The sequence below is a fragment of the Hoplias malabaricus genome, chromosome 4 (genome assembly GCF_029633855.1).
Source record: "Hoplias malabaricus isolate fHopMal1 chromosome 4, fHopMal1.hap1, whole genome shotgun sequence".
Taxonomy (NCBI): domain Eukaryota; kingdom Metazoa; phylum Chordata; class Actinopteri; order Characiformes; family Erythrinidae; genus Hoplias; species Hoplias malabaricus.
The window spans coordinates 40,061,214-40,205,392 of NC_089803.1; the positions used below are offsets into that span (position 1 = coordinate 40,061,214).

Genomic DNA, 144,179 nt, shown 5'->3' on the forward strand with positions numbered 1-144,179 from the left:
CTTGTTATAATAAGAGGTGACTTCCAAATCTAGCAAGTAAAAAAAACACATTTCTCTGTTTATATAACTCCCTTTAAACCATTAAATATAAGTCTTGCTTCTCTTTATCAGGCAGCTATTTCTTTGACCCATGAATGTGTGTTTGTAAACAGGTGATGAAATGCTTAGTGTATGAGTCAGTGTGCGTAAGCCTGAGTGGACATTCTGTACTCCTGCGTGAGAAGCTGCAGCAGGTAATGCTCTCTCTGTGACAGGTTCTCCGAGCTCCACTACAACTTGCACACTGTCTTCTATCCACAGTCTTGTCTTCACAGACATACACCAGCCATGACTACAACCAAAGAGTACTGCAGGTCAGTCCAAGACTCAAACTTATACGTGAAAAATTCAACAGATGTAAAGTCTTTGTGTGATCTTTTTTCATTTTCAAGACAAAAATGTCTTTTTATCATAGGCTAACTACAGAAACACAGTGGTACTTTGGCCTTGATTTTGTAAAGTGTATCAAGTTTCATCTTTTTAATATGACTATGACATTTTTGTTTACTGTGCATCATATCAAAGCAGCAGGATCAAAACTATTTACCTCTTTATAATTTTATTTTTTTTAGGAAAAGTAAAATTCCTAATATCCTTAGTGATTTATAGATTATTTTTTTTGAGTGAAAATCCACAGACACGTGAAGAAAACAAACTCCTCACACAGTGAACCTGGGACCTTGTGATCCTAGAGCTGTTGGCAGTGATGCCATGAATTTTGAATACACTTTGAAAGTCCAGTGCTATCAAATTATGTCAAAAAGTGAAGAATAGACAGACGAGGTTTTGTTCTGACAGTGAGGATACACAGGTGTTGAATCGTACTCTAACGTTCTATTCAGATTAGTGTTGATATGAGATTATTGTTGGTCTTGTTTTAAGTGACTATTTTTCTTTGTCTGTTAACGATAGAATGGGCAGTCTGGATGAAGTTCCCTTTAAGGTTCCTTTGGGTTCTTTGGATGAGCCGCTGGGAATGATTACCCTTGTTACAGCTCCAGAAATCATTATACCAGACTACAATCAAATACTGAAGGACACACAGGTCTCTAACACACATACAGTGATTCAACAAGTCATTAGGATCAATAAGTCCTTTTTAACCACCAGAAAGTAAGGAAAAATATTTATGAATTTAGTCTCCATAGAGTGGGTCCTCCGAAAAGGGGTGACCATTATTTAAAGCAGATTGAAGGCATAATCTCTGAAACATCCAGGCCACCAGAAAGATATCTTCATACTATTTAAAAGAATCATTAACTTAACCTTAAATAAATATCTATAACACCAAGTTCTCTGTAAAGGTAATAATAACTGTCCATTTAAATAATATAATGAATATTTGATGATGGGGTAATGCATTAATGTGTGTGTGTGTTTAATTTTTCAGTATGAGTTCTGTCTGGAGAACTGGGTTCTCGCTGGGCTCCATCCAGATTCTAGTAAGGCCTCTGGTGCGTCTCTCTGTATGTCTGAAGATGTGTGTACGGTTCCATCCTGCCCACCACACTGGCTGCTGTTTAGCAGTCCCCAGGAGAGGACTTCAGCTTGCCACTCCAGCAAAGGATTATGGGAAGAAAGTCCACGGCCACGCAGTCTGAGTCTGAGTGCAGTGGCAGACCCCCACAGACGCCGTCTCCCACGTTCTGTTCATTTCCTTATGGCCGACTCTGAGTGTGAGGGAGCGGGCTACCGCGAGGATGACGAGGGCTCTTCCAGTGAAGAGGAAGCCCCAGCTTCACGCTCTCACAGTGCAGAAAGGCCACGAAGCTCTGGACACAAGAGACCACCTTCACTCCTCCGTGAGGCCCAACGACGTTCAGCTTCTCAGCTTCTGCTCCCGGGTTCCCCTAGGCTCCCTGCAGCCCAGAACAAGAAAACTGGCTCTGGCAGCCCCCACAGTCAGAGGTCCTCACGGAAGAAACAGAGCTCTGGGGGATCCAGTGGGAAACGCCACACGCTCACACATAAACAGACAACAACACACTCAGTTCTTCAGCAAAGGCCCTCTTCTGCTGGCCCTCAGCCATCCACCCGTGAGCACAAGCGTCCTCTGCAGGTAATAACAAACAAACAGCTGCTCAGAACAGTCAGTACAAGGTTTCACATAGGAAAGGCTTCAGCTCCTCTCCTAAGCCAGATAAATCAAGCCAAAAGTGACCGTCTAATACAAATGTTACTTACCTTTTCATTTCTAGGATAGTGCTGACTTCTGCTTGTAAAGTACCCTCCAGAGAAATCTTAATTCAAATGTCACAGCTGAATAACTCCTGATTCTACTGTTATGCACATCCCAAAAATGTCAAGTGAACTACTTTAAAGCCGTACCTCTGTATAAGTTTATACATGCAGTGAGTGTTAGAAATATCCCCTTGTAGTTAGGAGGACCTACTGTAGGCTAAACCCCCAACACTTACTTCAGTATTATGAAATAAAATCTAATAGTTATTACTACTACATACTGTGAGTATAATAAAAAGAGCATCATAAACATGTACTCTATTTTCAAACTAAATCCACGCCACGTACAAGAGCCACTGTCCATAATACATGCCCTATATTTGTGTTAAAGTAAATCAGACTTTACAAGCTGTCCCATGCCGCCTTTGGAGGGGTGCACAGAGTGAGAAATCTCTTGCTGTTTTCTCCAGGGGACAAACAGGAGTGAGACAATTCACAAATTTGCCACAGCACCACCCCGTGACAGAAGGGCGTTGCTGCACAAAAAACAGGGGCCTGATTTATAAAACTGCGTGGATTCTGGAGTGAAAACCAGAAAATAGAGTGCTCCCAAAAAAAGTCAGATTGCGTGCGCAGATGAACGTGTCTCAGCCTCAGTTACTCGCCTGTGTCGCCCACATATGCCCATAAATAGTCAATGCGAATAACCTCGGGAATGTTTAAATAAGGGCTACTCTGTTCATTTTCGCGTGAGATAGTGGAGACAATGGGGGACCGAAAGACAAGAAAAGAGAAAACAGACCGCGCAGTAGAAGATATTGTTTCAGAGGTCGAGGCGAGGAAAAATGTGTTGTTTGGTGTTTGGTGGCCTCAGCCGTGGTTCGCTACAGTTCTGTCTCACAAATATGTAGATATATCAGAATTGTATGCGAAAATAAATACATTTGTTTAAATTTACATTGAACATATTTGTAAAGTCGAAGTCTCGAATTTAAAATGTATTTGTAAATTGTTGAATCTGTGTTTGTGGATCTAGTCACTCACGAGTTTTCCGTGACGTGCATTTGTTAATTTCCTCTCGCGGTTTTTTGGATTATGAGTCTTTCCTTTCGCATTTCACCCGATCTACATACAAATGCAGAATGATCCACAAAATGTGACCAGCAGGCGAACAAGCCACCGCTGGGTGGCACTGTTGTTTCCCCCAGTGTTTCAGGACTGACCTGTTGCTGTCAGGGCCACAGCGAAACAACCCCCTGTAGGCGGGACTATGACTCCATTGGCTGCCGCAGTAAATGATAGACAGCTAACTCTGGCTGCTGATTGGCTAAATTAAAGTGATGACCAATGAGAAGCGCATATTCTGTTTCGGAGCCGTGGGGTATCGCGTCTGTCTGAAACAAATCATCCGTCTTAACAATCCAATCTCAAAAATACGAAACATATCAGTCCAATAAGTAACACGATTTTAGTCCAAATACGGGATGATTTTAACGTATTTTATTTGACAACCATAGTCTGCAGCGAAATTATGGAAGTTCCATTTGATTTTAACGTTGTTAAATTTAGGGCACCTTCAGAAGCCTTCCCCAGTGATCCCCCTCCTAACTGTCTGTGATATGAAGCTGTATTCAGCGGTTTGGGCGGCATTTTGTTCAAACCTCCACATTAAATGTTGCGCAAATACGTCTCCATTTAAGTTGCCCCCTCACGTCCTAAAACAACAGTGCCACCTAGCGGTAGGTTGTTCGCCTGCTGGCCACATTTGTGGATCAGGCTGCATTTGTATGTAGATCGGGTGAAATGCGAAAGGAAAGACTCATAATCCAAAAAAGGAAATGAACAAATGCACGTCACGGAAAACTCGTGAGTGACTAGATCCACAAACACAGATTCAACAATTTACAAATACATTTTAAATTCGAGACTTCGATTTTACAAATATTTGCAATGTAAATTTAAACAAATGTATTTATTTTCGCATATAATTCTGCGGTTTATTTTTGTCACAAGCTCAGTTAATGGACACCATAACACTATAACATATTCTTAAAAAAATGAGGGATCTCCAAAACAATTATTTCATGGCTTTTGGGGATCTAAAGGCTATTATTTTGCACCTTACCTGCAGTGAAAGCCGGTTATGGGACTATTTAAACGATGGCAGAGCTAAGTAATTATATTCAACCAATTAAAATGTAAAGTAGCTATGTCAGTCAGTATTATTTAATGCCAACATTTTTAAACAGGCAGTTAGAAAGCAAATAAAAATCTTCCAATATCCAGCACCACAAACTCTGGTTTAAAGTACACCTACTTCTGGTTTCTTATTTAAAATTAAAATCATTACAACCTGGTGATCAGCCTACAGTTACAAAAGACGGGCAGGCAGTCACACGCCCAGACAAAAGCCAAACCTCCCCTTCATTCACAGTTTCAAGTATCCAATAAAAATGAATCATTTAAAACTGGAAAAAAATGAGGGAAGATGAGTGGAACAACAGATAGTGTTGCTGTAACTCAGCTCCAGGGTCTCTGAATTCTAGGCTTCATCCTCGCCTCAGTTCACTGGCTCTGAGGAGTTGTGTGTGTTCTACCCGTGTCTGCATGGGTATCCTCTGAGTACTCTGGTTTCCTCCTGCAGTCCAAAAACACATTTCAAAAGTTGCCAAAACCTGTAAAATCCCCCTACTAGATACTGTGCTGGAATTACTACTGAAAACTCCTACAGATTAAATGAAAATATAATTCCAGATCAGCAAGTGTAAATCAAGAATCCTGTACTTTAACTTGTTTGATATTTTAAAAATGATCAATGTTCAATACTTTAGACCCAAACCTAATTTCATATTGTAGGAGGAGGCAAGACTAATCCAACTAGCCATTCTATCATACTGTGAATTTGAGAGAGCGCATTATGTGAGATACCTGATACTCTAAGATACTCTAAGCCCAATGGGACAGAAGCAACAGGATTGGAGAGGCTTCAGACCATGATCTGAAAGTTTTTCTAGATGCCGTTTTCATGGATGGCAAATATATGCCCAAGTATTATAATATCATCTCAGAACTGTGCAGAATTTAGGCTGAAAGGTATGCAGATATGCCGTGCATGACAAACAGTGTCAGGTTTCTGATGGAGTTGCACCTAGCACTAACCATGTTAAAACTCTATTATTAACTCACAGTAGCCAAGTAATTGATGCCAATACACGATACAGAGTCTATGGCCAAATTCAGTGGCTTATTCAGTGGATGGTAATATGAAAAGTAAAGTTTAAGATGTACCATTGAAATTAAAGTGCCATTTGTTTTGTGTGTGTGTGTGTGTATGTGTGTGTGTGTGTGTGTGTGTGTGTGTGTGCATGTAACCTCACATTATGTAAAAGTGACATGTGCATGTTTGTGTTTATGGATGTATCAGTCCCTTCGTCCACGCAGTTCTCATGGAGGTTGTAGCTCTGTTATGGATTCTTCAGTAGAGCTGCTCTATGCTCTAAGTAGAGAAGAGAGAGCACTTCTGGAGACCATTACTGCTCAGGGCTACACACCCAACTCTGCTATTCTTGCCCTGCAGCGCACTGGACCACGCAGTACAGAACAGGTAGCACGCACACACCACACATAGGTTTGGGAAATCAATATATAATATAATATCAATATAATATCATTAATAAATAAATTGCAAGACCTTAAAATAAATTCTCTTTGTTTTTAGTTTCCTTTTTTTATTTTTGGAAATATTCAGGAAATAAGGCCATTTTTTTTATAATTTTGGTTAAATTAGGGATTAAGAATTCACAAAACATAAACCGCCTCTGACAAGAAGTACTCCATATGAATCCTCCCTCATTTCGTATTAAAGGAAAATAATAATTACGTGGACAGCAGGTATCACAGTTCTAGACACACTTTCATTTAATCTTAAGGCTGCAATAACAGACTTGAACCACTAGAGGTCCAAAATAAACCACATATACCACCAACACATACAAGAGTATGTGTTTACAGTCAGGTTTACAATGTGTATTTATACAGATTCTTAACTATCTGTTGGCGTGTGATCGTCTGTGTGAGCTTGGATATGAGAAGAGTCAAGTGGAGGATGCTCTGGAGATGTTTCAGAACAGTGAGAGCAAGGTGAGAAACGCATGCAAAGTTGGAGCTACATAGATTACTGCATGTTCTAAATGGTTCTGAAGAATATACGGCAGTGGAGCATGATGGACATGGAGTAAGTTCCCAGAAATTACAGAAAAGTCCATGAATATATGTGTTAAATGCATTTTAATATAAATTTAATATTATAATATTTAAATATTTTAATGCACAATACACTGTGCATTCTGATCTCATTTGTGGAACAGTAGCTGGTTTAAATTCCATTTCTGGTTTCTGACTGTCAACACTTCATCTTTGAAGATTAAAAATGGCTTAATTTTACAGAACAAAAAAAAATCACTCCATGTTCCTTTAATCTTACATTAAAGGAATCTTGCTGCGGAACATCTAAAGAGTAGAACTGCCTAATCATTGCCCTGAAGGTCTTTGATTGGTCCTTCTTTAGCTGAAACCTCAGCTAATTAAAGATCAATAGGACAGCCTTTAATCAAATACAAGCTCATGTTCTCTCTGTTTGAGGGAGCAGATATAAATGCAGAATAATATAATTCTACTCTTCATGTCAATAAAGGGTGTGAACAAGGTTTAGACATATGTTATGCAGCACGTAGGAGCCAGGCACGTTTTCAGGTGTGTGGGATGTAGTCTGAGTGTCTTTCTTTTTCTGATCGTGATGTGCTGCTGTGTATCTCTCTGTTTCTTTCAGGCAGCAGAGTTTTTGCGTTTGCTGGCACAGTTCTGTGAGATGGGCTTCCAGCCGAGCACCATTAAAGAGGTTTTGCTGTTACACGAGAATCACCGGGAGAGAGCTCTGGAGGAACTCATGACCCGTGTCGCCTGAACCTTCTAGAACAAGAAAGATTTCTCAGCTCCATTCCCAAGTTAACTCTCACAGCATATTTGCACACTGTCCCCCAATGCCACACACTTTGTCATATTTTGTGGTGTTTTTAGAAGCCTGTGAAAGGTGACACTGAAGTTTTTTTGTATAAAAGATTATTCAGCTACGTTGAAGTACTTGGTGAGTAGGAAGAACCTGAAATAAATTGCATAACCTTTGTTTTATTAGTAGAAGGACCTTCAGGGCTACAATCATTGAAAGAGAGAAATAAATTTCCACATAATGTAACATAGAATAAGGAAAACAACTGAGAGTTAGTGACCTCTTAGTTGTCTTTTATGCTTTTATTTTATTTATTTATTTTTTCGAGGGGTGGTGGTGGTCTGTGGTAGACTGAAGCTTTGTGATTGTTTAATCCTATTCTGAGACATCAGCGCCCCAGTATGACAATTAACACCTCCTTGAATTAGATTATAGGCGAAGATTGCATGATTATGCTGACTTTCACATGATTCCAGTATGTAGCCTAATAGAAGAAAAAAAACTTGATTAAAAATGTTTTCATTTGATGGGAGATTGTCGTACTGAATGGATTATAGCACTTGATTCATCATAGCATCTAACATTGCTTTCATCAAGATTTTTTGGTCCACTAGTTTACAAAGCAATGCATTAATTGTTAAAGTAGGAGCATTATAAGTCTGTTACACAGTGCATATGGACTTAGAAAGTAGCCCTAGTATTCCCAGTTACTGTTTTATACCTGTAAATGTATTAAAAAGCAAAAATGACAATGGCACATTTATTGGTCAACTGCATATTTAGTGTTTGAATCAAAAACAAAAAGGAATAACAGGAAGTGAAATTAGTCATGAGACTTTGATTGGGGAATCGGTGCAATACTTCAGGACTGACCCCAAAGTCAGTTGTATTTGGAGGAGGAAGCATCATGGTTTGGGGTCATGGCAAGATGAATGCTAATGTTTATCAGAACGTCCCTCAGTGATACACAGGTCCTTCCCTGATCTCCCAATCAGCCGTTTCACACTGCAAAATGTGTAAAACCCTTCTTTGAAGCTGTTAGCACTGAAATTATGTAATGTCCAGTGGTCACTTCTGGTGTGAACCAGACAAATAATTACTGAAAGGTCACTGGCAACATTTGTTATGAAAAGTTAAGAAACCCACTGTGGGTACTAAACTGTGGAAGAGACTGGTAGAAGAATTGGGGGAAAAAATTAGACCAGAGCAGAGTGAGAAACTGGTGGTACAGCACAGATGTGCAGTCATTCACAGTAAGATCTCTAAACTTCCTGCTAAATGTTTGAAAGTCGTAACAATAAAAAAATATTACATTTGTATGCTTCTTTTTTGCCGTGATGATTCTTGGTTTATCATTCGAATAACAGGGTTTTTTTATCTTCAAAATTACCTTTTTTTAATTGCAATATCTAATATCTTTTTCATCATAAACGATGCTACACCTGCTTTCATTAGGATTATTTTGTAGCTATGAGCAGTGAATTTGAAATTTAAGAAAATGTAGGTTGTTTTCTAATTTTTATATCTACCTCACAGAACACTAATATGGGATTATATAAGGATACACTAAAGGCAAGGTTTTATAAAAATAGTTTAAACAATTTTTGATGGGATTACAAGTGTTTTAGTTTAAAATCTATAAGATATTGTAAAACTTAAACCGCATATTTAATTAATGTAATAAGTATAATATGTAGTTTTTTATTTCTTGTTATAGATGTCTGATGATTTGGACACGTCAGATGTCTGGTTCCTATTACCAGCACAGTAAAGATTTCTCTAAAGAATGTAATTTTATAACAAAACACCTTGAATGACTTTGTTTTCTCTCTAAACCACATTATCGTTGAAAACATATTCATTCATTCATTCGTTGTCTATAACCGCTTATCCAGTTCAGGGTCGCAGTGGGTCAGAAGCCTACCTGGAATCACTGGTTGCAAGGCAGGAACACACCCTGGAGGGGGCGCCAGTTCTTTACAGGGCGAGATATTCACACCTACGGACACTTTTCGAGTCACCAATCCACCTACTAACGTGTGTTTTTGGACTGTGGGAGCAAACCCACGCAGACACTGGGAGAATACACCAAACTCCTCAGTCACCCGGAGCAGGACTCGAACCCCCAACCCCAGGACTCTGGAACTGTCTAACTGCGATGCTACCGTGTTTCCCCGATAGTAAGACACCCCCGATAGTAAGACGCAGTGTGGGTTTTAGGGGGGTCGGCTAATGTAAGACGTACCCCGAAAGTAAGACATAGTAAACTGTACGTTGGAAAAATACAAGCCATAGTACCGGTACCTTTTGCTGCATTAACTGCGGGATGCGGACGGATCTGGAGCGGAATGAGCGGAGGGATGTGGAGGCCGCGGGAGCAGCAGTAATGTTGTCCGTGGTCCAACACGCAGCCTCAGTGCCCTCATGTGCAGCCGCTGGTGGCCACTCTGATTGGCATGGCCATGGTTGTCATGGAATAAATCTGTTTTATCTTCCAGTATAACATATTCAAACTGTTCGTTCTTACCGTTTTTCATTGTTTTACATGTTATACATGGAAATACCGTCATGATACGGTTGTAACAAGACATTCTTGGCACTTGCTTTTATAAAACTGTTTTATGGTGAATACCATAATGTTCAGGTTGTTAATAAATGTTAATTTTATGGTTAAAACAAAAATCGACATTTTTTACCAATATAAGACATACCCCGAAAGTAAGACATAGTGGGACTTTCGGGGGTAAAAAGAATGTAAGACACTGTCTTACTTTCGGGGAAACACGGTACCTGCTGCACCAACGTGCCACCCTTTGGAAAAACAGTTGGCATTGGTGCAGCAGGTATCACTGCCACACCACTTCAGTGGCCTGGAGTCCTGGGTTCAAACCCCACCTCGGGTCACTGTCTGTGGGGAGTTTAGGGTGTTCTCCTTGTGTCTGCATGGTTTTTCTTTCAAAAACAAAAACATACTTTGTACTGACCATGAACTGTGTGTGTGAATTTGAGATTGTGTGGTGCCCTGAGATATACTGGGGCCCCCATCCAGGGTTGCCCCATCCTTGCACCCAATTATTTCTTGTAGGGCACTGGACCCATAGTGACCGTGAACAGGATAAAGCGGTTACACAAACTGAATCAATAAATGAATGAATGGTCTAAAGTGGATTAGTGACTCGGGTGATGCATTGCACTAAAAATGTTATGAGCTCCGCCCCTTCCAGCCAATCAGCTGAGGGGAACGAGAAGTTTCGGCGGCGTCATTCGACTTTTAGCCAATCAGAGACGAGAACGCGTTTCGATGCAGGATTTGAATCTACAAGAAGAAACGGCTGTATATTCACACCCAGCGAGTTTACTGCACACAGAGTACACTTCATTTTCTCTCTATCGATAACGTTAACCGAGGAGTTTCATTTTCAGGACGCGGTCTTATATGTCGGAGTAGTGTTTACTCTTCAAGCGGCACCATGAGGAAGAGGTAAATAACTTTAAATCCATAAGCCCCAGTGTTATTGGTCGTCAGCCGGATAAACTTCGTGTGTTTAATACGGGCTCCTTTGGGAAGAACTCGACTAACGGCAGCGTTAATGATTTATATTAAAACAATAGCTTTGTTAAAAGCTGGAGTGTGTTGGTCATTTATTCTAGTCTGTCCAATCTCGTGGATAAAATGGTTTGTCTAAGTTGCCAGTTGAGCTAGATATTTAGCATAGATAGCTAGCTAGCGATAACAATATTGAGCTACACAAGTCTACAAAGTATTTTTTATCATATGAATCTAGTAAACTAAACGTTCGGTTTAAGTTTCGTTTACATTTAACGTTACATAGCGCTAGCAAACAGTTGAAATTGAACGCAATGTAAATCGTATTTATTTTTTCTAGAGATTAGTGTGTCTCTTAAAGGGCATTCCTACCAACATTTCAGAATTAGTTTAGTATAACTGTCGATGGCTTGTTTGTCAGGTCAACGTGAGTGTTCAGCGATTAAATGGTTAAGGTAGGAATTTGATTTTGAAAATGCGGTTCTTAGGCGTGTTAAGTTCTAATATTTACAAACCATTCAATCAGCCACACATTAATAAAGGCACGTTTCTACATTCATCCACTAATCATACAGGAGCAGATTGTAGTTTTGCGATTTCAAACTAGTAAAACTGTTGCTCTGTATACTTTGTCCCCTTTCAGCCTGTTGTCAGAACCAACACAGTATGTATGACTTAAGTGGCGGATTATTTTCAGCGCTGCAGTGCAGTTGTGTTGGTAAGAATGGATCAGACACAGCAGTGCTGCTGGTGACTTTAAAACCCTTAGTGTCACTGCTGGATTGAGAATAGTCCACCAGCCGTTAATATCCAGCCAACAGCTTCCCGTGTGCTGTGTCCTCTGATGGACTAGACGACGACCAGCACAATCTGCAGCAGCCGATGAGCTACTGTCTCTGTCTTTACGTATACACAATGTGGACCAGCAAGGTAGGAGTGGACACCAGTGTTTAAAAACTCCAGCAAAGCTGCGGTGTCTGATCCACTTGTACCAGCACAGCACACAACCACAACTATCAGTGTCTCTGAAGTGCTGAGAATGAGAGTATACCTGCGTTCTGGGGGTCTTTACGATTTGAAATTGAGGGTGAATGTAGGTAAAAAAGTATGCAGAGCAACAGATGGACTGCAGTCTGTAATTCTAGAAATATAAAGTGGAGCTCATAAAATGATGTTAGAAACAAGGTCATTCTTACCTGCCAACCTCACATTATTTATCGCTATAATTACTTTCAATTGCTCATTAACCATTTAATTGTGTAGAAGAGTCTTTTTGAGTAGAGTTAGGGCTGCGGGACTTCCCATTTAACATCAGCCACTCTTTCTCAACTAAGTGAGGCTGTAGGTTAAAGCTCATATTTTGAGTCAAAAACTTTATATACTTCACTATGTCAAAGTAAAAAAAACAATTGTGTTTGTCGTTTTGCAGTGAGCTGCATGCCGCAGAGTCGGTGGCTTGTCTCAATAAAGCCCTGAACCACCTCAAAGACATCTGGGAGGAGATAGGAATCCCTGAAGACCAAAGATTGCAGAGGACTGATGCGGTTAGAATGCATGTCAAGGTGATTTTTAAATGTTTACTATCCTTTGTCATGTGACAGCTTTTCAGCTATGTCACTTCATGACCTTGGCTCCATGTTTCAGACTTTTCTAAACCTGTCAGTTTTAAGATTGTGAGTTATTTATTTTCAACTCCCAGAACCTTTTGGACATGATGATAGCAGAGGAGGAAGGGCTGAAGAAGCGGTTGCTGAGTAGCATTGAATCCTGTCGGAAAGAACTGGACACTTTATGTGAGGAGCTTCAGCTTCCTCCATATTTGGTATGTAAGATGGGTGTAACCTGGTAAAAAAAAACATCTTGAAATAGCACAATGTAGTAGAAACCGATCTTTATTTCTAAAGCACCTCTATTGGTTTTAGAATCAGAAAATGAAAGCTTGATATGTGCCATCTCTAGGACTTATTGCAGAATGTAGATTCTAGTCATTACCTTTCCATGGCTATGGTATTAGTCATCTTCTGGTTGTTTGGGTCTGGCTTTTTATTTATGGTATGCTTTTTGTCCATTCATCAGGAGGATGATGGCTTGACCATGCTGCAGCTGGAGAAGGAGATTCGTACACATCTGAAGGTGATGCTGAAGCAGAAGACTCAGCGAATGAATGAGCTGAAAGATCTGATGCAGCAGGACCGGGAGCTGTGTGATATTCTGTGTGACAACCCTTATGTCATCAACCCTGACCGCGTGCCCTCGGCCCAGCAGCTGGAGAGCTACGGTCAGCATATTGCCACACGTAACCAGGAGAAGGTAAACTTTTCAATTCATGCAAATAGATGACATGTTATGTCTTTGTTTGTTACCCATTAAAGCATATGTAAGTTTACGTTATGTTCTGAATTTCAATGTTTTTTAAGGGGAAAAATTAGCTGTGTGTCTGAAGTTTAGCATGTCTGTAATTGTGGGTATTTCCCTTCACTCTGGGTTACCACAGAAACTCATTTGATACTTGAGGTTTTTCATTTTGTAGTACTTTAGGTCTGTGGTTACTTTCATGCAGCTGGCGTTCCCCAGAATTTAGAGACTGTTTCATCAACAGCAAAAATAAGTAAATATTACTCACTTATGGAACAGGAATAGAACAATATCCTTATCCCAGTTCCTGCTTTTCAAAATTTGGCGGTCATTTTGTTCTCTGAAATCTTCCAAGTCACCTCTCTTCTGCTGTGATTAGAGAGAGGAATCCTAACATAACAGACTGAGACACTTACAGACACTGGGGCTTTGTAAAAATGTTAGATTGGTTTTGAGCACGCAAACAGACTGGAGAGCAGAAAGTGGTGAGGTATCCTCAGAATTTTATATAATAATTTAATTTTATATTTTTATATGGTGATTATCACATTTTTAGGCAGTGTTGTTTTTACGTAACATCATCCAAGACTATGTTAATGGGAAACTTTATATTTAGGAACGTCGTCATGCAGAGTTTGTGGCCATCAAACGGCAAATCATTGAGTGTATGGAGGATCTTGAGCAGATGCCGGACACTAGCTTTGAGAGAGACGTGGTGTGCGAAGATGAAGAAGCATTCTGCCTTTCAACAGAAAATATTGCTGCTCTCAAAGTTCTACTGCACCAGGTATACATATGTGGAAATTCACTGGAGAATGAACTCATTTCTGTTTGTGTTATGAGTAATCCTCTCTTCCAAATACAGCCTCTTTGTCTCCATGTCTCCCCCACTGATTGCTATTCATGTCCTTGAAATGAATCATTCTCACCTATTCATCAAATAGATTAATTTGTGTGACTGATTCCTCTATTTAACATCTTGCTTATAGCTTTTAATCATTGGTTACTGGTGTAGTTTCAGTGTTATTAGGATGGGATTCAGTGTGTTAATTAAATTGTTTTTCATTCATTTCCACATCGAGACAGGCTGTAAGTGAATGTGAGACTAGATTGTTTCACGCTGAGCTGTGTATTTCCGTTTCAGTTGGAAAATCGAAAAGCGGAGAATGAGGCATTGTGTGTCTGCTATCGTGGCCGTATTGGGGAGTTGTGGGAGAGGCTGCAGATTCCCCAAGAAGAGAGAGAGACTATTGCTGAACACATGAACAGCAGCAAAAAGAAGAATATGGAGGCAGTGAGTGTAAACTTTCATCTGTCACATCAACTGCATATCAGTGTCAATTTTATATATATATATCTTATCTTATATATTATCTAAATCTTATAATATGCAATATTTGGCAGTATGCAGGCAAATGCTTGCTAAAAGTGCCAAAACAACAGGGTTGGGTGAAGTGGAATGTGAATAGGAAGGTGTCATTCTAATTTGTCTTCCCAGTTGAATCACTTATTCTCCTCATGCCTCCTCAAACAGCTCCACTAAGCACAATGCCTAAATACACATGGAGCAATTTAGTTTTTATTTATTTATTTTCTTCTAACACTGCGACCCTGAACTGGATAAGTGTTTACAGAATTAATGAATATTTAGAAACTTTAAAACAGGATTAATTTCAGGATTAAATCTTTACAAAAGTTATTCTTATTATCACTCATTTACATTGCCCTTATACTTGTGCTGAAAATTCTAATGATTGCGTTAAGCATTTTAGCTACACATTCCATACATTTCTTGTGGTGTTTTTTTGTTTTTAAACTGTATACTGTTCTCACACCAGTTGCATGCAGAGCTGGAGCGTCTGGAGGAGCTGAAAATGAAGAACATTCGCAGCGTGGTTGAAACAATCAGAGCAGAAATCGCTCTCCTCTGGGAGAAATGCTTCTACAGTTTGGAACAGAGACAAGCCTTCACTCCTTACTACATTGGTATGTCAGGACCTAGCCTAGGTTGTATTGTGTACCACAGGGCATTAGTGACAATAGATATTTAACAATAATCTGTATAAATTTTGTGCACACAATCTATTAGATAATCTAGATATAAATGGACTTTTTCTTCTTTTCCCTGTTTTTCAGTTAATTTGTGGTGTTTTTTTTATTTCTGTCAGAGGGACACAGTAATATTCCACTGCAATTGTCTCTAATAGTTTCACCAATTTTATGTCATAGTTATCAGTTCTAATCTTTTTTTTTATTATTATTATTAGATGATTTTAATGAGGAGCTACTTGCTCTGCATGAGCAAGAGGAGCAGAGGCTGAAACAACGTTATGAGGAACACAGAGAACTTTATGATGGAGTCATCAATTGGCAGAACAATTGGACCCTCTACAAGGAACTGGAGGTGAGTTCTTGATTGTTAATTTTGAGCAGTTGCCATTTCACAAGTCACTGGCATGTATCACATATATTTGCAGGTATAGACAAATATAAGTGTTTGAACTGATTTATTGTATACGTTTGCAATTATGAAGTACTCTCAGGGTCCTAGTAGTGATGGCTGTTCTTTCACTGGATGTCTTTGCAACGCCCCAGGGCCATTATTTCCAGTCACACAAGATCAGACTTCTGTCTATGAATGGAGAGACCAAAATACACACACTCAGTACTGAAGCTCAAAGGTTGATAATGAAACAAGAAACATACGTTAATTGTTCCTACAGCTTGCTAATATGAACTTTTTTTTTTGTCTGTCTTCAGAAAAAAGCCACAGATCCATCTCGCTTTAACAACAGGGGAGGGAACTTGCTGCGGGAGGAAAAGCAGCGAACTGAACTGCAAAAGAGTCTGCCTAAGGTCAGCCAGTCGTATGCTGCCATCAGCAATTCTCAACTATTCATTATTCAGAAGTGTGCACTGTCAAGCATTACTGTTTTGATGCTGATATTCCATATTAATGGAACTTTACCACAACTGCTTACTTTGACCTTTTTCATTGCTCAGCTGGAGAAGTGTCTGAAAAACCAAATAGATCAGTGGGAAGCAGAGCAGGGAGCAGAGTTCCTGGTCAGTGGGCAGCCCTTCATACAGTATGTGGAGGAACAATGGAACCTGCACCACCTGGAGAAAGAGCGAGAGAAGCTGGAACGGGTAATTACATATTATGAATTAATAATCATTACTGCATGGGGAAGCAGTGTAGCTCCATGGAAACACGTCTGTTTAAAATAATTATGATAATTAGAAGAGAATGGAAGAAATAATCAAGATTTGCAGAACTGTATTGTAAGAATTATTAATATGCTATTTAAGTTATAAGGAAATGAGTGGGGGGGGGTTTAAATGGTCATTGTGACATTATTAGATGCTAGACAGAGTACAGGCACCTCACACTGACATTCATCCCTGCTGTAGTTTCAAATATCATAGAGAACGTCTATATGCTATAAATCTCTTTCGGCAGCAAATGAAGAAAAGTAAACAGACTGAAGAGGACATGCTCTATGGCACATCCCTACGAACGCCCACCAAGAGGAGGCTTGCAGGAACGCCCACACCAGGGAAATCACGCAAGGTAACAAGCCAACTCTGTGCATACAGATGACATTTTGTACTTTATCAAAAGTTGATCAATGTTTTGAAGTGGCACTGAATGCTGCTTTCTGGTATTTTAGCTGAATACCACCTCCAGTATCTATAGCTGCACCCCCAATACGACACTCCGCTCTATCAGCCACACTCCAGCCATGAGACCACCTCTGTCAGCAAGCAGAGTAAGAAGTAACCCTTTTCTGCTAGTAATGTCCTTGTAGTTCTTAGGCTTGAGACACTTAACCAGGATGTTGAGAACTGAACATTTTAACAAACAAAAAAATCATTCTTTTTCTACAGCATTGTCACATTACCTGATTGTATGTCTTTTTATGAAACCAGTGACAGCTAAATGCTGTGTTTAATATTGCTAATTCTGCTGTAATTGAAACCTGTGCCAACCTTGTCTGCTATGAATATTAAGCAATCACCAGCCATTTATTTGCAACACTCAATTTGTGTTGCATTTAGACTTGGTAACGGTGACTAATTTAGAAAACATGAATGTATGGAAAAGTATTGGTGTTTTAACTAAATTCAGGATTTTGAGGACATTTATAGATGACTAAAAACTAGTGTTAGACAAACATGGAAAACAAACACAGTGGATTATTAAATGTTATCACACTTCTATATTTGAGAATGCTAAAGTTATAACTGTTGCTAATGCTTTTCATATTGGTTCGTATCAGATTGGTTTAGGGTTACGTACGCCGTCTCGTGGCCGAACTCCACGTGGTTTGGAGAAGAATAAGGAAAACATGTCTCAGATGAGTGGAACCCTGCGAACCATGACCACCAGCCCTCATCGAAACTACTCCATCAACTCAGTTGCCAGCTCCTACTCTGAGTTTGCGGTAAATTCCCCACTTTAAACTTTTATCCTTTGTCATCCCAAACAGAGTCTCAGCAGCACCCAGTCAAGTAACATGGAGAGGACTAGCATATATATAATTACTGTTCTTCCAGTTCTGTGGCATGATTGTGGTGTTTAGACTGGACATGTGAAAATTTTATTCCATTAAATCTATAGTAGATTATATATAAATTGTTTATACTGTCCTGCTTTTTATGCTATTGTGTTTTGTACTGTCTGGAACTGTGATGTAAGGCTTGCTTGGTGTGCGGTAGTTGGTTGCAGTAAGCTTTTCTATGCTACTTACTTTGAACAAAACCGATAAACTTCCCAAAATAAAAGACACAGGCTTTACACTTCCATGTGGAGTTCAGACATCTTATGTCCTGATGTGAATGTATAAGCTTATTTAAAACTGAATATGGAGTATGTCCCAAAACGTATTGCGCTGTCTACATAGAGAGCAATTTATGTCGCAGTGTACATGCTCCTGACATATGGGCTGTCCCTTTTTTAGACACATCTGACAATTTTAAGGCAACATCAAACCGTTCCTCAGGCATTAAGGCAATCCCAGGATACAATGCAAGCAACTCGCATCTATTAAAACAATCAAACTTACTATTAAAAACCTGAATAGCACATGCATACAGGTTAAGAAATTTCTCCCCAGGAGCACACTTCAGTGCTTTGCATGAATGGACCTCCATAACCATTCAAACAAAACACTTTCATAAACTGTCCTAGGAGAATTCTGATTAGATTTGGTTCCTCCAAAACTAATTTGTTTAACATCAGTATGATGTAAAAAAAACTTATCTGGTTTATAGTCATGAGAGTTGAGTTCAGAACCCCCTGTGTAGGTACTTCATGTGTAGTGGCTGTCTAACTCTGCATTCTATTTATAGAGGGACTGTGATAACGTTGAGTCCACCACCATATCCAGGTTTGTATGAATTAAAGCAAATGCTGTATTAACATTTCCCACTTTTATGTATTTACTCGTTTCTTAAACTTTCCCACATACTCAAATTTGATTAAAAGCCGCAAGGTGCAGGAGATAGGCTTTGGCGATAATGAAGCATGTTTTGCTAAACAATTATATTGAGCATCTTAAGGAAAAGCAATATTTTTGTGATTAAAATTTAACATTAGTCAAAAGAACTTCTTCTGTCTATTACAGACTTGTACCATGGGTTGCTGTTGTGTTGAGAAATGGTTGGATCAGAGCCAAAGATAACTTTATTTACTAAATCACACTGTTGGTATATGGATATTTAATACATTGTCCTCATGCCTGAAATTTTGCATTTGTTTTATTTTTTTTCTGCATCTTGACATATGCTTGAGTTTTAACCTAAAACATCCTCAAGCAAGTTTACAATTCAGTCATCTGTCAACATCAGTTATCACAATATTGTGCAAAGTTTTATTAAATGGCAGTTCCAATAAATGGAAGTCTTTTGTAGTTTTTACTTGAGGGAAAAGTTTCAAAGTAACTCCTTGACTAGCTTTCCGCTTGTTAAGTTGTGACATTTCAACCGTGTGAAAAGTCACATCCAAGACCAAACCGCTGCTCAGTATGGCCAACTTGGTTCACTGGTAGCAGAACTCATTACAAAACAACTGTTCTGACTGTGAGCGGGTGACATGGCTCTCTCCGCGGCTCTTGTGCTCCCAGAGATGGAGCAGCCCAGTCAGACTGCACAGCAGCTCACACACATCAGAATGAGCTGTGAACTGTACAAATTGTGCAACCAAAGACACACATTTGCTTCTGTTTACGTTTATTCCTTTTTCTGAGCTCCTGCATGGAGATCATGGCGAAACGTCACTCGTGGCGTCACACTTATCAAACGGATTGGCTACATTATCATAATTACATGAAATAATGCGTTATCCATTTTTGTGGATTTTTACTACATCTTTTGAACACAGCAGCTGTCCTTCACTTGCTCTAAATGTACTTTTACCCCCCTTCCTCTAAAGTTAATGTTTTGGAGATGCGTGTTTTTTCTTTGAACAGCAATGATATTCCTATATTCTTAGAAAATGTAGAACTAAGTAAATAAGTATGAGCTTTTCCTGTATGAATAAAAGCTATGAACTTGAGCAGTTATTTGTTAAACAAAACATGTTTATGGGTAAAACAACTCTAACCCCACACACACACACACACACACACACACTCTCCTCTTAAACCATAACATTTTTTCTGCAGTAGAACAGAACTCCACACATGCTCACCAGTGACTTAAAGAAACAGTTCTGCTCTCTTTAGCCATTACAGTATGGAGTGTAATATCAGTACAGAATAATCACTTAACTAACATTTTGGCTTTTTTCTGCCTACTCTAACTCTTATTTGGCTGGACTGTGTGCTGCTGGCTCTGCTGAACTTTGTGGGTTGAACACTTTCTGCTATCTGCTCTTGCCTCTTATTAATTTCTTTTTCTTTTTTGCCAAAATGTGTGAGTGTACCTGGAGTGTACCTTTTACTGTTTTTCTGTAGAAGGGTTCCTCTGCATTAATGGTTGAATGGTTGTTGGCATAGTAACTAGCTCTCAGCAGCCAGTGAACAAGAACACAGGCCTTCTGTCAGAGGTTCCCTAAACACTAAATCTCTATATACATTCCATGTCCAAAGATTTGTAGACACTCTCTATAATGATGGAATTTGGCTACTTTTAAGGTGCACCCCTTATGGGTCCAGACACAATGGTGAACACACATTTTATATGATCTCCTAAGATAAGATTACTGTCACCTGCCCAGTGCAAAGCATGGACTAAAGGGATATAACCCCTATAGAGTGGATTTTGACATTCAGCTCTATTTTTGATTTTGTATTAAATCACATTACTCTTCATTCCATGAATTCCAAAAAAAGGCACAATTTTACAAGTACAGTACCACAACTGGCAGCATTTGAGTGTTACTGATGATGTCTGATGTCTTCTTTCAGCGAGAACTCTCACAAGCCTCTAAATCCAGCTGCAAGGCTGGAGTTTTGAACTCCACCATCACGCGCTGAGCTTTGGTTGGTTGGAACCATTGCATTGTGACTGTCGCCATCTTTGCCAAGCATTACTCCAGATGAAGGGAAAAGTGTTCAGGAGAATATTGAATGTAAAGCACCTTCAAAAAATTTGTTCCTGCTGGAAAATTTGTAAATATTTTACTTTGTTTTATTTTATCAATTTTATAGCATTGATCTTAGAACCAGTCAGTCTTCCATGTGATGTCAGAAGGACTTTCTGTCAAAAGCAAGATTGTTTTTGCAATAAACACTTGTCATTTTATTTTTAATCTTTTAATGAAAACATGTACAGTATGTGGTGGTTCTTCACTGGTTTCTGCTGGTTTGGATATACTGTCCTATGTATTTATTGTTCTCTTTTCTACTACCTTAACACTAGTATTTGTTCTTGACATGTTCAATTAACACTTGATAAGGTAATCGGCAACCTGTAAAATAAATGCTTCAAACCAGAAATCAGTTTTCTGCTGATTCATTGAATGGGATACAAGTGGCTTAAATGGACTGGGGCTGTAAGACGTCTTACTCTGGATGCGACAACTGAGCATTAAAGGCCCTTAACACATTAAAAACCGCCATGCTTATATTTGCCTTTTGTACTTTTAATAAGGCTATACAGCTGATGTCAAGCAGTCATTTAGAGTGGTTTCGTATTAAATGGTGCATTGTAGAAAAACATGGCTCTAATTTCTTCAGAGTTTGTGAATAGAGCTAAGGCTCAGGTGCATGACGCAAAAAAATGATTTTAGGCCAAAACCTTATCAGGAAAGAAAAAGATTTTTACATGTAATGTTTGTATTCGTTTCATTTAAATAACTTTTGGGAATTGGTCTGTTTCCTGTCATTTTCCCTGTAAACATTTGTAACTTATCAGTTTACAGACTATTTCAGGAAATTATTTTATTAATTTTTTTGGCAAGGCACATTAAATATGCAGGTCAACTGCAATAGTTTCACTTTAGAAGTGATTTGTCACTTTAATTTGAATTGATTCCAGTGATTCTGGGTAGGATCCACACCCACCATGATCCTGAAAATTAATTTGGAACGCAAGAATAATGCACTAAAATTGCTACTAACACACTACAGCTAAATGACTTAAAAATATAGATACTCCTAAAACTCATTTTTATAACTACACAAACCACTATTGGAGAGACTGAGTTACTGCCTCTTTATGCAGAAAGCTGGTGTGTATCCTAAATGTAGCTTCAATTACCAAAAGATTAATAAAAGAAAATGAGTGTTGCCAATCAGGCTAGTTTAACAGCTGGCGCAGCAGGTAGTGTCGCAGTCACACAGCTCCAGGAACCTGGAGGTTGTGGGTTCGATATCTCGCTCCGGGTGACTGTGAGGAGTTGGTGTGTTCTCCCCGTGGGTTTCTTCTGTGTGCTCCGGTTTCCTCCCACAGTCCAAAATTACGTTGGTAGGTGGATTGGCGACTCAAAATTGTCCGTAGGTGTGAGTGAATGTGTGTGTGTGTCTGTGTTGCCCTGTGAAGGACAGGCACCCCCTTCAGGATGTATTCCCGCCTTGCGCCCAATGATTTCAGGTAGGCTCTGGACCCACTGCGACCCTGAACTGGATAAGCGCTTACAGATAATGAATGAATTAAGGCTCTCTTACAGAAACTAAAATGTTTCCATTCGTCTTTCCTAGTGTGTAAAGGTTTAATATTAGACTTAGTCTTGTATTTCTTGATTAATCAAAGTCTTGATTAATATTAAATTATTAATTTCATTAAATTTCATTAAATTAAATTATTAATTTCAATGAACCGTATCTATTGTGCGGCCTGTGACTGATTTCATAGTCATCAAGGATAAATGCCTGTGTTTGTACAGTATGATGAATTAAATGATACATAGATTTAGTCATTGTTTTTCCTATAATTTTTATTAATTACACTTCTGTTTGTGACTTTATATATTTACTCTTTAAATCTTTGGTGCTGTTAGTCCGAGAGCCATTGATTTCGTCCTTGCCCTTAAAGTTACTTAGAGGTGTTGGAACAGAGGTGTCACTAACTTAAATGTCACCAGCCATGCAGACAGCCAACTGTTCCTATTTTCTGACAGAAATCATCTTCAAGCTGATATCATTTCGCTTCTTAATTTAAAAATAATTAATAAACTTCCACTAGGTTCAGCACGTACTTTCTACAGATGATATATTTGTTCAAAGAAGGTTTGTACCACCGATTTATCCAGTGAGAATATGATATAATTATAATTGTCTAAACAATGATGAGCCAAAATTCAATAGAACTGCCTTTAAAAACAGTGTATAACTCACTGCAAGGGGAATCAGTTTGGAGGAAGACAGACACAGAAACTGACTGCTTGGGTTTGTTAACTTTATATTTTTGGAGATTCTGTCCTTGCCATTTTTCAAACCATATTGGAAACTGCCAGGCACTGACTGTTTAAAATATTTAATCAGAGCCTGTTCAGTTTCATATCCTCCTTCAGAAGTTCCATAGTGCCGTTTCTGCAGTGATGAGACAGGTGTAGCAATGACAGAGGCTCTGTCTTCCCTACTACAGGTCACGGATGCATCACAATGATTTTGAAGCTGTTATCTGAAGGTAAAATATTGGTGTTCCTTTAAGAAGTACCCTAGTTTGTTCCTAAACCTTGGTGGAGAGGCCCTAAGCAATGTGCCTTTCTAAAAATAGTCGACTCATCTAGTCTGCTTTTTTTAGGCGAATGTCAGGAGCAACTTGCATTGAACATTTCTGTAAATTATTTTCTTGTAAACTGACACCGAACAAATGAGTAAGTAGCTCATGTTTGTGTGTCTAATAATTCATCATTATTCTGTTGGTTTGTTACAGAAACTGTGTCCCAGAACTCATTGTAATATTACAGATGTGTGATAAAACAGGTGTAAGACCAGGTTGGTCCTCATTACCACTACTACCATTACCCATGATTTAACTAGGGCCTCTTTGAGACACTTAAGGTCAGTGATGTTTTCGTCATTTTAGCTCTTTGCTGGTTAATTGTTCAGCTTTGGTTTGACATGCATTTGGTGGATGTGGATAATCCTTACTTGATTTAAAATAAAATGGAAGATACGACTGATAACAGCCCCTTTTGTAGGGCAGGGGGTTGACAGTGCTATAGGCTGAAAGGGTTGCTCTCATTGGTGAGAGGAGCTGAATACTCTGACTCACTCAGAAAAGCTTTAGAGGGTCTTCAATGTTGACCAGCGACTGATTAGCCACAGTATATGACATCTCTACAAAATGATATAATACTGTTATTTAAAAAATAATAATAACACATAGGGGCAAAATGGGTGAATTATTACCACAGGAGAGCACTGGAGGTGATATAAAGAGAGTGAAAATATAGAGAAAAGGGACTAAGCGTGTGGTTAAGCGCTGGAAGTTGCATTGCAGGGGTGGGACTCTCTCTCTCTCTCTCTCTCTCTCTCACTCTCTCACTCTCTCGCCTCATATGCAGGAGGAGGAGGAGGAGGAGAAAGGTGCAGCGTATTCGAGGCGACTGGTGTGAAACGGAGCGGGGTCGTAAACAAAGCGTCTTGTTTCCGCCGCGCGGACGACGCGCTCTTGAGGCGGGGAGAGCGCGCTGTTTGATGGAGAGAGGCGCGTGAAGAGAGTGAGGGCTGCAGGAGGGAGAGCGGACTTTCCTCCCGTTCACTGCACCAAACAGAAACTCCTCCGAGGTAAGAGCCTGCCCGCCATCTCCTCCTCCACAGAGTCCTGTAGAGTCCGTTAGTCCTGTAGAGTCCTCACACAGGATTCACAGCCGGGGGTAGAGCGAGTAACGGGCAGAACGTTCCGGCGACGAGCGGCTTCACTCGGCTAACATCACTCCCCCTTGCAGCCTAATGTCATTCCAGCTATCACTGCTATTATTTTTATACGGTAATTAGCATCGTCTGACGGTCCCCAGCTTCCTCACAGGCTCTGCAGGCTAAGTTAGTGTATGTAAATAAGCCTGGCACATGCTGTACATTTTCCACACATGACTGGACAGTGAAGGCCTGCCCTTTTCTGCAGAGGCTCTGGAAACCTCAAAAAAGTAAGAAAGAAGCTGCTGGCTTCATACTGGGGTTTTTCATCACCTATTCACTACGGCTAGACGATAATTGCATATTTAGATACTCAAAGGCATACCTTGTTATACAAGGCACCAGTAATACCTTTCAGAAACTATTAGAGCTTTAAACGTTTCACACTGTCCAGGAGTAAATCCAGTGAGCGAGGACTAGTGAAATGTGCTATCAGTGTTCTCTAAAGACTGATTAACCCTGGTATATCCAGAGACATGTTCACTTTTATTACAATAACAATAAAAACACATTTCATGACCCACATCCAATATGCACCTACTACCGTATTTAGCGTCTTAATATGATTTCAGCTATTGACACTGATATAAACAAGTCATATTCTATCATTTTTTTCATTCTTGTGAGAAAATATTGTATCGCCAAAATTATACTTTTACAGGACAAGGAAAATGCCTTCCTAACTTTAAATCCAGTTTGGAAGCACTTCTATTGGCCCGTTCATCATAACATTTTAACACAATGTAAGGCACAGCTAGTATTTCCAAATTTGGTAAAAAAAATTAGATACAAGGTTTTGAAAGAACAGCAACAATTTTCTCAAAACTATCCTGGAGTTACTACAGAAAGCTTTTATTGCAGGGACTCTTTCCTTGCACCTCAGAAAAAGATATATTCAGTTATTGTAATCTTTTGGCTGTAACCAGGGACTTCCTGCCTTAGGATGTGTTGTCATGGTTCTCCACAGTCATACACGGCTGACTTATACCGGCTGTGTTGATATCCAGCTTTGGTCTGTGTGAGGACGTGCTGAAGGAGACATTTGCGCTGCTGAACACTTTTTAATAACCCATTTCTCCCTTGATGACAGAGTCGTGTTAGGTTGTCATGGCCACCACTTCCATGCTGCAGCCCCTCTGCTCCCTGCCCTGTGCCTTATTATTGTTTGTGATGATGGTAGCTGTGGGGCTCTTCAGCCAAAGGACTCATTATTTAACACCAGCACATCAGCATGCTCTCTTTTAACTAGGCTCCAGACAGAAGCTACACAACGAACACGGGCAATGTAGCATTCATATCCAGTCTCTACCTGTGGAAAAGGAGCGTGAGCTCCACCCTGTTTGTACCACTCTCGGTGGAACAAGAACACACCGACTGCAATGTTATTTTTATCAGTGATTGATCAGGGTGGTGATTCACCGCGAGTGGGAGCTTCCGCTGAAGTTTTCTTCTCCAAGCTGCATCCCTGAACCTGGTACACAGACTGTGTGAGTGTGTGTTGTTGTAGTTTGTTATTTCTGAGTGAAAAAAAATCTAGATTTTCAGCAAACCAAAGAAAACAGGTTAATGTGCACAATTTGGCCAAAAGATTTTGAACACCTACATATCCAACATTTCTGCTTAATAACTAGTTTGTCCCCCTCTTTGCTGCAGGTGCTCCTTTACTCCAGAGAATGCAGATCCAGTGCTCCACAGCTCAGCGCTGTTCCCCCCAATTTGTACCCTTCTAGTTGACGCTTGGCCATGAGCTCGGTGGCAGTAGACTCACGTATCATTGCTCCAGAGTGTTTCATTTCATGACTTTATTTTCTGTTACATTACAACTATACCACATAGATAAATAACACTGACCTAAGGCAGAGAGAAAGTTTAGCTGAACTTCAAACATCCTTTGGATATACTGTGGTACAATTTGGTTAGTTTTTGAAACCTGCTGTTATATCATAGTTCCTTACTTACACAATAAAGCTATGGTTTCCAAACATTTTTTGCCATGCTCCCCTTTGGTAGATGAGAATATTTCCAACACACACGTATATATCTTTTGCTTCCAAACTATTTTAAATACTCCTTACAAACCTTCAACTTTTTAATTTGCCTAGTTTGACAGGTCCCAAGGAGGGCCACCCCCCACCTTGCAAACCACAGCCATACAGTGGTACAGTAATTATTTTACGTATTTGTATTTTACGTTTGTCTGGAAGGAGGTGGTCTTTGAAATTTTGTGTATCTTAATTTACGTCCCATCATTCAGCTACAACTCCGCGTATGTGTCTCTGTGTGTGTGTGTGTAAGAGAGAGAGAGAAAGTGCAAAAGTGGGTGTTTGTAGCTTGCCCCCGCCATACGGGTGTGCATTGTGTGTGCGTGTGTAGTGATGGAGGTTGTGTATTCGGCCATGATGCAGTTAATGTTATCATGACTCATTCTGGAGATTAAAAGCAAAGTTGATTTATTAGTGTGTGTGTGTTCACTTGCTTTGCTCCTTCGCTGGAATGAGCTGACAGTGCACACCCTCCCCCTCCCCCAATCAGCTTCTCTGGCTTTTCTCGCAGCACCAGCGCAGACCCATTATTATTGATCACTGCTGTTTTAGAATGGATGACCAATAAAGGGAAGTACACATTTTCATTTTTCCTCAGCAGAGGCAGCCTGTATCTCGCTCTGTCCGTTAAGTTCAGATTCATCAAAGTTTGAGGGTGCTTCACTGGCACGAGTGAATCAATGTTTTTTTTTTTAAATCTCAGTCACAGTGTGTATTTCCAACTGTTTCAGGTGTACTTTTAGCAGGTGTGTGATTTCTAGAGTAGTGCACAATTAAGAACACCGCTGTTCATTTGTAGGAACCAACTGTATTAAGAAAAATAGAAATATCATACTGCATACTGTACTATGCATACATCTTAGAGCATTTATTTAATTTCTGCTCAAACCACCCTTACGTACAACTAATTTATTTTCAGAAAATATTTCTGGTTACATTAAATGTAAGATATTTTATAAGATTTTCAATCTAACCACAAATGTATTTAACCTAATCAAATGTATCTTCTGGAAAATCATCATCTTTTCCGCTTTTCCATTTCAGGGTCGCGGTATCTTCTGGAAAATTATCTGATTAAATGATATTTCACACGTATAAACAATAGAAAGGTCAAAGGACAATAAATGAAAAAGAGGAGGTTAAAAAGACAGAGAAAAGGGGACTCCTAACAACCATGCAAGATCTGTTAGACAACCAAACCTCTCACCATCAGATAAACAGTGCTTTCAGCTTTAGAAGGCGGTGTCTGTTCTGACTCCAGTACAATTAAAAAAAAACAACTTCTAAGCCTGAAATTTAAAGGTGTTCAGAAGCATCTCAGCAGATTACTCTGGAAAGATTGGAAGCTGTTATAAAGTCTACATGTATGTGTCTTATGACAAGTGATTATTGTTGATTGTAGATTTCAGTTAAATTAGATTTTTTCTGTGCCAATGGCTGTTTTAAATAATAAAGTAAATGAAGGGTGGTCTCAGTCTTATGCACAGTAAACCTTACATACCTTTATTTATGTGATCTGCTTGTTGCTATGAATATTTTAGCAAACTCCCTCAGTAACAACATTGCCGTAGACTTTTTTTTACCTTAAACTCAGCTTGTGTGTGGCATGTGCTTCCATTTCAGCACCCAGTTTGATTTATCATGCAGTACAGTGTGCTTTATCTGATGTGGGAGATATGGTGGAAAAGTCAATCTGAATAATTTACTGTAAATAAAGTAAGGAATGTACTTTTTTTCCATGCCAGATACAAAGCTGATGCAATCTGCTTGTTATCCAGAAAGCTATTTTCCTAGCATTCTCTGCGTCACCGAGTGAGTGTGCATTTGTGTTTGTGATTCCATCTGTGTTCCTGTTATCTCCACAAGCTGGCGTGAAGTGTGTGGACACATCCCACACAGAAACCCAGTATAAAATGCTGTAAACAAGTATTGGCCCCCTTCTGATTTCCTCAATTTCTGCATGTAACCTAAACATGGCTTTACAGTCATTGTACAATATGCAAAGAAATTGCACCGCCGCATTTATCCCATCTGTAGCAGTGAACATACATAAACCTGCACACCCAGAGCACCGTGCAGTTATTCCCAGTGCCTAGGAGCAGTTGGTGTTTGGGTGCCTTGCTCTAGGGCACCTTAGCTGTGGATTGAGGGTGGAGACAGCTCTTCCTTCATGATTCCCAACCCCTCCCCAGATTTCCTGCAAGTCTAAGGGACAAAAATTGGGTGAACTTCCAGCCCAAGCCTACATTTTTAAAAAATCAGGCCACAGTCCTAGGTGATTTTGTAACCCTTAGAGGTTTTAGACTCCATACAATATACAAAGCACCTGAGGGATCCTAAATGACTAACTGTCATACTTTTTCTTCCGGTTAATCACTCATTGTGTGTTGTGGAGAAATATCTGCCCACTCTTCTTTGCAAAATTGCTTCCATTCAGCCATATTGAAGGGCTTTTCAGCATGATCTGACCACTTCAGACTGCCCCACAGCATTTAATGGGGTTCATAGATGTTGACAAATCCACTTCAGAATCTATTTCTGTTTCTTTTCAGTGATTCAGTGATGGACTAGTTCTTGTGCTTCAAGTCATTGTCCTGCTGCATAACCAAATTGCACTTGAGCTTCAGACCAGGCATACTTCTGCTGGATTTTCCGGTAGAGAACAGAATTTATAGTTACATCAGTTATGGCAAGAAGCCCAGGCCCTAAAGCAGCAAAGCATCCACACACCATCATCCTGCCACCACCATGTTTGACTGTAGGTATGATGATCTTATTGTGGAAGCTTGTGGCAGCTTAACTCCAGACTTTTAAAACGATCCACTATGAACATAATTTCAGAAGGCTTTAGGGTTCTTAAAGTGGTTATTTTTCGAAATGAGAGCCTTAAAATTGCTCTGGGTTAGCAGTGTTTTCCATCCCTGTTATGAAAATCCTTCTGGGCCCAGTCTCTTTCTAATGGACACTAACTTACGTACTGCAACAACTACATTTGCTTTAGTATTTGATCAAGTCACCGAACTAAGTGACAGTTACTTTACAAAAGGCCAGTTTGTTCCTATGAATAAATGAAATGGCTGTTTAAAATGTGTTATGTGATTACTTCTTTGCCTTTTATTTTTTTGAGTAACCTAAACAACCATGTGACATGTATGCCAAAAAATACATAAATATATAAATAAAATAGAGGTATAAATAATTTTTCACTGCACCATTTGCAGCTTTAAAATACTGCACATTTGCAATGAAGAGCTGACATTGTAATTTGATCATTCTGATTCAATCAACCTCAGTGTTCATTACCACACGCTTTTATGAACATTCACTCAAACTCTCACACCTCCCTCGCACACACTCATGCGTTGTCAGCCAGAAGGTTTGCTTTAGTCAAGCTTGAGTGCAGTTTCAATTCCAGAGTCATGGTATTTCATTTGTAAGTGTGTGTGTGCACTCTTGCTTTTCAGATGTTAGATGTGTCTGTCTGAATCTGTAATTCCCCTTCTATATGTTATATTACAGAGATATGTTTTTGTTCAGCTCTGCTGATTTCATTCAATACACTGGTAATTAAATGATTAATGTATTATAGCTGACTCTTACTATAACATAACTGGAAATTGCTACTTTGTAACTAAATATTGTAGTAGCTGGTTTGTTTTGATGGATATATTCACTCGTGTTTAAGCAGTGCCTTACCTTTGTGACTATCTACAAAGCCCCTGAGTCTCTGTAGACTCTGTAGTTCCAACACAAGTAGGGATGCACGTTGTGATTATGTTGCTTCAGTTCTTTTTTTTTTGTGTATTTTTAAATTTGCCAACTTGATAATGGTGCAAAAAATGGACATTTAAATTCATTTTCTGAGGCTTTTTTTTTAGCTCACATAGCCTAATGTTAGTCACATGCCTCTCATCGAAATTCAAGAAACTCAAGTAGTGCATTTTCTTGAATATATGCTACTCTATATATCTTTATTGTATAACAGTTTCTTTATTTCCTATATTTCAGTAAATTTTAAATTTGGTTTCTTATATTAACTGATGTTTATGTAAACTCTGCAGTTCTGCTCTAATGAAGTACTGTAAACCTTACCGAATATCAGTTTGTATTACTGGGGTCAAACCTAGCATAATTATTCAAAAACAGGACAACAGGAGATCAAGCTTTCCGGTCCCCTAAAAGGTTTTAACCACAAACAAGCATTAGAACAACTATTGGAAAATACTGAGTGTATTTGTTGTTTGCAGAATCAAGATTATTTTCCAGTAGAAAAAAATTCTAGGGAACAGTTTTGAGTACAGGCCTGAATAATCCTTTAAAGCTGCTGATTTTGTGTTTCAGTGTACATATCCAGTGTAGCGGTAACTGACATGTTTACCATCGAGTAGAGGTGAAAGCTTTATTTAACTGACATTGCTCTATTGTGATTGAGTAATGACCAACTCGTTTTGCTCTTGGGAGACATTTACAAGACACACATAATTCGGAGAAAGTTTCCAACTAGTTTTCTAATTACTCATGTGTCTAGGTTTCAGAAGAAATAAAATAAAAAATAAACAAATGATGAAAGAGTTTAGATTAATTAGTATCTTGTGGTTAATATTTTAATATACTTAAAATGAGTTTAAAGTAAAACAGAGCTGTTTCACTGATGTTCAGTGCAGTACACAATGACAAATTTACTCTAATTCAAATCATAGTAATGGTGGTTCCATCAAAGATCAGTTCTAGTCTGTTCTAGTGGCCTTTAGAATGTAAAAAGTATAGACTTTGAGCACAGGTTATAAACTGTATGTGATAAAAGGGTGGTGCTATAAGTTCAGTAACTGTTGTTTACGTGGTATTCCAACATGTATGGTTGGAGGTTTCCTGAGGGCAATAAGGAGGGAGAAGTTTTGCAATCAGTGATGAATCTCATTACTGAGTTTATTATAGACCTATTCCCTTGTCAGCTTTTGAGCTTGATCAAATGCTATTGGTCTTAGTATGTCTCAAAATTAAATTGTACTCAGACGTACACTTCTGTCTTGTGTCCAGCCACAAGAGCATTAGTGGGGTCAGATACTGATGTTGGATGATTAGAAGGTATTGATTGATGCTCAATCACTCCAGAGAGTGCAGTTCCATAGGCTTTGGAGGTTTTTTACCCTTCTAGCCGTTGCTTGGACTTTAGTGACCTTAGTGTAATATGCAGGTACTCCAACACATCCCATTCCAGAGGCATTATATTTCTATGCAGATTTTACAAGCTGTGTGTGCAACTGAATGCCTGCCTCAATTATGTGTGCCCCTTAGAATAGATCAATTTACTCATTAGAGGACATATCTAGATAATTTGGACATAAACTGTCTGGTGCTGATGCTTGTAATGATTTGTCTCCAACAGATAACGTTAGCATTTGACCTTTCTCCAACTGTATAATAGACTTGCTGCTGAATGAATGTACTGCTCTTTCTGTGCACTCAGTAGAAACAGCCATTTCTAGAACTCAGCTATTTGGAAAGATCCACTTTAGATGGCTTATCTAGGGTAAGCAAATTGTCAGATGTGACATTTGAGCGGCATCAAGGCAGTCTCTGTTGTATTTACACAGAGTATGGGGAAGGATTCTCTTTGAGAACATCAGTACAAATATGCATAATAAGGAAAGTGTGCAGAAGCAGCTTCTTTCAATTAGGATGAACTCCTGTAAAAAAAGAGAATATGAATAAAAAGAATATTTTTCAGACTATGTGTCAGAAAGACAATTTAATATACGCTATTTTATCCAGTAGCATTTTTCCTGAGGAGTCTGAATATGAAGCCAGATTAAACTGGATTCAAGAAGCTCCAAAATGAACAGCTTTGAATTCAGTCACTCATAAAGTGTTCCAAACCCTTTGACAGAACCAACAGCCTGGAAAGACTCGTATATAAGGAGTGAATATCAGCCGCGATGTCAGTGTTGAGTGATGTGAGGGGTTTTAAGCCATATTCCATATAGTCCTGTCTCCATCAGATTGGAGCACCCTACATCACTCAGTAAAATGACTAAAAGACTCTTGATCTGATGGGATGGTGGTGGGTGGGGGGTGGGGTAGCGAGAAAGAGAGACAAGACCAAGAGACAGAGAGGTGTGTTGTTCTCTCTGAAATGGCTACTTTATGAAGTGCAAAATATTATTTAAAATGTTATTGCAATAAGATTTTAACCAGAACGAGAGCACCTTTCACCCTTAATGTCACCCTCCAGTTATCGATTAAACCCCCACAAACTCATCTCTATTCATCATAATGACATATTTAGACATTATCTCCAAGAGAAATAATCTCTTAATGCCTTACAGATGTTTTAGATGTAACTCTACACCTTCTGCCTTATTCAGAGTGCACAGATCTATGAATATACAATATACCCCCAGCTTCACTTACTCCTCCACTGCACGCCTGCAGCTTAAAAGCCCTGCTCTGATTTTGACAGGAGTGGTTCCTTAGATTTATGACATAAGAAACCTAGTTGTCTGAATTCACCCGTTTGAGAACATACCTGGAACACCAGTTTTTCAGTGTAAATGCTCAGCCATGAACTTTGCTACTTATTTCTAGTATGGTATGTCTAACATAGGGATGTTTAAAACGTTTTGACTTTAAATGTTCACACAGTGTAAAAGTTGGCTGACATTTTAAAGGTCCCATATGGTGCTTTTTTTCAAGAATTTAATTTTAATTTTTTTTCCTTTACTGAAGTCCACTTAAAATGTCTTGTATGAATCTTATTTCTTGAAATAAACAGGCTTGTTTTGTGCTTATATAATTTGGTTCTAAAAAGCTACCCTATATTGTGCCTCGGTCAAAAAGTAGTCCACACTGAAACATTTTTTATAACATCATGATAAGGATGAGGCTAATCTGTTATAATCAGCTATAAGCAGATGTATATATTTGTTTTTGTGACACAAAAATGTTATTTCAAGACAAGTTGTTTTCTGTTCCTCTCTGCACTGAGAAATGTACAGTTTGTTTGAAAACAATAATTGGATTTGTATTTACAGACTGCTTTAAACTCTTTAAGTGTAGGACTTTCAGTTTTTGAAGATATTGGCCCTTTAAAAACTAATTAAACCTGGAACAAGTGGAGTTGACAGTGATGATATTCATATGTATGTGAGCACTGAGTGACTGTGTGGGCTGAGCTGTTGTCACTGTGCTGCAGCAACAGACTGGCTTGCTTTTACACTTGTTTCCTCAGAACTTAGAGTTTTTTTCATCTTCCTCTGCTTCTTTTGCCTCTATCCCTCTCTTCTTCTCATTAGTGTAATGTTCCTGTCTCTGTGCCAGGGAACAGAGGGGTGACTCATACCACCCCCACCTCTTTCTCTCTCCCCCACCCCTCTTTCTGTCTCTCTCTTACACTTTCTCTCTAACAACCCCTCCCCTTTTCTCTGTTCTCTGATGCACACACCTCGTTCCCCTATCCTTCCCTGCTAATATCACATTATACATTCTGAAGTGTTTTTCTTGTCTTCTCTGCTAAGTCTGAGACTGTGTGAGGACTGACACTTAAAAACCTAAAATAAACCTTCTCTGTGAAACTCTGTGAAATGTATTCTGGTTCAGATCTGTTGGGGAATGTTATTTATATTACAGATGAACAACTATATTGGAATCTTTACTGAAAAATACTTCCTTAAAAAATGTAAATGTCCTCATAGACAGAGCTTTATGCTTAACTGATATTTCATATGTCCCTGCATCCCTGCTTCATATGAGTCTTTGTTAGATATTGTCAGCTGACAGATGGTATTCTCCTCTCCAAGTCTTTAAATGTGCAACAGAATAGGAAAATTTTCTCTCTCTGACCCTGTTTTCCATTTTTCTCTTCTTGCTCTTTCCTCTCCAGGCGGCGGGACCATGTCCTCTGTACACGGGGACATCTCAGACTACCATATCAGCGGTGAGATAAAGAGAGCTAAAAGTCCTTATTGATCTGTATTGTTTGCAACATGCTAATGGATGATTTTTGTGTGTTCTGTGCGTGTATGTGTGCTTCAGTGGTCCGTGACCCGCCTGCCTGGGAGGTTGGTGTGTATGTGCTGGGGTTTCTTGTTCTGCTGGCTGTAGTGGGACTAAACCTCTGGAAGTTATGGAAGTCTGGCTCTTTCCCTGCTCCCTCCCCATACCCAAACTTTGACTACCGCTACCTGCAGGAGAAATATGGGACCTCCTACTCTGAAGTTAGACAGAAGGTAGAAGGATCCTCCCTTCAAAACCACCCTGTGTATTCCAGTGCATACCAGTTGTCATGAACCATAACCTGATCCAACTAATGTAATGTCTGCAGAAGGACTGTAATTGATAATGAAGCAGTGAGTTAAGCCATATTCAAACTGGATTTATTTGTCCTGGTTGATTTCAGAAAGTGTGGAGTGTGACTTGGAACACTTTGAGCAGAACAAAGGCCATGGGCCATGTTATTAAGAACTGCCACTCCTGTTGTGTATTGCAGATGTGTACATCTAGAATCTTAAGATTGGGCTTTTTGTGTCTCCTGGAGATTCTACTCAGACACTCTCTCTCTCCCGTAAACACAATATTAACATTAGTCTCGAACGACTCTCTGGGCTTCAGCTGATGTTGAGCCAGGGGAATGTTTGTAATCAAATAAAATAATGTTGACTACATGATAAAATCTTTATATTGCTCATAATACACACTGGGCCGTGTTATTACAAACATAAAGTGTAAATTTGGTGGTACTTGAGCTTTAAAAACCACGGCAACCCACCAAAAAGAATTTATTACATGAATCCATGTCCAAATCCATATCCAGGCACTACTACTCGCCCTCATTCATCAGTAACTCTCAAAACCGGATTACACCGACACAAAGTGTAACTCTAGCCATTTCATCCACACAGCAACCACAGAAAAGCAGAATTGTCTAAATCTAAATAGTGCGCTAATCCAGCTAAATTTATCAGCCACAAACCCTCTCACTGCACAGTAGCTCACAAAAACCTGATTCGTAAACCAAAATAATCACTAACACTGCAGCACATGAAGGAAGTTACAACGCAATTACTTACTACTCCAACTTGTGTCCTCATGTCTGTTTTAGCTACTGTGTAAATCCAGTCTAATATTTAGTTTTGTACAGCTGCCTCTCTCTCTCTCTCTCTCTCTCTCTCTCTCTCTCCGCCATAATGTCTGTACTGGGAATACCAAGCTACATTCTTCTTCTAGTTAGGTAATAACCTGTGATTTGTGTCATAAAGTGTTACACATTTCTCACAAGAGCCCTCCGGCCCATGATTCAGAAATTGCTTAGTGCAGTAAACCAGCAGAAGCCCCGGCGTAGCAGCCACAGAGGCTGTATTCTCCCTACATCACAATCATTTAGAACCTGTAATTTTAGAGAGGAAATGTATAGAGTTACTTCAAGGGCCTTATAAAATTAATAAAACCTCTTCTAAAACTAATTCATCTCCAGCAAAATCTTATCTGTAGGTTGGGAGTAAATGCATTAAGACAAAATATCAGCAGGAGCCTTGGTATCAGCCATTGAAATGTGCTCTTCTGTAACAGTGTATAGCAGCCTCTAATCACCGGAGGGCGTCCACAGCGAGCCGTAAGCCCAGCCTGCAGCTGGCGGACACTCCTGATGGCTTCCGGGAGCTGGGGACACTGGAGCTGATGAGCAGGGAGCTGGACCAGGGTGGAGGTGGCCTGAACCGCTCTGTCTCCACCGACTCACTCTGCTCCATCTCCTCCATCGCCCACAACTTTGGCCATGACTTCACAGTGGGGCAGCTGGAGGTGACACTTGAGATGGACACACGATCCTCTTTGCTGCACATCACATTGCACCAGGGCAAAGATCTGCTGGAGAAAGAGGAGGAGAACTTCCCAGGCTGCTACATCACGATCACTCTGCTGCCTGAGGAGATCAGCGTGGGTGTCACAAGGGTGAGAAGCCAAAAAAACATCACTCTTAGAAACCTTATTACTGTGCTTATCAGTAATTTGATTATTTGCTGATGACATTGATTGTTAAAGAGTAAGGATGCCTTGATATGGTTTTTTTTGGTGATATGGTGTTGATGCTAATTTTTAATGCACACAGCTGTAGATGCAGATATATAAACGTTTAGTAAATTTAGTAATGTAAATGCTAATCTACCTTAAATACTAGGCTTTAGTTTTGTTAAATTTGCTGAAAAGGAAAAGAACTCTGCGGTGTTGTATATAGCTCATTTATAACTTTGTTAATGATGTAACATATACTGATTAGCTCTACTGTATCGCAGAGCATTTCACAGGGCCATATTTAGATGTGTTCTATTTTATTCTATTTAAATTTGAATTAAATTCTAATTAGTGCTACTGTATCACAGAGCATTTCAGAGGGCTGTAATTAGACGTGAGTAAACTGTAGTGTTTTTAATGCTCTCGTAGTCAGTTCCATCATTTTCGCGGTAATTAGAGTGTGAATTATACAGTGGTAACTGGGGGGTCAACATATTCTCCATATTAAAAAGGGAAACCATTACAGTGCACTACATTACAATCCTTACAGTAAACTAACTGATATTGGCATTTTTGTCCATATGCAGCTGAGAATCTAATTCAGAAAGGCAGTAAAGTTATTAAACAAGCTAGATAGTTAGCTACTTACTTTATTATATAGTGATTTCTGTGGCTGCACAATGGCAATGTTAATAAAGATGTGACCAGTGATGGGAGGCAGGCAGATGAGAAATTTTATGGTCCACTCTAGAGGAAATCATATTACAAAATTCTTCCATGCATGAAGAATTCTCCTCCATGTTTTGACCTCCAAATAGATGTTTTTTTTATTTTTTGGGGGATCCAAGTCCTAATAGGAATGTCAGACCCCCTCCACCTAATGAGTCAAACCATGTCTGTAATGGATAATTCTTTGCAGGGCTACCAAATTTTATCTTGGATTGCTTTAGTACCATTCAATTTGCAAACGATTAATTAATTACCAGATTTAGTACATGATCCAGGACCATTATTTCTGCCCTATAATGTTTGTTTAATAAATGTGGTCACACTGACAGATCCTGCAAAACAGGGGATAGCGCTTCTATCACTCTTGTGAACATCAATCACACGTGTCTCTCTTAGTGATAATGAGCAGCAGTGCTGCTGTATTAGAGCTGCATGCTAAGGATCATAATGCAGTCCAAATGACCCTCATTCAGCCGAGAGAGAGAGAGAGAGAGAGAGAGAGAGAGAGAGAGAGAGAGAGAACGAAGGAACTGACATCAGCATTTCTGCTCAGCATGGCCCCAGTGTAAGAGAGCCGTCATTCTCTTCTTCTCTGCTCTTAGTGCATAAATATGAATGAGAATCTGTCACAGCATGTTCAAGAAAACTTCAAACTGACAAAACTTTGGCTTTCTGCTAAGAGGGTGATGAAATGCAGATACATACTCAGACTCAATATGTGGAACTCACAGCCACTAAAACTGCAATCATCCAAAAACTGCAGACCATATTCAAATGATAGTTCAGTTATTTAAGGACCCTTAGGGCATACTGTCTGTTAAAGAATAATATTTTCTATCATTTATGCATTTATTAATTTACTTTGGCCAAAATAACACAAGAAGCAAATACCACAGCACTATTCTCATCCTGCAGTTTCAGCGCCTGTTCATTTAAGTTATGATGAACCTCTGTATACCTCCGCACAGGAGAGAGGTGTGAGGAGTGCTGGCTTCTCTTTTGTCTGTGTTCAGGTTTATGCCATTTAACCTCCTCTTAGCGCTTTCACATAAATGATGGTCCAGCTCTGTGACTGGTAAGGCTCTGAACTGTATATTTTCTGCACTTGGAGTAAGAAGTGAAGCAAAATAGCTCATTTCATCCCATTTCTTTCAAATTACAGCGTAAAATAAATGACAGGTTGTTTTAATATTTTTGTGTATTTAGAGTCAAATAAATTTGTCTGGAATGTTGTGATGGCAAACCAATACATCTTTGTTTTACAAGAAGAATGGACCATTTGTCTATATTTGGATACTAAACTATCTGAACTGTCTACTTACCCTGAAGCATTTAGTGTAGTATAATATAATGAATAATATGTTTTACTCTGAACAGGGAACACATCTGACATGGCTTAAATGCTCCTGAATTAGGGCTTAAATATTAGTTACAGTGCTGTAATAGAACGTCTATAAATGTTTTGCAACTGCTATTTTATAATTCACTTCAAGGTTTTTTGAAGACCTTTTATTATTTTAAGTAACAATACTTTACTTGAGAATGAATGGACTGAAGATTCTCTGCCCAAATTTATTTGGGAATAATTCATACTCACATCTACTTCTTTTGAAAAATAGTATTCTCAGCTTGGCCTCCTTTTTATGTGGGTCACTAGATAGGGGGTGTTCCAGGTTTGTAAGGAACACTGGTGATGTTGGCTTTTCTCCAATTACTTCTGCTCTGAGATTTCTAATCACGCCGTCTGGGCTATAATAGCTACTTCAGTAGATTTGGCCAGTAGTCACACTTCTTCTTGGTGATTTTTATCCTGAGCAGGTGGTTAGTGTTTGCAGTCGTGACTCTAGTTGGTTTGAGGAAGGATCACTGGCTTCAGTCTTGTTGAGTCCCAGTGCTGTCATAAGAGCTAAGAGCAGCACTGCTGCTTTTGCTTCGCTGACACCAAGCACAGTCAGGTTAGCTTGATTTTTATTAGTCCGGAAATTCTGTAATAGGTTGTAAAGAACCTGGGCTAATGAGTTAATTAAAAGTGTCCTCATCCAAGGGACAAAATGGTAGACTAACCTGGCTTAAAGCTTACATTTGAGAACATATGCAAATATATTCTATATAATGTAATATATATATATTTATTTTATTATTATTTTTTTTAATGATGAGGTAGACTGAGGTTAAAGTAGCCAAAGCAGTTTAGGCAGTATGCACATCCACAATGGGTATAGTATGCCTTGTAGTAAAATTAAAAAGAAAAAAAAAACCTTTTTTCTTTATGACGTTAATTTTGTTAAGATCTCTGGAATATAAGGGGTTCTGAATCATTACTCTTGCATGCAGGTTCACAGCAATGCTTTCACCGTGCTGTTCGATGAGCGTTTCTCCATCCCACTGGACGTAGCCGCTTTGGATGAAAACAGTCTGCGTTTCTCTGCATTTGGGGTGGATTTGGATGAAAGGAACATCAGCGCTGGGGTGGCTGAACTTAAACTGTCTGATCTGGACCTGTCCATCCGACCCTTCAACGCCTGGCTCTACCTGCAAGACATCAACAAGGTTTTAAAAAAGACCTTGGACCATTGTTTCTCAATCAGAGTTATTTATTGCAAAGAAAACGAGACATAGGGAATGTTAGTCAACACTGTTGAACATTCATTAATTAAAGACTCTCTTGTAATCAGCAGTAGAGACAGAGAGATGCAGATGTTCCATAATGAAAGGCTAGAAACACAGCAGGGGACTCATTTATTAGATGTGACAGAATTTAATCCTAAATTTATTTCTTAGCATTTGCATAAAAATTACTTATGAAAACTTAGAGGATGAATTGTGCACTGTGATGCTTATAGTTTACAGACAGGTTTTTTTTTTACTTCAAATTCACATTTTTTATATCATTACATAACAATGGATTTTCAGTTTTTTAAATTTAGATCAAATATGTTCATATAGTGATGTATAAAAGAGCAATGGCCTTGATCACAAAAGCACCACACATTACATCAGATTTATTTGACCAGAATATATGTAAATCTAGTAATTACAGTCATAATTAGCAATGATAACAGCCTTTTTTAAATTACATACTATACTATAGTAAAGTGTTCTCACAGAGGAGCCACATTCTCATACATGACATTATATAAGATCTAGAGATATGAAATATAATTTGTTTACCCAAACTGTCTGAGAACAGTAAGGAGCTGCACCTAAGCGTCCTTGTGTTTGGGAAAGGCACTATATAAGTTGAACTTATTATTATTATTATTAGTTATTAAAGATCTGATGATCTGATGTGATTGAGAGCCCAGCTTTTAATCCAACATTCATATAATTTAAGCTAAACACAGATGTAAGAACCGCGACCCTGAAATGGAGAAGCGGAAAAGAAAATGATGATGATGATGATGACAGATGTAAGAATGGAGACAAATTACGGATTTTTCTTTTATTTATCAAGTGAGAATCTGTGAACAAATCTAATCTAAGTCTAATATCACCTTCATATATAGCTTTCTTTCAGATAAAGACTTTCATTGTCCATTGTATCCATACGACAATATAACAGAATGACAATGACACAATATGTTGGAGGGATTTTGTTTGTCATTTTTAAATAGATTTTTTCCATTTGGTGGATGCATCATTTTTTAAATAGTTTTGAATGACAGTATATAGCCAGTGTTCTCTTTAAGTGTTAACCATAACACATCTGGTCCACAGCAGTGTTTCTGTATATGGCATATTGTGAGTTCTGATATGGCTGTGTATTATTTTTACAGGCTGTGGATGCTGTTGGAGAGATTTTGCTCTCTCTCAGCTACTTGCCCACTGCTGAGCGCCTCACTGTGGTTGTGGCTAAAGCAAAGAACCTGGTCTGGACTAATGGCAAAACCACTGCAGGTAAGCACAGCTGCTCAAAGCTTCCTCTGCTTTGCAGCTTATTTTTGAAAGAGCTGTCACTTTCTTCATTCCCCACGCTCTACCCCTCCTTCTTCTGTCCCACTTTTGCTGCCTAACACACTCTGTGTTTTGACACAGATCCATTTGTGAAAGTCTATCTCCTCCAAGATGGCAGGAAGATCAGTAAGAAGAAAACTTCCATAAAGCGAGACGACACAAACCCTATCTTCAATGAGGCTATGATATTCTCTGTGCCTGCCATTGTGCTACAGGTAATATAGAACAAAAATCAAATCAAACAAAACGTAAACACAAACTATAGAATTACCATGTTCTACATTGGTAGTGAGGTAAAGCTTATTATCATACCAATGCCTTGGAAATAAAGAATGCTGAAAAGGTAAGTGTCTAACATTGCTGGCTAAGGCAGTAGGTGTTTTTATTGATTGTTGCTGTTAATAGATTTATCACAGGGGAGTATAATATCTGTCTTGTCGTCCCTGCCCTATTAGCTCTGCCTTTATACACTTGACCTGAACCTGCATCAAGTCTTGAGAATCCTTACTCAGAAAGAACCAGGAAAAGTAGAACGTGTTAATGTTTTGACTCCATACTATTGATGACACTATGCTAGCATCAATTATTAGTCAAGATTTCTTGGTAAGGAGCAGCGTTTACTTAAGTTTCCCAGTTTAAAACCTAATAATCACTGGATTAGGGACACAGCAGTGCTGCTAGAGTTTTTAAACTCCGCCATGTCATTGCTGGCCTGAAAACAGTCCACCAATCAAAAGTCTTCATCTAGCGGTGTCCTGTGTCCACTGATGAAGGACTTGAGGACGGCCAACGCAAACTGTTCAGCAACAGGTGAGCTACTGTTTTTGACTTTACTTCTACAAGGTGGACCAATGAGTGTGTCTAACAGTGCACAGCGAGTGGACAGTGTTCAAAAACTCCAGTAACACTGCTCTGTCTGATCCACTCGTACCAGTGCAACACACACTAACACACCACAACCACCTCAGTGTCCCTGCAGCGCTGAGAATGATCCACTTCCCAAATCATACCTGCTCTGTGGTGAAATGGGGATAAGAAAATATGCAGAGAAGTTTGGAAGAGGTTTTGGAGGGACTTTTTAGACCTAGAAAATTAGGTTGTTTTCTCATAGTGTAAACATTGACAGAAACACCTGTGGGGACTTGTCTTCCTTCATTCAATTAAATTCCAATTTTCTGTGTGTAATGCCTGGGTGTTCTGTGTGCAGGACCTGTCCCTGAGAGTAACAGTGGCAGAGAATACAGATGATGGACGTGGTGAGAATGTTGGTCATGTGATCATTGGGCCAGAGGCCAGTGGAATGGGCATCACTCACTGGAACCAGATGTTGGCAACACTGCGGAAGCCTGTCTCCATGTGGCACCCACTCCGGAGGACCTGATCTGGCCTGTGTCTGTCTGCATGGTGCCTACTGTCTCAGTGACCCAACCTGAAAGACTTTTAAAAGGTCAAGAGAGCATCTTTTTTCAGGAAAAAAAAATAATCTTTTTAAATCAGTGGTACAGTCAGAGCCACAGAGTGGATCTGTTCTTGTAGGAAAAGACTGAGACTCTGTCTGTCTCTGCTTTAAATGCCAGGTCCTTTATCCAGGTTAAAACAGTCTTCATTTGTAGCAGTTCCAACAGGGTGGCTGACCTGAATCTGAATCGCTGGACTGTGCCAGTCTACACTGCATTGTAGTCATTTGTTCCGTTGTGCAGTTGTGTTATTAATTACAGTAGCCACTTTCTATTAAAGTGAAGGTTATTATTAATATTATTACTCAACATATTGTTTTTATACTCAGTAAACAGCAATAGTGTGTATGATGGACTGACGTTTCTTCTTTCCTCACTGAGAGTGCAGTAGTTCAAACAGTGTGAAAAAAAAAACATTGCTAAGATTTTGTTATATCTGCTTCCACATCTCCTTCCTGCAGCAGAGTAATGAGCGTGGAGAGATGGGGGTGCTTTTGGTGCTCTGTACTGTAACAGAATGATCAGCTTTGTAATATAGTTGATGTGTTGTTATTCACGCACAGCACATATTTTGTGTTTGCCTGCATTTAAAACTTTGAGGTGTTGAATTGTGTTGTTGTAAATTACTCACTTCAATTTTGTTTGCATTCTGCCTGTAGAGAGGTAGAAAATAAGTCTTGCTTCTAACCATTATAGACTACAATGAGTAGCTTGGCAATAAAGTTTCCCTCCTTCAACAAATTTACACATTCACATTCTGGGAACTGCAAGAAGATGCATTTTCTTCATAGGATGGGTGGTCAGTGTTAGGGTTTTCTAAGAAATATCGTTCGATTAACCAGATAAATGTTTTCTTACCGTAGCCTACTCGACTAGCTGTATGAAGTATTTCAGTGCAGAGGTCTGTTTCATTACTAATTACATTCTACACAAAACAGCCTCATCCTGTGCCAAATTCACCACTAGAAAAGCAATATTTTCATTTAGGCTTGAGTCTACATTTAATCATTTAATGTTTGTGATCTTTGACCAGGTTAAAATGTAAAATAAAAATCATTTTACATTGCATGAAAATGTAATAGATATGGCATTCTGATGTTCAAATATAAAATTCTTTAAATAAATAATTGTCTCAGAGTTTTATTTGTTCTCTCAAAATAGCTCAAAATACTACTGAATGTCTAAAACCCTTTTTAATTACTGAAAAATAAATGATTAACACCATTATAATATATGTTGACAATGCTATTAAATTACACACATCTTAACTATGAAATATTAATTCATTGTCTGTAACCACTTCATCCAGTTTGGGGTCACGGTGGGTCTGGAGCCTACCCAGAATCACTGGGCACAAGGCAGGAACACACCCTGTAGGGGGCACCAGCCCATCACATGGCACCACACACACACAATTACTCACACCTATGGCACTTTTGAGTATCCAATCCACCTACCTTGTGTTTTTTAACTATGGGAGGGGAAAAAGCACCTGGAGTAAACCCATGCAGACACAAGGAGAACACACCAAACTCCTCACAAACTGACCTGGCTTAAAGCCATAACCCCAGGACCCTGGAGCTGTGTGATGCGACTCTTCCTATTGTGCCACCAGTGTAACATTCATGGCGTATATGATAAAGCTGTTTTGGTCATTTAATTGCTTCACTATAACACAAAATGTCCTCAGAGTTATGGTCCAACAGATGGTTATACATTTTTGGCACAGGTTAACATGCAGAGGTCTGAAACCTGAAAATGCAACATTCGTTCATTCCTTGTCTGTAACTGCTTATCCAGTTCAAGGTCGCAGTGGGTCCAGCGCCTACCCGGAATCATTGGGCGCAAGGCAGTAACACGCTGGAGGGGCGCCAGTCCTTCACGGGGCGATACTCTCACATATTTTACTCACACACTCACACCTACGGACACTTTTTTAGTCGCCAATCCACCTACTGTGTTTTTGGACTGTGGGAGGAAAGCGGAGCACACGGGGGAACCCACGTGGACACGGGGAAAACACACCAACTCCTCACCCGGAGCGGGACTTTAACCCACAACCTCAAGGTCCCTGGAGCTGTGTGACTGCGACACTACCCGCCGAAAAAAGGCAACATGCAAAATTATTTTACAAATGTACAGTTCAAAATCAAGGCTGTGTCTCTATAAGCAGATCTATGCAGGATAGAGAGTTACTCTAAGAAAAACAGAATACAATTCTTTATAATACACTTGTTTTTTTTTTTAAGAACCCGTAAATGAGCAGATGTTTTGTCCAACCACAAAAAGTTCCAGAAACTGTTTTTAAGGACCCTTATACGTCGAGCTGCGTGTAATTTGACCTCAAATGAGTCTCTACCCCCTCCTCTTCTAGATGATCTGAAATTCGTCCAAAGAGAGCGGTGTCCAATAGGAGAGCGGGGTTGGGGTAGTGGGCGGGGCAGTAAAGTTCACACACAACCTCCAAGCACTACCTTGATATTCACACACACGCAGATACCTACAAACCTGTCAATAGCCGAACACACCGGAGTCATGGCGGAGAGCAGGGGGAAGGCCACGGACCAGATGAAGCTGTGGAAGGAGAGCAGAGGGGCTCAGGTCTGAACCGCTGTGTGTTTAGTTGTAGTTCGTTAGCTGCAGCGCTAACTGCACAGTGACAAACTGAACTGAGTCAAAGGTCGAGGCTGCAGATATAGCTACAGGACCTGTGTTTACCGACTGTTTACTCATAATATGTTATAGACAACTCCTTCTCTGTATGACTCTTTATTCCTCTTAACTCAGACCTAAGCGTTTCTTGGAGATTTAGCTCTTAACCTCAGTCCGAAACAGTCAAGTTCGGTTGAGCAGACGCTCGTGCTGCAGCTGTGCTGAAGATGCAGTATAATAATAAGCTAACGTTTGCAAGATAATAAAGTATAAGCGTAATGGTGTGGATGTCCTCTGATGTGACAAAACCGGAGTTGCATAACCGATATATACGACAACATTTCTATTTTCTATATTTGGATATAGCCGGTGTCATGATAATGGGATGAGTGGCGCAGTAGATCGCATTTGAAATAAGATTCTGTTTCATTAACACGTCCATTAAAGTGTGAGAGTATGCCTTTCTTATTCTGCGAAGTCACCATTTTGTAGAAAGGTGTTGATGGTTTCAGTAAAAACGGTGTAAATGATAGACTGTCTCGGATTCGACTATTTGAGAGAAGCCATTAGTCTTGAGTGTAAAACACTTTCAAGAGTTTGACTGACTGTGACAAAAACTCAGAGGAGAGGGTAGTTCACATCGAGAGATTAAAATCTTTATGTACCTTTTTAACAGTTTTTAGTTACAGCCTGTTGAATTCTCTAACAAGCTCAGACCAGCCACTGGAAGATGTATCCTTTGTTACAACAAAATTCTGGAGTGGATTTTTTCAGGACCGGACCTGGTGAAACCGCAAAGTTTACCCCCACGACTTGGCACAGGGGAAGGGACGTGTTCTCTTTAAAATTCTTTGTTTTCTTCTACTGAGAGGACGGGTCTAGAATATCAGACACACAGAGAACCAATCAGAATCGCAGCATGTGCTTCGCCCGCTGGTCTGTCTGATTGTCTAGATTAGATTAGACCAAACCTGTTAGAAGAAGCCAATAGAAGAAGCCACTCCTGCTGTTGATTTATAACTGGACTCTTCAGTGCCCCAGTTATGTAATCACCACCAACCGAGGACGGTCAGAGAATAACGGGGCAAAGGCCTGTGATTCTGCCTTGGCCAAACAGTAGTTGGTTACTAGTTTGGAAACTATTCTGTGAAATAGAACTGTTTAAGTTTACAAAGCAATTTAATTTTCACCATATCTAAACTGCACACTGATAATCGATCTTACTGCTGTTCTCATGCTTATGCTGCTTACTTTTTACAGTTTAATATCATACTAGGTGCGGTCTATGTATGAGTTATGTTAAAATTACATTTGAATGTTAATAACCTAAAACTGACACTTTAAAATATGCAATTATTAGGAAAACCTCTATGAATATGCATACACACAGGCATGTCTGTTATTTAATGTTAGTTCAATTATAAATATTATACACTACTGAAAATGTTGTTTTGTTTTGTTTTTTGCTTTCAGATTAATGTCATTGCCATTCAGCACCAAACACTGAAATATAAGAAAATAGACCACACCTTTGTTCAGACTTACCACCAGTCAACAAATTATGGTTCTTTAAAAATAAAGAAATAAATGGGCATAGTGTTTGACAAATCAAACCATAAAGAGAGTAATGAGTAATCATTTCTTTTCTGCCTGGTGTAAGCAGCATACTCCAGTTTCTAGTGAAAATGTGATCTATATACTGAGTTGAAGTAAGAATGAAGCCCTCTCTAATGGCTCAGAGTCAAAGAGTGCTGGGCAGAAATGCTAAGTGGCATTAGCAGGGTTTCACCACACACTTGAGTCTCTATCAAAGCATTGTTTTATAGTGCCCGTTGGTGGAGTATAGAGTTCAGACATGCCTTGTTCCTCATTTACAAATCAATTTTTTGAATAATTATTTGTGACAGGCCTGTTTGCACATTGAATTGTAGATTGTGCTTAAATAGATTGAGGGTCTTGAAAAAGCCACCAGGATTTCAGTAAGAATGTTAACCTGTTTCTGGATCAGATTACAAAACATCAGCATGATTAAGTTTTTCAACCCCTTATTTTGTTTGTGTTCTTGTCTCAGAGAGCAGATGTCCTGACCACAGGAGCAGGTGTCCCGGTTGGTGATAAGCTGAATCTTCAGACGGCAGGGCCACGGGGACCTCTGCTGGTGCAGGATGTCGTCTTCACAGATGAGATGGCTCACTTCGACCGGGAACGGATTCCTGAGAGAGTGGTGCATGCCAAAGGAGCAGGTTATAAAACCATTAAAGCTTATTAAAGTCCACATTTAATTGCTATTATATGTTTTTGGTTCATGTCCTTTTATACACCCTACAATAATTATTATCAGATTTAACATATTAAGATCAAATAAATAAATGGATCATTATATACCAGCCTGTGAGTTTTGATAAAATTGCTAACTGAGTGCTGCAGTGCAGGGTTGACATGGAACTGTCAGTGAAAGCATATTTCTTCTTGCTCCACAGGTGCATTCGGCTACTTTGAGGTGACTCATGACATCACACGCTACTGCAAGGCCAAGGTGTTTGAGCATGTTGGAAAGACCACCCCCATCGCTGTGCGTTTCTCTACTGTGGGTAAGCCTGTCTTAATTTCTTTTCACCAAAGAGTTCATGTTGTCTGTTTGTATCAAAATGGTTTAAAAGATTTGGAGGGAACCTATAAATGCTATTGCTCTTGCGTAACTGTTTGCTAGCTGTTTGCAAGACTCAATGGTTGGGTGCCAGCACTGCAGGAGTTTGGACTCTGTGTATATTGACTCCTCTTTGGTGGACAGCAGAATATGCCAACTAATGCTGGTGGAACAGATGCCTTGACCTGCCCCAGTTGAAATTAAGCCAAACAGAACTTACGAAAGAGAGTGTCATGCACCTCAATGCAAAGAGAGAGCAAATATCTACTGCTTAGATTTTCCTATTCCTCACACACATTCATGTATTGCATACAACTCTGTACTCTATATATAATAAATATGGGACATTGTTTTGCGTGTGTGTGTGTGTGTAGCTGGTGAGTCTGGCTCATCCGATACTGTGCGGGATCCTCGAGGATTTGCAGTGAAGTTCTACACTGAAGAGGGCAACTGGGATTTGACTGGAAATAACACACCCATCTTTTTCATCAGAGATGCACTGCTGGTGATTGCCCATATTTAACTTTATAAAGGCCTTGCTAATTAGCAAGTGAGCTGAATTGGATGTATTTATTGAGGCCCAATTCTGAAATGTGTACTGCAGTACTTTCAATCTGGAGCCTAGCTTGTGGCCTACAGTGATTCTGCAGACTATGATGTTGGATTTTATTATTGTTAGAAAAGAGCCCAGCTTTCCAACAGCTCGCATATACTGGATGATGTCTGAGTTTATCTGTATGTGTGTCTCTCTGTGTCCAGTTCCCATCCTTCATTCATTCTCAGAAGCGGAATCCTCAGACTCACCTGAAGGACCCTGACATGGTGTGGGACTTCTGGAGCCTTCGCCCAGAATCACTGCATCAGGTGTTGTTTTCTCTAGAAACATATAATATGTAGCAATTAGTTCTTATGAGAGTGGATTAAAAATAAATAGCAGGTTGGTCTGTTGAAATGGTTTTTGGTATCTTGTATATTTGTGCAACATGAGAGCCATCTGCAACAAAATTGAGTTTGGATATAAGTGAATTTATTGGATTTTTTTTATGACTTAATGAAAGGTTAGCAGCATTTAGTGTCTTTTTAAAACAAACATGTAAAAGTAAACTCTGAGGGTGTTTTGTGTTTGTGGCTGTAATGTTGATAAGATTAGTAAGTGCATGACTGAGATTATTTGGGGCACTGTTGAGGAAATTCTTTTGATAGTGGATACCTTGAAGTACTGTAATTTGTCTGGTTCAACATAAATATCCAAATTACAACTCTTCTCCAGGAATGTGAGACCTGTGTTTATTTTATTTCTTCTTGTCTTCTCTGTCTTGCTGCAGGTGTCTTTCCTGTTTAGTGACCGCGGTCTGCCTGATGGACATCGCCACATGAATGGCTATGGATCCCACACCTTCAAACTAATAAACTCTCAAGGCAACCCTGTATACTGCAAGTTCCATTACAAGGTGTGTGTATGCTTGTGTTTTCATGTTATGAACTTAGTAACATTTGAACATTTAAAAAAATAAATAAATAAATAATAATAAATTAAATCCATTAAATTGCTGTCCTTTTAAACACTACTTTATTGTATGTCTCAGTATGCTAAGTTAAACTTTCAGAAAGCGTTTTAACATCACACATGATGAAGCCTGTACACATAGTTGGAATTAACGCTACTGCCCCACACCTCATGGTTTAAGAACTTCTAAGAGATTTCAACATTTTTTATTAATACGTTTTTTTTCCAGCATAAATAATATATAAAAATAAATCTACTTTATGGACGCAACAGTAGGAACACTGTTTTCATCACTATATAAAACGGCTAATACCTCTCTAGGATCTGTAAAAAGGGGAATTTTGGGAGGAAGTTTATGTAAAGTTATTTATGTTTGAAAATACATGAACAAATGTAAGTTTCCAGATTAATGGCATGCATTATGCTTGACGGATTAGATCCATCTTTAAGGCTATTAGGGAACGTTTGATTCTGTAGCCTTAAGAATCTTTGGAGTTAGCTGTTCCACTAGAAGTGAAGGTAGATTTTTTCCAGAATCTTTAAATACCACACTGACCAGAGCAGACCTCTTGCTGTAAAACAAATTATACAAACTAAAACAAATTTAATCCTTAAAAAAATAAAGGGAACACTAAAATAACACATTCTAGATCACAATGAATTAAATGTTTCAGTAGAAAATCTTTATTCATTACATAGCGGAATGTGTTGGGAACAAAATAACATAAAAATTATTAATGTAAATCAAAATTATGACATGGAGGTCTGGATTTGGAAAAATAAAAGTGGAAAATGAAATGACAGGCTCATCCACCTTCAGTGGAAATTCCTCAAGACAAGTTAAAATGAGGCTCAGTTTTGTGTGTGGCCTCCACGTTCCGTCTGACCTCCCTACAACACCTGGGCATGCTCCTGATGAGGCGGCGGATGTTCTACTGAGGGATATCCTGCACAGTCTGTGGTGCAACGTGGCATTGTTGGATGGAACAAGACTCAATGTCCCAGATGTACTCGATTGGATTCAGGTCTGTGGAGGGGGCAGGCCAGTCCATAACATCAATGCCTTCATCATGCCGGAACTGCTGACACACTTCAGGCACATCTGGCCTAGCATCAGAAGGAACCCAGGGCCCACTGCACCAGCATATGGCCTCACAATGGGTCTGAGGATCTCATCCTGGTACCTAATGGAAGTCAGGGAACCTCTGGCTAGTACATAAAGGACTGTGTGGCCCTCCAAAGAAATGCCTCCCCACACCATTACTGACCCACTGCCAAACCCGTCATGCTGGAGGATGTTGCAGGCAGCAGAACGTTCTCCACAGCATCTGCAGACTCTTTCACATCTGTCACATGTGCTCCTCTGCTCTCATCCGTGAAGAGCACAAGGAGCCAATGGCAAATCTGCCAATTTTGGTGTTCTCTAACTGGACAGGTTGATTTCACAGAAGTGTGATTGACTTGAAGTTACAATGTGTTGTTTAAGTGTTCCCTTTATTTTTTTTTTCCTTGTCCCATTTTGGGCTTCGAAAATCAAAACAAAACAAACATTTAACACTGAATAAGTCAGCTATAAGAATATTTGCAGTTACAGTTTCTCTGAAAATTAAGGAGAGTAGGTGGGTCTATTTCAGCTCATGTTTTCACTAGTTCTGTGCTATTTTTATTATTTGCTAACATGAGAATAGCTCACATTTCCATCATACCAGTGTCAACATGCTGTAAATACTCTGGATACACTCCTTTGGGTTTGGGTATGTGTTCATGCATATTTCTAACATGTTTTTTCTCTCTCTGTCAGACTAATCAGGGCATTAAAAACTTGACTGTGGAGGAGGCAGAGCGTCTAGCATCCACTGACCCTGACTATGCCATCCGTGACCTGTATAATGCCATTGCCAATGGCAACTTCCCCTCCTGGACCTTTTACATCCAGGTCATGACCTTCGAGCAGGCAGAAAGGTTTAATTGGAATCCATTTGATTTGACCAAGGTGCTTACATCTGTGGTTACTTTAACCTCCCCGGACTTACCCTGTTCTCTGTCTCAAAGTTCTGTCAGTCTAGATTAAGTCTTGGAATAACTTAATCATAAGTTAGAAAGTTAATAAGTTAATGTATCTTTTGGCGCTATAGATGTGTTTTTTATTATTATGCTAAACAGACTGATTTGTTCTAGGTGTGGCCTCATAAGGACTATCCCCTGATCCCGGTGGGTCGCCTGGTGTTGAACAGAAACCCTGTAAACTACTTTGCTGAGGTGGAGCAGATGGCTTTTGATCCCAGCAACATGCCACCAGGCATTGAGCCTAGCCCTGACAAGATGCTGCAGGTAGGACACGTTTTGCATCTCTACTTTTGCGGTCAAATTGGAGTTTTGGTAAGTAGGCATTTGGAGATAACTAGATGAGTATTATATTGATGTTTATAGAATTTAAAAGAAATGAGATGGAAATTAAAACTTGATTGATTAATTGTGAATTATGTGGTGATTTAAATGTTTCTGTGGTTCTCATGCAGAGAAAAAATTTCATTCCTACATTTGAAGGATGTTGCTTTGACAGAAAATTGAGTTTTTACACCATCTTTCAAAAATAGGAATGGAACTATTTCTTTATTATTGACAAGCACACAGAAGGGAATCAAACGTAATGAAAATCAGGGTGAATTACATTTACAACTAGCATATTGTTGTCATCCATGTTATTCAGTAGAGACTAGTTCTGGCCCTGAAAATATTTGGCTATTCAGATATTAGTTTGTTGGGTATGTATACATCAACAAAGTGGTGTGTATAGTATCTAAATAAATACCAAAAGTATTGCTACTTCAGTGAAGTAATGTCAAACTATAAAGCATAGTTCCATATAATTCAAGACAAAACTGTGTAGATGAATATCAATCAATCAGTCAATCAAATTTTATTTATATAGCGCTTTTCACAACAAAAAGTCATCACAAAGAAGATCAGAGTCCAAGCCTCCTATGAGCAAGCCAGGGTCAACAGTGTCAAGGAAAAACTCCCTTAGCACACGAGGAAGAAACCTTGGAAGGATCCAAGACTCATACGGGGAACCCGTCCTCCTCGATTCGACACCGGAGAAACAACAGAGAACAGAACAGAAGTAAAAGTAAACTGATGACAGATGAAGGGGTTATAGTAATGTGAATGTAGAATATTAGTGATATATGAGTCTGAGGAAGAAGGAGGTGGTCAGTGATTCTGTGTGAGTTAAAAGTAGGTGCAGAGTTAATTTGAGATAAAACAGCATGGCCAAGCATGACAGTGTAGCGTGTTGGCGGTTACCAGAAAGCTAACTAAAAAACCTGTAGCTATGGTAGTATGACAGGGTTAATACTGAGCAGTGATAATATGAAAACCAGCTCGAACATTAATAGAGAAGGAGTAACCTGAAAGTGAGTGATTAACCAAAAGCTTGTTTGAAAGGTAGGTTTTTAGTCTAGATTTAAAGATTGAGCGTGTGTCTGAGCCCCGAACAGTAACCGGAAGGCTATTCCAGAGTGCAGTGTTTTTCTTAATGCAAGGAACTAAGAGTACATGGTCATCCTGTAAACGATGTGTACGCAACAGGTGATAAGGTATGAGAAGTTCAGTAAGATACTGCGGGCCTAAACCATTTAGAGATTTATAAGCTAAGAGGAGCATTTTATAGTCAATGCGAAATTTTACAGGTAGCCAGTGTAGGGACGAGAGAAATGAGGTTATATGGTCGAATTTTCTAGCTCTAGTGAGCCCCCTGGCTGCTGCATTTTTTAACTAACTGAAGCTTGTGTAACGCTTTGCATGAGCTCCCTGCCAGGAGCACATTGCAGTATTCTAGACGTGAAGTTATAAAAGCATGCACTAGTTTCTCTGCATCTTCTTAGGATAAAATATGCCGAATATTGGCAATATTGCGTAGGTGGAAGAAGGTGGTTTTGACTGTATTGGATATGTGGGTATCAAATGTCAGAGTCCAATCAAAGGCTACCCCTAAGTTTTTAATGATGGTATTGTGTCTTACTGTTGAATTATCAGGATTAATAGCAGCATTTCTGAATGAAGGTTTGAGTATCTGTACCTAGTAACAAGACCTCAGTTTTATCAAAATTTAACATGAGAAAAAATTGCATCATCCAGTCTTTAATTTCAGTTAGACATTCTGTTATTTTACGTAGACAAGCAACAACATTAGGTTTGGCTGATATATACAGTTGTGTGTCATCAGCATAACAGTGGAATTGAATACCATGCTTACGGATTAGTCTACCCAGTGGCAGCATGTAGAGTGTGAATAATATAGGGCCAAGCACTGATCCTTGTGGAACACCATATTTAACAAAAGAATGATTAGAGGATTTATTATTCAGATAAACAAAATGGTAATGTCAGATAAATAGGATCTGAACCACGAGAGGGCAGATCCTTTTATTCCTACCAGATTTTCCAGCCTATCAAGAAGCATCACATGATCTATGGTATCAAACGCTGCACTAAGGTCAAGCAGCACCAGAGATATAGAGATATAGCCCTTATCATGTGAAAGGAGTAAGTCATTAGTTACTCTTGTTAGACCTGTTTCTGTGCCGTGATTTAGTCTAAATCCAGATTGAAAAATGTCATGATTGTCATTGAGAGCACAACTACTGTGACACGACTTTTTCTAGAATCTTAGCAATAAAATGGAGGTTTGATATTGGCATGTAGTTAGTGAGCGCAAGAGGGTCAAGATTGGGTTTTTTAATAATTGGTTTGATTACCGCTAGTTTCAGGGGTTTTGGTACGTATCCAATGTTGAGGGACGAGTTTATTATTGTGAACAATGGTCTAATGACTTTAGGTAAGATTTGTTTAAATAACTGTGTTGGTATAGGTTCCAGTATGCATGAAAATGATTTAGATGAGCCAATTAAAATAAGCAGGTCATTTTCATTGACAGAATTGAAGTAGTCTAAGTGCACCTCAGAGCTGGCGGGGGGTTCATCAACAAGAGCCGATGTGACTTCGGACTGATTTTGGATTTTGAAGCGAATGCAATCAATTTTATCATTAAAAAAGTCATTATTACAGAAATCAGAGGGGACAATGGAGTTGATTTCCTTTTTGTTGCCAATTAGATTTGATACAGTGCTAAAAAGGAATCTAGGGTTGTCTTTGTTGTTTTCTATAAGAGAAGAGATGTACTGTGATTTGGCTTTAGATAAGGCATGTTTGTAGTCGGTGAGGCTGTGCTGCCATGCAATTCGGAAGCATTCTAGTTTTGTGTGTCTCCATTTACGTTCATGGTTACGAGCAGCCAGTTTTAAGGCACGCATGCTGTCACTTTACCATGGAGCAAGCCTTTTCTCTCTAAATTGTTTCTAAATTGTGTCTAGATTTGTACACAAAGTTTGTAGGTTGTTTGTAATGAGCTCAAGGTCATTAGGGTGAGTTGGAAAATAAATGCTGGTAAGGTCTGGAAGGTTAAACACTGTGTGTTTGCATTGATGAGTGGGCTCAGTAACATTCTGAGTAAACATTAGCGCATCCAAAATGGATTCAAATGCAATTTTAAGTGGATCATGATCCTTCTCAAAGTGAATATTGAAATCACCAACAATTAAGGCCTTTTCTGAAGCGATAACTACACTTGAGAGAAAATCAGCAAATTCACAAAGAAATTCTGTATAAGGGCCAGGAGGACGATAGATTGTGATGAGCATAAGAGTGCCTCCTTTTTGATGCAGTAACTTTAAGAGTAAGCACTTAAAAGGATTTAGTGTCATAACCAGATTTTTGTGTTGTGTCTATGGTAGGGTCATAAATTGTGGCTAATCCACCACCACAACCAGATGTTCATGGGCAACTGTAATAGCTGAAGTCAGGGGGAGTGGACTCATTTAGGGCAATGTATTCATTGGGTTTAGCCCATGTTTCACAGAGACATAATGCATAGAGTTTATCAGTAATAATATCACAGACAGAAACTTTAATATTACTTACCTGCTCGCTATTCAGTCAACCTACCCGACTGATGTGACTGGGAAGGACCAGTCAGTTCTGGCGCAGAACCACCTCAATGTTCTCAGAGAGAACTACGGATCCTAGGCGGCTCGGATGAAGCCCATCCCAACGATACAGGGCCAGACGCTCACGAAAGCACTCCCAGTTGTCAATGTAGTCCACGCCGACAGTGCCACACCAATCCAGGAGCTAGGAGTGGAGCCCAAAGAGCCTGCTGAACACCTCGCATCCTTGACGGTAGGTGGGCAGGGGGCCAGAGACGATAATCCTAGCGTCCGTCGTCTTCCGAGCGGTATCCAGAAGTGAACGGTACCTCGCTCAGGACCTCGCTGCGGAGATGTCGTTCAAGAACAACGGTGCCAAAGTGCTGAGGGAAGCCGCCTGGCAATGTCCAGGACACGTACACCTGGGAGACAAGACACAGTTGCATTACTCTTTGTGCCCGGCACTTTTAAATGTCTTACTATTGAATCTCCAATAATAAGAACACCGTCCTGTTTAGTCTTCGCTGCTGGAGCAGGTGCAGGTGAAGACCGGGAGCTGAGCACCTCAAACCAGTTGGCAGAAGTGAAGACTGGTTGTGGTGGAGGGGGGGACGGCCTCGGCTTCCCGCTGGCGCTCCCATCCCGGTGCAGGCTCATTCCTCGGCAGGCGCCATGAAGAGAAAAAAAACTGATGAGGACTAATATGTACGAAGTTAAGAAACACAGTGGATTAGGAACGATGAAGACAGCACACTAAGATAAGCAATGCCAAAAAAATATGTAATAGAGATTGTAAATAAACGTCTAAATGACTAAATAAACAGCAAACAGTTTCAAATCGAGCACGCAACCAGTCAGCCGGAAGTGACGTACCTGTAAAGTCCCATGTGAAGCTCCCCTGCTTCCAATAGTGGAACAACATTGGAACTGATGTCTGTATTAAGTGTAATGTCAATATAGTTGTAGCTGATTGTTGTGTTTGCTTGTTACAAATATTAACATTTTTTACTTTAGCGCATTTTAATTCAAAACATCAGAAATTACTTTAAAGGTAAACATCAGGCAGCAACTGTTATTCCAAATGCATTTTCGTTCATTCATTCATTATCTGTAAGCCCTTATCCAGTTCAGGGTCGCGGTGGGTCCAGAACCTACCTGAAATCACTGTGCGCAAGGCTGGAATACACCCTGGAGGGGGCACCAGTCCTTCACAGGGCAACACTCACACATTCACTCACACCTACGGACACTTTTGAGTCGCCAATCCACCTACCAATGGGTGTTTTTGGACTGTGGGAGGAAACCCGAGCACCAGGAGGACACTGGTAGAACACACCAAACTCTTCACAGACAGTCACCCAGAGTGGGAATCGAACTCGCAACCTCCATGTCCCTGGAGCTGTGTGACTGCGACACTACCTGCGACAGCTGGTTTACAAAGTCTTATGTAACACTGGGCACACACTAACAAAAGAAGAATTAGCTATTAAAATGGGGATTAACATCTAAAATGAGTGTAAACTCAAATTCACCTTTAAAAATGTACATTAAAGCCATTTGTGTGCATTTACGATTCGTTATATCATTACATACAAGTAATAAATACAGATATAGATGGCTTTTTTAATATAGATGGCCTTGCTCCTTAAGACCTTAAGAGGATGGTGACAAAATCCTGCTTAATTTGTATCGCAGCTAAAACACTCTAGGTCTTAAGAACAACTGCACTCCACTGGTTTCAGCTAACTCCACCCTTAGTTCAACTTTGAAAAATGTTTAGAAATGCCAGGGACAATATACAGACAATATAATCTAAACCTCTGCCAAAACACTTCCATGCTCAAGGCTTGTACGTTTCACATATTTATAAACATACATTTATTGTAGATTTCTTGTATTGCTTTGTAATATATTGTTGCACTCTTATTAACACACTTATGTGATGTGTTCTGAACAGGGGCGTCTCTTCTCATACCCTGACACCCATCGCCACCGCCTTGGTGCAAACTACCTCCAGCTGCCTGTAAACTGCCCCTACCGTAGCCGTGTAGCCAACTATCAGAGAGATGGACCCATGTGCATGTCTGACAATCAGGGTGAGTGAACGCTACTTTGATCTACACACACGCAAACACAAAACACACAGATATCCACAGATTAATCACTGTGCAAGTGTGTGATCTGAGTAGGATTTTTCTCCTGCTCAGTTTAATAAGTAAACAAATAATGTGCAAACGTAGGCAGTGGTAATATTAAAGTGTTCGCTGTAATACATGAAGTATAACCTGTCCCTTCACTCTACAGCCCCACAGCAGTAATTCATAGCTGGACTATATTAATTAAGAAAAGTAGTCACAATGCGCAATCAGATTATTCCACTGTCTGAAATGCATTTTATTTATTTATAAACTTAAGATCTATTTGATTTACGTTTCCCGGTCAAATTCGGTCAGTAGGGGGAGCTGTACACCCACTTCTGTACATTTTCACTATCAAAACGTTAACATGAATTAGGATGTGCTTATTAACCACATGGTCTATGATGTCTTGTTTCCACATCACATGAAATGTTCATTAATTTACACAATTAATTGTTTGTATGTCATTCACTGTTCGAATATGCACTCATTTTAATTCATTTATTTAAAAAAAGGTTTGTATTCACACACACAAAGCCACATCACTTTTTTGTCTTTTGCTTTTTTTTTTTTTACTTGTCAATCCAGATTATATTGTCAAATTTTTATTTATGTAATTTTTACATAAACACGTGCTGTGTGTATATGTATATATGTGTGTGTATATGTGTGTGTGTGTGTGTGTGTGTATATATATATATATATATATATATATATATATATATATATATATATTTAAAGCTTTATCAATTGTTGTAGCAAAATTGCTTTAGTGGTACATTTTTGATCACCAGAACTTTGTCAATACCAATCTTTGTTTGCTGTCTTCTTGCCCACAGGGGGAGCACCCAACTACTTCCCCAACAGCTTCAGTGCTCCAGATTGTAAGCCTCAGTACATGGAGACAAAGTTCAGGGTGTCTCCTGATGTTGCTCGCTACAACAGCGCAGATGAGGACAATGTGACTCAGGTAGGTGTGGGATCAGGGGGTGAGTTGGTCACTAACGTTTATTTTGAAGGATGTTGCCCTCTCCAACTCTCTCTGGGCTCCTGCAGGTTCGCACATTCTTCACTGAAGTCCTGAACGAGGCGGAGAGAGAGCGTCTGTGTCAGAACATGGCTGGCCATCTGAGTGGAGCACAACTGTTCATCCAAAAACGCATGGTAACCCTTCAGTCATTTCAGGCGTCTCTTATGGATTGTTCTAAATAACTCACTCTGATTTGGTCTCACTGTCTCATCTCAAAATCTGTCTCTGTCTCAACTCATACTGTTTCAACTCAGTTACCATCACATTTCTGTTACTGTCTCAGCTGTCACCACCTCGTCTTAGTAACTGACTCATCTCAATCAACAGTCTGTTCTCAGCTCTGTCAGTATCCCACCCATCACTCAATCTTAACTCATTTAATTTCAAATCAAATCAAATCAAATCAAATTTATTTATATAGCGCTTTTCACAACTGATGTTGTCACAAAGCAGCTTCACAGAATTCCAGTAAGACAAGATTTGACATGAAATGTAAAGACAAATGTAAAACCCTCAAGTGAGCAAGCCAGGGGCGACAGTGGCAAGGAAAAACTCCCCCAGCTGAGGAAGAAACCTTGGGAGGAACCAAGGCTCACAAGGGGTGACCCATCCTCCTCTGGTCAATCTACTGGTGATGATAGTTAGTAGTCCATGAGAACTTCAGTGTAGGGAGAGCTTCAAGGCACTTGGTGGTTGCTGGAGCGTGGGCAGCTGGTATGAAGCGTGGAGGAGGATCTCGACAGTCATCCATCAGTGTCCAGACAGACAGGTGGGCAGTCGTTTACTCGGAAAGATGTAAAGGGATGGAATTAGTTTTGAACTGTTTTGTGTTTGTAAAGTAGAAAATATGAAAATTGTGGCTAATGACTCCGGCAGATCTGACTATGACAGCATTAACTAAAAGGAGAGAACCAGGAGGACACACAGACACGGGAGCTTCCTGAAACACTGGCATCCCTCCGCTCCACCGTCAACAAACCTGAGTGATCGCGAGAAGCGGCGGGACAACAGCACCAGCGTCTCAGTATACTATAATTCCCTGTGTCCATGGACCCCCCGGATCTGCCGCCTTTATCTATGGGGGAGCATTAGCTACCAAATGATAAACTAAACAAATGAGTTTTTAGCCTACATTTGAAGATTGCGACTGTGTCTGAGTCCCGAACATTTTCTGGAAGATCATTCCAGAGTTGGGGGGCTTTATAAGAAAAGGCTCTTCCCCCAGCTGAGGCCTTCTGAATTCTGGGAACGTTTAAAAATCCAGTATTCTGTGATCTGAGTGAACGTGGAGGCTCATAATAGGAAATTGTATCTTGAAGATATTCAGGAGCAAGCCCATGTAGAGCTTTATATGTTAATAACAAAATTTTGTAGTCAATGCGGAATTTCACAGGCAGCCAATGAAGTGATGATAAAACTGGGCTGATATGTTCAGATTTTCTAGTTTTAGTGAGGACCCTAGCTGCAGCATTTTGAACTAGTTGAAGTTTTCTTAAATTGCTGCTGGTGCATCCTGACAGTAGTGCGTTACAGTAGTCAAGCCTTGAAGTAATAAAGGCATGTACTAATGTTTCTGCGTCCTGGAGGGATAAGGCATTTCTAATCTTAGCAATATTGCGAAGATGTAAAAAAGCTGTCCTAGTGATACTACCTATGTGTTGATCAAATGATAAATCCGGGTCAATTATGACACCAAGATTTTTTGCTGCTGAACCAGGTTTAACTGGAGAGTTAGCTAGATTTAAAATTAAATCTGATAATTTATTTCCTGTCACTTTTGGACCCAAAAGCAGGACCTCTGTTTTGTTGCTGTTTAAAAGGAGGAAGTTATGCAACATCCAGCCTTGCACGTCTTTTACACAGTCCTCTATTTTCTTTAATCTGTGTTTGTCATCGGGTTTGGCTGACATATACAATTGTGTGTCGTCTGCGTAACAGTGAAAGTTAATGTCATGGTTTCTGTAACATGTGCCTAGCGGTAACATGTATAATGTAAATAATAATGGTCCTAAAATAGAGCCTTGTGGAATTCCAAATCTTACTTTAGAATAATTTGAATTTAGATTGTTTACTTTTACGAATTGATAACGTTCCGTTAAGTAAGATTTGAACCATAATAGGGCTGTCCCTGTGATTCCAACCATGTTTTCTAACCTTTCTATGAGAATATTGTGGTCTATTGTATCAAAGGCTGCGCTTAGGTCAAGAAGCACCAACAGGGATACGTGGCCTTGATCAGAGGCAAGAAGAAGATCATTTGTTATCTTGACTAGAGCTGTCTCTGTACTATGATGTTGCCTGAATCCAGATTGGAATTTTTCATATATATGATTCTTATGTAGATATGAACTAAGTTGTTGGGCCACAGCTCTTTCTAAGATCTTAGACAGAAATGGCAAATTAGAAATAGGCCTGTAATTAGACAGTGTACTAGCATCAAGATTTGGTTTCTTGATCATAGGTTTAATAACTGCTAGTTTAAAAGCTTTGGGTACATGGCCCAGACTAAGCGATGAGTTTACTATAGTTAAAAGAGGATCAATAATAGCTGGTAGTACTTCTTTGAGCAACTTTGTGGGAATTGCATCAAGTGTGCAAGTTGTACAGTTTGCGGAGGTGATAATCTTCTCTAGTTCTAATTGTGGGAGTGGGTAAAAGGTTTCAAATCTTTCTTTTACAGTTATATTATGTTTTATTTCATTCACATCAGGTGGCAGCCAGGATGGATTTGATCCTGTGGCTAGAGTTTGTTGTCTAATATTCTCAATTTTATTATTAAAAAAGTCCATAAAATCTTTACTGGTGAGAGTTGCTGGAATTAGTTGTTCAGAACCTGCTTGGTTTTTTGTAATTCTAGAAAACACACTAAACAGTGCTCTCGGATTATTTTTATTATGGGAGATCAGCGAGGCCAGATATGCTGAGCGAGCTTTAGAGAGGGCATTTCTATACTCTATAAGGCTGTCCTTCCAGGCAGAATGGAACACTTCAAGCTTGGTTGATCGCCATTTCCGCTCTAGTTTTCGTAATGTTTGTTTTAAAGTACGGGTCTTATCGTTATACCATGGTGCGAGCTTTTTCTGTCTTATACTTTTATGTTTAAGTGGTGCTACCTTTTCTAAAGTAGATCGACAGGTATTTTCTAGGTAATCAGTTAGTACATCTAGGTCCATTGGGTCTGATGGAGTTGGAACTGGGGTCGATAGTTCTGGTAGGTTTTCTATAAATTGTAGGGCGGTAGATGGTTTTATTATACGCCTTGTAGAATAGCGAGGGTTCTTACATATATTATGGATAAAACGTAGCTCATATGAAATTAAGTAATGATCGGAGATTGCTGAGGATTGCGGTAAGATATTAATTTTGTCAATGTTAAGACCTAGTGTCAGAACTAAATCTAAAGTGTGGCTGCAGTAGTGTGTAGGCCCTGTTACATTTTGAGTAATACCAATAGAGTCTAAGATTGAGGTAAATGCCTTTTTTAGTGGGTCACTTTCCTTCTCAAAATGGATATTGAAATCTCCTACAATTATAACTTTATGATTGCACACCGCTAGGTTTGTAGCAAAATCTCTGAATTCTTTCAGAAATTATAAGTAAGGCCCTGGTGGTCTGTAAATGTTGCATAATAAAAATGCGTCCTTTTTTGTGACCGGATTTGTAATAATAGTGGAGAGAACCTCAAAAGAAGAGAAGGTGTCACATTGTTTAAGACTAATTTCTAGGGTATTTTGGTAAATTACACATACTCCACCTCCTTTGCCTGATATTCTTGGGCTATGTGCATAATTATAGCCTAGGGGGGTGGCTTCATTTAGTGCTAAATATTCATTTGGTTTAACCCATGTTTCCGTGAGACAGAAAACATTGAATTTATGATCACTTATAATATCATTTACGATGAGTGCTTTTGAGTTTAGTGATCTTATGTTGAGTAACCCAAATTTTAGTTCTGAGGTGTTGCTGCTAGGTGTTGTGTATGATTTAATATTGATTAGGTTGCTGAAACAGGCTGATTTTGTTTTTCTACTTTTACATTTAGTTCGGGGGAAAGACACAGTCTCAATACAGTTGAACCTGGGTGACGCCTCAAGACAGTTCGCAGACGGTCGGTTTAGCCTGTCTGTCTGCGGCCTGGTCCCGGCTCTGGATTGTCAGCAGCTATCTACACTACTCTGCTGACTAACTAAAAGACTATGTGCTATACTGCAAGAAAGTAAGGCAGCACCCTCCCGCGTGGGGTGGATACCATCCCTACCTATAAGACCAGGCTTGCCCTCAAAACGTAACCAATTGTGTCTATAAAGCCCACTTGATTTTCGGAACACCACTTGGACATCCAGCAGTTTAACGCCCAAAGTCTGCTGTAAGCTTCGTCGCCACGCCGCATTGGTATGGGGCCAGAGCAGATCGGACATCGTCTGGGCCTGTTTAATCACCTCTGTAATATTACCCTTAGTTACCTCAGACTGCCGCAGACGAATTTCACTCATTTTACTGATTTTTCCCTCTCACCAGGTCCAGTGTCTGATGGCAGTGCACAAGGATTATGGCTCACGTGTTCAGGCGCTGCTCGACAAATACAATGCAGAGGGCAAAAAGGTACAGTATCATATCACTATCATTACACATCAGTTGCCTTTGGTTTTGTTCTAACAAGAAGAATAATGTAATTTTCTCTTTTCTTTCTTATTTCCTAGAACTCTGTGCATGTGTATACTCAGGGAGGAACATCTGCCATGACTTCATCCTCCAAAATGTAATGTGTGTAGATTAACTGTGAAAGCACATTGTGTTTATTGCAGCTATTTACACCCTTGACTACTGAAATATTCACTCAAACATACAGTCAAACGCAGTCTTTCTCAGCTCTTCCACAGCTCAGGGCTGATATAAGACCAGCCTCCAATGCCCATATAATCATTTTGATGCAGATGTGAAAGGCACAATGTGATTTGTAGTATATACTATTTCAGGTGGTTTCGTTGGTATTGTAACATTCTAATCAAATTGATGCATAATTTTCAACAGCACACTTGATAATTATGAAGTTTGAGCTAAAAACTTTTGAATCTGTTGTAGATTCAGATTAAAATATTCAGTAAAAGGCAGCTCTCCACTTGGTAGCCTTTGCATATCAGCTAAGTTCTTTTGAATGGGTTGGAACCATTTTATAAAGCAGCATTTTTCAGTTTCAACTCTTATTTGCTACTGTTCCACAGTAGCCTTTTTGAATATTCATTTATGCATGTAATTATATTTTCTCAGAACACAAAGTTGTAGAAAGCCTTTTTATGCCCTGGTAATTTGTGCCCAACAATAGATTAAAAGCTAGAAATGAAACTTTTATATCTTCTTAAATGAGCCTCAGTACAGCTTTATCTGGTCTTTCATTCTGGTGAAATACAGAATTATATTTTAACAAACACTACTCCCTTGATCACAGTCAGTAACGTGAACATAAATTTTATTCATGTCAACATTAACAAGACATTCCCTGACTGTACAGTGATTTAACAGTGATTTCAGTAACGAGTCCTCCTATTAGATAATTGATAGGGTTTTTTTTTTTTTTTTAAATATAAATGTTCTTCGATACATTAATAAAGAAGTAATGCTTTGTGAAAAGATTTGTTAAAAGCAAGAACAGACAGATCACAGCATGAGGGCCACAGTGTGATTGTGCCTTAAGTACTTCATGGATTAATACTCTGCCTAAAAACTGAAAACCCTAGCACTTAAATAATGAACTGTGGGGTTTTTATATGCTTTTGCTGAGCAGCTGATTCATTTCATCCGTCCAATTTCTATTTACCTACAATATTATTAAAAGATGCATTAAGCCTTACTTTTCCTTGTCAATTTCTTTATTCAGTCTTTTTCTCCATGCCTAGACAGAAGAGATACATTTTTGTGATGGCATGAACTATGCTCTGTAACCAAATTAATAAATCATAATTATTTACTAAGCATGTGTGTTGTTTTTATTTAAAGTTGTATCCCCATAAACCAAAGTGTTGCATTTACTGATTTTAGAGGTGAGTTTTGTTTTTTTAATGAATCTCAGTGCCCAGAAAATGGAGAATTAATAATTAAACAAAAAGCAGTACTAAAGTTTTACCTGTTTCAAAACAACATTAAAGAATTAATAATAATGATAAGTCTGGTGTTATACTCTGGAAATTTTGACTTTTTTTCATTGCTTCAAAAATTTGGACCAGGTCCATGTTTAAAACGATGTTCTGTAAACTTTCCTTTTTAATACTTCGTTAAATGTTATTATTTATTAACTCTCCCCATACACTCAAACGCTTTGGAAGGTTTGTATAATTATGTATTTGTGTTGAAAAATTGTCAAATGGGAAAATGAAGCCAAAATTATACTGCTTTAGAATTTAATTTAAGGTGTATAGCAGTGGTAGCGTAGATTTATCATAACCACACTCCTGTGCATTATTAGACATACTCATGCAAAAGTACTCTACACCAGGACTGCTACAGAGATCCAGAGCTTTTTCCCAATGCAGGTGGCAGATGTCCAGAAGGAAAAATATTACACTATGCATTTCTAGCATTTTAGGCTAGTTGCCTTAAATTTAGTAAAATTGAGTCCAAAATAGAGTTTTGGAAATCTTCAGATTTGTGCTGAAAATTTTTAAGTTTGTACACGTATGAACATGCAATTTTCAGGATAATATTTCTTGAAATATTTTTTATTTTTTTTTGGCTCATTATCTGCTTCTATTGGGTAGTGTATAGTATAAATACAGTCTAAATGCAAGTATTTCCTTAGAGAATAATAAAGCTCTCATCTTTAAAAAAAAACCACATACTTTAATATAACTAAAATATTTATTTTCTAATAGATATAAAGATTTATTAAGTTTAATGGGATTAAAATGTGTCCACAGTGTATGAGTTTTATGAGGAATGATGGTTGTAATTTGTGGCACAAAACAAAACCTACCACCACACCTCTCAGGAAGGGCTGTGAATCGGTGCTAAATGCCACATCAGTAGTACTCTATACTATAAACTAAATTACCAGTAGTGGATAAAGTATACAAACCATGTACTTGAGTAAAAGTACTGATTATCAAGATAAAATATTTTTCCAATAAAAGTCCTTGTAGATCTCCACTTGAAAAACGTACAGAAATATTTACCTTCAAATGTACTCATGTATCTAAAGTAAAATTACCATGACATATTATGGCTCTAACGTCCTATTATCATTTTTGTAAAAAGACTCTTGCTTAACACATTGTAGGTGAAAAGACTCTAGTGTTACTCTTTTTCCCCAGTTTTTGTACTGCCCTCCAAACCAACAGAGGTCACTCTCACCTGAGAATTAAGCCCAATTAATGCTTCTGTGTCGAACCTATGCTGTAGGATGCTATGTGGGCTTTGCGCACCTCTCCAGAAATGTAACTTGTTGTGTCTACCCAGATCACAACGTCTGTGATCGGACAAACATGGTTCAAAAGTCCAGAAATATTAACTCTTAAATATTAACAAAGATGTTTGAAATTCAGCCCTAGTGGTTTAGCGGTGTAATTGCAGAGCGACGCAGACACCAATGCACAAGTATAAACTTTCACAATAGCATAGGACACTTGTGCATAACATAGTTTTTAATCAAATACTAGGTAAGATTTGGGGAATGTTTTCTGCTCATGGGGCTCCCCCGAGTGTGGATAGCTTTTACAACATGGTACTGAAATTGGTATTGAGGGGGAGGGAAACTGTTTTGGCTATAGTTGGAGAGTATAGTTTGAGCTATTTCTACAATTCTGAGACATCTGTTTTTTAAACAGACTACTACTGACTGAATGTGTGAGTGTGTTGCCCTGTGAAGGACTGGTGCCCCCTCCAGGGTGGTATTCCCACCTTGCTCCCAATGATTCCAGGTAGGCTCTGGACCCACCGCGACCGCGAACCTACAACCCCAGGACCCTGGAGCTCACTTGTACACCTTGAAATAAAAACCTATTAGCGACAATTACACAAAAATGTTTTAAGACAATTTAATTTTCATGTACCACATGAAACCATTTTGCTTATTAATTTTACGTGTCCTAAAATTGTTGTAAATACTTCTAAGTTATGTCACTTCATGAATAAAAATGTAAAAAACTCATCTTGAGTGATTTGCTTAAAGCTATGAATTCAAATATCAGATGAAACAATTTCTTAATATTACTGATGAAAGTTTATGCAGTTTATTTATTGTAAAGAGAATTATTAAGGTCACAAAAATATTTTATATGGCCTTCTGGAATATAGGAAATAAAAATTAGGGTAAAAGGCTTGGGATTACAGAACATAGTTCAGTGAATCAAATTTTATTTATAAAGAGGTTTTCACAACAAATGTCTTCACAAATTATAGAGCCCCATGTCTGAACCTCCTATGAGTAAGCAAGGGTAGCAGTGGCAAAGAAAACTCCCCACAACACATGAGAAGACTCAAAATGTGGAATTTTTGCATGTGTGTGTGTGTGTGTGTGTGAGAGAGAGAGAGAGAGAGAGAGAGAGGGGAAGAGAATACAGACTCTAGTGGGTTGTTACCAGCAAACTAGTTGGAAAAGATTACATGTGAAATGAGGAGTAGACGGAATGAAGGCAGTAAGACAGCGTTTATACATAGCAGTGTAATATGTAATGCCAGTAGAGAAACAGCAGCCTGAAATGGATGATTAACCAACATCTTACCTGAAGAGATAGGTTTGCAATCTAGATTTGAAAACTAAGACTGTGTCTGAGCTCTGAACAGCAACAGGAATTTCAGAGTTGAGGAGCTTTATGAGAAAAGGCTCTTTTAATTGTATTGTTTTTCCTAATACAAGGAATTGGGAGTAGGCCAGGATGCTGTGAGTGAAAAGTATGTGATGTTAAGTGAGATTCTGTAGGCCCAAACCATTAAGAGATTTATAAGCAGAGCATTTTATAGTCAATGCATAATTTAACAGGTAGCCAGATGAGAGAACTACCTCAGTCCCATAAGAAAATTTCTAAAATCAAATCAAATCAAATCAAATTTATTTATATAGCGCTTTTCACAACTGATGTTGTCACAAAGCAGCTTCACAGAATTCCAGTAAGACAAGCTCTGGTAATCAATCTAGTTGTTGCATTCTGAACTAATTAACGTTTATTTGATGCCTTAAATTAGCTCCCTGTCATATGAGTGTTGCAGTAGTTGAGCCTTTAGGTTATGAATGCATATACTAGTTTCTGCACATCTTAACTTAAAAATAATATATGTTGAAATTTCACAACATTATGTGAATGAAAGAAGGTGGTTTTGACTATGTTGAATATATGAATAAATAAATAATGATAAATAATGAATAAATGTGAGATATGAGTCAAACGTTTTAGTGGTAGTAATGGTTATTACTGAGAAAACATCACAATTAATAGCAGCATTAGCAAGTGTATCCTTCTGAGTATTTTTATCTAGAAGCAAGACCTCATTCACAATGGCATTCTGGCTGTGATTTGCCCCAAAACTTTGGGAACCTAATATGCATCACTGGAAAATGAATGTATATATTTTCTCTTATAATTTCATACAATTAATGCACAACATCCATACTGTTCCATACCCCTTACCCTGTACTAGCAGCCAGGACTAGAGTTTGGTGCCACATATTTTATCCTGTAGGTGCAATCCACTTTTTTTGATCAGTGCTGTTATGGCAGTTCTGTGGAAAATCTTCTGTGTGCAGTGTGCAGCAAACTCAAAATGAACAGCAACTAAGCAATTGTACTTTGTAAGGTACTGTGGTTTCCCTTGTGGGAACCTACACAAACCTATCTCTGTATGTGTCATGGTTACCTCATGAACACAGACATGAGATGCATATAGATAGTTGAGGTGATATTTATTTTTTAAAGAATCATGTTTGCTGAATTTACCATAGACTGTGTCCCACACACAGAGGTAGCCATTAGTAAAATAAACTGAAATAAATTCTACCAATAGCCCTTTTGTCATTAGAAATACTGAGAAGTTTGATGTAAAGTGATTCCACAGCCATCAGAGCCTAGGGCCCTTATTTATAAAGGGTGGATGTGCAACAAAACTGGGTATATATTTGCAGAACTCTTGAGGCATGCATTGAGATGTACACAATGTGTGAACTGATGACACCATGCTGATTAGGAAATAATAAGTTATCCAGATTTTATCCTAGTGCTACTATATAGTACTATAGTATCCTAATAAATTATTGCTGTGACAGATGTTCACTTTCTCCATGCAATGTATCTCATATGGTTGGATTTTTTTTTTTTTTTTGGTTTTGATTTTGTCAAGGGGACGTTGTATTCTGCTTCTGTGGAAGTCTTCCAAGTCACCATCATCATTCTGGCTTCAGAATGTACTCTCCAAAATAGGAGAAGATAAGATGTTAGCTATGTTTTTCTCCAAGATGATGATGATCTTTTTTGTGGAAGAAATTGTGGGAGTGGGTTTGAAAGAGAAAAAATGCAATGCAAGCAGTTGTTGAAATATTTTGTGCTCTATGTGTTGTTGCTGTTCTAAATAAAAAGAAAGAATGAAGTACACAACGTTCAAACACGGTATCACTTGTCCACTTACACGTCTTAACAATGTTCAGATTTTCACATTAATTGAGGGTTAAAGCGCAGACTTTTTATGTGTGACAGTCACACACTGCTTGTTTTCTTTTGCATCTAAAGTCTGGAAAGGTTTTGCTCACTATTGCAATAGTGTGGCTTGTGGCACAAGCTTCAGAAACTGGCTGTTACCACACAAACTTTCCATAAATGTCAAGCAACACAGTTTACATATAAATTCTCCACAGTCCACAGATACAGTGTTGTTTAAACTGTAAATGGAAGAAATTTGAGATTCTGTTTTCATTTCACTTACTAATTGGAACTGTTCAGTGAGGGCAGATGCAATCATTTAGCTGAAATTTGTTCTGCTATTGTCTCCACTATCTCACTCATCTACAAATAGTGAGAGTTGAGGCTATTTTCCTTTTTGTTAGTACAAAATTGTTCAATTGTTTGTTTTAATATGAGTGGGTGGGGGTTAATTGCAAAAAAAAATGGTTACTCTGAAAATAATTTAGACACACACTATCTTGATTATCTAATTGTTTGTTTGTTTGTTTGTTTGTTTGTTTTTTACAACTGAAGCTGATTTATGTTTGTTCTAAAGTACTATTCTAAACCACTTTTCTTGGTGACTATTTGATATAGTTTTTTTAACGATTCAGTAACTATAACTAGTCAGTACAATAAGTAACAATTCAGTACAATGTTATTTACCCATTAACATTTGTAATTGTATCTGCAAATTGATAAATTACATTGAACTGCACAATATTTTTTTGTATAGATAATGTAAACAAATACATGGTATTGAATGTATATTTTAATTCAATCAGTCAATGAAATATATGTGTAGGACTTTTTAAAACCAATGTTATCACAATGCAGCTATATACAAGTCCAGCAGTGGTAGTAGACAACACATCAATAATGTATGAAACAAAACAAAACCTCAGATGAGCAAGCCAAAGGTGACAGTGGCAAAGAAAAGCTCTCTCGAAGCTGCAGGAAGAAACTTTTGGGGGATATTATACTGATATAATAAGAATGATTAGGATTAATAATCGTTAATGGAAAAAAAATTAAAGTACAGACAGACCACATGTACAAGACATATATTTCTCTGCTTACTTTGAATTAAATCCAGTGTTAGGCCTTTCATTAGCTCATCTGAAAGTGTAGTTTCTTTCACTCAAGTCTTGTCCTTATATATGATGCCAAGGAGCTTTAAGTATAATATAACAAGATACATATTTTCCAGAAACCTGGAATACTGTTGTGATTCAACTGTGCGGATTTGATTTTCATAGTAAAAATAATCACACATCCTTATAGAGAACACACTTCTGAATTTTAATGTACATTGACTTCATCTGTTAAATGTTTACATATCAAAATATATATAATAAACACATTCCTGGACATGAAACGGGGCACATTAAATCAATTAAATTTTAAAGTCTACAATGAATAGAAAGTATGACAGAATTATGTTCCCTAATTAAAGGTACAGTCTATGTACCATTGAGGGTACCACCTCAGTGATTTTTTTTATATTGTAGAAGGGGGAAAAAAAAGCAAAGCCACAAACAGGTCAAGACCTATTTCCTCATGAGACTATAGGCACTATATATATACCATGATCTCTATTCTACACAAAGAGACATATCCAGCACATTCAGCAGAGCAGAACTCAATTCCAGAAATGCAGAGCTCTTTCAGACCCCAAGAGAATTATCCACTTCAGGGAGGCATGGGTCCAGGACAAGGAGCAGTAGTGGTGACCATGATTGAACATCCAAAAGACTACATTGTCTGGTCTATGTTCAGTATCTCCCTTGGAAACCCTTTTTGCCTGGGACTCCTTGCCTTCTATTACTCAGTGAAGGTGAGTCTATCAGAGTCAGTCAGTATGTAGTTGCAATGGAAATAAGGAGCTGCTTTATTTTCTTAGACTGTGAAGTAAAAATAATTTTAAATATTGATTCGAAGTGAATGGGAAGAGAACCATAGTATTTAAAAAAAATTAAAAACTAAATTAAAATGCAGATATAATTTTTAAATAATTATTTGTCTCTTTTCAGTGTTTTTAATACTTGGGGAAAAATATATAAGCAGCCAGAATGTGTTCAGGGGACAATTCTACCAGAATACGTGACTGAAGAACATGTTCTTCATTTTGGACAAGAGAAAGTACCCAGCGAGCACACTCTTTGTGGCTATGTAGAAGGGAGATTTTCAAAACCTCTTTCAGCCACTTTCAGTTTCACTTGTCTCTAACACACTCTGAGTCTTTTTTTTAATAATCTTTCAATTGTTTGTGAAAAGTTCTATTTGCCATGACACAACTGGAGGACCCAGGATTTTTAAAGAATGTCCTCAGTTACATGTTTTAGCATTAAATTAATTGTATTTATAAATTAACAAGATATTTCAAATGTGAGCATGAAGCAGTAATTTATTTTATTTCATTACCCACTGTTTGATTTTTTAAAAATGTGATTTATAATATTGTCTTCAAAGTCTCTCTGAAATTATGAGTGGTTGTTGGCACCACCATCTTCAAGGTGATAAATGTCCATTTTATTACAGAGTCTATTAGTTGTTTTCTTATTAAATATTTAAATAATAATAATAATAACATTTCCAGAGGACTTGGGGTCTGTGAAAAATGAAATATTAAATATATCTCTATATATCCAATAGATTCATCATACAAAGCCTAGTTTCTTTTTTAAGTATTCCAACATTATTTGAAATTTAAGAGGTCTGCCTGGGGCTAGGGCAGGGCACTCCTCATTAATTTGAGGCAATTAATTCCACCAGGGACAGTCCTATTTAAGGGAAACCTACCCTCACTGCAGTGCTCAGTCTTGGATTTCTCTTATTAGAGTGCCACACTAGTCTGGCCTTGGGTTTTCTCCTGGGTCTCCCTTTCTCTTCATCTTCTAGTTCTCTTCCAGAGCTTTCCCTTTGAGTTTAGCTCTGGGTGTTTCTCTGGTTTCCCTCCTTGGGATTATATATTTTCCTTTTTCCCATTTTTGGTATAAATAGTGATAAAATAAGTTTTCTTCTATTCTTTTGCCAGTGACTGTTTGCTATCTTTAATTTCTTTTGTCTCTTTTTTCCCCTTCTCTTTTGTTTTGGGAAAGTCTTTCTTGCCTTTGTTTTCATTTTGCTCAGTCATTTTATGCTGATCAGGTTTCCCCTGATATCTTATGTTCTTGTGTCTTTTGTTTCATTCTTCCTGGCACTCTTTTACATTCAGAGAGGTTGTTTGTGTGTCTCTGCACTTGAGTCCTATTTCTCCAGTACTCTGTTGGTAGCTCACCCTGTTTAGTCTCCCAAACCAAAGAAATTGAAGTTCAAATCCACCCCTGGGTGAGCTGCCACATTACAGAATCAACACAAATATATTTTGCTCTCAAGTGGTATTCCTCTAACTTTTTGTGTTTTTATGCTTGTCACATGTCTGAAAAAGGCTCTTCTTGAGACAGTTGTTTTTTCTGCAGTCACAAATTATAACTCATGTGTAATCTTTATTTAACGGTGAAAATGACACAAAAAAGGTATTGCTTTACATGTCCCAAAAAAAATTAATAAAGGAGAAAACTTCACAACTATTCAGCTATATCCAGATTATAAGATAGGGCTTTGTCAAGCTCTGATATTAGGGTCTGGTATGTTAAAGCAGAAAAGACCTTCAACTGTGCACAAAAGCTCCCAAGAGTCAAGCTTCAATCTCTTAAACTTATTACAGCACATTTCTTTCACCATATGGAACCCCTGAATGACATGGGGTTTTTATATAATTTTGAGGTGACAGGACAGAGCTCATGAACTGTTATACTCTAACAGTGAGGATTCCTTCAAAACAGTGTGTTGTGAGTTAAAATAAAGTGGTGATATATAGTAGTTGATTTCTACAGACACGTATTGCTGCCACAACATAACAAAATCCCCAGTGTTTCATTATTATGAGATACGTATTACATAATTGTGAGATACTGCTGAAAAATCCAGCTCAAGACCACCTTTTGCTGGTAGCTGGCATTGAATGGTCTAAGCTAGTCTTTGATGGTCTTTTTTGATGGCTTTTGATAGTTGAAAAGCAAAAATCAGGCAAAAACATACCCTGTGTTGGTAAACTAGATGGTTAACTGGATGTAAACTAGATGAGCTTGGTCTTACTGGTTATTCAGGTTGATCATGCTTGTAGACAAGCTAAACCATCAAACTCAAACAAAAATATACCCTACGCTGGTCAAAAGCTTAGAGCTAGTCAACCAGCTTGAGCAGGCTGTTTTCTTTTTTTCAGCAGGGTCGTTTTTATGAGATGTCTGTCTCCAATCTGCCGGTAATACCAATACTGTTCCGCCACTGAGCCGTGGTTTCACTGTGTCACACTGCACTGACCAGCGATGATCCGTTGGTCCAATTGTGTTTAGTTCAACGTCCATGTAATGTTTTATGTGTTTGGGCTTATTTTCCTGTAAGTGGCCTAATCACTGCGCCTCTTTCTCACACTGATAACTAAGCAGCGGCTCATTTGGGCGCTGTAAACACCAGCTTCATGCACCGGGCTGGTTTCACCAACTCAAATGAGCTCTGAATCTGTACAGTACAAACCTGTTACTGACATCATTTAGGCTTTTCTTGCACAAAGTAAATGAGTTTGACCATGAGCTCATCTGGCATTCAGCAGCCAACTTATGGAATCATCAATGACAATAAACTTTAAGAGTATCTAGAGCACTAAATGGTTTAGGCTTTTTAAAATTAGACCAAAACACTTCCCTTTAGCTTTACTGGTGAAACCAACCCGGTGCATGAAATTTACTTCTCATAATAATGACATGCTGAGGATTTTTTCATTTTTATTTTAACGTGTGTGGCAGCAATACGCTTCTGTATATTTCCATTAAAGTAATGCAAATCATTGAATCACCTTCCAGCTCCTTGAAGAGATGACAGGTTTGGAGAAATGATAAAGGCATAGGGTTGTGGGTTCGATCCCCACTCTGGGTGACTGTGAGGAGTTTGGTGTGTTCTCACCATGTCGGCATGGGTTTCTGCATGGGAGGTACAACTCCAAGCAGGAGGGACAACTCCAAGTGGGAGGGACAACTCCAAGTGGGAGGGACAACCTAACCCTAAACCTAACCATAACTTCCCACTTGCCGGAATCCACCACCTTCCTGTGTATGCCCCCTCCCACATGCTGCTCTCTGGCCTTTATGTCCTACCCACTTGCTGGTCTCTGGCCTGCAGAGATATGTAGTTGGGATTTGCTGCTAAAGTGTCCATTGGTGTGAGTAAACACAGAGAGTGTTGCCTTGTTAAGGACTGTCACCTACTCCAGGGTGTATTCCCACCTTGCTCCCAGTGATTCCGGGTAGGCCTTGGACCCACCAAGACCCTGAACTGGATAAGCGGTTACAGACAATGAATGAATGAATTTGTTCAGGGCACATTTTTATAAGAAGCCCCTATACTGACCCAAAATTTAACACGGTCCTGGCAAACAGTTGTGCTAAGCAACTATGATCTTCCTTTAGTGTTCTTTGAGTTTTGTCATCTCAAAATATTCTCTCTCTCGTGTGTGTGTGTGTGTGTGTGTGTGTGTGTGTGTGTGTCCTTTTTTCAGTCCAGAGACCGAAAAATGTTGGGAGATCTGGAGGGAGCAAGGTCATATGGATCTACAGCCCGGAGTCTTAATGGCTGGGCCCTTGCCTTGTCTATTATCACCTTGATAATGTTCATCATCACAGTGGTTATAAGTGTGACAATTCTGATTTCTTCTCTGGAAAAACATAGGATAAATTATTAAAATGTTTGTTTTTCAGTTTTGCAAAGCAAAATGATTATTTCTGTCAATTTGTCAGTGGTAGAATGTTTGGAGAAATTTTTAATAAAAAAATGCAATAATGATGAACCTGTGTTGTCGTACAATTTTTAAGATGTGTTTGAGGGAAGAATGGACTTTTAAGTGTTGTGGAATGGAAAAACTAAGTTCTTCACCGTCCCAGCTTTGTTTGAAATGGATCCTTAAAGCACTGATCAGCATAAGACAGGGAAATAGAATATAGATAATGTTTAATTTTGAAAGGAAATATTTTTAAACACTTCATAAAATATTTATACAGGAAAAAAGAGTCAATTGTAAAGTCTGTAATAGTGCAAAGTAGAAATGATGTACACTATTTGTAGGGCATATTACTGAATGCTAAATCTTTTATAAATATTTAGTGTTGCATATCTTCATCATTATCCATTCATTTTAAGTCTGTCTGTAGCTGTTTTTAAGCTAAGGGTTAAGATCATAAAAAAAACGGATTCCAAAAAAGTTGGGACACTAAACAAATTGTGAATAAAAACTGAATGCAATGATGTGGAGATGGCAAATGTCAATATTTTATTCGTAATAGAACATAGACGACAGATCAAAAGTTTAATCTGAGTAAATGTAACATTTTAAAGGAAAAATATGTTCATTCAAAATTTCACAGTGTCAGCAAATCCCAAAAAAGTTGGGACAAGTAGCAGTAAGTGGCTGGAAAAAGGAAATTGAGCATATAACGAACAGCTGGAAGACCAATTAACACTAATTAGGTCAATTGACAACATGATTGGGTATAAAAAGAGCTTCTCAGAGTGTCAGTGTCTCTCTGAAGCCAAGATTGTTGCACAGAAAGATAGTGCAGCAATACCAGCATGGTGTTACCCAATGTAAAATAGCAAAGACTTTTAAGTTATCATCATCAACCGAGCATAACATCATCAAAAGATTCAGGGAATCTGGAACAGTTGCTGTGCGTAAGGGTCAAGGCCATAAAACTCTACTGGAAGCCATTTCTAACCAAGCTCCACAAGCTCAGACGTTTGCACTGGGCCAGGGGTCTTTTAAAATGGAGTGTGGCAAAATGGAAGACTGTTCTGTGGTCAGATGAGTCACGATTTGAAGTTCTTTATGGAACAATGGGACGCCATGTCATCCGGACCAGAGAGGACAAGGATAACCCAAGTTGTTATCAACGCTCCGTTCAGAAGCCTGCATCACTGATGGTATGGGGTTGCATGAGTGCTTGTGGCATGGGCAGCTTGCATGTCTGGAAAGGCACCATTAATGCAGAGAACTATGTTCAGGTTCTAGAACAACATATGCTCCCATCTAGACGTCATCTCTTTCAGGGAAGACCCTGCATTTTTCAACAAGATAATGCCAGACCACATTCTGCAGCAATCACAACATCATGGCTACGTAGGAGAAGGATCCGGGGACTGAAATGGCCAGCCTGCAGTCCACATCTTTCACCTATAGAGAACATTTGGCGCATCATAAAGAGGAAGGTGCGACAAAGAAGGCCCAAGATGATTGAACAGTTAGAGGCCTGTATTAGACATGAATGGGAGAGCATTCCTATTTCTAAACTTGAGAAACTGGTCTCCTCTGTCCCCAAACGTCTGTTGAGTGTTGTAAGAAGGGGGGATGCCACACAGTGGTAAAAAATGGCCTTGTCCCAACTTTTTGGGGATTTGTTGACGCCATGAAATTTTGAAACAATATATTTTTCCCTTAAAATGATACATTCTCTCAGTTTAATATTTTGATCTGTGATTTGTGTTCTATTCTGAATAAAATATTAGATGTTGGCACCTCCACATCATTGCATTCAGTTTTTATTCACAATTTGTTTAGTGTCCCAACTTTTTTGGAATCCGGTTTGTATTTGTCACCTTACATACTCCACAGTTCACCATAAGTGTTAAGTTCAGATAGCAGAGCCGTTTCTTCAATGAATCTGGGTTTGTAGGTACTTTGATATTAACATCATCGTTTCATCAAAGACCAGAGACATTTTCTTATGCTGTAGGTCCTCTTAATGTTCTAGTCCTGTTATAAACAATAGAGAATGATGTTTATAGTGTACACTTGGGACACTTATAATAATGCAATATAAACTGAAATCTATAATTTGTTAATTCACTTGAACCATTACATAACAAACTAATTGCAAAGAAAAGGTTTTCAGTGTTTTCAATCTTAATTGTTAAATGTTAACAAATTTTGAAGTTGATATTATGGACCTTAGATGATGAATAACCTACATTTTTGCAAACTTGCATTGAAAAATGTCCTGTTTGAACTTTTTGACAATTTTCTGTGAAGAATGAGCAATTGGTGAATATTCATTTTATTCATTCATTCATTCATTCATTCATTCATTCATTCTCTGTAACAGCTTATCCAGTTCAGGGTCGCTATGGGTCCAGAGCCTACCTGGAATAATTGGGAACAAGGCAGGAATACAGGGGGCACCAGTTCTTCACAGGGCAACACTCACACATTCACTCTCACACATATGGACACATTTTGAGTCTCCAAATAACCTACTAACGTGTGTTTTTGGACTGTAGAGGAAACCCACACGGACACAGGGAGAAAACACCAAACTCCTCATAGTCAGTCACCCAGAGCGGGACTCAAACCCACAACCTCCAGGAGCTGTGTGACTACGACACGACCTGCTGCTCCACTGTGACCACCTAATATTCCTTTTATATATTTTGTATTCACCTGTTTATTGTGTTTTAGAAATGTGTGATTTATTTTCTATAAATGTTAAACTGTACCAAAAATTACATAATTATTGCATTTTACAAAATGTCCCAACTTTTTGAGAAATGGGTTTTGTACATCACCAGATGTGTGACTGATCAAAAATTAAAAACATATTAAAGAGAAAGCTGCCTTAATTTTAAACTGACCTGGCAAATGAAAGGGAGCTCTTCACCACAATAAGCATCCAGCCAGTTAGTTTTATTGCCAATTATTTTGCCACAGAACTGGCTGATGGGGTCCACTGGAAATGTAGAACTCCAGTTAGAAAAGTGCACATAGGGTCCTCCAGTCCAAAGCCATGGGGCACACATGAACATCATGTTCCGCTCAAGCCCAATCCATACCCCATTAGGATAGACCTCATTCTGTAGCATCTGCACAACATAGTCTTGCACTGTATCATTTACAATGTGCACCAAAGTCTTGTGATTTTTCCAACAGTACTGAAGTGCTTCAGTCCAGTTTTTTGTTTGATTAATGAAGGTCAGGTTATCTGACAGAAGAAATATAAAACAAATTGTGAGAATGTTTTTTAGGATTAAGTACACATTAACTTGTATATTATACCTTGATATCAGAAACAGAAATAACATGGCTCTGTATGTGTTCTTGAATTTTGCTGAATTGCTTATTTATATAACTGCGGAATATATTTACATCTCTTGAATGTGTTTTTTTTTTCTTTCTTTCTTTCATTTTTTTGTTGTGGGTGAACACAATCACTTACTTTTTCATTTACATCCCAACTATAAAAAATATGTGAACCATAAACAATTATATTTATTTCTGCTTGGCTTTAGGAAGGGACTGTGAAATGTAACCTAATCTTCATCATGGTCATAGTAATATGTATAGATAACTTCCTTTCATTTTCAGAATCGCAACAATGTTATTACATCCCAAACCTGAAATTGACCCTGATAGTGGATAATGAGAAGAGAATAATTATATTACCATCCTTAAAATTTTACTTTAGATTAGATTAAAACAGATGTACAAAAGGCACCAGACAGGTACTTTTACTGCTACTCAAATATACTAAAGTCAGTGAAGAACTCTTTTATTTTATAATATATCAAAACATATTTAACTGCTAAGTCTTTGTGTTTAATTTCAGTTATTCAATATTTTGTGGCAGTTACAATGCAATGAAAAATTACATAAAAAATACTGTAACTAATTTATTACACATAACCTGGTTAGAAAATCTGAATTTCTAAGTTCAACAGTGACTCACAAGAGTGGGTTCCTTTGAAGGTTGAACTGGTGGGTGGTGGAACTGTGGCGTTCACATTGGAATTGGTGAACTGTGCAGTACCATTGGTTGTCACTGTGGAAACATAGGAGATGATTTTCTTGATTCCAATCAATAATGTACAATTATAATAATTAATAATAATAATAATAATTACAGGTATTTTAACTTATCATGTAAAATCCTTTACACTCTACCTGTATTCCTACAATATCTTATACATTATAATATCAGATTTAAATGGGATCCGCTTACATCAGTTCACATAGAAGACGGACAGTGTAGTGGGAGCCATTTTGCACACCATTATGTCCAGTGATATAATCTAAAGTTTAAGCAGGCAAGACCCCTTATCTTCTTATACTGTTGTAAAGTTAGCCACTTAAATTCTGGTCACTTTCCATTACATATAAATCGGATTAATATGAGCATACCTGAGTAACAGAGGAACATGCTGCTTGTTGAACAATTATCAGGTGTCAGGTATATTTTGTCTTTAATTTTAATGCAACTCTTCCTGTTGTTGGGATCATCACCTGGAATACATTTCGGCAGTTTCCCACTGGACCATCTCCAGATGTTTCTTCTCAGTCCAATCCAAACACTTGTATTGTTAGGAGCAGTATTAATGAACATGTTTTGCTCATCCATAGTGGTGATAACTGCAAGATCACCACTAATATTTGTGCAGGCATTATAAGCCCCATCCCACATTGTAGACATGTTTTTATATACAAATGTCTTCTTCATAATTCCACTTGTATTTGTCACTGTGAAAAAATAGACACAACCTGTATTACAAAGAGATGTCTTCTCTGCTAACTCATTTACATTTCTGGTGAGAATGTTTATTAATGGCCCCTGTTCTTCCTAAACATATTAATAAATAACCCAAAAGAAATATATTATTTTTGCAAACACTCTAAATTACCTTCTTATTTTTCCATCTTTGAATGAAAATATTTATCTCAAAATAAAAATAGAAAAATACAAAGGAGCTTATTATTATTACTAATATTATTATTATTTATGTTATTACCTATCTGACACATATATGATTGCTTAAGCAAACAATTATCTGATCTCCACTTTCCTGAGAATGAGGAAACACAGTCATAACCAGATTTATTCTCATAGCTTGGTTCCCAGTGGAAGAAGGTGGCATTTTCCCCATTTGACCACATCCATTGAGTTTCATTGTGAAGTCCAATCCATACTTCATTTGCTGATGAACGTACAGCTGCCAATGCTTCACCCCAGTCTCTCTGATCATAGATAATGGCAAGGTCTTTGTAGTTGTTCATACAGTAACTCTTTGCATCTGTCCAATTCTTCGTGTCATTCACAAGATGATATATTTTTCCTAAAAAAGATGTTCTAGATGTTAGTGCCAGAATGGAGAATATATAGAAATTAACATAAGTATGTATTCCACCAAAAAGTAGCAAACTATATTGTACAAGTCTTATACATCTAAAATCATTGTTATTATTTAAAATAATTCTCAAGAAGTGTTATGCATGTAGAAAATTATACATAATAGCAATAAGTACAAAAATATAAATGCAGTAAAATTAAAAGAATGTTTTTCTAAAACAAAATGGATGTGAGTTAGTGTGAAGAAGGTCAATCAATCAATCAATCAAATTTTATTTATATAGCGCTTTTCACAACATAAAGTCGTCACAAAGCAGCTTTACAGAGATCCGGGTCCAAGCCTCCTATGAGCAAGCCAGGGGCAACAGTGGCAAGGAAAAACTCCCTCAGCACACGAGAAAGAAACCTTGGAAGGAACCAAGACTCATACGGGGAACCCATCCTCCTCGGGTCGACACCGGAGACACAACAGAGAACAGAAGTAAAAGTGAAATGACCGATGAAGGGGTTATAGTAATATAAATGTAGTATATTAGTGATGATGGAGAAGCAGAAATGAAAATGGTGAGGATGATGATATTAGTGATGTATGAGTCTGATGAAGGAGGAGGTGATCAGGGATTCAGTGTGAGTTAAAATTAGGTGCAGAGTTAATCTGAGATAAAACAGCATGGCCAAGCATGATAGTGTAGATGAGACAAGGCCAGGATCTTGTACAGGACACAGGGGCTGGATCAGGGCAACACCTGGAGAGCAGCAGGACATCTCAAAGCATGAGAGAGAGACAGGAGAAAGAAAGCCAGACAAAGGGAACAAATAAAAACACAGAGGTTAGTAGGGTCATGGTAAAGAACGGGGAAATTTGTCCTGCGAAAAAAGCTTCCACTGGTCAGGCAAGAGAACCCAGCGACAGACAGCGTGTTGGCGGTTACTACACAGCTAACTAAGAATGCTGTAGCTATGGTGATATGACAGGGTTAACACAGAACAGTGATAATATGAAAACCAGCCCGAACACCAATATAGAAGGAGTAACCTGAAGGTGAGTGATTAACCAAAAGCTTGTTTGAAAAGGTAGGTTTTTAATCTAGATTTAAAGATTGAGAGTGTGTCTGAGCCCCGAACAGTAACCGGAAGGCTATTCCAGAGTTGAGGAGCTTTGTGAGAAAAGGCTCTTCCTCCTGCTGTGTTTTTCTTAATGCGAGGAACAAAGAGTAGATGGGCATCCTGTGAACGAAGTGTACGTGACGGGCGATAAGGTATGAGAAGTTCAGTAAGATACTGCGGGCCTAAACCATTTAGAGATTTATAAGCTAAGAGGAGTATTTTATAGTCAATGCGAAATTTTACAGGTAGCCAGTGTAGGGACGAGAGAACTGGGGTGATATGTTCGAATTTTCTAGCTCTAGTGAGCACCCTGGCTGCTGCATTTTGAACTAACTGAAGCTTGTGTAATGCTTTGCACGAGCTCCCTGCCAGGAGCGCATTGCAGTATTCTAGACGTGAAGTTATAAAAGCATGCACTAGTTTCTCTGCATCTTTTAATGATAAAATATGCCGAATTTTGGCAATATTGCGTAGGTGGAAGAAGGCGGTTTTGACTGTATTGGATATGTGGGTATCAAATGTGAGAGTCGAATCAAAGACTACCCCTAAGTTTTTAATGATGGCATTGTGTTTTACTGTTGAATTATCAATAGCAGCATTTCTGAGTGAATGTATCTGAGTATCTTTACCTAGTAACAAGACCTCAGTTTTATCAGAATTTAACATGAGAAAGTTTTGCATCATCCAGTCTTTAATTTCAGTTAGACATTCTGTTATTTTATGTAGACAAGCAACATCATTGGGTTTGGCTGATATATACAGTTGTGTGTCATCAGCATAACAGTGGAATTGAATACCATGCTTACGGATTAAGAAGGTTTTCTCCAGATGTTCATGATTGTATAGATTTAAAGCACCGTTACACACAGAACATCACTAATTATTATAATAAAGTTATTTATTTTTATAAATAAAACCCCTAATAGTCGGGTTTAGTTTTTAGGTGTTATTGGGGTGTGTGTGGGGGGGGGGGGGGTGAAAAGTCAAGTCATTGAGCAAATCGCTTCATGAATCGAGTGAAAATTCAAATCAATGATTCAAGACAACATTGCTAGTAATACACAGCCGTGGGGAAACTCAAGAGACGACACACTGTTCGCCTTAAACACTGGATTATACTTCAGAACACGTGTTTGTCACATAGCAGCAGAAACCCACGCACAAACACATTGGAAGTCTTGAAAAGAAACTGAGCGAGCTGCATGGAACGAATTGTGGGGGTGGGGCGAGGGGGTGGACGACGTTGTCAAGGTGGCTGCTCTTAACTGTAAAGCACTGCAAGAAACTTACCTAGTGTTCCTTTAAGTTAGAGTTTTTCCATGAACTGCAACTCAAATGAAAAGCTGCACTGTCAACAGTGATTCAAAAAAGTAAAGCACCAGTTTTCTTTGGACAATGATGAAATGAATCTACAGACATTTATTAAGTAAAGGTTGAACCAAAACGGAGGACATTTTATAATGGAGAGTATGTTTTCACATGCATTTTTCCTTAACATGTACACAGTCAGAAAGGAAATATAAAAACGAATCCGTGAAAAAACTGTCTGAACAAAACAAATTTGTGTAAATGTCTTTTGATTTCTCATGCATTGATGGGTGAATCACTGCTACCTGGTATATTACATAGTAAATGCACGGCTCAAAAGCAAAACACAAATTATGTTTGAGTCATTAGTTAATCTTAGTTTTAATGCCAGGAGAATCACTCCTTGTGAGATACAGATACAAAAACAGAGCATAGTGGTAACTTGAAACTCAGAAGATATGTTTGTTTTTGTGATAAATCAAGAACATATACTAATCTCTTTTTGATTAAAAGCAACTATTTTCACTCAGAAAAAAAGTATTTTAGTTCATTCATTATCTGTAACCGCTGGTGCCTGCCAGTGCCAGGACACTTTTTATGAGTCGCCAATCCACCTACCAACGTGTGTTTTTGGACTGTGGGAGGAAACCGGAGCACCCAGAGGAAACCCACGCGGACACGGGGAGAACACACCAACTCCTCACAGACAGTCACCTGGAGCAGGAATCAAACCCACAACCTCCAGGTCCCTGGAGCTGTGTGACAGCGACACTACCTGCTGCGCCACCATGCCACCCAGTATTTTAGTTATTAACTGATATTATACCCTTACATATAGGATCTTTAAGAGAGACGATCAACAAATAAACATCAAGTGTGTCAGAGCAGCTTCAATTCCTGGCCCGGGAAGTCCTGTGTGGAATTTGAATGTTCTCCTTGTGCTTGTGTGGGTTTCCTCCGGGTACTCTGGTTTCATTCCACAGTCCAAAGACTTGCGTGTTAGGTTGATTGGTCCCTCTAAATTGCCCCTAGGTGTGAGAGTGTGTGCGTCTGCTGACAAGAGACTGGGATGCACAGTCAATTAATATACTCCCGTGGAGCACCATGATTATGGTGAAAGCCAGACTCTTCCCCGTGCAGCCAGCAATCGCAAAGCGATGTTGGAGAAGTATGTATGTATTTATATCATTTTAAATTGTTAAACATTTTTAAAAATAAAAAACAACAAAAAAGTGCATGTTCAATCAGAAATTAATTGTAATACGCAACTGATGACAGTTAAGGATTTTTAAATATTTGTTTTTTGTTTTTTTGTCACTTAACAATGAAATAATGAACTTTAGTGCCACACGATACCGTAAACTTGAAACCAGCTGAAGGGCACTGCAGCTGTGGCCTGGTGGTCAGGGAACTGGGCTTGTAACCGGTTCAATCCCCATTGAAGTCACCTAACCCCCCAACTACTCCCAGGATGATGTGGATAGGGCTGCCCATGTGTGCTCACTATGCCCTAGTGTTAACTAGTGTGTGTAAATGTGTGTTTCACTGCACAGATTGGGTTAAATGCAGAGAACAAATTCCTCTGTGTGCAAGCACAGTGGCCAATAAAGTGATCTAATTCTAAGAATAGACACCCAAAGTCAGTAAATGATGGAACGCACTAAAACACTTTTTAACTAAGCAGACCTTGTGTCCTTGATTATATGTCCCATTGTTGTTTCTGTTGTTGTTATTATTAGGCAACCAAATGTACAGTTGTCTTATAAGCAATCATCTTCTTTAGGGCTAATACTAAAAACTACATTTAAAAGCTAGTATCAATCATGCCATTATCTCCAAAATGGTAGTTTATTTACCATGAGAAATTTTAAATATGTTGTATTTAAATACTCTGTAATTATTACAATTATACACAAGACAAGATGTAAAATATCCCATGCCAATCCATTAGAGCTTCACATAGGGCCCACCCCACTCTCTTTCTACCCGCAGCCACATAATTTCTATTGTTCCAATCCTACAACTACACCCTAAGGTTGCTGTGGCCGTTTATGATCCGATCAGCAACAAGCTGCCCTTAACATCTATGGTTACTCATTGAGCCCATCACATGAGTACCCAAACCACCCACTGCATCACTAGCTCTTCACAGGGGTCATCAGGTAGGCACCTCCCCTCATCAGTGTTTCGCTGAGTTAAGCCCGCGACACCTCCAGAAGGCTCAACAGTGAAGTCTGACGTCCCAGACCTACCCCACTCCAAGCTAGCTTTACAGTCCTACCTTACCCTTAAGTATTAACAACCGTAAATCCACAGTGGCCTCCCTGGAGACTAAGGCTATACCCAGCCCCACTGGCACCGTTAATGCATGCTCAGTGCCACCAGTTCCATGTGATCTTTACATGTTACATCACTAACCACCACACCAGCACCTCTACAGTGCATTTCCCCAACTAGTCTTTGTTCTCCTTATCCACAACCACTGACTAGACCTTTCAGCTGTTTCTGATAACTCCTTCACAGCTGCCCTTAGTTTCCAGCCCCTGATGCCAAACAGCACAAGCAGGGATGTGGCAGACTTGGCTACAAATCCCCTAACACCTATCTCCACCGGTCTAACATCGCCACCCAGGTTCCACCAACAATTTCCAATCTTGTGCTTTTGCCTATCTACCAATATTTATAGCCTGTGCACACTCTCGATTACATTCATCCTCACGCACAAACCTAATCATTATATTACTACAACCCCACGTTTATGCCATTATGCCACCTGATTATGTCTCCATGTATACCTTCCCTGCGACTAACTAAACTTACAACCTGATAGAATATGCTTCAGCGTGCCAACCCCTGTACATAATATACAGCTAGGGTCTTCACCTACCCACTGTCCAAGATTTTGTGGAGTTGGAAGAACATAATAAGTTGTTCAAAGCAAAAACTTAATAAAACTTACAAAGTGATCTTCCACTTCTCTAGGTTCTCCCAGTGAAGCCACTGGCCTTGTTTTGCCTGTGATGCTGCTGTTGTGCCTCCTCTTCCTGATTGCGAATAAATCTAGTCATCATTTGCCTTCTCTCTGGTGATATGGCCTTAATAAACACTTTCCACGAATCACCTGACCCAAGGCCCGCTCTTCCGCATTGCACTTGGCCAATCACATCCCTTAGCTGTAATGATCTCCTGGCTACCTGCACAGCAACTTTCGGATTCCACTTCTTTCCTACTTTTGTGACTGGCGCTGCTGCTTTAACCACTGCATCCTTCGAGCATGATAAAATTGTATCGTGACTCACCTTTGCACATTTAAATTCCTCAACTTGTGAGTGGTAGCTCCAGTACCCCTCTCTCATACCATGCCACACTACTTAAACATGGTGACATCCCTAGCCACTTCCTTATAGCCTTGTTCATAACCCTTTCCATCGTCTCTACTTCTGTGATCAAAACCTTATAATCTTTCAATGGCCCTCTAATACGAGGCAGTGAACCAAACTGCAGACACCACAATTTCAACTTCCCTGGTAGACATAATCTATCAATGCTATTAAAAGCCTTCACCAATTCAGCCTTTATTCCCACAACTTGGTCAGTATCATTTAGTGCTGTACTATACCATCTATCTAAATTCTTCACTGGTCTCTCCAGTTCTGTAGGAATAATTTTTTCTTCCATCCAAAAATTTTTCTTTTGACAATCAACAGACTTCTAGACTTGCTTGGTTTAACTTTCAGCCTAGCCAAGTTTAGATTATCATTTAACTTCCCCAGCAACCACCATGTGCAAGGCACTGTAGTCATCAGGTTTGTCATGTCATCAATGTAAGCCCTGATTGGGCGAAGCCAAGTACCATCATGCAAACTCTCCCTGCCTACGACCCACTTAGAGGCCCTGATTACTACCTCCATTGCCATCATAAATGCTTTGGTGAAATTGTACATCCAGCCATTATATCAATTTCTAACAGCTGCCATGATGTAACAAATTCCCCTGTACAAAAGCAAAGCTGAATGTCCTCAAAATATGCTTTAACAAGCCTGGTAATCTTATCTGGCACCTGGAAAAATTCAAAGGCTTTCCACATAAGTTTCTGGCACTGAGCCAAATACATTCACTAAATCTAGGAAAACGACATGTAGGTCTCTAACCTCTTTCTTTGCTGTCTGAATTTGATGCCAGACCATGTTGCTATGTTCCAAATATCCTGCAAAGTGAGAAATCCCTGCCTTTTGTACTCATGTATCAGTTAATTTGTTTGCTTTCAAATAAGCAGCAAGTTTCCGTGCTATCACACTAAAGAAATCTTACCCTCCACATTAAGAAGGCTTATAGGCCAAAAGCATTCTATACACACAGCATCTTTCTCCTTAAGTATAAGGATACAGCCTGCTCTTTTCCCTTCTCTTGGAATGATCCCTTTCTTCCAAACTATGGCCATCAACCTCCACAAAAACTTCAAGACCTCAGGTGCATACTTGTATACTCAATACAGCACACCATTAGGCCCTGGAGCAGAACCTGCTTTTGCATGATGCACCACGTCTTGAACCTTACTCCATTTTGGTGGGCTTACTTCCATTTGCCACTCTATTTCACCTGTAATACATTGCATGCATTGTACTGTGTCTTTTTAGCCTACAATAATATGTGTAGTAAATAAGGACAGATATTTAATTCTTGCTACCAAGCCATGAGAATGGACAAAAAGAGTACCTTTCAAGAAGGCAGTCAAGAATGAACTTTAAGCGGGGGTTCCAGGGGTAATTGCCTCATAGGAGCAAATTTCTTTGATAAGGTACATATAAAGCAAAGGTACAAGGTTTCTTACAGTAGCAGGTCCCACATATGCTCAAACACTGTGTATATAGACTTGTACAATTAATGTGCACTTGTTCTATAGTTGTAGTTCTTTAATAACCTGGATGTCTGAAAGTAACATTTGACAGCAGAAATAGTTTCTCAAATAAATTTTTATTTATTTTCATATAAGGATATTTTACAAAACAGTTTATCAACTTTTTTATGAAGAGCCAGTTAAAATAATTAGAATGTTTTCTTTAAACTGAATTAAAAAAATAATCTCACCTGACTGGTCCTGACTGGAGGAGCTGTTGCAATTACAAGAAACTTTTGAATGTCCATCTACAGGCAAAAACAAAACAAAATAATAAAATAAAATAAATAAATAAATAAACTGAGCTGTGAACAACTATTAACTCATTATATACAGTATACAGATATCTGTATGACCCGCTCACTGCAAATATGTGTTTTTTTATTGAGATTTTTGTTCAATTCCATTTTCAATGAGTTATAACCTCTCACATATTTAATGTATATAGAAATAGATATACATAACTAAAAATAATTTAAAAATGAATAAATTAATGTATCTTCATATTCTACATGTTGACAAAAACCTTAAGAAGCTTGTAAATGTGCCCTTTTTGGTAATGATTTCATGACTAAATTATACGTGTTAACACACAAAACTTTAATAGTGTCAACATGTTTTGAGCCCAACGGCCTTCCATACGTTTGTGTATTCTGTCAAGAAAAAAATCCGCTTGTTATTCATGACATATTGACCTTGTGAAACATCACATCTGGGTCCAAACTGCTCTGTATAGCCAGTTTGGTCATTTTGCTACTATATTTAGTGACATTTCAGACCTTGCAACTTATAGAGAATAGATAACTATGTAACATTGCATTGCATTGTGGGTAGTGTTTGCCATTTTAGAGGACAAAATCCATAGCAACAGAACAAAACAATGGACCAGGTGCTCCCAATATTTTGCATAGCCTGTAGTCTGTTAAAGCACATATTAAATTGATCTCTCCATGTTGTTTCTTTCAAAATGCTTATTTTCCTAAAATTAAATATGTTCTCATAAATGTATAATTATTTTTAAAACATTGTGTTTAGGCCTAATTATTTGTATGCACTTTATAATGTTCAGTAATTACTTTAGAATAATTTTGTTTAATGCATGCAAATTACAAATATATATTAATGCATGCAAATACAAATTAAGACATTCATAGGATTCATAGGTGGTACTTGGGGGCTCAAAATTTGAGAACCACTGCCTTATAGGGATAAGCTGAAGAAGAACACAACAGAGCGTTATTTAGAAAAAATGAACGTGATTTTTGGACTTGGTCTGTACAAATATAAAGTGGACAGTTGATTTAAACGAGCTACCACAAGTTACATTTCCCTACTTGATCCATGGTTCCACAGTTTTATTTCCAAGCGGGAAAAGCGAAAAAAAAACGCACTCAGTTTGTGATAGGTTTTCCACTCGAGTCATGAGAAAGATTATAGCAGTTAATAACACAACAAACTTTCACCATTTCAGAGTTTCACTGTGTTTTATGCTGGATAACATACACAAAACTGCAATGTTTATCTATCCACTCTCAGCCGCTTGTCCTCTTTTCCCAAAATGCCTTCTGTTGCTCACAGCGGTTGATGTCATGTTCCCATTCTCTATTAAGATGTAAAAAACCGACCAGCACGAAATCTACCTACTTTCTTTACAAACCTTAGCTACATCATATTAGATAATCAATAGTCCAACTTGTTAGAACACCGGGACTGACCGTGAATGGGCGATGTCTCTCTCCGCGGCTCTCCGCGGCAGATCACACAGATCAGAATAAGCTGCAAATGTGCAAACAGTGCTGTCAAAGACATGTTTGCTTCTTTTTACATATGACATGTGACTGAAATAGTTCCACATTATTTGTTTTTTTCTGCCTGTTACACACACCAAAAACAGTTGAAAAAATATTTCTAGGATCACTTGAACAATTTTAGCCATCAAAAGCATAAATAAATGTTTATTCCTCAATTTTTTATATACAGTATAAAGATTTTAAAAAGGCTAACATTTAGCATGTTATATCAGTTTTGGCTGCGTTTCTTGGCCTCTACGTCACAGAAGGCTGTTCCAATGTGACAGATACAGCAGAGAACTGTAGCCTACGTTTGGATTGATTTGAAGGCTGCAACAGATGTATCCTTTGTGGCCCTCAGTTACCCACAGTTCTCTGCGCTTGTATGGCACGTTGGAGAAAATAAACAAGACACAGTGAAAAAGGTACCTTCAGAGTTTGTTTACCTTGTAAAGTGTAAAATAACTAATTAAGTAAACTACCTGTCTCTATACCACAATTAATAAAATACTTATTGGCATATTACATTACCACAGAAAGCACATATTTAGTAGTATGTTACATGTTGAAATGTTAAGGTTTAAAGCTGAACTTTGAGTGTTTATAGGTCCAGTATATAGGTATGAAATTTAATATTAATTTTAATAGTATTGTCTTGCGGGAGGTGGCACGGTGGCGCAGCAGGTAGTGTCGCAGTCACGCAGCTACAGGGGCCTGGAGGTTGTGGGTTCGATTCCCGCTCCGGATGACTGTCTATGAGGAGTTGGTGTGTTCTCCTTGTGTCTGCGTGGGTTTCCTCCCACAGTCCAAAAACACAGGTTGGTAGGTGGATTGGCGACTCAAAAGTGTCCGTGTGAGTGAATGTGTGTGTGTCTGCGTTGTCCTGTGAAGGACTGGTGCCCCCTCCAGGCTGTATTCCTGCCTTGCGCCCAATGATTTCAGGTAGGCTCTGGACCCCCCTGTGACCCTGAAATTGATAAGCGGTTATAGATAATGAATGAATGAATGAATGTCTTGCGGGATAATATTAATAAGTTTAAACTAAGTTCCACATTATTTCTTTTTTGCTGGACCGCCTGCCAGGGAGGTCTACAAGAGGTTTGTATTACTGACTGACTGCATAGTGTTGAAATGCGCATGTGCAAATAGGAACTGTTAGTTCAGCCGTATTTCACAGAGAGGACTTAAGGTGGCGCCACCCCACCGTCTGTTGTTAGTTTAGGCATATTTCATATTCCACTTCCTGAACTATATTTGGAACCGTTCGGCAGTGACCAGAGGTCCTCTTTTCCCTGAACAAGTACTCTTTTTGGGACCTAAAAAATGCGTGTTCAAAGGTCAGTGTTGAGAGTTGAATTGGGACACACTCGCTCCACTCCACTCCACTGTAGGTCCACAATCCACCGCAGTGCAGCTCAGTGTTTTACTGGAGCCTCAAAAAGAAACGTTGAACATTGTTATGGTAATATTTATTATAGTTTCTTCTTTATGTTTGGAGAACGTTTCTGTGACCCAACCTTTTGTTTTCTATTAAATATTTAACAAACAGAATGTCATCTTGTCTGTCTCAATAACGATACTAATACACCGATACATCTAACCATTACTTACTTTTTGACGAGTAAATTACATCTGCACAGCTTTTTGTTTAACTTTACACAAAAATGAGTCAAATCTCCGAATTATTAAAGTCAGAACACCACAGCGAGGTGTTACTCAAAATAAATGAGGCTGTGAATTTATTACAGCATGGTGTTATCAGTCAGAACCTTATAGAAATGTAATCAGTAATCAATATCTAGTTCCAGCGATGCCCTGTTTCTTTATCAAGTGTAGATTACTTGGTTGATAAAATGTTAAGGTGCTTGGTTTTAGAAATGTTCAAAGACTTAAATGTTATCTTGTTGTTTTCTGGGAAACTAGTTGCTTTAATATCATCTCAATCTACTTTTTCAGTTTTGTAACTTTGTATGAAAGAAAATAACAGGCTTTCCGTAATCATTAGCTAAACTATTTTTATAGTTTGTTATTATTTGTTATTATTTTAAACAAAGACATGATATCAAGCACCAAAGATTCTCCAGACCTTGTATTTTGGGCTTTCATACTATGGAGAGGAATCAGTGCCAAATCAAAAAGCAATCAAAGCAATAGGACAATATGAAATGTAATCCACACATGTCATTCCAAACTAAAATGAAGAATACATGCCAAAATGAAAAGCAAAACCATTATTACATTGTTTTAGAATTAGTGTTAGAACTGAATACAATCCACCTTGAAATGTTATCTTTACATCATGGGGTACTTCAAAAATAAACGTCTCATTGAAATGCAATACACGTGAGAAAACACCAATATACGGAATCCATTACAATTCGTGTAGATTTCCTTTTAAAAAACAAAATGCTGAATTCATGTCAGAATTGAACACAAACTACCTAAAAATGCAATCAGCTTAACCGTATTCCACTGTGTGACGCTGTGGACATGCTAAAGCTAAATACAAAGCAGGAATTGCATTTTAACTAAGAGCAGTGCAGTTATCATGCCACAATGAAAAAGCAATCACTATCCAATCACAGCCATCTACCAAATATGTGGTATGGTTCTTCAAGAGTTCATTAATACAGACTGTAGCTGTGCTCCAAAGCCTAGGTAGTGGCCAAGGTTGGACTGTCCAATGAAGACTCCTTTTTAGTAACCCAGTCACACAAAGTAGTAACCCAATAATCCAAATACTGTTACAAGCCTTCCGCTGTTCTAAGTTAAGTGCAATAGGTTTACAGTTCAGCACTTGGAATATTTTGTATTCTTATAAATATAATTGTATTCTTTCTGCTTCTTTAAACACTTGAGATAGTAAAAACCAATAATGTTTTCATGACACAAGACATAGATATCATTATATTTTTTTGGTGGTAATAAAATTATGACTGTGAATGCAATATGCATGGAGTGTGTGGTGAATGTGGAAGTGAGTGAATCAGATAATAAATGCTCTTTTCAGCTTTTTAAAGAGAAGTACAAACTACAATAAAGCAGCAGTAGTAGTATGATGACGGTTAAGAATTCAACAATGCAAAAGTAGGTGTAGCAGTAACATGAGAAGTAGAAGACAATGGAAAATCTCAAATACTAAAACCAACCAACTACTAATGGGTGGACTATGGATGGTACCAAAGAAAAGAAATAAACAAAACAGATTGCATATCCAGAGCTTGTTGCATCTCATGTTATTAATTTATATACAGGGTCGTCAATATAGATTAATGATTAGGGGGGCTAAGCTTGGGGGTATATTGCATTTTATGTTCGACAAGACTGCAGTGGACATTTCTTTAACTCTTTTATGGAATTTAATGCCTGCCTTTTTTCATGAGTTTTCAATAATTTTACTCCTAATTCCTACAGTAAAAACACATGAAAATTACACCCTGTTTACTTGACAACATATTCTTCAAATCTGCAGTGGATTTGTCTAATAACAGTTCGGTTTTGGGACAGGAATCCTGTGGATTTTACTAGTCTGTTTAAGAGTTATAAGATTTTTAGCTAGTCAGTTTTGTTATGTCATTAAACTTAGCGATGGAATTATCTTTTAGAATCCATTTCTTTTGCACATTTAATATCTGTGCTTTTCTGCAAATTTTCCCCAAACGCCTTTACACATTCTACCATCAACCACTATGTTTAGTGTAGATGGCATGACTGTGTTTTTGCAAAGTGTACACATTGTGGTTTACCCTGACTTTTTTCTTCCTTTTACTTACCTAAAAATACCATGAAGAAGAACAGCAAACACACATCAACTAAAAAAAAACAAAAAACAAGATCAATTCATATAGAATTTTATCTATTTATTTATTTATTTATTGTTACACTTATAGAATGCCTAGATACCCAAGGACGCTTTACAATCAACACTGCTGCAGTTTTCCTGTTAGAGTGCATGAATGACAAAATCAGTTTAACAAACATGGTCTTTTAATTTATTTTAAAACAATATTAAGGGATTGAGAAGATTTATGTAAATATGAAGAAATGTCTTTTAAAATGTGTAAAAATATAGTTAAGGTAAATGCAGTTTTCTTGGGAGGAAAAAGTTAGAACACCCCAAAAAATTTTACTACTCAATGCTGTTTAGCTTACTACAGTTTCAAAATCATTGTCATGCTCCACTGACCTTTAAAAAGGGAGAATAAAGCCTCTGTTGCTGCTATTCCAGGCTCAGCACTGCAGAAACTGCATTATGTAACTTTTGGAGGAGGGTAGGGAAAACACTCTCCCTTCCCTTTTGTCAGTTAAATGTGGACCAGAGTGCATTGAGTCGTAATCGTAGTACAAGGACGTTACTTTACCAGTAGCCTTTGGACTATGTGGTCAGATCTTGTTTTCCCTGATAAACTAACCTAATATCTGTTATTTTATTGGACTATTTATTTCACAATTACTTTGTTCTCTTTTCACATGTGAGATTTTATTTTGTTCCCTGTAAAATTTTTATCTCTACTTGTGATATCGATCTGACGCCACATTAAAAATTCTACACTTGTCAAGCTGACAGTGAGAAAATATCTCAATTAATTCAGGGTGACAGATCACAAGCTGCCCTGATCAAGGTCACAGGTGAGGGTAGCCCTAGGTTCAGATTTCATTTTCAGAGAAGAAAAAGGTATTGTATTGGTACATTATTGTTCACTAAAAGGTTCAAACAGTGTGACGGTACAACAGTGGTTTTAAAATCCAGTTGTGTTCCCTAAAACCTTTACAAATGTAAATATTTTTTTTTTGTATTGGCCTTAAGTAATATTCTAATTTTCTTAAAAACAGAATTTGGGGGTTTCATTAGTTGTCAGTTATAATCATCAAATTAAAATAAATAAACACTTGAAATACATCAGTCTGTGTGTAATGAATGAGTATAATATACAAGTTTCACCCTTTGAATGGAATTACTGAAATAAATCAACTTTTTCATGATATTCTAATTTTATCACCAGCACCTTTATATTGGAAATAGTTCCATATGACATTTAAACCTAAACACAAACTTCACACTGATTCATTCATTTTTATTTATATAAGTAAAATGTACCTATTTTTTAACATTTGAAATGCACTTACCTGATACCATTTCTAATGTGATTTCCTCTAGAGAAACAACAAAAATTGCAACTACTTTCTTCAAACTCCTTTGACTGAATGTTGTTTTCCTAGTTCTGTTTAACACTAATCTAACAGCATCAGCAGCCTATCATTTCCTCCTATTAGATGCACACCAGCACAGCGTTATGCAAAATAAATAAATAAAATGCAAAAAATATAATGCCTATATTATTCAGTTTAACCTTTTGAAAACAGAAAGCTAAGGCAAAATAAGAAACATGTATAGAAAATAAATACATTTAAAATGTTAAAATATTTGATTATTTCAGCTGTTTGTGCACCACACTTGCATATATGTTGCATGTCTGTATTTAAGCTCCTTTTCAAAAACAAAACATAGATTATTCAAAGACTAACACTGTTCTGCAGGTTTATCTGTCATACCTTAACTGGCAATGAAAGGATAAAATAAGCAGTTTGAACGTCATTTTATTATTTGACACATACATAGGATGATACATAGGAACAGTATTATGCAAATATTGATCTGAATCAGACTTTGTGAATGAAGGAAGTGAAATGCAAAGTAGCTTCCTGCTTCTATCAAAAAACGTGTACAGAACACTGGATGGTTTAGAGACGTCATAATTTATTGATTTTAGTTTTAGGGTGTAGGGAAACATTTGGGATTAGGTTTCACTGCAACATGGAAACTGATCCCTCACACTTTCCGACAAGTAGAACTACTTTATTAAATTTTATGCCAAACCAGAGAAATAATTTAGGCAGACAGTTGCAATAAAACAGTATCCTCCAAGAATCTGTTACACTCTGAGAGCAGGGACAGCGGGATGAGTCTTATCTAAATTGGGAAAAGAAAATATGTCTGTAGTCAACTATGTTGTCATGGTCAGACGTGCTAAAGCCATAGTCATTTTGGTCAATGCCACTGCATGCTTCATATATGGCATCAACTTAAAAATGGACAGAGTGGAATAGGTTCTTAAATCTTAAAAGAGAATTTGTTTTCCTCCAAAAAATCTGCCACATTATGACCACGCCCGTAGAAGCTGAAACAGGGAGGTGAATGAATGTGTATGAAGCCGGACCCCCGTTGGATAAATGAATACAAGAAAAGGATGGAGACGGGGTGGAAATGACGTGAATTTGCGGGGTATATATATATATATATATATATATATATATATATATATATATATAGGGCTCAGAGGAGGTGTTTGGTGGAGGAGTCCTACTCCCAAAATTATGTTATTATATAACTTCAGTTGTCTCTCTGTTTGGATACATCAGAAATCCCTACTAAAAAGTACTACAAAAATACACATTAGGGTGGAGAGCTTCCCTCTTTTTAATTTTTTTTATTTTCTCTGTGTCAGAGCCAGAGAGAGAAGCATACAAATTCTCCTACACAGAAAAAACAGGGCTCACATGGGGTTTTCATAACAAAAAAAGGACCAGTCGATTTTGACATTAGATAATGTCTTCATGATTTTAATTGTGGCCATAAACTCAGCTTCCCTGAGTTGAAACATAGAGCATTCTCACTTTATTTCAAAGGGTTAATAGTGTTATGTATTTATGTTCAATTAAAATGCTTTCTTTAACAATGGCGCCATCTGTTGCATAATGTGGTCAATGGCATTTGTAATGTTATTAGAGTAAAATAAACTGATCAGCTGATGTCTCTCTTAAGTCTTTGTCCAGTAGGTGTTCACTAAACTTCCTTCCGTTATTGACGATTACACCTTTGTTGTTTCTTTGATTTATTGCAGGAATAATCTTAAGATTACAAAAATACTCCTGCAAACCACTACTATAAACCCATCCTATTCATTGTAATTACTGTATGTATTCTCTTGTGCACTATGTACAATACTGTAGTTTCCTCCTGAATCAGTGAAGAGTTATGTATTTTATTTTTGATTCTACTTGTGTGCTTGTGTTTGTTAATGGGTGTGAGATGTACCTTTTAATTTTAGTGCTATTAAGTCACAAAAACATGCTGTTTATTTGCAGTAAAATGGTTTTTATTTTCTTCTGGAAATGCTTTAAATTAGATCTTGGAAACCCTGCTGTGATGATAAGATTGCATTCAGCCTCAAAACATTAGCGAGGTCGAGTGCTGATATTGGATGATTGATTCTCTGAATGACACTTGGTGCTTTGCAGCTGCTGCAGTGTGTTGCCTTCTGGAGATTAAACAAACTCTGAGTTAATGTCACCATTGTTACACCTACGTAAGCAGTGGATGTATGTTTTAAAGAAGATGTATTTTCTAATTACCAAAGCTGTCTGTGGATACCTTTGGAGGTATAGACTATATGTTTGCATAAATTCATAAAGGAGAGAAGAATTTATGAGATAAACATGAACTTGTAATAATATACAGTAAGATAGTAAAAAAAGAAAAATACTGCCTGCACATACAGGCCACTCAGACACTTTCACTGATTGCACAAAATGATTGCAACATTAACTGTACACAGGAATGGGCAGTTATTTCATTTCACCGTTGGGTAAAAAATGACAACTATAAACAGAATATTTCTCAAGAGACATTTCTAAAGACGACACCCCAGCTGGAAAAAAACAAAAAACAAAAACATAAATTCATCTATAATTTCTGGGGTTAAACGTTAATCTATTTAATATGATTGTACACCTTCAGTGGATTAAGTGGAAAAGATGATGATGATGATGATGAATATGATTGTAAAAACTGTTTTGTTAGTAAAACTAAATTAATCTAACAGTAAATTCACCAGTGTTAAATCAACACTATTAGTGTTAAATTAACAATGTTAGTGTAATAATTTAACACTCTGAGTGTTGATTTAACACTGGTGAATTTACTGTGACTTAGGACAAAATGAATAAATGCTTAAAAAAAAGTTATACCAATAAAATACCATTTAGGGTGGTGCAGTAGGTAGTGTCGCTATCGCACAGCTCCAGGGTCCTGGGGTTGTGGGTTTGAGCCATACTCTGTCTGTGAGGAGGGTCCAGAGCCTACACAGAATCACTGGGCGCAAAGCTGGAACACTCCCTGGAGGGGGCGGAAGTCCTTCACAGGGCAGTACACATTCACACACACACCTATGTATATGTTTAAGTCGCCAATCCACCTACCAATGTGTGTTTTTGGACCGTGGGAGGAAACCCATGTGTACACAGGGAGAACACACCTGCTGCACTACCTTGCTGCTATGTATATAAATATAATTAGAATATCATGAAAAAGTTGCTTTATTTCAGTAATTCCATTCAAAGGGTGAACCTTGTATATTGTACTCATTCATTACACACAGACTAATATATTTCAAGTGTTTATTTCTTTTAACTTGATGATTACAACTGACAACTAATGAAAATTCAGAATCTCAGAAAATTAGAATATTGTGAAAATGTTCAATATTGAAGACACCTGGTGCCACACTGTAATCAGCTAATTAACTCAAGACTTGACAGTTGTCCAAAAGATGACCATTGACACCTTACACAAGCATGGCAAGAAACAAAAAGTCATTGCTAAAGAGGCTGGCTGTTCACAGAACTGTGTTCAAGCACATTAATAGAGACGTGAAGGGAAGGAAAAGATGTGGTAGAAAAAAAGCGTACAAGTAATAGGGATAACCACACCCTGGGAGGATTGTGAAACAAAACTGCTAAAGTCAGTGCTTCAACAACCACCATGCACAGACGTATGCAACACATGGGTTTGGACTAAAATCAAAAAAGACCACACCCAGACTGTGATCAGCAACAAGTTTAAAAACCAGGGTCTTTTGCCATCGTTCTTTTGCCATGCCTTTAAGATGACCACAATGCAAAACTACATGCAGCACATGTCATGGCTGTGGAAGAGGAGGGTCCAGGTCCCCAGTATAGAATGTGTGTAGAAATATGTAACAAAAAAAAATGCAACAACGATGAACCTGTGTTATCACAGAATTTAAGATGGGTTTGAAGGAAGAATAGACAAAAATAACACCTGATATCCTCAGTGCGCAAATTAAATTTTAAATGTTGTGAGAGGGTGTGTCAACATTACAAATTGGTATATTTTTTACTGTCCCAACTTGGTTTGGAATATGTTTCAGGAGTGAATTAACTAATGAAATGATGCTAAGCAGAGAATACATTAAATATCTTCGGTTCAAACTGTCTGCAAAATAAAAGTGAAAATAAAATACCCCACCACCACAAATTTCCATACTATCCCTTTTTTCTGATTTGGAGTTATAAAATACTTTTTACTTAGAAAGCCACACTGTCCAACAGTATGATTCTGTTGTGTCAAATCCCATGTCAGTTCAAAAAATTCTTAAGAGAAATTCCTAAAGACAACACCAAAGCTGGACTAAATCTTTGTCTTCATCACGAATGTGAAGGTTCTGTAAGCATGTTGTAAATTTCGAAAGCGGATGTCAATAAAGGCAGGAAGGAGCCTGGCATATGTCTGCCTCACAGGCATAAAATCAGCTATAATTACTGCTTCGTGCTAAAATCAATTAAGTAATAACATTCTACCTATGGATAGGGTTAGAAAGATAATCTATTGTAAAACTATGTTGTAATTAAACTGTTGATCTACCAGCTAAGACAAAACGAAAACATGTAACTAATTCTGATTTTTCACTATGAAATGTGAGACACAGTAATTGTTCTTTTGGTGTAGGGAGAAACAAATGAATTGCCACAAAACACACATTCACACATAATCCTCAAAACTCTTTAAATAATTTCAAAGTTCCTAAGTTTTTCCACAGGATCCTTAAAGCACTTTTCAACAGAAGACAGTAAACAACACATTGATAATATTTTTAATGAAATATTTAAATGTTAATAGTCCTTATACTTTGGATAAAACAACTTAGGAAAAGCCCATAGAAAGAAAATATATATTTTCAAACTTATATATAAAGCTACATTTTTAAATATAAAAGCCTTTCAAGGTAATTTAAAAAGGAGGAAATTATGTACAGTGAAGAATATGATGCAGAGCACTAAATGTTTAATAAATATTTAGTGTTAAATTTCTTGGTGAAAAGTCTGTTTGTAGCTGCATTTCATCAGTTTAGATTTGACATAATCCATAGTTCACCACAGGATTTTAGATCAGAGAGTACAGCTACATTTGCATTAAACCAGGATTTCTGGGCACAGTGATAAAGTCTTCCAACAATAATTCCATTTTTCACCAAAAACGTTTCCTATGAAGTAGCAGCTCCTAGTTCTGTTGGAAAGAATTCAGAGTGGTGTAGATAACGAACACTGTACTTCATAGACATCTGTCATGTAACTAAAATATCTAGATGTTTGACTAATAATAAATTAATAAAATAATGAAAGCTGTGTTAATTGTAAACTGACCTGGCAAATGAAAGGGAGCTCTTCACCACAATAAGCATCCAGCCATTTGGCTTTATTGCCAATTATTTTGCCACAGAACTGGCTGGTGGGGTCCACTGGAAATGTAGAATTCCAGTTAGAAAAGTTCACATAGGGGCCTCCAGTCCAAAGCCATGGGGCACACATGAACAGTATGTTCCGCTCAAGCCCAATCCACACCCCATTAGGATAGACCTCATTCTGTAGCATCTGCACGACATAGTCTTGCACTGTATCATTTACAATGTGCACCAAAGTCTTGTGATATTCCTGACAGTACAGCAACGCTCCAATCCAGTTTTTTGTTTGATTAAGTAAGGTCAGGTTATCTGACAGAAGAATCATGAAACATTTTGAGAATGTTATTTAGGATTAAATACACATTATACCTTAATATCAGAAACATATGGCCTATATATATTCTTGTATTTTACTTGTATTTGTTCTTGTATTATATGACGGCAGGATATATTTACATTTTCTTAAATAAGTTTTTTTCCAGACTCCCTGCAGTGACTTACCATTTAACCTAATTCATAACTAAGAAGTGTTTGAAACCTAAGTGGATTATATTTATGAAGGAGCCATTATGTGTGATCTCATCTTAATGTTAGTCATAATGTATAATAAAATGATTGTCTGTAAATAACAAACAGATTTGAAGTACACTAAGCAGAAAAGGAAATGTGACATGAGAAACATTTTATAACCATAGACTTAGGGCCCAGTTTCCCAAAAGCTTTGTAATATTAACCCATATATATATATATATATATATATATATATATATATATATATATATATTTTTTTTTTTTAAGAAGTGACTCACATGCAAGTGTGTTAGAGGTGGTAGTTCCACTGGAGAGTAAACTCATGGGTGGTTTAACTGTGGCACTCATGCTGGATCTAACAGACTGAGTAGTTGAATCAGGTCTCCCTGCATAAACAGAATTGTAGGCACTTCTCTTGATCAATTACACTAATGTCTGAATTATTTAAAAAACATAATTGAAATATGATTTTTTTTAAACACAGGCACATCTGAATACCAGGGGGAAATGGTAGATAAAAGTGCTTAATTTTATGCTCATCTTTTAACAATGTTATTAATACTCAAGCTTTTATTAAATCCAGCTCAGATTGTTTATATAACTGAGGAAACATCCTTTAAAAAGCATCTGATTAATACTTTTACTTCTACTGAAACATATATTTGCTTTATACACTATGTCATAGTCATGGTTTTTAATGCTTTAGTATGTGATTTCAGGCCAAAAGATTATTGTCTACGTTTAGCTACTTTTTTATAGTTAATTTAACTTAATTCAAATTGAAATCCTGTTATGACCTAACTGAAAACTTACAATTAATTCCAGAAAACAGGAAACAGATCCTGCTATATTCTTATCACCTGAACAAAATCACAAATAAGCTGTGGATGTTGTATTAACCTTATAAATGCATTTAAAAATATGAATCATAAAAAAATATAAAATATTGGCAAGGTGGTCAAATGGATGATCTTGTTATAAAGAGGTCACTAGTTAGGTCCCTGATGCTGCCTCAGCCATCCTACACCAGGGGTGTCGGAGAGCACAATTGACCTCACTCTCTGGCTGAATGGAATGGCCCACTTCTCCCTCACCACACAGCACAGTAATGACAAGTGGTAGTTTGAAAATAGGCCTTGGCTTCATTTGTGTGTCTCAGAGGATGCACATGCTAACCTTTTCTGTCCCAGTTTGGTGGTATTGTGTGTGATTGGGGGAATATATATATATATTTTTTTTTTTCAGAAGTGACTCACATGAAAGTGTGTTAGAGGTGGTAGTTCCACTGGAGAGTAAAATCATGGGTGGTTTAACTGTGGCACTCATGCTGGAACTAACAGACTGAGTAGATGAATCAGGTCTCCCTGCATAAACAGAATTTTAGACACTTCTCTTGATCAATTTCACTAATGTCTGAATTGTTCAAAAAATGCAATTGAAATATGATTTATTTAAAACATAGGCACACCTGAGCTGTTATTTGAATATTCATTAATTTCCAGACATTTTATTGTATTGGATATATCATCAGAGGTACAGTTTTTATGTGGTTTCCAACAGGATACATTCCAGGTGTTGCTCTTCAGTCCATTCCAAATGCTTGTATTATTTGGAGCAATCTCAACAAACTCGTTTTGATTGATATGTGAGATATTTGCACTACTGTTTTTTGTACACCCTTTATAAGCATCATACCATGTTGCATACTCGCTGTAATAGAAATACGTCTTCATCCCATTCTCAGTGCTCACTATGAAATAAAAAAAACATTGTATGTACAACTGAAACCATTTTTAGTGTATTAAACTTGTAAATTAATGCATACTAGTACAGTGGATCTTAAAATGTGCTAAAATGTGGCCAATGTTCATCATTAGAGTCCTAAAACACCATTTTTAGGCGCTGCACATCCTTGATGTACTTATTTGTGCACAGAGAGCTGCTGAGCTATAGCCTATTAAAGTGCATAACTGATATAAAACTGACCTATCCTAACATCTTCAAAATGCTTTCAAAACTCTTATTTCCCAAAAATGATATAGGTTCCCTATGATTATATTTGTTTTTAAAACATTCAGTTTAGGCCTAGTAATTTGTATTTGTATTTTTAGTAATTATTTTAGAATAATTTTGTGTCAAGTATGCAAATTTCAAGTACAAATGCAACAAAACATGCATAAATAATAAGCAAACCTTGCCTTATGCATCCCCCACCCCAGAATATTTTATTCTACAAATATTTATATAAATTTATTTGTTAATCAATTTTTACTTCATTTCAAAATGGAATGAACTTTATTTTTTTTTTTTTACCTTTCTGACACATATATGTAAAATTCAAAGCTGAACAGTTTACTGTCTGCCATTTCCCTAAAACAAGGAAACACAATAATAACAATCAGAGTTGTTGCCATAGCCTGCATCCAAGCTGGTATAGTTGACATCATCTCCATTATCCATTTCCACTGAGGTTCTTTATATAGTCTAATCCAAATTGCATGTGTTAATGATCCTAAAACTGCTGATGATTGATCCCAGTCTTCTTGATGACAGAAGACAAGACAGGAAGACAGAACGTGTTGGCATCTGTCAAATTCTTCGACTCACTTACAAGACAGCTGAGTTCTTCTGAAAACAAATATGTCTAAACAAAATGCATCCTGTTGTTAGTTTCAGAAGTGATTATATTATATACTGGGGTAGTAAAATACAAAAAAAAAAAAAAGATCATTCACCTAAGATTATTCATCACAGAGCAATCCGCCGCGTAAAGCTGGTCATGTTGAACTTAGGTCTAGTACAGAACTTATTATACGCTCAGGCCACTAGGCACCAGTATAATGACATAAGTTTTATGACATCATGAAGTATTGCTGTTGTTTGGTGGCTAGCAACCTGTTATTGCTGCTGCTATAATGCAAACAAAAGGAACTTATCATCCCCACTTATTGGTGGCCAGCACTGATGGTAGCTGCTGCAACATAACGATTCTGTTGATATGTCCGCTGCTTGGCATCTTGCTAACATTGCTGCTAGATACTGCTCATTGCCTGGAGTAGGCTAGGTGGCTATCAGCTGTCTGTCATTGCTGGTATCTACATTGAAACTCAATTTATATAGCTTACTACTCATTGGCTGGCTTTAGTCTCATCTGTCCTGTTCTGTAATGTGTTGTTTTGTGTTTAGGGCAGCACGGTGTACAATAGGTAGTGTTGCAGTCACACAGCTCTATGGTCCTGAGGTTGTGGGTTCGAGCCCCCTCCGGATAACTGGTTGTGAGAAGTTTAGTGTGTTCTCCTTGTGTCCACATAGGGTTTCTCCGGGTGCTCCGATTTCCTCTCACGGTCCAAAAACACACATTGGTAGGTGGATTGGCAACTCAAAAGTGTCCATATGTGTGAGTGAATGCTTGAGTGTGTGTCGCCCTGTGAGGGATTGGCGCCCCCTACAGGGTGTGTTCCAGCCTTATGCCTGGTGATTCCAGCAAGGAAGAATTTTAAATATGCTGTACTGTAAAATTGTAGTATTGTGTATATTTTACATTCTGTTAAACCTTCAAAAAATCATGCTGTGGTAACACTAAATTTATCAAACTTATATTATGTGACTGCTGAAAATAAAGTAGAAGTATTGACTGAAGGGATCAATTCATACAGTGATGTACACACACACACACTCATATGTACATTGTTTATCCATTGTTTTCCCAAATATATTAAATGTGCTATTTCATTGTGGATGTTTTCTCCTCTTCACATTATAAATGGTAAATTCTCATTTTTGAATAGAACATAGTAAACATGCCTTCTTGCATTGCATAAATACTATACTTAGGTGTCCTTTGCTGCATCAGTAAAGGAACTTTAAATGAAACTGAATTTACACCAAAGACTCAAATCTTTAAATCAGATTTGCTTTTCTAATTCATCATTCATATATGCAGGAAATCACATATTCAATTAAAGACAAAAGCATATTTAAATTTATTCATTTGATCTGCTGAGGCACAAATAATTGTAGACATATTTAATGTTTGTCATCCTTCTCAGCTGATCCAAAAAAATGCAAATAGACTTTTCCAGTCTAACACATTGGAAAGTGTTTTTTAAGAGGTAAGATCATTTAACTATGCTGATGTTTGTTTGTTCCCATTTACTCACCTAAACAGATGAAGAACATCAAAAGCACACAGACTGAAAGAAAAGCAAAGTAAATTTAAATGTAATTTTTCTATAAATAATACACCATCTATTGTTGCACCTACCAAAAATGTAAATGTTATTAACAGATAAAAAGTGTACAAGGTACCTTTTTTTAAAAGAGTTATTTAAGGTTGCATGTTCTCAAGTGTTGTATAGATTTATTAGTAATCAACATCGATTAGACATTGATTCTGGTAATAAGTGCTTTTCTGTGGGTTACTGTGTGGTTGAAAGAGTAACATGGTCTAGTGTATATTTTGAGTGATGTATGGGTTTTATCATGTAGTCAATATCATTTTATTACATTACACACGTTTCCCTGGCTCAACATAGACATAGTGTGAGTATCAGCTGAAGCGCCGAGAGTGGTTCCCGATTGATTTGAATATCCCTCTGGTCAGAAGCTCTCTCTCTGTGTGTGTGTGTGTGTGTGTGTAACAGAGAGGGAGAGAGAGAGAGAGAGAGAGAGAGAGAGAGAGAGAGAGAGAGAGAGAGAGGGAGAGGGAGAGTGTGTGTTAGCAGAAGCCATAAGAGCCAGGGGTACTTGTTAGACTTGATTTCACAATAATACTGTTAACGTGAATTAAACTCAGCAGCAACAGGTGGGGGGAGCTCAGAAGATAAAAAAGCTAATTCTTACATAGTATTTCTTTAAATGAGTGAACAGTCTATCTAATGTTGTATACTCTTTAACGAATGTTTAGGAGTAGATTACAAGCAAACATTACTATATGAATTAAAAGGTACACTCATTGCAAATAGATTTTTTTTATGTTTTAAATTTTTATCCAATTTTCACCCACATTTAAGCACCAGCAGTTACACTCCCCCAGTCACACACAATTTCACTAAGCTGGGAGGAGAAGAGCAAACACATGCTTCCTCCAACACATCAAGCCATTTGCTCATCAGCTATAAGACAAGACAAGTGGGAGGACCAACACTTCCAGACAGAGTGAGGTCAGTGCCTTCTTTGACTCTTGGCTTTAGACGACATCATGTGAAGCATCACTCATCTCCTCAGGGTGGTTTCTGAAAGCTTTTAATTTTGAACCAAATCTCCCAGATAAAGCATCAAAGCAAGGATTCCTCAGTCTGGATTTTGTGTGCTTTTTAAAAACTCTATATCCTGGACAAATTATATTTTAGCTTCATTTAAATCTTTTTCTGAATTTCATTGTTTATTTAAACCCCAAATACATTGTGATAATCTTTCTTACTTTTACCAACACTGTCACACTTACTGTATAAAAGACACATAGAAGTAATATGCATTTGAAGAAGTGGATTTTTATTAACAGACACCCAGGAATACCAGGACATACACTTCACTCACAACAAACAACAATGAAAAACAAATGCTAAAGGACACCAAAGGGAGCTTATAAAGTATTACACATTAGGAACACATATGAACCCATTCACATGACGCAATAAGGGCTCACAGGCGCAGGGCATGGCTAGGGGGCAGGGCAGGGAGAAACGTGACATGACAAGCAAAACCCATGATAAACCAGTTTAAATAAACTGAATCAAGTTTCACATTTTGCAGTTACACTGAGCTGAGTTTTGTTTTGTTTATTACAGTTGAAATATAGATAATGGAAAGATAAACAATGGAAAAGTAATTATTAATGTGTTTTAAATCACTTTTATACAGGTTTATGTTTGAGTAATTTCTGCACAAATGTGACCTTGGACTGGTGCCCTGGTGTGTTGCTTTATGCTCAAAGATGGAGGGCTCCCATATTGGGAGCTAACATTTCCCAACAACATAGCCCTGGAGGTTATTAGACCACACAAGACCCTGATCTACAAAACCCTGATCGTGGAAAGTTCCATTGTAGTGAAGACAGAGCTCTCAATTTACTAGTCAGTCTACATACCCACTCTCACCTATGGTCATGAGCTCTGGGTAATGACTGAAAGAAAGAAATCACGGATACAAGCGGACTAAATTAGTTTTCTCAGACAGATTGCTAGGCGTACTATGGCCGGGTGAGGAGCTCAGTGATTAGGGTGGAGCTCGGAGTAAAGTCGCTGCTCCTTGATGTTGAGTGGAGCCAGTTGAGGTGGTTCGGGCATCTGATTATAATGCCTACTGGACGCCTCCCACTAGAGGTATATCAGACACGTCCAACTGGAAGGAGGCCCTGAGGTATTCACAAGACACGCTGGAGGGATTTTATTTCCCATTTGGCCTGGGAATACCTGGGAAACCCCCAGGAGGTGCTGGTGGAAGTTGCAGGGGACAGAGATGTCTGTGCTTCTATGCTCCACCCACAAGTTTGCTACATACGCTCCACCCTCAAGTTGATGAATTGATACTTTCAGTGGACTAATCTGGTCTCACTGTCAGGTTTCTGCCTGTTGTATTTGGATAGGTTCTCTGTACATCAGCGTATATGTACTTCCGTGTATCATTTTGTACTGGCAGTTGCTGGTCCAACGTGAATCCTAAAGTCTGCCTCCATTCTACACATCGAGAGCAGGTGAAGCAAGCAACACAGAGACCGAGTTGATATTTTCTCTGCTTTATGTAAATGAGTATGGAAATGAAGATGCAAAAATAAAAAGTTCCCCAGAGGATGTTCATACATTCACACCTGAAGGCAGTTTGGAAGCAGGTAGCAAGCAACAGTGACAAAGAGACAAGTAAATATGAAACTGACATTTCCTTGACTTTATGCAAATGTGTTATAATGTGAGGAGCACATAGCTGCAGTTTCATCTTTTTAAATTCTGTATATTTCACAAATTGTCCTTGTTGAATTTGTATTCAAATGAGGAGAGTTCTGTGGTTTATTGACCAAAGCATTTCACAGACCCCAATACTGTACACATGTCAACTTGAATGCTTTTTATACACTGTATATACAGTATACAATTTTGCATATATTCTGTATGTTTTATATAATAATAAACTCAGCATATTCCATACCTGTCTATCTTGTAACAGATTCTCTTATGTATATATTCAAGTTACCCATATATACATATATAAAATTTTGTTATACTATATAATTTACAGTACATTATTTATTTATTATACATATTTCCCTTTATATTCTATACTTATGCACATCTTGGCTTGACATATGCTTACGTATATTTATATTCCTTTATTCATATTTGAACTTAAACCAAAGATGAGCAATGGCCATCATTGGGAATGTTTGTGTGACAGTGAAAAAGTTCCCTGCCAGACACCTAGGCTAAATACTTCTCACTCAGTACCACTTAAAGCACAATAAAGAGCCGTTTAAAAGGCAGTATGGTTGTCTCAATTCCCCAGATCTGCTCATGCCACAGTATGTTTTCCTGCTGATCAGAAATTGATGAATCAATACCAAAACTTTATATGTCAAGCCTGAAATGTTCTATATTGGACACATGTGCATGGAAAGAGGCATGCCTGCAATAATTTGACAGACACCAGTATCACCATTATCAGCAAGTAAAATGGCCTTGCAGAGAAAGGGCTGCAAATAATAATGAAAAGGCTACTCAAGATGTAGATGAAGACCTGTATCTTGCACTTCTGTGTTAGAGTCTACTTAAGGAAGGGGGACTGGAAGTGGGATTGTGAATAATTTTTATTTTCAAACAGTATGGCTGTAGGTTTGCACACGGACAATACGGACATGTCCCTACCAATGGATGGAATGATAACACTAGCGGTGTCTCATGGGTTGTGTCTTCAACGTGAAGTTTGAATTTCTGAAATAGCTGAAAGAGAAGGGGCTATCTGAGGGTTGCAAATATTGTATTTACTGCCAGACACAGAAGAGGTGGGAGCTGATCAATGCACTTATCCAGTTGGTGAATAATGCAGAAAATAGAATATCTAAAAATAAATGTAATAGGGTAAGAAAACCTTGTTGCTCCAAGCCCAAACCCCTATAAACATCTCAGAGCCACATTCTATTCAAGCTCATGTTCCATGGCCATAAAATAATAGTACACCCAAAAACCACAAACATAAATCCAATTGAGAATTCCATTGATTGTTCATATAACAAAGAATGAATATCAAACATAAAACCTTTGGCTAAAACACTACAATTAATTGAAAGTAAATATGGATCTTGATGTAAATTATGTTAATTTACCACTAAATGGTCAGCATTGTTTGTTTACAAAAGGCTCGAGAATTTATTTTATTTGCATTTTGCAAAAAATGACAACTTTTTTGGAAAATGAGGTTGTAACAATAATGTGGCCTTAATTTTGGATAGACCTTAAAGGTCTTGGCTCACAGAGCACAGTTATTATTTTTGTTATTACTTTCAATAAATCATTTTTAGAATTAGAAAAAAATACAATTTCTGGCAAATTATTTTAGCCAGAAAAAGGCATAGAAGGAAAAAAAAGAACCTATGGTGAACACCTAAAACAAGTCTCAAAAAGGATGGATGGATTGAATATAAATACATTATTGTGGGGCTGTTATTCAAATTTCAGTTTGTAAAACATAAAATAATTTATAAAATATTTTTTTTCCATAAGTATTTTGTAAATGGGGAAGATTTTGCCTTACACCAAGAAAATTAATGAAATATACATGGGCCCAGGGTCTACACAATTTTTTTTATCCTTGTATAATTCAAGGAAAGATATTTCAAATTAAACCTATAGACACTAGTTATAATGATTGCTTATACTGGAAGTAATTATATATGGCATTATAGGCCAAAACAATACATTAAGATTGATTAATACATTTGTCAATTTTTATTTTGTTCTTACCTGATATCATTTCCAATGTGATTTCCTCTTCCTCTAGAGAAAAAAAAATTAACTTCTATCTTCAGATTCCTTTGACAAAGTTCTTCTCCTTGTTCTGTTTTACACTAATCAAATAGCATCTCAACTCAAAGGCTATATATCGCAGCATTTCCTCTTAGTGTACACAAATAAGGCACTATGCAAATATTTTGTCAAGAAAAAAAATACAGATAATTCAGTTTAATCTACTGAAAACAATGGGCAAAGCAAAAATGGCAGAAAAATTTTATAGAGATGGAAAAAAATATATAAAGCAAACACGATTCCTTCAGTTGTTAGTACACCATATTTGCATCTATGTTGCATTTCTTTTAGTTCTATGTCAAAACCTAATAGAGATTAATCAGAGTAGCATTGTTCTACAGGTTTACATATAAATGTTCATGAAAGTATGAAGCACCAGACATATAAATATATAACTATATAATTATTTATATAGATATATAAATAGTGTCACAGTCACACAGCTCCAGGGACCTGGGTTCGAGTCCCGCTCCGGGTGAGGGTCTGTGAGAAGTTTGGTGTGTTCTCCCCATGTCCGCATGGGTTTCCTCCGGTTTCCTCCCATGGTCCAAAAACACAAGTGTCCGTAGGTGTGAGTGTGTGAGTGAATGTGTGAGTGTGTGTATTGCCCTGTGAAGGACTGGTGCCCCCTCCATGGTGTATTCCTGCCTTGCACCCAATGATTCCAGGTGGGCTCTGGACCCACCACGACCCTGAACAGGATAAGCGGTTACAGATAATGAATGAATGAAATAAAAAGTCTATTGTTATTTTTCAACTGCAAGTAAGAATTTGCTAATTTATTTTTATTATACAAATATTCAGGCAGACTTTGTGACTGAAGGAAGTGAAATGCAAACAGCTACCTGCTTCTATAAAAATGCAAAGTGTACAGAACACAGGAGCGTTTATTTAGAGATTTCATATGATACAATAGAAGAATAATTTTTCTGTTATTTTTTTAAAGGTTTTTCTGCACAGCACTGTTTTTAGCTATATCTTATTGACCAATTGTATAAGTTTGCAAGTGGAATGTTTGCCCATTCTGACTTGTTACAAGACCTCAGCTCCTCAACTGTCTCTGGTTGCTGTTGCCTAAATCTCTTCATGATGCGCCACAGGAGTAAAATCTGGATTGTAGACATGCTCTTTGTCTATGAAACCATGTCATATCCTTGCCATTCCATGCTGGCCTAGGCGAGCAGACGAGGTCCTGCGTGTGCATTTTGTGTATGTTGTTCACCTTCCTCTTCAGTAAGAAGTAACGTAGCTGGATTAAAAACAGTGCATTGTTTCACTGTTACATTAGACATTTCAGGCAGCAAAGTATGGTATTTCAACCATCTAGCAGTCTGTATTTCCAGTAGGAACCTGCAGGGTAATGTCAGCATAGCCTACAATTTCTCTATAGGCTTTGATAGCCTTTTCTGCTATTGCTACAGCATGCAGAGAGTATGGGTATCCTTGTGCTACCATGTCAAGTTTACCACTGAAACAAGCCACTGGCCTCAGTTTATTACCATGATCCTGTAACAAAACAGAGGTCATGCGCCCGTGTTTTTCATCAACAAACTGTTCAAATGGTTTGTCTTGATTTGGTAACGCTACAACAGGAGCATTTTGCAAGGCTATTTTTAGACTATCAAAAGCCTCCTCCCGTTCGGGAGCCCAATGGACTTTAGAAGGCGTGACTAAATTCTTCTTGTGTGCCATATCATGCAATGAAGCAGAAACCTGTGCATAATTTGGAATCCACATCCTACAATACCCTGTCATACCTAGGAAGGAAAGTAAATGTTTCTTAGTGGATGGTTTTTTAATGTGTGCAATTGCAGTTACTCTTCCCGCACCCAGAGACTTCCCCTTTTCAGATCTGTCATGACCTAGGAACGTGACTGTTGGTTGCACAAGCTGCATCTTGTCATATTGGAGTAATATGCTTTTCCCTGTAAAAACAAATGTAGAGAGGTTATCTTTCAATGCAGCATTGAAGAAAGATGGTGACTCAGCATAGCCTTGTGGAACACAAGTGAAAGTATACAATTTTCCCTGAAAGGAAAAGGCAAACTAAAATGCACTTAAAAATAAGTGTTGGCCAAATCAATCTTCTGGTACTTGACTCAATATGGTATACAGATTTGGCACCTCAGGTGCTCAAGCATGAATGACTTTGTTTATTACTTGCAAGTCTTGAACAAATCTCCATGGTGCGGGTTTACCTGGAGCAGTGAATTTTTTTACAGGCCAGATTGGAGAACGACATGGTGAGTCCGGACATTCAACAATAATTCCCCTTTTTAGTAGACTGTTGAAAACAGGGGTTATGCCATCAATGGCTTTCCCACTTTTTAGAGGATATTGGCCCATGCACGGTCTATAATCACTCTTAGGAGTTATAATTAGTTCAGGAGCTCCTTTCATTAGGCCTACATCATATTTATCTTTTGACCACAGCCGTGGTTCAATGGAATCATGGAAATCAATTTAGTTTGGAATACAAGTGACCTGTGAAATATTAGTAAGCTGAGAAACTATGATGAATCAGTGCCTAATGCACTTTCAAACAATCAGAATGCTCCCAATTTTCACATGCACTAGGCTTCCAATCTGTTGCTTCTAAACAGGGCAGAATGCATTTTGGCATGTCTTTCCACTGTTAGTTTTATTCTTTAGCTAAAGAAATATGAGGTACCTCCCCTTAAGGACCACTGTTGTTGATCTGATGTTAAATTAACAGTACAACTGGCCCATTGTTCCCCTTTTTGGAACAAACACATATGCTCCATATCAATAGGCCCTTCCTCCACCCTTGCAGTACAATGCATATCATTCACATCCTTTACAACACTGTATTTAGTTTTAAAATTCTCTAAAATGGGACACCAGAGGTTTGATGGATCTAAATGCCATCCCATCCAGACACGTGTAGAACTGGATGAAATTTGTGGCAAATTCAGAGTAGTAATTTCAACACATTCTTTAGTACATGACAATTGCAAATTTAATTTACACATTAAATTTCTAGTCAACAAATTGACAGGACATCTTGACGATAAAAGGAGAGAATGTTGTAGTTTTGTGTTACTTTCAGCAGGATAACACAATAGTTTTCAGTGAAAGACTCACTAAGTGGAATCCCACCCGCTCTGACTACAACTGTTTGCTTCCCTGATAAATGTGGCTCAGGCTGTAGAGCCGCACTTTTTAATACTGATATAGTAGCCCCACTGTCTACTAAAAAGGGACAAGCTAGCCTGCAATCGTCATCTCCAATGTAGGTAAAGCACAGGGTTTTTGTTAACAACCTTTGATAATTTAGAACAGTCTTACCAGATTCATGAGGTGTAACCAGCGTGGTATCAGAGAAATTGATTCCCTGTACTCATCACTCCGCCCCCTCCGATTCTAACTGATCATCCCTCACTGGATTCACTCTGGTGCAGTGTCTGGCAATATGCCCCATTTTCCCACATTTCCCACATGTATTTGGAAAAGTCTCTTGGTTCATCAGGGCCAGGCTTTCGAGTGTTCATCCTCCCCAGTCTCTTCCTCTAGCTTTGCCTCTGCCACGGCCTCTACTTCCATGAAAGCTGGTTTTGGCAGCTTCAAGGATGGCACACTGCAATTGATACTGTTTCTTTTTTTTGTCTTCATTACTTTTCTGTTTCTTTTCATTCATTCTTTTTTCCACATGTTCAGCATATTCCAGGACTGTCTGGAGACGACATGTGTCAGCCCCGACACAGTCATCTCCCCCCTTTTTTGGATGTCAGGGTGGAGTCCGCTCAGGAAACGTTCCTTCAGGTGACTTTCCCAGGATGACATTTCCACTCCATGATAATCAACGGGTTTATCAACTCCACAGTGAGCCTCATGCACAGCTTCCAGTCTGTGGAAATCTGTTTGGTTTTCATAAGCTTGTTGAGGTTCAATCTGACTGGAAAACCTTTTTCGATGCGTCGACAAAGCTCCATAAAGTGAGTCTGATACAGGCTTCCTGCACCGGCGTCAAATAAAACATCTGTTGTCAGCGGCAGAGTGCCCTGAACTTAGTCCAATCCAACTTTAGTTTCCAGGCACAAACTCTTGCCAGTTCTTTAATTTAAGTTTTCCAGCCATCAACAAAAAGTTTCAGCTTGACCACAAACTTTGGACCCCCCTCAGAAATAGAGCGTAGATCCTCACTGTCACGCCCTGGTCTCGTCTCGTGTTTTCCTGTTCTCAGCACATGGCTTTGTTTTGTTGTTGTTCCTAGCTCCGCCCTGGTTCCACCCTAGCCCCACCTTAGTCCTGCCTCTGTCTCGTTATTGTCTTCAGGTGTTTCTTGTTTGTTATTGTATTTAAGTCCCCTTCCCTCACTTCCTGGTGTCGTTCATTGTTCCTTGTTTCGTTCGCGTTGTCCTTTGGTCTTCGTATGGTAGTGTTCTTTGTTTCTCTCGCTCGTTTCTCTTGCTTGTTCCTCTCACTCCTTTCATGCCCCATTCGTGTAGTGTTGTTTCGCTTGCCCTGTTTTCTTGTCGTGTTAATTCGTGTATACCCTCTAGTTCGTTTGTGTTTGTTCTTGTTAATAAAGTCTGTGTTCTAAGCGTTTGCGTCCGCCCTCCGTCAGTCCGCACGCCTCGCCCCTAACACTCACAAACAGTTCTTATGTCCTCCATGGTCCATGGTCTGAACATATAGGCTGGACCGCTTGGTCCAATGACTTAAATGTTTGGCATTTGAAGATGTTTGTTAGAGTCAATATCCTGAAGCAGTGCTGGAGCTGTTGGCATTACACATGCTGTCTCTATCATGACTTCTTCTTGCTCTCTCTTTCTGTCTCTCAACTTGTCTATTTCTTTCTGAAACTGACGTTCTTTGTCCCTTAGTCTGTGTATTTCATCATATCTATTTTTTTGCTCTGGATCTCGTGGTGACCCCAGTTCCTGCAGTGAGGGGACCAGTTGGATCTGGTTCTCTTGCTTCCTCCCATTCTCTTTCCAGTTCTTCCAGATCCTCCTCCTCTTCTTTTCCTGATGAGTCTGGCACTGCCACTGCTCCTCCAAGAGGTGGTGTGTTAGGATGGTTAGGAAGTGGTGGTTGTGGAGGGGATGGGGTGAAGTCTATTTAATTATCTTGTTGAATCTGTAGTTGTTTCTTAAACTGGACTAGTTCATCAATATTTAGAGTCCATTTAGGGAAAATTGGCAGTATTTAACCCATTCATCTATTTGAGCACATCTATCTGGTTCCCTTTATTTGATTTCATTTATTAATTTACCATAGGGTGAAATACGGCAATGCACTATTGAGACTGGTAAATGGTTCCCATATGCTTTTTTTGGAGCTTCTTTTACCCATTGTTACCCATTGTTATCAGCTCAACGTTTGTTGTTCAGATGAAGTCCCCCCCAAAGGTTCTGTTGTAGATTCCAGCATGCCGGGATGGGAGTCCTCTCCTCTTTTTCTCTTGCTCAAATGAGTCCAGTTGGGAGGGAGAGGTGATCAGTCCCTCAGTCCCTAGAGATGTCCTCCCCTCCACGACGGTGTGGAATCCTGCTGAATACGCCAAATTTTGGTGGTGGAATTCACATATAATTGGAGGAATTCAAATAGAGAATAGAGCTGAATTTGTAAAGAGTAGAACAGGTTTATTGCTCCACCGGTAGAGGATCCCCCAGCAGACAAGCTCAAGGAATACTGATAAAAGTTCACAATAATCCTTTATACAGTTCTAGCTTTGCCACTCAAGGAACTATAGGTGGGAATGGGCATGAGAACCACACTTTGCTTAGATCGCTTCCACTTCTCATATGCTCGAGAGTTCCAGAAGGGGATACATTTTGGGAGATTTTAATGGAGCTAAAAGATATAGTAGATACATGGCTTGTAAGATTTGTGATCACAGGCAGATGCTTCAGGACACATTCCCCAACTTACAGTTGCGACCTAAGCATCATTATCTTGAGCACTACCCTGAGCTAATAAAATGCTTTGGTCCTCTGGTGCATCTGTGGACAATGAGGTTTGAAGGGAAGCACAAAGTTTTTAAGAACATAGTTTGTGGCACACACAACTTCAAAAACATATTAAAAACATTGGCAGAGAGACACCAAAAAATGCCATTCTTCTACTTGACATCACCAACCTTTTTTAAACCACCAGACATCAAAAATGGAATCTGTCTTTGTTGAATCATTGCCCACATATGTACATGCATTTGTATCAAGCTTCACAGAAAGCAGCACTGTGTATGGCACAAAACACATAACTATTGGTGACACATCTTATGTGATTGGCATGTTTGTGTTCACAGTTGTCCATGCTACCTGTGTTCAAAGAGATCAAAAACATACTGCTTTCTGCCAAAGAAATAGTGAAATCTGTATGTGAGCTGAAGGACAGAATTCCATTGTTTGCCTACAAAGTGTCAAGCAAAATAATGCTTACAACTAAACATTTTATTCCAGTTTCTGAGTAAAAGAGCAGCCATCTCAGTCCTCTTTACTGCCTTCAGAGTGAAATAGGTGAGGTCTGTTTTCCTCTTTAATTTGGTGACTTGGTGAATATTTCAAAACTATTGGCCAATATGTCTCATTGTTTTTTGTTACAGGATTACCTAATGCAGTTCAAATGGCAACACAGCTAAAACTAAGGGTCATTCTTGATGATGAAAATGCTGAAAAACTAAATTTGCCTTCTCATCCTGAAACTGCTGATGACCTTATATTGGAGGTGAAAAATAAGCTGAAATTGACCTATGACATTCGGCTGCAGTTTCAAGACCTTGATTTGATAATGCCCTCTGCAATCTAGTGAATATAGAGGACCTTCCAGCTAAGGCAACCATAAAGACATTAGTTGAGTACGATCTCAGTTCAACCAGTACAGATGACACAGTCATGCTGTCAGATAATACAAATAAGCCAGAGGTCTTTGTTGTTCCAAAGTTTTCATAAGAGGTGGGGTATACTTAAAAAGAGGGCAACTGTACATTTGAGAAGGAAGGGAAATCTCTGATATTAACCAGGGAACAAAAACATAATATTCCAGAGGGGATGGGTGCTGAAATATATAGACACAAAGCATATCCATGTGACAAACAAATATGCAAAGTGTCAGAGGCACTTGTGAGTAAACACCCATGACTTAGAGAGAGAAGTTCCAAAACAGGATATGATAGTTGGAAGAACAGCCTGCGCTTGAAGCAAATACTAGGGGTGTGCATCTGTCCAATAAATGATGATCCAATATGTATCTCGATTCATGCAGTACGATACAATTCAGAAATGATATATTTTAAATTGGACTGATTTAGTTCAATTCGATCGAGTAGGATTTTGATATAATTCAGTTTACTATAATAGGATAGGTAATAATACGATAATTACTTGTTTGAAGTAGATGATAATTTAACATTATGATTCAACATAAGTTAATACTAAAAATGTCTTTTTTACCGGTTCTTAGTCAGTTCTTTTACCGACTTGCCCTTGTACTATTCTCCTTTGTTGTTGGGTTTTTTTTGGTTTTTTTTTAAACTTGCTTGACTTTGACCACTCTTTTGGATCTGTGCTTAATAAAACCTTTATTTTCATTCCACATGTGTCTGCACTCTGTCTGACCGTGACGGAGCAAGAGAGAGCAGCCAGAGCAGCACATCAGCAACACCAAACTGACTGACAGCTAATTAATCGAGCCATCGGCTGGTTCATGCTACAAATAGACCGATTCAGAATACCGAAGTATTCACATTGTTTAAGTCAAAACCGGATTTCCGAATCAAATTGGTCATTTTTTACACCCTTAGCAACTACTGAACAAACCTCTGCAGAGTTGGTGTAGAAGATGTGGCACCGCCCATGTTCCGCCTTTGTTCCTCCTTCTCATCAGTGTCCTCGTCAGTTTAGTTTGTAATCCGTCCCCCTCGTTATCTGTCTCAGGTGTCTCTTGTCTATGTAGTGTATTTAAGTACCGTTGTCTCACGTCCTCTTGTCGGTCATTCGTTTCTCAGTTGTTTAGTTACTCAGTCTAGTCTGTCTCGTTTTGTGTCCTGTCATTGTGTCGCCTAGTCTGTCTTGGGTTTGTTCTCTGTTTAGATTTCTCTCTTTTATACTCTGTTTAGCTCTCTGTCCAGTGTTAGTCTGTTTATCTCTCTAGTCTGTGTGTTGCGTTTGCCCTGTTCAGCTCTTCGTATTCTAGTTTAGTCTCAGTCAGCTCCCTGTATTTTTCTGTTTAAAACTTTCTATCTGTTTTGTTATTTGTCTTTTGTTAAAAATAAAGTTTGCTGTCCGCTCCGCGATCCTGACTGGTGGGGTCGGAATCTACCTGGAAATCACTGGGCACAAGGCGGTAACACAAAGCGGACGGTTAGGGTTCGAGTAAAGGTGACACACACTCTCATATTCACTCACACATTCTCACCTATGGACACTTTTGAGTAGCCAATCCACCTACAACAAGTGTTTTTGGACCATGGGAGAGAACCGGAGCACCCGGAAGAAACCCTTACAGACTCTAGGAGAACAAAACACATTCCTCACAGACAGTCATCCAGGGGTTTGTTTCCCACAAGCATACACAGTTGGAAGGATGCATTTGCGATGCTTGTTTCTCAAAACAGTCGTTGGAACTATCAAGGTAAGTACGTTGATAACTTGCATATTCCGAACCATCGTAAAACAACACAGGTGTTTCTCAAAAGCACAGTTCCACTGAACATTCGCGTCGTTAAGTTGTGTAGTTTGAACTACAGTTTCAGGCCTGTGGTTAGAAGCTTAGTTCCTGGTGACCACGTCATTGATACAGTAGAATTAGGGTACTGTATAGTATACACACACACAAATCATAAATAAAATAATATAATTTATTTTCAAATTTACCACAATTATATAAAAGTACAGCTTACAAGTCAAAGCATGCAATTAAAAATTTTAAGATTTTAATCGAATTGGCAGACAGATATGATTTACAGACATCTTAATTATTATTGTTATCCATAATAATTTCCACTATAGGAAGAGACACTTTTGGCCATAGCTGTCACACTTGTAACAACCACAATGATGACAATTATGAAGATGATGACAGACAGGGCAAGGGCCCAGCCATTAAAACAGCAAGCTGTAGATCCGTATGACCTCGCTCCCTCCAGATCTCCCAACATCTTCCGGTCTCTGGACTGAAACACACACACACACACAATTTTAGACTGCCATGTGTAATTGCTAATAGCTGCCCAGCTAGTTTAACTGTTTTGGCGAAAGGTAGCGTTAGAGCTGCAACATCATTCAGGGTCCTCCAAAAAAAAGTTATGCTGTGGTTCACTTCCGTTGTTATGATTTACAGCATTTCAAATCTGCAATACTTTTTTAAAAAAACTTCATTCTGTTTTTGTAATTTTACAACTAATTTGCAGTGAGTTGGGTTTTCTCGATCACTAAGTGATATCAACTAAAAATTGACTGGGCCAGCAGGAAAAATATTAATTAAATTAAGTAATTAAGTTAATTAAATTTAAATGACGTTTTTCTTTATTGTTTAAGTAAATCATTTCTCATTTAAAGAATTAAGGCATGCAGCCACCAATAGTCTGAGCAGTGTAAAATCTGGAATATATTCTTTGCAAACATTATCTGCTCTGGTTTGGTGAGAGGAAATAAACAATGCAGTTTCACCTTTAGATCGAAAGCTAATATATTTTGCTCTTCTCACAAAGAAAAATTAAATTTCTTTTTTTTATTCTTTTCTTATTGTTCAGTCCCACCCTGTGACCTAGAGTTTAAAAAACAAGTGAAACAATTCTAAATGTACAGTCTCTAAAAGGATATGAGAGAGAAATTACATGAATGACTGGTAAATACTTCTGCCAGCAAAATTACAAAATAAATATTTAATCTTAAGCACTGGATAATTATCATGAGGAAAAAAATATCAGTTGATTTCCCATGCAATAATAGGAAAAACATGTAAAATGTGCCATTTATTATTATCTCCCCAAACCAATACGAGCAGACCAGCTGGCTTAGCAATTTTCTACGCTGGTTAAATGTTGACCATATGAATGCTCTCCTGGGTTAGTGATGAAACCAGGATAATGTTACAACCCAGTCTAGGGTTGAGCCGTAACAGAATGAGGTGTGTGTTGGGATTAATGTATGGGAAAGGAATAACTGTTTCAGAGATGTGAATGTGGATGAAAAGGACACAAACGGAAACACAGAATATAATGAATAGAATATATATTGTATATGTGATATTTACAATGACACAAACGCCAGTGAACATCAGGATGGCCTTATGCCGACAAAAAATAAATAAATAAATAAAATGCCCCACCTAACTGACACACAGACAACTCTAACTTACCTAAGAGAAAACAAAAGGAAACAAAAGGCAATGTCTTACCTCACTCCCTAGATATATACAAAACAAAATACCACTCCCAAAACAAATAGCAGCCAACCCTACCCTGGTGCAAAATATATACAGTGTTACAAAAACCTTTACTAGAACAGATCTAGCGTCAGTAATCAAAAAGTGGCAAAACAAACTTGTAGTCGAAGGAGAAATATCACAAAGTAGGGCTCGCCTGGGCAGCCCACTTAAACACAAAATTTTACTGGGCTGCCCAACTTTGTACAATAAACTCAGCACACCTGGGTTCTACTAATAGCCCATAGACCATTGCATCCAGGATCCTTTCCCATTGTGAACTCAGCTAGTCCATGTGTAAGGGTTTGCTAAATGGGTACTTCAAAATGTTCCTCTCTCCCTTGTCTGTTCTGTAAGGTATATTTGTGTCCTGAACACATTCTGGCTTCTTGTATGTTTTTGTTGCTTCATGAAAAATGACTGAAAAGAACTTGCTGTCTGCATTTTTATTTAGAGATGTTTTTGTTCCATACTTTCTCTTACCATTCACTCATTCAAATTTTCCATTTGTTCTGAATATTTTTAAAGCAGCAGCAATTAATATGTGGAAGTTTAAAAGGCAACATACACAATTTTAATTTGTTTCCTCACCATTTGCTTGGTCTCCAATCTGTTTGCATGCTTGTAACTGGTCTAATATTTATAAAGCACCTTTGTCAGTAAATGGGTGAAAAAAACAGTGTCTCAATTGGGTATGCTAGGTTTTCTCTCTTTTTTCATGGCAGAATAGTGGAATTTTTAGGATTTTAGACAATGAAGAACAAAATGAGTTTCTGTAGTAATTCAAACAGTGAATAAAAACTTCAGTCATGTACAAACAACAATTGTCAAACTGTAATACTGATGCTGTGCTTAATTTCCATTACAGCCACATATACTGATCCTTGACTCTGATAGACTCACCTTTACTGAGAAATAGAAGGCAAGGAGTCCCAGGCAAAAAGGGTTTCCAAAGTAGATACTGAACATGGACCAGACAATGTAGTCTTTTGGATGTTCAGTCACGGTCACCACTACTGTTCCTTGTCCTGGACCCATGCTTCCCTGAAGTGGATAATTCTCTTGGGGTCTGAAAGAGCTTTGCATCTCTGTAGCTGTATAAGTTCTGCTCTGCTGAATGTGATGGATGTCTGATGTCTGCTTTTGTTCAGGAATAGAGATTATGAAATGTCTGCGGTGCCCACATGCTCATCAGGAAATGTTTTTTTTTTTCCTTCTACACTTTTGCTTATTTTGTATTCATTAAGCTTAATCTAATATAAATCAGGAAATAATTCTTTGATAAATGATTTCAGTAGCTAACTTAACAAAAAATGTATAAATAACAAAGTATTACAATTTCTTTCCACAATTTGGTTAAGGAGCATACTTGAGATAGAAAATCAACATAGAAACTAGTCTTGACATTCTAATGACTTTCTTAAAACAACAAATAAAAGACAAGACACAATTTGTCAAAATACCTTAATGCTTAAAGAAAAATATATGTAAACAGTAACTTGATGGATGATATGAGACACTGTTCATTCCTAAAAGGTTATATTCCTTCCAGGTTTGGGACCCAACACATCAACACCCAACCCAACACATTTTTGACTAATCAGATTGTGAGCCTCCTATGTGAGCGAATATTGTGTCAAAAATGTAACAAAAGCAAAAAATAAATCTGCAAACAACATTCTTAGAATCAAGAAAATAAATTATATGTTGTGAATACAAAAAAGAAAAATAATATCAAATATATATATTTTAAAAGATTTGGTTGCTTTAGCAAGAGAGTGGGTATAGACCCTTGTGAAGAATTTGTGACCCCACTGAATATTGATTACATAAATGTACTTAAACTTTGGGAATGTTTATAAGGTTCATATGTAGATTCACTGGGGGTCACAGATTCTGACCCCTATGTTGGACATGAATTAGCGCCCTCAGAATTCAGAAACAGAATTCGGTGTAACACCGGATGCGCTAAAAATAAAGATGAGCAGCCTCTAAGAACCCTCCGGATGGGAGTAAAGCACAGACTAGGCTCCCGCAGCTTTTTGGAACTTGCTGAATGCGCTAAAAGTAAAGAATAGGCTCTCATAAAATGAAACAATAGGCTCGCGTCCCCATTTCGAACGCTACGGACGGGAGTAAGATACAGAGGAGATTCCCGCAGCTTTTTGGAACCTTCCGGATGCGCTAAAAAATGAACCCAGCTAGCAAGATAGATCTGGGCTGATTCTGGCTCAGGCTCGGCACTGTCGGCTGGCTGCCGTCTCGGCGTAAACGCTGCACGCCACGTCTGGCCCAATTCCGGCTGCACGTTGGCACAGTTGGCTGGTTGAGGCTTGGCGTGAATGCGGCATGCTGCATCTGGCCCTATTCCAGCTGCACGGCACTGTCGGCTTGCGAGGCGATTGCTATTCCAATTAGCACACTACACTGATCAGAATCGTATGTGGCATACAACTAATAATAAAAGAAAAAACTGGTAACTGTCTGGAAAACGATGTAAAAATATTAAATAAACAAAATCATCATCTTAACTTGATAAATGTCATACAGTTATAGCTTTGTTAATATTGTTTAGATTTTAGAAAAAGTATGTAATGACTGAGACACGAACGACAGAAATGATTATGATAAATAGTGCAGGTTAATAGTGCTGAAGGGAGTAGATTGTTATTTAAGTTTTTGAAGACGACTGGACTGGAACAACAGCTTTAAAATGAGTGAACTCTGGTTGAGAAACCGGAAGGTGGCAAAAGCGAACTGCTGTAAAAACACAGAAGAAAAAGACGATGAAGATTCACGCTCTTTTCTGTGACCGCGGCGTGCGAGCAGCTCTCACCAGCCTCAGAGACCAGTTTCATTCCGTAAGTATTTCAGTTTAACCTTTAATTTTAGGACACATAAGTATTTTGGTATCGCCCAAATGTAGTTAACATTGTTAATGTTGTGTACGTTATTCTATCAATTGCTGTTGTTTTTTAACTGCTGTCCATCCGGGTCGTGGGGGAAGCAGTCGGAGCAAAGAATCCCAGACCTCTCTCTCCCCAGCCACTGCCTCCAGCTCCTTCGGGGGTATACCAAGGCGTTCCCAGGCCAGTCAAGACATGTAGTCTCTCCAGCATGTTCTTGGTCTGCCCCGGGGCCTCCTCCCCGTTGGACATGCCCGGAACACCTCACCAGGAAGGCGTCCAGGAGGCCACCTCAACTGGCTCCTCTCGACGTGGAGGAGCAGCGGCTCCACTCCGAGTCTCTCCCGGATGTCCGAGCTCCTAACCCTGTCTCTAAGGGAGAGTCCAGACACCCTGTGGAGAAAACTCATTTCAGCCACTTGTACCCGTGATCTCGTTCTTTCAGTCACTACCCAAAGCTTGTGACCATAGGTGAGGGTTGGGACGTAGATTGAACGGTAAATCGAGAGCTTTGCTTTTCTGCTCAGCTGTCTCTTCACCACAACGGACCGGTACAGAGCCAGCATTACTGCTGACGCTGCACCGATCCGCCTGTCAATCTCCCGCTACATATTTCCCTCACTCGTAAATAAGACCCTGAGGTATTTAAATTCCTCCACTTGAGGCAGGATCTCACTTCCAACCTGGAGAAAGCACTCCACCCTTTTCCGACTGAGTACTATGTTTCGGACTTGGAGGTGCTGATCCTCATCCCTACCGCTTCACACTCAGCTGCAAACTGGTCCAGCAAGAGCTGGAGGTCCCGGCTCGATGAAGCCAACAAGACCACATCATCCGCAAAAAGCAGACATGGAATCCTGTGACCACCAAACCGGACACCTTCCGCCACTTGGCTACGCCGAGAAATTCTGTCCATAAAAGTTATGAACAGAACCGGTGACAACGGGCAGCCCTGACGGAGTCCAACTCTGACTGGAAACCAGTCGGACTTACTGCCAGCCATCAAACCAGACTCCTGCTCTGTTTGTACAGGGACTGGATAGCTCGTAGCAAATAGCCCAGTACCCCATACTCCCCGGGCACCCCCACAGAATACCCCGAGGGACATGGTCGAATGCCTTCTCCAGATCCACAAAACACATGTAGACTGGTTGAGCAAACTCCCATGCACCCTCCAGGATCCTAGCGAAGGTAAAGATCTGGTCCTGTGTTCCATGACCGGGGCGGAATCCGCATTGTTCCTCCTGGATCCGAGGTTCTACTATCAGTCGGACTCTCTTCTCCAGTACCCCCGCATAGACCTTACCGAGGCGGCTGAGGAGTGTGATCCACCTATAGTTGGAACACACCCTCCGATCCCCCTTTTTAAAAAAGGGGCCAATCCCCCCGTGCTGCCAGTCCAGAGGCACTGCCCCCGATGTCCACGCGATGTTACAGATGTGTCAGCCAGGGCAGCCCCACAACATCCAGATCCGTGAGGAACCCTATCGCCAAGGAGTTTACCTACCACCTCGGCCAACTCAGCCCCAGTGATAGGCGAGCCTATCCCCCGGGGTCCCCAAACTCTGCTTCCTCTGAGAAAGACGTGCCGGTGTAATTGAGAAGATCCTCTAAGTATTCCTTCCACCGCCTAATGACGTCCCCAGTCGAGGTCAACAATTCCCCACCCCCACCATATACAGTGTTGGTGGAAAACCGCTTTCCCCTCCTGAGTCGCCTGATGGTTTGCCAGAAACTTCTCTGAGCCGACCGAAAGTCATTTTCCATGTTCTCACCATTTAACTGCTGTTGTTTTTTCAATTGTTACTTACATAATATTGAACCGTTTCTTCAAATGCCAAACTTTAGCTAGGCTAACCTGTTTAACTGTAGCTAGCTTTTTCCTCCCCTGAGATAGAAAACCTTTAAATGATATGACAGTCATTCTTACATGAGTATTTTAATGTTAGTAATTTTGTGGTTTGATGGCGTATTTTACAAGATGATGTGAGCATTATTGTGGGGTTTTATTTCACACAGAACTGCTTCCCTCCGTATAATAAATAAAACTGCTTAAACACATTAAGAAGACAAAGTACTAGCTAAGTAGGTTAAAATACATTCTCAATCTCAGTGCTGGGTTTGGTGTAATGTAGTGTTTTAAATATGATTCCACATACAATAATCCTTTGTTAGAGAGTAGCAGTGATATTGGGCTAGTTATATTGAAAAAGATAAAAGCCTATTTATTGAGAGAGAAAAAAAAGCATGTGAAGTAGTTTATTTTTGGAGCTGTAAAGTTAAAATTTTCAAAATTAACTGAACATGAATTAATTCAGGGTGGCACGGTGGCGCAGCAGGTAGTGTCGCAGTCAGACAGCTCCAGGGACCTGGAGGTTGTGGGTTCGATTCCCGCTCCCGGTGACTGTCTGTGAGAAGTTGGTGTGTTGTCCGCGTGGGTTTCCTCCCACAGTCCAAAAACACACGTTGGTAGGTGGATTGGCGACTCAAAAGTGTCCGAATGTGTGTGTGTCTGTGTTGCCCTGTGAAGGACTGGTGCCCCCTCCAGGGTGTATTACCGCCTTGCACCCAATGATTCCAGGTAGGCTCTGGACCCACCGCGACCCTGAATTGAATAAGCGGTTACAATGAATGAATGAGCTAATTAATTTTCTTTATGTAATTATGTAAAGATGGACTGCAGCAAGAAAACTGGGGAAGTGAGAAATGCAGGGAGAAAAGGAGATAGGAGGTTAATTTAATTTATTTAGGGTTAGAAACGTTATAATCGTTCGTATAACCATTTGCACTACAACCTGATAATCGTGCCACATTTGAAGTTCTGTAGTTAATGAATTTTCAGTTAACTTTACGGTGGCCTTGAAGGGCAAACACAAAAAAAGAAAATTGATGCACACACAAAAACTGATGAGCACAAACAATAACCTGATGCACACAAAAAGGGAACTGATGCGCACAAAAAAAACTGATGCATGCACAAAAAAACTGATGCGCACAAAAAGAAAACTGATGCACACACAAAAAACTGATGCACACTAAAAGAAAACTGATGCACACACAAAAAAATGATGCGCACAAAAAGAAAACTGATGCACACAAAAAAGAAATCTGAAAAAGACAGCCCTCTATCTGCAGAGATGGGGTGCTGCTTTTTCCCAGAAATTTGCTGTTTTTTCGCAGAAAGTTGCTGCTGCAAACAAAAAATCAACGAAGCTAATTGCTAAAGCTAGCACGCAAAGCATGGCAGTTATGGAGTTTGTAAAGCCACAACAAAAATGGCCACCATGACAACGTGGGAGATGGAAAAAAAACTCATGTAAGTATTATTAATTTTGAGTAAGTTAAGTAATTTTATACTGTTTTCCCTTATGCTATCTATATGCTTGTATAAATTTAAAACTGTTTTTTAAAGTTGAAGGTTTATCAAGTTTTTAGGCACTAAATAAACAGGTCATAAGTCCAATAATGTTTCAGCTCAGGTTTATTCAAATAGTTTATCCAGCCAAAGACAATGTTGATAAAATATACATTGTTTTTAAAAAAAATTAAATATAAATAAGTATAAAATTGTAAAAATAACTAATGATCAGGTATTATATGTATGTTGATGGAAACATGCTCAAAGGTTTGTGTGGCCCATAAACCTCAAGAACATGGTGTTATAAATGTCCAATTAAGAAGACCCTCCGTTTGTGCAATACAAAATCTAAAAGCAGCCCAAATTGGTTATTCATGTATGTTGATGAACGGTCACTGGATTATGAACACATACCTTGTATTTACATGCGAGGTCTAATATGATCTACACTGAATTACTTTGTAGTTCTGGTGGTCAATGTCTTTCTCTGCATACCCCGTTTGCCCTCTTTGACCCTGTTCTTGAACACTCAGGACCACCACAGAACAGGTATGCTTTGGGCAATGAATCATTCTCATTGGGCGGCAGGGTGGTGCAGCAGGTAGTGTTGCAGTCACACAGCTCCAGGGACCTGAAGGTTGTAGGTTCAAGTCCCACTCCAAGTGACTGTCTGTGAGGAGTTTGGTGTGTTCTCCCAGTGTCCACATGGGTTTCCTCCCATGGTCCAAAACTACATGTTGGTAGGTGGATTGGTGACTCAAAAGTGTCCATAGGTGTGAGGGAATGTGTGTTTTGCCTTGCACCCAGTGATTCCGGCCCCCCTGCGACCCTGAACTGGATAAGCGGTTACAAACAATTCTCAGTGCTGCAGTGACACTGACGTGGTGGTGTACAAGTGTATGTTGTGCAGGTATGAGTGGATCTGGCACAGCAGTACTGCTCGCGTACACTGTCCACTCTGTTAGATATTCCTACATTGTAGATATAAAGTCAGAGACCGTAGCTCATATGTTGCTGCAGTTTGTGTTGGTCATCCTCTAGTCCTTCATCAGTGAACATCCTGAGTCACCTGATGTTCTTGGTTGATGGATTGAGGAGTTTAAAAACTCCAGCTGTGTCTGTTCTACTTGTACCAGCACAACACACACTAACCCACCACCACCAAATCAATGTCACTGCAGTGCTAAAAATGATTCACCAAATAAATAATATCTTTTTGGCATGACTGGTAAATAACAGGGAGAATGATGGCAGAATGAGAGTATGCAGAGCAAGAGACTGTCCACTGACAAAAGTTGTAGAAGTACAGTGGTCCTCTTTGGTCAGTGGATAAAATGGACTTGTGTTTTGATGATGTACTGATTACTCTCACAACACTACACAAGCCAACCATGATCATTACCTGTACGCCCAGGTGTATTCCCTGCTTAAAGCAAATGATTTTGTATTTAAATCTGTTAAGATGATCAGCTGTTGCCTTAAAGGTTAACTGTAAATGATTAAATACCTGTGAGGAAGGCTGTAGAGTTCATCAGGCACACCTCCTGGACAGTGAGATTACCAATATGGTCTAACACTGTGGAGGTTCCACTGAATCTTGCACTGGTCCAGATCCTCCTGCAGAACTGCCATGAAACAGAAACGAATCAAGCACTGGTGTGCATGAAAGCCATCATAGTGTCCTTGCTCAAGTAAATCCACAAACAGCTCAATCCAGAATTGAGCTCTGTGTAAAAGAACAGAAACATTACTAATAGTGTACACAGTGTACTCGTGAGAATGGCTGGAGATGAAGCTGGCTGACCAGTGTGATGGAAATTTGTTTATAGAAATGATTCATAAACAATAGAGATATTTTTAATCAGCAATGACCACTCATGCTTGCGTAAACCGATATTGTTTTATTCCTTATTCTCTGTATGAGACAGCAGACTTATTTGTGTGTGTGTGTGTTTCAAATAACATATCGACACCTTCCGTTCAATCAACTCCCTTTGTCTCCAGACCACAGAGGGGGGATAACTGAGACCAAATACATAGAGGGGGATGCACAGGGCACGTCTGGAAAGGTGTTAGAAATACAGGAGATATAAAAGGTATAAAAGAGGCTAATCAAGAAACGGTCAGTAGAGAGATGAAAAACAGCGTTGCGCGCAGCACCGTCTCTCATGTTAATAAATTTCTGTCATAATTTTCCACCACACCAGCATGCAGATTCAAATTGATTCTAAACATACAATATATAATGTACATTTCACAGAATAAGCAAATAGTAAAACAAACCCTAAAATGCAAGTAGATTGATTTCATGAAAAACAAATCTTAGTGATTAAGTTAGTTCAGATGGATATAAAAATTATAAAACACAATTTTTTCTTGGATTACAAATGGCTACAATTGCAAAATTTCAATATATATATAAATACATGTGTGTGTGTATATATGTATATAAATATATATATACACATTCACATACTGTCTAATAAAAACATCTCAAATTACACAACTCACAGTCTACAAAAAAGTATATATAAGACATTGTACATCACTCATAGTACTGCACACCCCTTAAACCTTATTTAAAATCTTTATGGAAACGCATAAATGAGCAAGAAAACCATGGCAGACTCTACCTTCTGCCTTTCCAACTATCTTTGATATATCAATAATGCTGAAATTACTCCTGTCCAAATGTCTTACTTTCAAATTCACCCTAAATGCTTTGGCAGTAACAGTTAGCTAATGTTACTGTTTCATTACTTAAGGTGGAAGCGAAATTTAAATGCTTATTAGCGAACACCAGTCCAAATATTAAACAATACACCTGCATATAGTCAGCACAAAATGATTGCTCACACATTAAAATCATGACCGAGATATAGGAAACAGGTTCAGGAGTTAGTTATAATCCAGCACAGGTAATTTAAGGAAAAGTTGCAATACAACATTGAGCTTCTGGGATAACTCAATATTAAGAATCAGTAGTTTACATTTATACAAGCATATAGTTAGCATAAGGGAAAACAGTATAATATTACTTAACTTACATGGAGTTAAATCTGTGCCACTAGAATCTGACCCTGAAATCATGAGTCTAGAAAAAAAGTGTGTGAAATTTAGGGTTATTGAAATGATTTTATTGAAATTTTTGGAGAAAAAATTCAGGTGACCGAAATTTCAGGTAAAAATAATTCAGGTACAAAAATGCAGGTAATTCAAATTCAGGTTAAAAAAATTCTGGTAAAAGAAATTCAGGTAAAAAAAATCAGGTCTGGAAATTCAGGGAAATATCCGGGCTACTGAGGAAGAGCAAACAGGCGTAGATCTAATCGAACTCACACCTGGCCAATCACAATACACCTACAGAGGTAATTGGGAATTTTTTTTTTTTAACATCGAGGTGGGAGCTGTTGTGAAAAATAATTTTATTACTTTGTGATAGTGGACAAATATCCTTAAATGATTAGTTAAAATTAAGCATTTATAATTTTGTGAAATCTTGTATCTTATATGTACTCATATGAATGATTAACCAGTATTTAGACATGCATTTAAACAAGTTTAGAATCTGCACTTAGGCTCACATAAATTACAACTGTTAGCCAAAAGGGGGAGTTGAACTGTAGGGCATCTCAGTGACCTTAAGTCCATTAGTGACTCCTCTAAATTTTGGTGACAAAAGGAGTGTGGGAATAAAAGGTATATTGTCAAGCCTACCTAAGAATTAAGGTTTTGGGGTCACGGGGCATGTGAAACTTGCACGCGAGAAACCTGAGTACTAACATGTCTAATTATGCATATTAATATATGTTAATCAGCTAGAAACGCCTCACCACCAGGCTATACGTCATCTGGGGTATAATTGTGGAGTCAGATGGGAGGAGAACTCAGAACTCTACTGGGAAGGCTATTAGACTTTCTCATGTATTAGTTCTCTTGGATCCAATAAATACTTTGATTTGCTTTGAACTTCACTCGACTGGTCTTTGTAACGCTTCCGGAACGAGCACGCCTCCCTGAGGAGGAAGGTTGTATTTTGGACCTTTTGGAGATCTTCTAAATTTTAATTACTTTGGGAACGGTCCAAAAGAACGTTTTAATGCTTCAGAGCATAGACGAACCATGGCAGAAGATAACAGTGGACCTTTTCCACATGTAAGTAGTGTTTGGACTCTTCTCTTTATATTAGCGCACATTAGATACTACTGTGTAATATTTTATTGGCCACTTGTACACACACTCTCACACTTAATGTCTTTTCTACGACGAACGCCAGGCAATGCACCAGTTACCTGGCCTATTAACATCTGCACTTTTCCTACATGATGTCACAACGGCCGTGTTATCATTCAAATAAATTCCTGTGCAATTAAAATTGTGAGAGAACAGAGAACAGCACAAATTATACCACCTATTCGAGCAATATTCTATTAATGTAAGCAGTACTCATAAAGGAACAGAAGTACCTGACGTGAGAGATTATTTTAAGCTCAGAATTACAAAGTGATATCATTACAGAATGTAATTAGTACCGTTTCATTGGATTTAGTGAAGTTCAGTATGTGAAAGGTTGTGTACTAATCATAGGGCTAAATGGTTTTTGATAGTCATTTTTAAAAATGCTTTTTGCGCCAGATTTTCTCATGACATGTTGCATTAAAACATTTCGTTCATAATAAGTATAATATTAAATAAACAGAATGAGATTATGTGAAAGATGACCTGGTCAAGTTAACAGGAATGATTAAATATTTTTTGAACTAAGATAGTGTACAACTTACATACAAAATTAATATATGTTGTCAGTTTGTTACAAACTTGATTTTTCTGCTTAAACTAGAATTGCAGTAAAATGCAAGTAAGATCTGCTGTTATTATCTCACAAGTGTGATAGTGGAAAGTAGCATTACTGTAACAACGTACATAAAGCCACTTTATTACAGATTTACACATTGTGTTGCTTCCTTATGTGTGTTACTTTATACAAATATCACTGTCAGTGAATGTTCATTCATTCATTCATTATCTGTAACCGCTTATCCAATTCAGGGTCGCAGTGGGTCCAGAGCCTACCTGGAATCATTTGGGCACAAGGCGGGAATACACCCCGGAGGGGGCGCCAGTCCTTCACAGGGTAACACAGACACACACACACATTCACTCACACCTATGGACACTTTTTGAGTCGCCAATCCACCTACCAATGAGTGTTTTTGGACTGTGGGAGGAAACCGGAGCACCCAGAGGAAACTCTCACGGACACGGGGAGAACACACCAACTCCTCACAGTCACCCGGAGCGGGAATCGAACCCACAACCTCCAGGTCCCTGGAGCTGTGTGACTGCAGCACTACCTGCTGCGCTACCATGCCGCTTCAGTGAATGTTATTCTATTATTTTAATTGTTTTAACTGCAAAACATTAGGTGTAAGTAACAGTGACAGTGTTATAGGCCAGTTGTGAAACACAGTAGCTAAACATCAGAAACATAGTATGTTTTTTTCTGTGTGCATCAGGTTATTTGTGTGTGCATCAGTTTTCTTTTTGTGCACATCAGTTTTTTTTGTGTGCATCAGTTTTCTTTTTGTGCGTTTGCACTTCAGGGCCACCGTAGTTTACAGTAGTATGTAGTTTACAGTTATTTTTTAAATAAAATGTATTGAAATGAACAAAACATGTACATAATCTGTTTACTTATAGAGCTGGAATTCAAAAGGAGTACAACTGAGATGACTACACTTCAGCATTCTTTCACTACACTGCACATCCTGAAGGTCCTTGTTGGCTGCCAGCGATGAGGACACAGCTGATGTTGCCATCATAGAGGCCAGTGAGGTATTGACAAAACCTTACAATATAGTAGAGGCTTTTTTTACTTTTGCAAACCTACTGATGAAAAATTTATTTTTGTATTTTAAGCAATTTCCTATTTGGCCTGATGGCCTTAGTGTAGTGTATAGTACATAAATTACATATTTTTAATGAAAAGTCTGAATATAAAAGGCAGTTCTTAGGGTGTAAAACTAATTATGTTTCTTTGAAAAACAGTATTTGAATGTTATTTGGATTTATTTGCCAATTTCAAATGCCAGTTACTAATGTGTTTTCTATTTATTCATTATACTGTTTGTATACATTGCAATTGCTGTATGTTTACATTGTTTCAAGGTTACTTATGTCATTGCATTGAATGTATGTACACTGTTAGAAATGTTGTCTCAGTGGTGGTACATTATATCACAATTAAACTATTACAACCGGTAATTAGCCAGATCTGGGCCCAGTCTGGCACTTATGGCGTGCCATCTGGCTCAAACTCGGCCATGGTCCGGTTATCGTGATTTAATTATGGTTTGCCGGACTTGAGCCAAGTCATTTAAGCCGCACCTCAGCCACAACACTGGCCAAGAGTTTCCCAGACTCTGGCCAGAACTATCGGCCCAATCTACAGCCGTATATCACGGCCGAGACAATGCCGACTCTGCGTGCCGGCATCAGGTCGAGTGTTTTTGTACCAGCGTGCATGATTCGGCCAAGTGTGGGCTGATACAATTTTGCTAGCTGGGAAAGAATAGGCTTGTACCACATTTTGTGGAATTTTGGAATTTTGCTTGAATAATCCAAGTATAGCCTCACTCTAAAAAGTAATTCTGGTGGCCTGTTGCAGGATAGCTGAGTGGTGGTCAAAAACTGATTCACAACCAGGACTTCCAATGCAATAGAAGTTTATTTTCACCCAAGTACCAACAATTAAAGATAATCAAAACTTAATATAATATACTATCAATCAAAATGTTAACGTCTGCACCCCCAGCCAGCCACTCTGAAAATGGCTGAGTTCCCCCTTAAATACCTTTAGGCTAAAGGCCTGTCCCAAAATACAGGTGAGTTTAGAAATTGTAGGGTTTAACCATAACCACAAAAATAATCACAGCAGGTCGCCGGCATACTGGAAGAAACAAGTCAGTCAAGCTCATTTCAAACCCACATTGAAACTATTGTTTCAATTAAATATGCCCAGATAATGCTTACACAAAGTAGAACTCATCAACACACTCAGTTTGCCACCCTGAATAGTGCATGGTCATTTGTGTTTATTTTTCAGAGTTCAGAAAATAAGTGTGCTGAACAGGCGCCGCCAAGATCACAGAGAGCTGAACAAAAGAGTCCTTAAAACCATATAAATTGTCTGTGCTTTTGTTCCTGGTTAACCCTCTCTAAAATGTCCTCAGCATGGAACGGACGAGAGCTCCGTTACATGGCCTTTAGCCAATACTTAAACATATGCACTGCTTTAAGGTAAAAGATGTAATTGAATGATTTTGGTAGAGTTTTTATTTTGATTTGGTGTTTTATTGAGTTTTGGTAAAATACATAATACAAGTGTTGTTTCAAGACAATTTCCTGACTAACCCAAACTCATTATATTCCATTAAACACTAAAAACCAAAAATAATTTTCTGGCAACTCTGTTATTTGTATTGGACAACGCCATTTTCTCTTTCATTTGCTTTCTCCCGCCCACTCAGACAAGATTAATTTTATCAGAGAAGGCTGCTTCAGTTCGCTCTAGGCACACCTTATTGTGGATAAGGCACAAAAAACCTGGGGGAGGGTTATAACCATTTTCATGACCCAAATAGGTGGTTTATTTTATTGGTGTGTTTAGGTTTGCCCGTTTTTCTGTTGTGTTGATGGTCTGTGTTTGGTAGATATAGGCAGAAGTAGCCGGGTAGCTTTCCTTAACTCTGTAAGAAACAGTGTTACAACCACTAAAATCACTTTTATGACCCTCAGGTGCTTTTGTAATTTAATTATTTACCCGCTTTGAGACTTAAGGCGCAACAAGTTAAACAGAGGGAGAGGGAAACGGAGGAAAAAGAATTTAAGTTTCTATTATGAATGTTCTCATGTTCTTGCATCATTTTTTATATTGTCTCACACTCAGTTGACTGAAATGGAGCCTTATAATACATAATACATATTTCAAGTATGTGAAAGATGTGAGATGTGATCACAGTACGGAATAAAAGTAATCATACTGTTGAATATCTGTTGATGGTGACATTTATTAAGTTCATGTTATATAAAAATGCTTTTTACTATGTCTGTCAAACTAACTCACTTTACTCAGAACACTTTGTTGGATCTATGTAATTTTACCTGAAGTTGAAACAACTCAAAAAGACTGTCGCAAATCATTGCGTTGATTGTTCACGTTCACCCAATTCTCTGAAAAACAAATTCACCATACCCAAAATACTTTGTTGGATCAGTGTAATTTTACTAGAAGTTGACACAACCCGAAGATACTGTAGCAAAATGTTGCGTTTAATTTATATATACATTGACCTATGACATAAGATGTCCGAGTTATGTGACGTCAAAGTTGCAAAATTATGAACATTTTTGACTGAGAAATCACATAGGAAAAATTCATCATTTTTCCTATCGACCACTAGGGGGCACTCGGTTTTGCCCTGCCCCTCTATTGAAAGAGGCCATGCCCAACTTTGATCCTGCAGTGGAATGATCATCTTACCTCTGTTTGGCTCTCATAGGGAATTTTTTTGAAAATCGTTGCAGTACATCTCTATGGATTAGGATTGGCACTGTTCCAAACTTCGGACATCCTATATTACCATTCTGTCCAGGAAGGACAGATTGGTGATTCTGATTCCACAATCCTAACCCGGCGCTGCAAACATATGTACAGCCAGCGGGAGGAGGAATGAATTGCTGTCAATGGGTAGTGCCGGATTAGTAATACGGGTGACGCAAAGGTAATACTTTCCCCTAACTCTTGACCGCTAGTCATGTGTGCACCACTGCAGTTAAGGTGGAATGATCTTTAATGTGGAATTAGATTTTTGGTGGTTATGGGTTAGGGGAAAATATTACATTTGAGGAATCAGGTTCCACATTCATAATACAGTGGGCTTCTATGGGGCTTAAGGTAGATCTATGCAATTCCACCTTAAATATCGCCACTCTTTCCTAAGTGTCCCCACTTATATCCAGTGGACGTATAAGACTCTACTGGGTCATTTTATTAAATCATATTATTAATAATGATGATTATTAACACTAATCCATTATTGTTAATAATGATTAATGATTTAGTAATCATTCACATTTCCTCTCAAAACCCCAAAATGACAGTGGACTTTGCAGAAGTTTGATACAACTTTATTAAATTTGCATTCATTAAAGGAGCAGGAAGTTAGCGTTAGTACACAATAGGTTTCTGAACAGAGGCTCAAGCACTCATGAATAACAAACAAATAAACTCATTTATTCTGTTTCATCCTGAGCAAACAGACATTGGTGTGCATTTACCTCAGATCAGTATCTGCTAAAGAGACAAAAAGGTTTGTACTCACAGTAAAATCTTTAATGTTTTGTTTTAGACAGAACATTACCTCAATATCTACATTGATTGTCTGAGTTTGCAGTAAAACAGTAACATTTTTTTTACTGCAGGTTTGTACTGTTTTTCTGTTTTTAACAAATGCCATATGTGCATTTTGTTACAGGAGGTCTCAGAAAAAAGAGAAACATCACAGACAAGAGTGTTCCTGCTTCTTTAATGAATGCAAATTTAATAAAATTGTATCAAAGTTCTGCAAAGTCCACTGTCATTTTGGGGTTTTGAGAGGAAACGTGAATGTTTAATAAATCATTAATTATTATTAACAATAATGGATTAGTGTTAATAATCATCATTATTAATAATAATATTGATAAACAAGAACAAAGTAAAGTGCCAAAAGTCAAAATGTTCTAACAGTATACAGTTCAAGCAAAAAGAACTATCTGTTTAATATTATGAAAGAGGAAATTAATTAAATATCAGAGCTATTCAGAAACGTACATGTTCATATGTGTTATAATCTGCAAATGCGGAATCCCAAAGTTGAATACACGCGCTTGCTGCACTCAGAGTGAACAACGTCCAGGGCACTCATTAGCCAATGGGAAGGCACCACTGAGAAAACCCACCCACGAGAGAGGTTTGTGCCAAAACTGCGCACAAAACTCAAGAGAGCACTCGCAGAACTCAGCGCTCACACACAAAAGTCATGGAGCACAAACGTCAGAGATGGACATTTTGTTTGCAAGTTATAAGCTTTATGTTTGAGAGTAATTTTTTTGTGCGATTCTTTTTGGCACAAATCTGATTCCATACAGGATTTGCTAAAAATAAACAGCATGCTCCCGTCACCATTTGGAAAGCTGCGGATGCTACGAGAACTAAGAATAGGTTCGCGCAGCTTTTTGGAAAGTACTGGATGCTCTAAAAAATAAAGATAAGGCTCGCGACACCTTTTTGAACGCTTCGGATCCTAGGAGAATTAAGAATAGGCTCGCGCAGCTTTGTGGAACATTCAGCAGGCGCTAAAAAATAAACAGCACGCTCGTGCCAACATTTGGAATGCTCCGGTTGCTAGGAGAATTAAGAACAGGCTCGAGCAGCTTTGTGGAACCTGCAGCACACGCTGAAATATAAACAGCAGGCTCGCGTCACCATTTGGAACGCTCCAAAATAAATTTTGAGCTGATAAAATGGTTTGAAATATGAAAAACAATAAGATAATCCACTACAATTGTGTTGTGCAACCTTCCAAATGTTCTTCAGTAAAAATGGTATTGTCTGTAGGTATATACGGGTCAAATTTGTAGTATATATTATAGAGGAGAAAACTATGTGGAAGAACCATAAGAGCACTTTAAAACATGACATTTCTTGAGCTTAAGTTCATTCTGCATAAGTGAATATCAGCTTACCACATACAATGATGCACGGTGTCACAGGCAAGCTTTCCGGTAGTACATCTAGTGGCAGACATGTTTCTTCTACATAGTGCAAGAGGGTCTCCTCTTTTTCTTCAAAATAGGAGAGAAGCAGCAACACCATATCCTTGACATTTTCTGAGCATCACTCCAGCTGTCCCCTCAGAAATTTCAGCTTTATGACAGTCTGCATAACTCGTTTCTTCTTGTCTGAAAAAATGGTTCTCAGGAAGTCTAGAAGCAGTTTTCCATTTTTTTCTACACTGTTGAGGAAAGTGTCTTTTAGTGATACCCCAGTGAGCTCTTGCAAGTGGACTGTCATGCCAATCTCCTGGAACAAAAAAGGCCAGTCTTCCATGAGGGACTGTAGCTCTGTTCCCTTGATTATGTCTTTACATTGAGAGCAATAAGTGCACTTCTTAAGAGTTTTTACCTCATCTGGGCTGAAGTTTGTTTGTTCACTGAGCATCTTCATTTTGTCTTTCTTGTCCTGTTGGCTCTCTCATGTCTCACTCACTGGCATGAATTTCATGTCCCACTGTATGCAACCATATGTATCCTGAACAGCTGCCCTTTGTTCGGCTGGAATTCCCTGTATCATACTCATCTGATCCTTGTTTGCGCTTCATTATCCTTTGTGCTGAATTACGCTTCACATTTTCAATACTAGCTTGTAACTGCTTAACCAGTGAGTGATATCCAGGTCCCACTACATCGCCTTCTATGACAACTTGCAATGACTGTGAATACTTAGCAACCATTTTTTGGCAACTTGTGAGGAGGCTTGTTTACCGGGAGAAGCACAGATCGCCATTATTTCAGTAACAACAATACGGACCATTTCTCTCCGTAAACGTGGGTTTGGCCTTTTCCCCCTCTAAAACACTGGATCAAGGCTTCAGGAAACTTCTCAGATGGAATCTGGAAGCTGTCAACCCAATCTGGAGCAGTAATCAGGTGACTGGGCGAGGGGGAGGAAGGGTGTAAAGAGGGTGTTGAGGAAACTGGAGTGGTTAGTGCTGACTGGCTATGGATTTCAGTGCTCTGATCTGTAGCACAAAAATAATTAAATTAATAATACTTATTAACTTGAATGATTATTTATCCTTGGTGTTATTTATAAACTCACTGTGTTTTTTCCAGGCAGCCACCAATTTTCTCACTTGAATTGGTCTCAGTACTGAAATCAGCTTCTTGGATGAAGGGAAAATCCTCAGTGGTCTCCACACCTAATGACTGTAGTGTCTCCTCTAACATATTTAAAATTGCAGCTGGAAGATCTGGCAAAACTTTCATTATGGAACTGCTTATGTTGCTGAGCTCTGCAACATCCATTTCTGAAAGAATGTATAAAGGCAGAATACATTAACAAAATAATGACAGCCCAAAATATTCATTAAAGTGACAATACACTGTGCTTTAGTGGAACCACTTGGTTTCCATCCTTCATGTAAGATGTCAATGGATAGAAATCAGTCAAGTCATTGATGTTCAGACACAACATCTTTTCATTGTCTTTGATAACGGAGTACAGACGGTATTCAGGAAGAAATTCTGCAACATATGCAGACACCAGAAAATAAGCAGCATCATTTTTTGGCAGAATAAGTAGTATTTCACCAAACTCCACAGAGTCAAAGCTCCCTGTAACAAGGAACTGACCTTTCTTGTACAATGTTCCCTTATACAGCATTTCTACAGCAACATTTGTTTCTGTTTCATGGAAGTCAAAATGTCTGACCGTATCTTGAATGGCTTTACTGTACAGTACAGAGTAAAATGGAGAACCAGCTTTAACTTGCCAGACAGCTTGACCCATTGGTCCTGCTGAAAGGTATGCCTGCAACATCTGATGTCTTTCAGACAGAGTAAAGCAGAGGTTCTTGAAATTCTTCAAATTCCTAGCACATCTCTTGAAATAACTGCTAAATTACTTTCAAAGCGCATTGTCCATAGCCTAATCAAGGGGCCAGATTTCAGAATCAGTGTTGGGTAATGCCGTAAATAATGATGCTTTGGTTTCAGGTTACTTTCTGGGAACGGGCCTTTCCTTGACTCTAAATATTCTTGAATAAGAACATCAAGATATGCAACCTGAGGCACAGAGATTCTTTGAGCACATATCATGTCCACAATATCTTTCAGCTGCAGAGTCAACTGCCACACAACATCTTCTGTATCTTTAACTCTATCACCAATTATGAGAGGCAGCAGCCCTAGAAAATTCCAATTCTGTATACCCTGTCCTTAGTTTAGCTGCTTGAGGGCTGACATCACATGGCTTTTTTGTGTGATGCATCAATTGGTGATGCATGTTTCTATTTCTATAAAGTTGTGTCTTTCTAGTTATGTTTAAAATATTCCATTGCAAATAGAAAATTAAGTGGTATACATAACCAATATTTGCAAAGACAATACCTAAAATGACATTCTAGTATTTCATTCATACTTAAACATATATAGCTACTTTACCTTACAACACATGCCATATTTTTTAACATTTTCTTTAGGTAGAAATCAAGGTATTATTTTGTTGAATAATAAACGGTTTAATATTGTAAACTTAAATGTGTAAATCAGCAAAATCTTTAATTTAGACTGAATATTTCTGTTATTTTTAGGGTTATATTTTACCTATGATATTATGGTATTTTCCAATATATTTTACATAAAGTAATAAAATTAACAGTAAAAATGTGTATATTCTACATATGTCAGTAAAAATTAATGTAATGTAATGTAATAAAGATAAGGCTCACGTCACGTTTTGAACGCTACGGATGCTAGGAGAATTAAGAATAGGCTTGTGCAGCTTTGTGAAACCTTCAGCACGCGCTAAAATATAAACAGCACGTTCACGTCACCATTTGGAACGCTCCGGTTGCTAGGAGAATTAAGACTAGGCTCGCGCAGCCTTGTGGAACGTTCAGCACGCGCTAAAATATAAACAGCACGCCCGCGTCACCGTTTGGAACGCTCTGGTTGCTAGAAATAAGACTAGGCTTGTGCAGCTTTGTGGAGCCTTCAGCACGCGCTAAAATATAGACAGCACGCTCGCGTCACCATTTGGAACGATTAGGCTTGCGCTTCTTGTTCAAATAATCCATGTGATTAGTGAAGTATAGAGTAGGCTCGCGCAGACTTTTGGTACGTTCAGGATTATGGAATCAGATTTGTGCCAAAATGAATTGCACAATAAAAATGATCTCAAACGGAAATCTTATCATTTGCAAATAAAATATCCAGGTCTGACCTTTGTGCTCCATGGATTTAGTGCGCGACCTCTGAGTTCTGCGCGTGCTCTCTGAGCACTCATGAATAATAAACAAATAAACGCTCATTTATTCAGTTTCATCCTGAGCAAACAGACATTGGTGTGCATTTACCTCAGATCAATATCTGGTAACGAGAGACAAACAGGTTTGTACTCACAGTAAAATCTTTAATATTTTGTTTTAGACAGAACATTGCCTCAATATCTACATTGATTGTCGGAGTTTGCAGGTATTTTGTCGTTTTAAAACTGTAAAGTACAGAGAGAATTCATGTTTGTGTAAAGTTACTCACTCTTTAATGTTGAAATTTTTCCTGTCTCTTCGCTGCTGAGCTGCAACGAGGTGTACGCATGCGCAGTCCAAAATGCCTTGGGCACTGAGTTGTCACTCAAAAACTCATTAGCCCATGGGAATGCAGCTGAGAAGACCCGTCCACGCGAGAGCTTTGTGCCAAAATTGCTGAGAAGGGTATCTCTGCAGGCCAGAGGCAGCTCCAAGTGGGTGGTACAGCTCCAATTGGGCCGTACAGCTCCAAGTGGGTGGTACAACTCCAAGTGGCTCGTACAGCTCCAAGTGAGCGCGGAATACATACATACATACATTTTCTTTTCCGCTTCTCCATTTCAGGGTCGCGGTGGCAACAGGGCAAGGAAAGAAGCCCAGACGTCTCTGTCCCTTGCAACATCCCAAGGCGTTCCCAGGACAGCCGGGAGATATAATCCCTCCAGCGTGTCCTGGGTCTACCCCGGGGCCTCCTTCCAGTTGGACGTGCCTGGTATACCTCCAGTGGGAGGCGTCCAGGAGGCATCCTGATCAAATGCCCAAACCACCTCAACTGACTCCTCTCAATGCGAAGGAGCAGTGACTCTACTCCAAGCTCCTCCCTTGTCACTGAACTCCTGATCACGGAGAGTATGCCCAGCGAACCATTGGAGAAACCATTATTTCGGCCACTTGTATCCGCGATCTTGTTCTTTCGGTCATTACCCAGAGCTCATGACCATAGGTGAGAGTGGGGACGTAGACTTACCGGTAAATTGAGAGCTTTGCTTTATGGCTCAGCTCTCTCTTCACCACAACGGTGCGGTATAGTGACCGCATTACTGCAGACGCTGCACCTATCCTACGGTCAATCTCACCATCCCTCTTCCCATCACTCGTGAACAAGAACCCGAGATACTTGAACTCCTTCACTTGGGGCAGGTTCTCACCCCTTACCTGAAGGGAGCATGCCATCTGTTTCCGGGAGATAACCATGGCCTCAGACTTGGAGGTGCTGATCCGCATACCGACCACTTCACACTCGGCTGCAAACTGCTCAAGTGAATGCTGGAGGCCTCTGTGCGAAGAAGCCAGAAGAACAACAACATCCGCAAAAAGCAGAGAGCTCCTCAACGGAAGCCCTCCTGCCCCAGGCTACGCCGCGCCACCCTGTCCATGAATATCAGGAAGAGGAGTGGAGATAAGGCACAGCCCTGACGGAGTCTAATGCCCACACTGAACAAGCTTGACTTACTACCAAGGATGCGAACACAAATCAAACTCTGAGAGTACAAGGACCGTACGGCTCGCCGGAGCGACCCTGGCACTCCATACTCCCGGAGCACCTCCCACAGAATCTCTCTGGGAACACGGTCATATGCCTTCTCCAAATCCACAAAGCATGTGTAGAGTGGAGTAGCAAATTCCCACGCCCCCTCAATCATCTGTGCAAATGTAAAGAGTTGGTCCATTGTTCCACGGCCAGGACAAAATCCACATTGTTCCTCCAAAATCCTAGGTTCGACTATCGGATGGATTCTCCTTTCCAGCACCTTGGCATAGACTTTCCCCGGGAGGCTGAGAAGTGCAACGCCACGATAATTGGAACACTTTCTCCGGTCCCCTTTTTTGAAAATAGGAACCACCACCCTAGTTTGCCAATCCAAAGGCACCGTTCCCGAGGTCCATGTGATATTGTATAGGCGTGTCATCCAAGACAGCCTTCAGTAACTCTGGGCGAATCTCATCCACTCCTGGAGCTTTGCCACTGCAAAGCTTTTTCACCACCTCAGTGACTTCAGCCAAGGAAATGGAATCTGATTCCCCAGACACTCCTGGCCCTACCTCCTGCACAGGAGGCATGTCTCTCGGGTTAAGGAGTTCCTCAAAGTGCTCCTTCCAATGCCCAACAATACGCTCAGTCGAGTTCAGAGTTTCACCATCCTTGCTGAGCACAACTTGGACAGTGTCCCCCCTCCCCCTCCTGAGCTGTCGGAGTGTTTTCCAGAACCTCTTTGAGGCCGCCCGGAAGTCATTCTCCATGGCCTCTCCAAACTCCTCCCATGCTCTGGATTTTGCTTCAGCAACTGCCACAGCTGTAGCCTTTTTCGCCTGCCAGTACCCATCTGCAGAATCGGAAGTTCCCAGAGCTAGCCAATCTCGAAAAGCCTCCTTCTTCCGCTTGACAGCTTCCCTCACCCCCGGTGTCCACCAACGGGTTCTTGGGTTGCCGCCATAACAGGCACCGACAAGCTTTTGACCACAGCTACATGCAGCCGCTTCCACGATGGAGGTCCGGAACAGTGTCCATTCAGTATCCATTCCCCTTACCTCCTCCGGAACATGTAAGAAGTTCTCTCGGAGGTGAGAGTTGAAATCCATCCGGACAGAGTCATCTGCCAGCTTTTCCCAGGACACCCTCACTATATGTTTGGGTTTACCAGGTCTGTCCGGCAGCTTTCCCCGCCATCGGATCCAACTCACCACCAGATGGTGATCGGTTGACAGCTCAGCCCCTCTCTTTACCCGAGTGTCCAAAACACGGTCAGAAGACACAACCACAAAGTCGATCATTGACCTTTGGCCCAGAGTGCTCTGGTACCAAGTACACTTATGAGCAATCTTATGTTCAAACATGGTGTTCGTTATGGACAAACCATGGCTAGCACAGAAGTCCAACAACATCACACCACTCGGGTTTAGATCAGGCAGTCCATTCCTCCCAATCACTCCTCTCCAGGTTTCCCAGTCATTGCCAACGTGAGCATTGAAGTCCCCCAGTAAAACAATAGAGTCAGTGCATGGAATCCCCTCTAGAACCCCAGTAACTGCCTCCAAGAATGCCGAATACTCTGAGCTGCTGTTCGGTGCATACGCACACACAACAGTCAAAGTTTTCCTCTCTGCAAGCCAGAGCCGCATACTGGGACAAACTCCAGCTGTACAGGCGCCAGCCGGGGACTTGTGAGTATCCCCACACCCGCCCGCCACCTCTCACCCTGTGCAACTCCTGAGTAGGAGAGAGACCAACCCCTATCGAGGAGTTTGGTTCCAGAGCCTACACTGTGTGTGGAGGTGAGCCCAACTATATCTAGCTGGTATTTCTCAACCTCACGCACCAGCTCTGGCTCTTTCCCCCCCAGTGAGGTTATGTTCCACGTACCAAGAACCAATTTCCGCTGACAAGTTCCACAACACCAGGGGCCCCTTCGCCCCCGCTCTGTGCCCGATGGGCATTGCACCGTACCCCTACTCTGGATCTTGTGGGTGGTGAGCCCACATGATCCTCCCACGTTGCCATTTCGGGCTGAGACCGGCCGGGTTACGTAGGCTGCCCGGCCACCAGGCGCTCGCCGTCGGACACTACCCCCAGGCCTGGCTCCAGGGGTAGGTCCCGGTAACCCTTTCCCGGGCAGGGTACACTGAATTTTAATGGGTGTACTCATAGGAATGCTTTTGGATCATGTTTGTCTGGGTCTTCACTCCAGACCTGTTCACCATGGGAGACCCTATTGGGAGCTAACAGCTCCTGCCGACATAGCCCTGGAGGTCATGAGACCACACAAGCCCTTCCGCC

The 144,179-nt window shown here is 38.8% G+C and overlaps 7 protein-coding genes across 12 annotated transcripts; 5 read left to right on the top strand and 2 right to left on the bottom strand.

The window, feature by feature from the left end:
- The first annotated feature begins 327 nt into the window (after positions 1–327).
- Positions 328–7,792, top strand: ubap1la (ubiquitin associated protein 1-like a). Its single transcript, XM_066668840.1, has 6 exons — positions 328–353; positions 952–1,084; positions 1,430–2,098; positions 5,645–5,824; positions 6,259–6,360; positions 7,049–7,792. The coding sequence occupies exons 1-6, from the start codon at positions 328–330 to the stop codon at positions 7,181–7,183; spliced, it is 1,245 nt and encodes a 414-aa protein (XP_066524937.1). The 3' UTR covers positions 7,184–7,792.
- Positions 7,793–10,525: 2,733 nt separating this feature from the next.
- On the top strand, positions 10,526–21,081 carry prc1a (protein regulator of cytokinesis 1a). Of its 3 annotated transcripts, none has more exons than XM_066669856.1 (15): positions 10,526–10,706; positions 12,202–12,334; positions 12,472–12,594; positions 12,849–13,082; positions 13,744–13,914; positions 14,272–14,421; positions 14,966–15,113; positions 15,395–15,531; positions 15,888–15,983; positions 16,131–16,277; positions 16,591–16,701; positions 16,802–16,900; positions 17,411–17,575; positions 18,483–18,520; positions 20,540–21,081. In XM_066669856.1, exons 1-15 carry the CDS (start codon positions 10,696–10,698, stop codon positions 20,586–20,588), a joined length of 1,812 nt encoding a protein of 603 aa, XP_066525953.1. In that variant the 5' UTR covers positions 10,526–10,695; the 3' UTR covers positions 20,589–21,081. The 3 variants fall into 3 exon arrangements, with proteins under 3 accessions (XP_066525953.1, XP_066525952.1, XP_066525954.1); XM_066669855.1 differs by lacking the exon at positions 20,540–21,081 and adding an exon at positions 18,758–18,907; XM_066669857.1 differs by lacking the exon at positions 18,483–18,520 and having other exon boundaries at positions 10,527–10,706; positions 20,540–21,078.
- A 2,481-nt stretch (positions 21,082–23,562) lies between these two features.
- syt12 (synaptotagmin XII) lies at positions 23,563–43,720 on the top strand. The gene is made up of 9 exons (XM_066668303.1): positions 23,563–23,578; positions 24,085–24,307; positions 34,358–34,411; positions 34,510–34,703; positions 36,043–36,423; positions 39,547–39,762; positions 40,989–41,109; positions 41,248–41,381; positions 42,374–43,720. Exons 3-9 carry the CDS (start codon positions 34,369–34,371, stop codon positions 42,545–42,547), a joined length of 1,263 nt encoding a protein of 420 aa, XP_066524400.1. The 5' UTR covers positions 23,563–23,578; positions 24,085–24,307; positions 34,358–34,368; the 3' UTR covers positions 42,548–43,720.
- A 1,352-nt stretch (positions 43,721–45,072) lies between these two features.
- Positions 45,073–64,535, top strand: cat (catalase). Its single transcript, XM_066668301.1, has 13 exons — positions 45,073–45,224; positions 47,347–47,518; positions 47,756–47,866; positions 48,297–48,427; positions 48,682–48,786; positions 49,248–49,373; positions 51,231–51,422; positions 51,608–51,760; positions 57,374–57,512; positions 58,394–58,524; positions 58,611–58,718; positions 63,103–63,186; positions 63,285–64,535. The coding sequence occupies exons 1-13, from the start codon at positions 45,159–45,161 to the stop codon at positions 63,345–63,347; spliced, it is 1,581 nt and encodes a 526-aa protein (XP_066524398.1). The 5' UTR covers positions 45,073–45,158; the 3' UTR covers positions 63,348–64,535.
- A 6,306-nt stretch (positions 64,536–70,841) lies between these two features.
- LOC136694605 (dispanin subfamily A member 2b-like) lies at positions 70,842–75,089 on the top strand. Its single transcript, XM_066668304.1, has 2 exons — positions 70,842–71,061; positions 74,821–75,089. The coding sequence occupies exons 1-2, from the start codon at positions 70,879–70,881 to the stop codon at positions 75,001–75,003; spliced, it is 366 nt and encodes a 121-aa protein (XP_066524401.1). The 5' UTR covers positions 70,842–70,878; the 3' UTR covers positions 75,004–75,089.
- Positions 71,027–94,720, bottom strand: LOC136694603 (macrophage mannose receptor 1-like). The gene is made up of 8 exons (XM_066668302.1): positions 94,658–94,720; positions 93,304–93,342; positions 87,932–87,988; positions 80,091–80,414; positions 79,486–79,821; positions 79,034–79,126; positions 77,943–78,289; positions 71,027–71,128 (listed from the first exon to the last, which is right to left on the bottom strand). The coding sequence occupies exons 1-8, from the start codon at positions 94,665–94,667 to the stop codon at positions 71,081–71,083; spliced, it is 1,254 nt and encodes a 417-aa protein (XP_066524399.1). The 5' UTR covers positions 94,668–94,720; the 3' UTR covers positions 71,027–71,080.
- Positions 94,721–99,547: 4,827 nt separating this feature from the next.
- LOC136695632 (snaclec 3-like) lies at positions 99,548–109,667 on the bottom strand. Of its 4 annotated transcripts, none has more exons than XM_066669829.1 (8): positions 109,554–109,667; positions 104,763–104,795; positions 102,916–102,972; positions 102,071–102,352; positions 101,859–101,966; positions 100,881–100,988; positions 100,034–100,380; positions 99,548–99,896 (listed from the first exon to the last, which is right to left on the bottom strand). In XM_066669829.1, exons 1-8 carry the CDS (start codon positions 109,561–109,563, stop codon positions 99,891–99,893), a joined length of 951 nt encoding a protein of 316 aa, XP_066525926.1. In that variant the 5' UTR covers positions 109,564–109,667; the 3' UTR covers positions 99,548–99,890. The 4 variants fall into 4 exon arrangements, with proteins under 4 accessions (XP_066525926.1, XP_066525927.1, XP_066525928.1 ...); XM_066669830.1 differs by having other exon boundaries at positions 102,916–103,246; positions 109,554–109,644; XM_066669831.1 differs by lacking the exons at positions 104,763–104,795; positions 109,554–109,667 and adding an exon at positions 103,338–103,563 and having other exon boundaries at positions 102,916–103,246.
- Positions 109,668–144,179: the final 34,512 nt, after the last annotated feature.

Excerpts from the sequence above, each read along its gene's own strand:
- LOC136694603 (XM_066668302.1), bottom strand. Across the intron at positions 79,127-79,485 it reads CATGTTCCTCTGTTACTCAG|TGACAACCAATGGTACTGCA; the intron begins GTATGCTCATAT and ends ATGTTTCCACAG. Across the intron at positions 71,129-77,942 it reads AGCTCCCTTTCATTTGCCAG|TCTAAGAAAATAAAGCAGCT; the intron begins GTCAGTTTAAAA and ends TTTACTTCACAG.
- LOC136694605 (XM_066668304.1), top strand. The coding sequence starts at position 70,879 with ATGCAGAGCTCTTTCAGACCCCAAGAGAATTATCCACTTCAGGGAGGC. Across the intron at positions 71,062-74,820 it reads CCTTCTATTACTCAGTGAAG|TCCAGAGACCGAAAAATGTT; the intron begins GTGAGTCTATCA and ends TCCTTTTTTCAG.
- syt12 (XM_066668303.1), top strand. The coding sequence starts at position 34,369 with ATGTCCTCTGTACACGGGGACATCTCAGACTACCATATCAGCG. Across the intron at positions 36,424-39,546 it reads TCAGCGTGGGTGTCACAAGG|GTTCACAGCAATGCTTTCAC; the intron begins GTGAGAAGCCAA and ends TCTTGCATGCAG. Across the intron at positions 39,763-40,988 it reads ACCTGCAAGACATCAACAAG|GCTGTGGATGCTGTTGGAGA; the intron begins GTTTTAAAAAAG and ends TTATTTTTACAG.
- ubap1la (XM_066668840.1), top strand. The coding sequence starts at position 328 with ATGACTACAACCAAAGAGTACTGCAG. Across the intron at positions 354-951 it reads ACAACCAAAGAGTACTGCAG|AATGGGCAGTCTGGATGAAG; the intron begins GTCAGTCCAAGA and ends TGTTAACGATAG. Across the intron at positions 2,099-5,644 it reads AGCACAAGCGTCCTCTGCAG|TCCCTTCGTCCACGCAGTTC; the intron begins GTAATAACAAAC and ends TGGATGTATCAG.
- prc1a (XM_066669855.1), top strand. Across the intron at positions 15,532-15,887 it reads CCCTCTACAAGGAACTGGAG|AAAAAAGCCACAGATCCATC; the intron begins GTGAGTTCTTGA and ends GTCTGTCTTCAG. Across the intron at positions 15,984-16,130 it reads TGCAAAAGAGTCTGCCTAAG|CTGGAGAAGTGTCTGAAAAA; the intron begins GTCAGCCAGTCG and ends TTCATTGCTCAG.
- LOC136695632 (XM_066669829.1), bottom strand. Across the intron at positions 102,973-104,762 it reads GATGTTCTTCATCTGTTTAG|GGAAATGGCAGACAGTAAAC; the intron begins GTGAGTAAATGG and ends TCCTTGTTTTAG. Across the intron at positions 101,967-102,070 it reads ATATTCAAATAACAGCTCAG|GGAGACCTGATTCATCTACT; the intron begins GTGTGCCTATGT and ends CTGTTTATGCAG.
- cat (XM_066668301.1), top strand. The coding sequence starts at position 45,159 with ATGGCGGAGAGCAGGGGGAAGGCCACGGACCAGATGAAGCTGTGGAAG. Across the intron at positions 48,787-49,247 it reads GCCCAGAATCACTGCATCAG|GTGTCTTTCCTGTTTAGTGA; the intron begins GTGTTGTTTTCT and ends GTCTTGCTGCAG. Across the intron at positions 49,374-51,230 it reads ACTGCAAGTTCCATTACAAG|ACTAATCAGGGCATTAAAAA; the intron begins GTGTGTGTATGC and ends TCTCTCTGTCAG.